Source organism: Ictidomys tridecemlineatus, chromosome 11 (genome assembly GCF_052094955.1).
Source record: "Ictidomys tridecemlineatus isolate mIctTri1 chromosome 11, mIctTri1.hap1, whole genome shotgun sequence".
NCBI lineage: Eukaryota > Metazoa > Chordata > Mammalia > Rodentia > Sciuridae > Ictidomys > Ictidomys tridecemlineatus.
In genome coordinates this window covers 21,408,362-21,510,810 of record NC_135487.1, presented here as the reverse complement: position 1 = coordinate 21,510,810, position 102,449 = coordinate 21,408,362, and the positions used below count along the sequence as shown (strand labels likewise).

General features: G+C 53.9%; 3 protein-coding genes and 3 long non-coding RNA genes across 12 annotated transcripts; 2 read left to right on the top strand and 4 right to left on the bottom strand.

Annotated features, from left to right (window-relative positions):
• Positions 1-6,410: 6,410 nt before the first annotated feature.
• Tinagl1 (tubulointerstitial nephritis antigen like 1) lies at positions 6,411-15,993 on the bottom strand. 4 transcript variants are annotated; one of them, XM_005317728.4, is made up of 12 exons: positions 15,870-15,993; positions 15,025-15,342; positions 13,882-13,945; positions 10,285-10,377; positions 10,043-10,157; positions 8,884-9,007; positions 8,656-8,806; positions 8,362-8,551; positions 8,209-8,254; positions 7,841-7,964; positions 7,031-7,076; positions 6,411-6,939 (listed from the first exon to the last, which is right to left on the bottom strand). In XM_005317728.4, exons 2-12 carry the CDS (start codon positions 15,332-15,334, stop codon positions 6,799-6,801), a joined length of 1,404 nt encoding a protein of 467 aa, XP_005317785.1. In that variant the 5' UTR covers positions 15,335-15,342; positions 15,870-15,993; the 3' UTR covers positions 6,411-6,798. The 4 variants fall into 4 exon arrangements, with proteins under 4 accessions (XP_005317785.1, XP_040144205.2, XP_077881919.1 ...); XM_040288271.2 differs by having other exon boundaries at positions 8,454-8,551; XM_078025793.1 differs by lacking the exon at positions 6,411-6,939 and having other exon boundaries at positions 7,037-7,651; positions 8,454-8,551.
• On the top strand, positions 9,001-42,705 carry LOC144367980 (uncharacterized). The gene is made up of 5 exons (XR_013427673.1): positions 9,001-9,167; positions 9,332-14,660; positions 25,728-25,820; positions 36,443-36,543; positions 41,228-42,705. It is a non-coding gene; the product is annotated as an uncharacterized LOC144367980 (long non-coding RNA).
• Positions 36,929-49,747, bottom strand: LOC101963087 (ornithine decarboxylase). Of its 4 annotated transcripts, none has more exons than XM_005318089.3 (12): positions 49,510-49,735; positions 48,335-48,414; positions 47,602-47,785; positions 46,820-46,993; positions 46,163-46,335; positions 44,967-45,101; positions 44,176-44,341; positions 43,609-43,756; positions 40,455-40,555; positions 38,894-39,111; positions 38,500-38,563; positions 36,929-37,242 (listed from the first exon to the last, which is right to left on the bottom strand). In XM_005318089.3, exons 1-11 carry the CDS (start codon positions 49,564-49,566, stop codon positions 38,539-38,541), a joined length of 1,461 nt encoding a protein of 486 aa, XP_005318146.2. In that variant the 5' UTR covers positions 49,567-49,735; the 3' UTR covers positions 36,929-37,242; positions 38,500-38,538. The 4 variants fall into 4 exon arrangements, with proteins under 4 accessions (XP_005318146.2, XP_077881916.1, XP_077881917.1 ...); XM_078025790.1 differs by having other exon boundaries at positions 43,633-43,756; positions 49,510-49,734; XM_078025791.1 differs by lacking the exons at positions 36,929-37,242; positions 38,500-38,563; positions 38,894-39,111 and adding an exon at positions 39,122-39,296 and having other exon boundaries at positions 49,510-49,747.
• A 309-nt stretch (positions 49,748-50,056) lies between these two features.
• On the top strand, positions 50,057-53,302 carry LOC144367981 (uncharacterized). Its single transcript, XR_013427674.1, has 2 exons — positions 50,057-50,408; positions 50,727-53,302. It is a non-coding gene; the product is annotated as an uncharacterized LOC144367981 (long non-coding RNA).
• A 22,213-nt stretch (positions 53,303-75,515) lies between these two features.
• LOC144367982 (uncharacterized) lies at positions 75,516-79,270 on the bottom strand. The gene is made up of 2 exons (XR_013427675.1): positions 78,605-79,270; positions 75,516-76,030 (listed from the first exon to the last, which is right to left on the bottom strand). It is a non-coding gene; the product is annotated as an uncharacterized LOC144367982 (long non-coding RNA).
• Positions 79,271-81,424: 2,154 nt separating this feature from the next.
• Serinc2 (serine incorporator 2) lies at positions 81,425-97,558 on the bottom strand. Its single transcript, XM_005317727.4, has 10 exons — positions 97,408-97,558; positions 90,701-90,862; positions 90,035-90,225; positions 89,509-89,588; positions 89,001-89,138; positions 88,366-88,535; positions 86,423-86,513; positions 85,971-86,112; positions 82,818-83,036; positions 81,425-82,002 (listed from the first exon to the last, which is right to left on the bottom strand). Exons 1-10 carry the CDS (start codon positions 97,444-97,446, stop codon positions 81,867-81,869), a joined length of 1,368 nt encoding a protein of 455 aa, XP_005317784.2. The 5' UTR covers positions 97,447-97,558; the 3' UTR covers positions 81,425-81,866.
• Between the last annotated feature and the right edge of the window lie 4,891 nt (positions 97,559-102,449).

Here is a 102,449-nt window from a genome sequence, read left to right as displayed (position 1 = left end):
ACTTTCTCCCTGCAATTCCTCCAGATTGGCTTTATATGTTTCACCAAGATAAATATGTGCTGCCAAAATACATATAAATTCACAATTACCGTAGATTCCTGACAGATGTTTCCCTTCCTGAGTGTTTTGCCCAGGTTATGGGTTAAGCTGCTATTATAAAGACCCCAAGAAAAGCATGGTCTTAAAAAGACAGACATTTTATTTCTTGTTCACTTAGAAAGTTCGCAGCTGCAGTCCCCTGCCCTCCAGCCTCCTGTGAACTTGGGATCAATGTGGAGCCCACAGGAGATGAGAGGGAGGGATGAGAAGGAGGGAGGCGAGGTCTTTATCCCCTGCTTCTCCAAGGCAGGTCGCCTCTGCCTTCAAAGACTCTCTCCTTCAGTCAAGTGGCCTCTCCCTTGGCTTGGTCCTGCAGGCCTAATGGAAGTGACAAACATGCTGCTGCCGGCCCCAGGGTCCTGTACTCTCCTGTGACCCCCTACACTCTGCTTTCTCATGAGTCTTTTTGAAAATAAATTCTGCCCAAATTCTCCTAATTAGCACTCGCCATCTGTGTCCTGTGGAGACCCTGAGGGGCGCAGGCTGGCATGGGTTTTTAAAAGTCACTGACTCCAGTGCCCAGAGGCAGCGTGCACTGCCCCCAACACTGGACCCTGGGCCCCTTTCTTTCTCACCCCAGCTCACTCATTAGACTCTGGCCCAGGGATCCCACCACAGCCAGGTCTCTGTCACAGGGGCAGGGACCTCGTCACCAGTACCACCTCAACCCAGGGCTCAGCTTGACCACAGGTCTGCTGCCCAGGGCTGCCTCTCAGCATCTTGGGGTGATGGGTTAATGCGTTCACTGGATGCCTGTCAGCTTCCGCGGGTCCCAGAGTAAGCCTGGCCCTCTGGGGAGACTTGCGCATCTCTGCTATCACCCTTTAGGTACCTATTTCTTAATTCAGCTCTTGTCTTCCGGTTTCCTCATTCTTAAGGAATTCCTCAAGCTAGAGCCATTTCTACAAAGAGATCATAGAAATCACTGTTCCCATTTTACAGACCGGGAAACTGAGGTTCAGAGCGGAAAGTGAGCTTCAGGGAGACCAGAGGAACTGGAACTTGAACCCGGGTCTAACTGGCTCTGAGTGACAGGTCTCCTACAGGGCGTGGGTGTGCTTGGAGGAGACGGGAGTCAAAATGGAGGCAATGTCACAAGAGCCGCGATGACTCAGTCCTGGAAGGTGCGTAAAACCCGCGGTAAACGGTAGGTAGGTGCTCGGGTCTGGGAACCTGCGCAGGTGCCTCCGCTTCTCCTCTGCGCAGCCACGACGCGCGGGCTCAGCCACCAGGGGGCGCTGCTACCCGGGCGCCGCCCTCTGGGGGCACCTTGTGCTTTCAGGCCCCGCGTTCTCCCAGGGAACCCTCCATAATCCCGAGGGCGGAGGGTGTGGCCCAGCCCAATTCTTGAGAAACCTGCGTCAGGAGGGAGGGGGACGGGGGAGGTCTGCAGTGCCGGAAGGTGACAGAGAGACTGGGGGCGGGGTGTCTGAGCGATGACTGTCTAGGGAAGGCAGGGATTTCTCAGAGCAGGTGGCTTTGGAACTTGACTCTGAGCAGGGATTCGCTCCCCCTCTGCAGACCTGACACTTCCCTGCAGCCCCAGGTCAAGGCCATCGGAGCGTTGCACAGCTACCCCCTCTCGCCAGGGTTGAGGATGTGGCTCAACTGCCACCCCTCGATCCGTCAGCAGAAAAGAGTCCCAACTTCAGGTCCCAGCCGTCTGTGAAGTCGGAAGCCAAAGCCCCTGTCTGGGTCCAAGCCACAGAGTTGACCGACACCTGGACGCGGCTTAGGGGAAACAAAGGCTGCCGGGTGACCAGTGAGGTTCCTCAGTGCAGAAAAAACAAACTCCAACCCAGACTCAGGTCTCCTGCCATACACTCAGAGTGCCCCAAGTGACACAGAAGACGGTGGCCTTAAAAGGCGTGGGGCCTTCTCGCCAGCAAACAAGCCATTGTGCAGCAGGGACACCAGGGGGTGTCCTCTGTCCAGTTCCGTCTGGACACCCATACATGCAGGTGGCACCAGATCTCACAGGTTGAGGAATCACACCCCAAGTCACCCCCCCACACACACTCTTATTTTATTATGTTGTTATTTATTTATTTTGGCACTGAGAACTGAACCCATGGCCCTTCATCACTGAGCTACATCCCCCGTCCTTTTCATTATTTTATTTTATTTTTTGAGGCAGGGTCTTGCTAAGTTGCCTAGGGCCTGGCTAAGGAGGGAGGCTCCCGAGAGCTCGGTCCCTTCGGATCCCCAGGGATGCTCACAGGCTACGGCCTCTGCGCCTCTCTGTGCAGCCCTCCCCCCCCACCGTTGGGGCGGCTCCCCTCTATAATGAGGAGGGTCTCTGACCTGCCATAGGATGAGGGAGGTCAGAGTCTCTTTGCGCCTGGAGGTGAGACAGAAAGGGAAGACAGAAGTTTCTGTGACTGGCCTCAGGGAGGGAATTTTGAACCAGGATCCATGGACCACGTCAAAAACCAGGTGTGTCATAATATCACACACATCGATTGGACACTAATGTCCCCGGGGAAGTCACTTCACCTTCTCCCGCGCCCATGCCCAGCCTCAGCTCCCTCCCTGTAAAGGCGGGTAGGAGCCATCCTCTCCTGCAGTGTGTGTCTTTGGCACAACTCGCCTGGCGCCCATCTCTGATGGATAAACCAGCGTGTTCTGTCACCTGCCTCGTCCCATCCCAGGGACGAGGCAGGATGGCCCCTGAAGGCCTTCTAGGACTCGACCTTGTCTCCCCTGGAAAAGAGACTGCCTCTGCATCTTCACAGGCAGGAGGGATTCTAGAAAAGGCCTCTCCAGGGCCCAGGGGAGAGCTCTGGGGGAGCAGCTGGGGGAGGCAGCCCTCACTCATCCGTCCCTCTGAGCGTCAAGGTCAGCGGAAAGCAGTGGGCTCTGTGTCTGCACCGAGCTCTACTACCTAGGGGCTGTGCGAGCCGACAAGTCACCCCATCGCCTCACCTGGCAGGTGGAGGGCAGCCGTCCCTGTGCCATCCGTCCAGCGTCCCTCCTTCCCCCAGACACTGATTCCACAAGGGCCATCATGACGTCCATGATCTTGACCTTGGGCACAGCGACTGGCCAACAAGTGGACACTGCCTAGAGCCACGTTAATCAGCAGACTCCCCAGAAAATGGCTGTGCTGAGGCTCCCATCATCGGCCACGTGGCTCTCCTCGTGGCAGACAAATCTAGAGAGAGAGGAAGAGGGAGAGACAGAGGCAGAGAGACCATGTCCTGGCAGGACTGGGCATCTGGTTCCAACTATGCCTGCCCACCAGCCCTCCTCGTTGTCTGGAAGTCCACCCCTCCCGGCTCTCGGAGCCACCTTGCTGGTGGCATTGGGTATCCCTGAGATGCACTTCCCCACAGAGGAGTGAGGAATGGGAGCGAGCTGACGTGTGGAGTGCTTGGCCAGCGGCCTGGCCCGCGGCAGGCTCAGGGGACACGGATTCCTTTCCCTTCATGGGTGCCAGGCAGGGATGGGGCTTGGCAAGATACCAGGAAGATGTGAGGCATCGCACTGGTGAGGTAACTTAGCAGCCCCTGGGAGGATAGAGTCAGGTGCTTTGAGACCCTGCAGGGCCCAACAGGAGACCAGAATTAATGCCCAAGTGGGATATTTGGTAGCTAGGAAAGGATGAGGCTCAGGGGGAAAATATTCTGCCCATTCTTTTGTGGGAGAGTTTTATTTTATTTTATTTTATCTTATTGTATTGTGGATTGAACCCAGGGATGCTTAACCACTGAGCCACATCCCCACCCCTTTTTAAAATAATGTATTTTAAGACTGGGTCTTGCTAAGGTGCCTTAGGGCCTCACTAAATTACTGAGGCCGGCTTTCAACTCAAATCCTCCTGCCTCAGCCTCCTGAGCTACTAGGATTACTGGTGTGTGCCACCGTAGCAGGCTCCATGAGAAATTTGTAACAGGCACTCCCTCTATGCTCTGCCAGCGTCCCTAGAGGTCAAGAAGATGGGTGCCAAGAAACAGTTTGGAGAGGTGGGACATTTAAGCTGGGTTTTGAAGGAGGAGTAAGAGTTTTTCAGTCAGGGAAAGGTCTTGGGGAGGGACACTGGGCTATCATTATCAATCTTAACTAGTTCCATGAGCACAGAGCTGATGACTATGAGGATTTAGATGACCTGGGTCTGCATCTTGTCTCAACCAGTAAACTTCTGTTCCTAATAAAGAAAACTTTCAAGGCTTAAACAAGATTGTATGCATAAGTATTCAGAACAATAATGTTGGCAGAAACCCGTAGCCAAGCTCTTCCTAAATGTTTAGCTCATTATGAAAACTTACTTGATCAAGTCCAATCCCGTGAAATGATCAGAGCTGTTACTATTTATTGAGCCTTTAAAAGCCCCAAGATGGAGCTAAATGCTTAGGTGCTTTGTCATTTAATCGCCCCCCAATCCCAGGAAGGAGGTGACTAGAGTCACCCCAGGAACGATCTGATATTACACAGAGTCTGTGTGGGTCAAACTGCAGAGATTCAAACCCAGGTTTGTCTCAGGACCGGTGCCCTAGGCCCAGAGAAGGAGGGGATTAGCTCCAGGACACACAGCGGGAGACCAGAGTGCCGGGGTTTCCTTATTGGCTGACTCTAGGGCAGTGAGGAACGCGGCTGGGGACGCCTGAGGTTGGCCTCCCTCTTCACGACCACGCGTCCATCGTGGGCCTCTGAGCACCGGGGCGGCCGGCCGAGGACCCGCGGCACCTGCCAAGGCCTCGGCAGCCTGGGCGCTCGCCGCCGGAGAGGAGCGGGCGGGCGTGGCGCAGCGCAGGGCCGGGCGGGCGTCGCAGCCGGCACCGCCGCCCCTGCTCCCTCCCCGCCCCCGCAGCTTCCGCCTGAGGTCGGGATAGAAAATTCCAGCCTGGCCCCGGCCCCGCGGCCCCCGAGCGGGTTTTTTCCAGCGGGGCGCGTCCTGGAGCCGAAGGCGCGGAGGGGGTGGCCCTCCTCGGGCCCCTGCACCGGAGTCGTCCCAAGGCCGCGGCCGGCCCTGATCCTTGGGGACGAGTGGGCGGGCCAGGGGAGCCGGCTCGGGACGTCCTGGCCGACAGGAAGCGAGACAAAGGCGGCCGCTTATCGCGCGCCCCGCATTCCTTTCAGGTGATGCCCGCCCGGGGGACGCGGCCCGCCGGCGCAGAGGGGCTGCCAGGGCCCCTGGAGGAGGACCTCCGCCACCTGCCCGCAGTGGGGCCGTGACTCGGCTACCTGCCTCTCCACCCTGCACTCAGGGACGCCCCACCCCGTCCCCAGGCCCAGGGTCCTGGGCCCCAGGAAAGGAAGGGCGCAGCTGGCATCTGTGCTGGGGGGGGGACCAGGCTGCAGCAATCTTGGGCGGGAAGTAACTGGAGGAAAAGATGGGTCACAGCCACTCAGTCATGCCACAAACCGAAATGCCCCTTATACCAGGGCAGCCCGTTTGGGGACCAGGACCCACTGTACTGCCCTCAGGAACTTCCGGCACAGTGGGGGAGGCAGATGGACACCCCGATGAGTGGAACATGAAGTCGAGGGCGGAGGGCTACTCTGTGGCAGGAAGGGGTGTCCCATCCATGCCTGTGGTTTGGGAGGATGTACAGCACATGGCCTCTATCAATAGTCCCCCACAGGACAGTTCCTAGTAGGCGACTGCTTGAATGAGGGAACCTGGAATTGACAGAAATAGGAGTGGGCCTGGGAGGTGGCATGGAAGGGCATCTGGACTGGGGAGCAGCAGAGTGCCGCGCCTGGCGGTCCACATGTGTTCTAACCATCTGAGGAGCAGTGGGGACGCTGCAGCTGCCTGGGCACAGGGTGAAGACACTGGTGCCACACAGTGGTTGGCAGATCCTGAGAGTCAGGCAGAGGTCGGGTGTATTTTGCTGGCACTAGGAGCCTGGGGAGGTGAGGGGCTAAGAGGGCACCTGGGCAGGCTGAGCTTGACCCAGGAGGAGGGAAGGTGACAGCCCCCCGGCCTCGGTGGCTTGGAGAAGATGATCTGCAGAGACAGAGGTCCCAGCACTGTGGGGCTGTGCCCCCCTTGCCCACTGGGCCCTGGCGCCAGCTCTGCTGATTGGTGGGCTGGCTGCCCCTACAGGCAGGGCTGAGTCAGCGTCTGAAAGGTGGTTCCCACGGTCTCCATATTCCCAGGGGGCCAAAGGCCATGCCATCCCTCTCTGGCCTCCCAGTGGGTCACTGCCCAGGGCACTGACGATTAGGACTGAATAGAGACTAAGATGTCCACTCCACCCACCCGGACCAACCAGCCAGGGCTCAGGCAGTCCTTTCTGCCCTCGGGCTAAGTCCCATCCCAGCGGTGGCCAGGCATTCCACCCTGGAGGGTCGAGATACTGTAGTCATCCATACTTTGATTTTATTTTAAAACAGTGAAAAGAAAAATAAATACCTCTGAAAAACAAGAATACAGGAGTGGGGTGGGGTAGTGGGGCTGGAGATTGGCGGTGTCCTGGCTTCCGTGATCTGGGCTGGAGTGCCAGGGGCCAGGGTCTCAGGCCCCCTCCTGCCGCGCCAGGCCCTGCCTCATCCCCGCTGGGAGGTCTGGGGGCTCGCCAGCCTCGCCTGCCCGCGCTCCCAGGCCGGGCGCTGCGTCAGCAGATCAGGCTCCGCGCAGGGATTAGCACCAGGCGCCCGCCTGCGCCAGGGGCCGCCCCGGAGGGCGAGCTGGGGGCTCTTCTGCCGCCCCATGGGGACCCCAGGGCCGGGCCTGGCTTAGTGCCTGCAACTTCAGTGATGACCCATGTCCTCCATGCCCACGCGGCCCCAGACGCCCAGCACGAAGCTCTCGATGTCACATTCGTTGGCGCCTCGCACGATACGAAAGTGGCCCCTCTCACCCCAGGAAGGGCCCCATGAGTTGGCCGCGGTCTGGGAATAAGAAGCGCGGTGAGGAGGGGAGGGGAGAGGGCGAAGAGGGAGCAGGAGAGAGGCAGCAGTGGGGGGGGGGGGCGGGACTCACCCAGTATTTGAGCGTCCTTCCGTCGGGCAGCCGCTCCTCTCCCCACCTGGCAGAGCGGGAGGGGCAAGGGCGCTGATTGATCCGCTCTCGGGGGCGGGAACCCTTTTTGCTTTTTGAGCAACAATCTTAGGACTTGGGCACCCTCTGTCCCTCTCTGCATCCCCTCAGCCCCGCCCCCCCATCTGTGAGTCTGTGTGTCCAAGCTCAGTGTGGGGGAGACACCAAGGGTAGAGGGGAAGGGGGGGACAAAAGAAGAGAACGTGGACCTGGTCCTCCAGGGCCCCACATGGTGGGACCTCACCCATCTGCCTCTCCTCCCTTGCTCGGGCAGCCAAAGAGGGGTACCTACCAGGGACTGGAGGAAAAGACCTGGAGGGTGTGGGCACCTTAGAGGCCCCAGACTCCCCTGCAAACACACTCCTTTAGTGGACCTTTCATTGAGTACTGAAACCGGTCATCCCACCGTCTCCTGTGGTATCAGAGTGGAAACTGAGGTCTGGCGGAGTGACCTGCCCTGATTCCTGTGCCTGCCAGAGCTGGGACAGGTGCTGAGGTGAGAGAAGCTGAGCAACTCTTGAAACCTTGTCTGTCGTTTTGTCCCCAGGGCTGTTTTATCACTGTCTAAGGAAGGAATGGTTTCTAGAGCTCTCCGTGTGACTCAGAGCACGTGCCTCCTCTTCCTGAGCCTCCTTTTTCTCCTTTTGAAGCATGGGGAGCAGTCCTGACTTGGTAGACGTCACAAGGACTCAAAGCAGGTCCCCAGTGCAAGCCCTGCTGCCCCCAGTCTCCCTCTGCCCACGAGTCTCTCACCCTGTGATCTTGACCGAGTGGGTCCCGTGTCGGCGATACTGCTCGGGTCTGCTCAGGCTCACGGGCGTGTGGCTGTAGATGCCACCCTGGTACAGGAAGAAGTCCTCGTGAACCTCCATGAGCGCTGTGGGCAGAGATCAAGGGAGGCCCCACTTAGTCCTCCAGCGTAGGACCTGCTGCTTTCCATGTGCCCAGACATCGGGACCTCACCCTGCAAGACTCCGTCCGGGGCCTGCCTGTGAGGAGGGGACACGCCTCACGCCTGGCCTCACTGCACTTGCTGCTCAGTGCCGTAGAGACCTCCTGGGCCACCGTACCCTAGCCTCGAGCAGACACCAGCTTCTGGAGCCGGGGCAGAGAACACTCACCTTGGACGGGGCCATTCTCCATCAGTTCCTTCATGATCTCCTGCTCCTGGAGGGAGGAGATTGGGCAGGAGAGCCACCATCAAGAGTGAGGCTCTGGCCTCTGGTCACCCCCAGCTCTCCTGCCTCTGCCCCCTCACCCGTGTGCAGACTTACATTGGAGCCCAGGCGGTAGGCAGGAGTGACCTGGTAGATGTCATTGGCATGGACATGGCTATTGGGGCAGCGGGTAGTGGCCTGGCGCTTACCCCGACCCATGGCCCGGCTGTGCATCATGCAGGGGGGCGCAGGACCAGCCTCATCCCGCTCACGACCCGAGAACGGATAGCAGTGGTCAGACACAACCCTGGGAGACAGCAGAAGGGAACAGGGTCAGTGATGTGGTGCGCATGGCCCAGGCCCTGCCCACAGGTGCCTTGCCCACTCTCCCGCCAGCCCCTTGCTGCATACCCTCGACGTCGGAGGAACCACCAGGCACCGTCAAGATGCCCACCGTGGCAGCCTTGCTGGTGGTGGGTGTCACAGGACAGCAGGTTCTGGGGCGACAAGACTGGCGTCATGTGTCCCAGAGAATGGATTGAGACCCGATCGGATGCCACAGCTGGGGGAAGCAGAGGGGCCGTCAGGGCCAGGCCCTGGCTCGCCTTCCCCCCAGGCTCGCCCTGCCCTCAGACTCACCCGCCGTGGAGAAGGCCCAGGAGCCTGCGCAGTTGCCCTGGTCCAGCGGCTCATGGATCAGATTGGGCCACTTCTCCGAGGCCTCGAAGGCCGTGGGCAGCACCTCCCCTGGGCTTAGCACCGTCTGCAAGGCAAAGGTGGCCCTGTCTGCCGCCTGCCCCAGCGTGGCCTGTCCCTCAGGAGCACTGTGGTGTTGGAGGACCACCAAGAATCTGGGGCCTTCCTTCCGCAGTTGGAGCCAGGGCCTCCTGTGGCATGAGACTCCAGCCACCTCCACCTCCAAGGTGAGTGGAAGAACCAGGCGCCATTAGCGCCTCCTGCCGCTTTACAGGTGAGGCGCTGAGGCCGGAACGGGGACGTGGCCCCCACCCGGGTCGCCCACTTTCCATTGCCAACCCCTGCCCTTTCCTTCTGCCCCTTCTGATCTACCACACCCTCCTTCCTGCAGGGCCTTGGCCTCCAAGCCCCAGAGGGCAGGGGAGGGAAGAAGCAGCGGCGTCCCGTGACCAGGCAGGCGGCCAAGACAAACAGCACCAGGCAGAAAATAACCAGAGGCCGCAGAAGTAAGGCAGGGGTAGGGGCTGGTCACCCCAGCCTTGGGCCAAGGTCTCTCTGCAGGAAGGGCCAGCCCCTGTGTCTCCCCTGCCTGCCGCTGATGGACAGACCCTCTGTGTGTGCTCCAGCCCAGTCCTGCTGCACCAAGCTCCCCCACCTCACCCCCTGACCGCCCGGGCCTGGTTCCCATCTCTTCCTCCCCCAGAGGGTTCCACTGGTGGGAGGGAGAAACCCCCTCCTCCCTAGGGGTTCTGCTGAGTCCGCATTTGTTCCAAGAAATGCTGCTCTCTGGCCAGAACTGGAAGAGCGTCAGTCCTTCCTTTCCTAAAATACCAAGGTGACCTCCTGGCCGCTGGGGCCCTGGCCCAGCTCTGTTGGATCCAACAACATTTTTCCCAGGCTGAGGAGGCAGGAGGGACCAAGCTGGGACCACACAGTTCAGCACCTCTCGTGCAGCACATCTGGTTATAAGCAAGCAACAAAAGCCCAGAGAGGGCAGTGATCTACTTAGGGAAACACAGCCTGATAATAGGGGACAGGTCTGAGTCCTTGTAGGAGCAGGGCACAGATTGCAGATTGGCACTGCAGGCAAGGGTGGACTTACATAGATCTCGTTCATGTTCATGACAGAGGAAGATGGGCGGATGGTGCCCAGGCGGTAGCGAATGCCCTCATCCAGCGTCATGCCCCAGAAGGCACTGTGGTTCCCAGCCTGCCACCTGAAGGAGAGGGACGGAGGGACTCAGAGGCCTCCCCCCACGTTGAGGGGAGGGGTGCCGTGTGCCCGCCTCGGTGTGCATCTCGGCGGAGCACAGGTACCTGCCGGGGGACGTGAAGGCTCCTCACCCGTAGTTGCCCTGGTTGATGGCGTTGATCATGTCCAGGTCCACCAGGCACGGCTCCTGGTCACACTCCCACTGCCCCTTCTCCTGGCAGGTGCTGACAAGGACAGGAGGGAAGGAGAGTGAGTGGGAAGCTGGGGGGACGTGGCCTCCGGGTCAGTGTGGGCCTGGGGTTCGGTACCGGCCACCGTGGGAGGACCCTTGACACTCCCACCCAGCCTGGTGGCTTCGGTGCCGACTTCAAGTTCGCAGTCCTCAAGTTTGTGGCCACTGCCCAGCTCGCTGCCTGATCTCCAGAGTCACGGGCCTCACTGCCACTGCACACCCGGTGGGCACCTGCCAGCGGCCCAGACCAACATTCCACAGCCCACATCCTGACCTTACTTCTCACAGCGCCCAGCTCACCCTTCCGGGGACGAGTCCTGGACGCTCTCCCGCCTGCTGATCCAGCCATGGGCCAGTCCTCCGTCTACCTTGAACACACACCGGATTCCAAACCACCCTGTCCAGCAGCCCCCCCCTTCCCGGGATTACCACTCGGCCTCACTGTTCCTTAACCTGCCCTGTTACCCCACTCCCCCCACCCCCCGGGGTATTTTTAACACAGCCACAGAGCCGTCCTGCTAAACCTGTCATGCCCTGCCTCTGCCCAAACCCTCCACTGGCTTCACACTACAGAACAGGAGCCAAAGTCCTCAGGTGACGACAAGGCCTGCACCATCTGTCCCCTTGTCCCTTCTCTGACCCTCTCCCTCCAAGGCTCCAGCGAGGCTGAATGCTCACACAGCCCCAGGGCCTTTGAGCTGCCCTTCCTCCCACCTCCCCACGGCCCACTCTCATTTTCCCCAAATCTTCAGTCAAATGTCTCCTTCTCAGGGAAGCCTCCTCTGGCCGCCTTATCTATCTTTTTTTTTTGTCGGGGGGAGGTACTGCAGCTTGAACTCAGGGGCACTCAGCCACTGAGCCACATCCCCAGCCCTATTCCAAATTATATTTAGAATCAGGGTCTCACTGAGTTGCTTAGAACCTCGCTTTTGCTGAGGCTGGCTTTGAACTGGCGATCCTCCTGCCTTAGCCTCCCCAGCCGCTGGGATTATAGGTGTGTGCCATTGGGCCCAACGTGGTCACCCTACCTTACAATTCAGTATCCTCCATCTTCCTGTCCCTCTTCCCTGTCTTACTGTTTACCTTGGCAGGTCACCAACCCTGTCACCCTACTGTTGACATGGTTTGTACCCATTTCCTAAGACCCGTGAGGGCAGGTATTGGTTGGCATCTTCAGAGACTAGGAAAATTAAACCCAGCGCATGGCGGGCACCCAATAAATACTTGTCAAGTGACCGAGAGACGGAGGCGGTACAGTGAGGGGGCTAAGAGTGAGCAGATTCTGGGGTTCCAATCCTGGCCGCCTCCTTGTGTGAATTTAGGAGAGTTATTTAAACTCTCTCCCTCAGGGTGCTGTCTGTAAAGCAGGATAATAATAGTCCACTTTCCAGGGATTAAGTAACAGATCGTAAAGTACTTAGCCCAGGGCTGGCCCGCCTAGGTGCGCGGATTGTTCTGGACCACGATTGTTCTCACAGGAACCCCAGCCCCCCTTCCCCTGGGCTTCAGACTCACATCCAGTTGACCTCCTGACACCTCGGGATGAGCAAAGGCATCTCGGATTTAAAATAGCCAAATGGCCTTCCCCTGGCTGCTCCTCCCAGGATCCTCAGCTCAGAACACAGCACCTGGCTGCTCAGATCCAAATGCTGCAGGGTCAGCCGTGTCCCTCGCAGTCCCCCATGAGCAGGCTCTGGGGATGGCACTTCAGGAACCCAGGGGACCCTCCGCTCTGCCACCCTGCCCCAGGCCCTCCTCACTGCTCACCTGGGCCTGGACAAGGGCTTCCTGGCCAAGTCCCTGCCTCACTGTCCCCCCCCGACCATCTCCCTCCGGCTCTGAAGCAGAGGCCTGTGAGCAAAGTGAGCCAGACCGTGGGCTCTCCGGGAGGCTTCCTGTGACACCCAGGACTGTGACACCCAGGACTCCTCGGCCCAGCTGGCGAGAACCGTGGAACGTGGCTGACCTCCTAGAGCTGCTCCTAGCTCCCAGCCTTCCCACAAGCACGTCCCCTCCCTGGGCCAGGGCTGCTGGTCCTGTCTCCTACCCACTCCTTGGGGTCAGTAGAAATGTCCTTCCGCAGAGCGCCTTCCTCCTTCCCCCTGACCCTACACGAGGATCCCCGTCACCCTCTTTCCCCCTCACACCTGGAGCAGCTTGGGTTTTTATATATATTTGTGGGATTTTTCCATGTCCTTCACCATTAGCCTAGAAGCTCCTGTGGGACAAGGACTGTTGGGTCCCTTTCTGGCTGCGCCTCGTGGGCCCAGCTTGGTGCCTGTGGCGCAGTAGGCCTGTGGGGACGGGCTGCTGGGTACCGGTGATGCTGTACGAGCTCCTAACTCTGCTGATACGAGACGCTGCTCCTTCCAAGCCAGCCCGAGGCACCCGCCTCCAATGTCACCTTATAAGGAGCCTCCAGGGGAGCCAAGCCCCAGTATGGCTGGATCTCCAGGCCAGAGCCGAGTGGGTGGCGCTCAGAGCGCTGGAGGTGTCCGTGGGGGCAGGGCGGCCCTTGTCCTCTGTCCCCTCTGCGCAGCGGGCAGCAGCCCCCAAGGTGCGGGCAGCCTGCAGGGCACCCACTGCCCCATGTGAGGTGCTGGAACATGCCACCTGAGCAGTCCTGAGGGGCTGGCAGGGGTCGGTCAGTGCTCTCCTGTCCTGCCTCCTGCACCCCAGGGCTGCCAGAGCAGGTCTAGACAGGGCTGATGGCAGCAGGTCCCAACATTCCAGAGGGGACCTGGGACCCGGGAGAGTGTTAACCCCTCGGTGTCCACCCCACCAGGACCTGCCTCCCGCTTCTGAGCACACCCCAGAGTCCTGCTCCCCCTGTGGCCCAGGCACCCCTCACCCCGTGAGGCCATGGAAACAGCTCTGTGCAGCGCATTCCAAAAAGTCTCCTTCTCCCTGGGGCCTCCCAGACCCAGGCAGAGGCTGGGCGGGCGGAGCCAGTGCCCGCCTGCCTCCCCTCTGCAGGGTGGCCTTCGCTTCCCAGGACCCTTCCCACTTCCCGCCAGGGACCCCTCCTCCTCCTGCCCCGGGTGGTGGGCAGGGGGAGCGGAGGGCCGCATTCCGGGGAAGGCCCCGTGCAGCTGGCTGGCTGCCCGCCGGCCATCCCTGACCCGTCCGCCCAGGGCAGCGGATGCTGCAGTCAGAGGTTTCCTTCCTGGCGTCCCCGTCCCCTCCTCCGACTCTCCCATGACAGCAAGAACGTTGGGAGGGGCGGTGGCCCAGCCCCAGTCAGGAGGGCAGGAAGGACTGGGGGTGGCACCTGGGCCCGGCCACTATGGCCGACTGCTCCTGGGAGTGTGGTGGAATGCCAGGGTGAGGGCTGGCAGGGGCCGTCAGGGCTGAAACGCCCACGTTACAGATGAGCAGCTGAGGCTCAGACGGGGGAGAGGATCTGTCCCCAGGACCTGGGGACAGGGCTGGGGTTTTAACCAAGTCTGTTGGCCGCGAGGCACAGGAGCCCAGCCCTCCAGCCCCACTCACTCACCAGCGGTTACAGTTGTCCCAGTAGGTCCCAAAGACCGGATAGATGCGCCCCCCGTGCTCGCATCCTGGAGGACGGAGAGAGAGGGGGACTGGGAACAGAGAACGCTGAGGTGGCCACGTCCCCAGAGGGTCAGGTGCCCTCGACGCCCTCCCCCAGGTCACCTCTCCCACACACGCCGACCCCAACTCCCCCCGAAACTAAAGCCAAACTTTAACTCAGACGTCCCCTGCCCGTGGCCGTGGCCCAGCCTGAAATCCCAGCAATTCAGGAGGCTGAGGCAGGAGGGTGGCAAGTTCAAGGCCAGCCTGGGCAACTTTGTGAGACTCTGCCTCAAAATTAAAAATTAAAAAAGGCTGGGGGTGTAGCTCAGTGGCAGAGCACCCCTGGGTTCAAACCCCAGTGCCCCAGGGTGGGGGGAAAGACATCTCCTGGGGCACACACCAACTTCTACATGGGAAGTTATTCAATGACTCCAACGCCAATCCCTCTTGCTTCACTTGGAGGCCAGCCACAACATTCCTGGGATCCTTTGCCATTTAAATAAGTTGGGGCAGAGAATTAGGGTGGGGATGGTGAGGCCCAGAGAAGGCAAGCAATGCCCTACAGATAACACAGCACTTTGGGATAGCAACCCCAGTGTGCAGCCTCCTTGCTCAGAGCCCCCACGGCACCGCACCCTGGGAGGGGATTCCAGAACTTCTCCACAGGGCCAGTGCATGGAAAAGGATGTGATGAAAGCTGAAGGCTGAAGGCAGAAAGAGATCTGACCCACCTCCCAGGTATGACCTATCTCAGAGGTATGGAATCCTGAGCAAAGGCAGAGAGTGGCTGAGGTGACAACTCCTGTGTGCTCTATTGGCCCAAGGGTGAGTCAGCGGGGCGGGCCAGCACCTTCCCCAGTTGGACAGGACTGGGAGAAAGGACTGGAGGCTGTCTGCTCTTCTCCAGGGGCAGCTTCTCTTTCAGTCTTACTAGAGAGAGTCAAGTTAGACCACAAGAGGGACTTCCCTCCTGTGGGAAGGGTCTCTTTCCCAGACACTGCAAAGCCTTCCCTAGAAATGTCCTGGCACCAGCCTTGCTCCTGCGGCTTGCTGAGCCTGGGGCTGACAAGGTGACTGCCCTCTTGGTCGTCTTGGTGCCCACCTTGGATGGGAGGGAAGGGGGGCGGCACGCCGAGGCAGAAGTCCCAGAAGTCAGGGCAGCAGTCGGAGACGGTGCGGTTGCAGAAGAGGTCACAGTAACAAGTGGCGCCCAGGTAGGGCAGGGCACAGTCGTCAGCGCGGCCACGGCAGCACATGTCCTGCTCCTGGCAGTACCGGCCGCCCGCGTCCCGGATGCCCCGCAGGTGCAGACCCGGGGCCAGCTCCCGGCGCCAGCGACCCCGCCGGGCGCCCAGGGCTCCCTGGCCAGCCAGCAGCAGCAACAGCAGCAGCCCCGAGGGACAGCGCCACATGGTGCCTCCTGGGCCAGAGAGGGCAGAGGGCAGGGTCAGAGGCGGTGGCATCAGAGGCCCCTGGCACACCAAGGGTCACCCCCCACCCCCGCTTCCTGGAGTTGAAACCAAGGAGCTGCGGCAGGTGGGGACCCTGGCTGCTAAGTCCCCAGGCAGGACCCGCAGGGCAGGGGAACCAAGCTTTGTGACTTGGCTTATTTTGGGGAGGGACCTGGGCATGGAGGGGAGCTCCTGCCTGACCTGCACAGGGACCTTCGAGGACCAGGAAACGGGGTGGTGGCATTCTTGGGACCCTGCGTGGCTCTCATCCTGCGCCCCAGGTCCTCTGTCCTGCACCAGGTTCCTCGGCCCCTCCCTGTCTCTGACCTGGGTCCTGACTCGGAGCCTTCCCAACCCCTCCCCACTCCCCGCGGTGTCCCCTGTCCCTCTCCACGGTGCCTCTCTCTGGCACCGTCTGGCCCCCTCGCCTGCCCGTCCCTCTCTCTGCTCCTTCTCGGTCTGCACCCTCTGCCCTCTGAGCAGAGGAGCTCCCTACCTGGTGAGGGGTGTGGGCTGGGCCCCGGCTGCCCTCCGCCTCCTGGCTCCGCGCTGCCGGACACAAAGTCAAGTGAGGAGCACGGGGCGGGACCGCCTTTTGTACCGCCCCGTGCCCGCCCGGGCCGCCGGGCTGTGGGAGGAGGAGCCAGCTCGTTTGCACCTGGAGCAGACCACAACTCAGGGCTTGCCACGCAGGGAGGGGACAGGCCCAAGGACAAGGAGCTTGAGGTTATCCTCCTTAGATTTTGACAAGTGGAAGTTATTCCTTTTGGAGGTAGAACTGTAAATCAAGCAGAAAGGATTACGGCCTGACACTAAGAAGGACTTACCGTGGGGTTGAGGAGCTTTCCTAGAGAGCGGGAGATGGGGCCAACTGAGCTCAGACTTAAGAGTGCCAGGGACAAAATCTCCCAGCTCCCCCTCTGGCCTTGCACACTCCTGGTCACGGTGACCTGGGCTGGGGGCGGCCCCAAGCTGCCTGGGCAACAGGAATGATTGGAATCCTCCGGAGCAGGATTGAGGAACCTGCAGACACCCCGGGCGCTCATCCCCAGGAGGCAGGGACAGGACTGGCCCCTCCACACCCTGCAGCCTGCTGGTGCTGTCCTTCCCTCTGCTGGGCCCGCCCTGAGCACTGTGCCCTCCGTCAAACCCACATCCTACTGGGCACCTGTTGCCCTGGGAGGGCCCAAGGCAAGAGCAGCCAGCTGGGGGCCCCCTGCCGAGCACCCCGCTTCCTGCCTGAGGCCCCAAACAATGAGGCCTCTGTCCCACCAGGCCTGCTGTCACCTTTTACCTCCCGTTGCGCAATCCCCCCTCCCCGAGGGTGGGGCCCAGGCGGGGGCTCTGCCAGCAGGGGAGGCGGCCACTACACCTGGGCAGGTCCCTGCCGCAGCCCGGTGCTCTCTGCCACCCGGAGAAGCCCTGGGAATTCCCTGCGCCTCTGCCCACCGCCTGCCCCTCCCCCAGCCAGGGCATCCTCAGCCAGCCGGCTCCTGGCAGAGGCCGAGGGACCAGGACAACGGGGCACTTGTGGCTGGGCCACCCCCTGCTATGGGACAGTGGGGGTGAGTCACCAAGGGGTCCCGCCCTGGCGGTGGGGGCAATGTCCAGCCCCACACGGGCACTGCATACCCTGAGCGGCCCCTGCTCCCTGCAGGGACTTGGGAAGACACTGAGCAACCGAGGCTCAGGGCAGATTGGCTGGAGCAGCCAGAACAGAGGCGCCTACCTTCTAGCCTCCCGCTCTTCCCGGTCACCTTAGTCACCCCTGCACGTCTGCTCCTGGCTGGGAAGTCATTCTTCCTATCTAACCTCCATTCATCTCACTGTAAGGCGGGTGGGTCCCTTGGAATTGGCAGAGGTCATGTCCTCTGGGTGGGCGACAGAGGCTGCCTTTGGAAGTCCCCCGGGCACCTGCTTTCACAGACGGGCTCCATGGCTCTGGGCTTGGGACTGGCTCGGGGGCCCCAGCCTGTCTGTTGCCCCAGATCACTGTGGGTGCTGCCCCCAGGAGTGTGTGGCACGTGTGCCCATGTGGCATATTCCCAAGCATTTGTGTCTGTGGGAGTTTCTGCTTGAGTGGCGGTTGATCTGTGTCTGTCTGTCCATCTGTCTACCCGCCTGTCTGTTGCACGCCTGCGTACCTGCCTGTCTGGACATTTTGCCTGTCTGCCAGTTCTTGTCTGTCTGTCTGCTTGTCTACCTGCTCACTTGTCTGTCTGCATGTGTGTTCGTGTCCTCTGGAAGTTGTCTGTCTGTCTGTCTGTCATTTGCCTGTGTGCGTGGGCTTGCTGCTTGGGTGCCTGAGCGTGTGGCTCTGCGGCTGATCTGTCCAGTCCACCTGTCCTGGAGGTGTTCATGTATCAGTGCCAGTGTCTGCTTGTGTCTGCCTGGGCTTCTAGCTGTCTGTCTGTCCTTGTTGTCTGTCTGTCTGTGCATAGGCGGCAGGAACACCCCGCAGGGGAAGAGGGCAGAGCCAGGAGCAGCCCCCATCATCTCGGGGCTTGGCGCTGAGCCCACCCCAGTGGAATCTAGTGACTCACTGGGTTTTGTGGCCAAGGAGCAGAGGAAGAGGGCAGGGCCGGGGGCTGGACACGCGCTTTCCTTCCCTCCCTCCCAGTGACTCATGGTGTCTTATTCTTGCCCAGAGAGGGGCTCGGTCCCAGGGCCTGGGACAGAGCAGCAAGTGAGAGACACAAGGGAGTCTTCCCCTGGAGGCCTTCCCTGGAGGCAGGTGACCTGGCTCTCCGTGGGGACTCTGTCCTCCCTCACAGGGGACACTGGGCAGCACTGGCCCTGTCTGGTCTTGGCCTCCCCACTGCTGCCTGGAGACCCTCCCACACTCCCCTCATTCTACAGGGAGAGTGAAGCCACCGAGGGGCAGTTACACACCTAAGGACTCACAGCAGAGCAGAGGCCTGGTCAGGGCAGCCATTCTGCACCTCGGTCCCCGACATGTGGGGTCCCAGCACCTCAGCTAAGGCTCGAGCTTCCACAGGCAGCCCCCCGTCCAGAGCTGTGATCTGGCCTGAGTCAGATCCTGGCCAGGCTGGAGGGCAGCAGGCTGGGGCCGGTCCTGATGCACGGGCCCCCTGGGGCCTCTGGACTCTGCGGTGAGAAACACCCATGGAGGCTGAGTGGAGGCTGGGAGGCCGAGTGGAGGCTGGGTGGCAGGTGCGGGGGCTTGTGGGAGATAAGATTCGGGGCCACGGAGGGGGGTGCCACGCCCTCCAGCGCAGCTTCAGGTTTTCATTCATTCAACAAATACTTGCGCTGGGTGCCACATGCCCAGGTTGACCAGACAGGCCTCGTGCTGCTGTGGTGCAGTCTGCCATCTAACGGGAACACAGACCCGAAGGGGCGCAGCCCAACACGAAGTGTGGGACGTCCCGCCAGCATGAGGGCCGGGATGGCTGCGGTGGGCCGCGTGGTCTCAGAAAGTAGAGGGCTGCGCTGGCAACCCAAGGATGAGAAGAACGCAGCCATTCCTAGCGCCCAGGACAGTCACAGGAGCAAAGCCGTGAGACCCACTCCAGCTGTGGAAAGGAGCTGGGATTGTCTTTTACCACTAAGAGTCTTTTTGTTTTTTTGTTTTTTTATACCGGTGATTGAACCCAGGGGTGCTACCCCTAAATCATATCCCCAGCCCTTTTTAATTTTGAGGCAGGACCTTGCTAAGTTGTTCAGGGCCTCGCTAAGTTTCAGAGGCTATCCTTGAGCTTGAGATCCTCCTGCTTCAGCCTCCGGACCTGCTGGGGATTACAGGCGTGTGTCACCGCCCCCGGCTTGCCACTGAAGATATCTACATGTGAAATGAGATCATTCTGATTTGCATGTACAAAAACCCTCTCTGGCTGCTGTGGAGAGAACAGAGTATTATAGGGGACAAGTCGATGAGAGAAGCCATCGGGAGGCTCCGGGTGCTCTGGACTAGCCGTGCTCATTTGATGGAGGCTGGTGGCATGGCAGTCAGAGGCGGCCTCTGAGGCATCTTGGGAGAGCCGGATTGTCAAGACTTGCCGCAGGACGGGATGTGGGGGCAGATATCCTGGAAGCTGCTGATTTCTAGCAAAACCTCTGCTCCTTTTCCTGTCGTGAGGCAAAGATGTTCCTCCCCTTGAATCTGAGTGGGCTCCTGGTGGCTTTGACCACAGAGCGAGTGTGACCTAGGCTGGTTCCCTGCTCAAGCTGGACCAGAGGAAGCAGGTGGGGTTCAGAGCCTCCCACATTAGAAGTCTGGCAGAGAGGCTGGGTGCTGTGGCACATGCCCATGGTCCCAGCTATTCAGACGGTGGCGGCAGGGGGATCTTGTGAGCGCAGGAGTCCTGGGCCAGCCTAGCGAGACCCAGGTCTAAAAATATCTGGCAGGCCAGGCCCAGTGGCACATGTTTGTAATCCCAGCAACTCAGAGGCTGAGGCTGGAGGATTGTACATTCAAGGCTGAGGCTGGAGGGTTGCACGTTCAAGGCCAGCCTCAGCAACTTAGCGAGATCCTGTCTTAAATAAAAACTAAAAAGGGCCGGGATGTAGCTAAGTGGCCAAGTGTCCCTCGGTTCAGTCGCTAGAACCAAATAAATTGAATCAGTGTCTGGCTGAGAAGAGGGAGTGGTGAGGTCACTGAGCAGGAGTGACCAGGGGAGTTGGGGGGCGGGGAGTCAGGGGAGAGCCATGTCCAGAAGCCCAACCAAGAGATTCAAGAAGCAGGGAGAGGGCCGGGGTGTGGCTCAGGGGAACAGGGCGTGCTTCCAGGAGGCCCTGGGTTCAACCCCCGGCACCAAAACACGGATGAGCTGCAGGTCTGCCGCGACAGGTATCGTGAGATGTGGACAGATCCCCAGTAGACCTGGTGACGTGGGGGTGGGGCAAGCTTGGCTGGGAAGTCGGCGGAAAAGAGTGCGGAGTTGGCCTCTGATAGCTACAGCGACCATCGACCATGAGAGACAGAAGCAAGAGGAGGAGGCGAGCCTGAAACGAGTCACAGACGGGGACTTCCCTCCGAGGGTCCCTATGTCTCCAACGGAGCAAGAGCAGGTCACCGCTGAAGTGGGCCTGGAGAGGGAGGGACGCAGGGTGGAGGCTTGGGTGTGACACGGCCGGCCGCGGTGCAGGGAGACCTCTGAGGTTGCCGACCACAAGTGCGTAAGGAGCCCAGCCCGCCAGGCTGCCTAGGGGCATTTAACTGCCACACACGGCAGGTGCCAAGCGCGGGCTTTCTCCCACTCACCGGATCCACTCCATTGTACAGATGAGAAAGTCCAGGCTCAGAAAGGCTCTCTGGCTTGCCCAAGAGTGCACAGCTGTTAGGAGCCCGATCACCACTGTCCTGGGACTAGGTCGGCTGTCACACTTGGTGGTGCTCGGGGCCATCAGCTGTAGTCAGAAGTGGGGAATGTGGAAGAGAAGTCACAGCTTCCCCTTTCCTGTAGTATTTCTGGGCCACCGGTGTTTGGGGCCAGCGGGGCCAGAGGCCCCTGAGTGCTGGTTCCTTGGAAATCTTCCTGCCATGCAGTGACCCCTGCACCTAGGAGTGCCGGGAGGTTTGGGGTCCGTGCTCCTCGTCCCATGATTCCCCGCCATCCTTCAATCAGCCGCATCTTCACTGAAGCCTGCGGCCCGGGCGCCCCAAGCTTGGTGTTATCGCCCTCCAACATCTTCAGAGCTGCTGCTGTCCCCACGGGCCTGTTGGCGGGAACATTTCCGTATCTCACATGACATTTCCTGGAAGCCTTGATTGTTCCAAACAGAGATATTAATAAATAGTTGAGTCCTGAAAAAGTGCAAGGGGTTCTTCCGGGCCTGCAAGCACATCTCACACCTTCCCTTTTGACCCCTGAGCAGACAGTAATGGAATCTCCACGGCTGGGTAAATACCAGGGAAAAAGCACCCTCGCCCGCCGTACAGGGGATGGAACCCAGGGGTGCTCTAGGCTCTACCACTGAGCTACATCCCCAGCCCTTTTACACCGTTTTGAGACATGGTCTCACTTAATTGTCACAGTCTGGCCTTGAATTTGCAAGTCTCCTGCTTTAGCCTCTAGAGTAGCTGGGATTATGGGGGTGCACTACCGGCAAGAGCCCCCCCTTAAGAAACGGCTCCTCACGAAACCCCAGGCTGTGACCTGTTGTGCTGTAATGGAGAACCTCAGAAGATGTTCACGTCCTGAGCCCTGGAATCTGTGAACGTGACCTTATTTGGAAAAAGGAATCCTTGCATAGTTCTCAAGTTAAGGATCTCGAGATGAGATCATCCTAGATTATGAGTGGGCCCTAAGTCTACTGACGGGGGTCCATATGAGATTCACACAGGACGTCGACAGACGTGGCCACGGAGGCACAGGCTGGAGTTCTGTGGCCACAAGTCTAGGGACACCCAGAGCCACCAGCAGCTGGAAGAGAGAGACTAGGAACAGATTTTCTCCCAGAGCTTCAAGGTGGAGAGTAGCCCAGCCCAGCCGACACCTTGACTTTGGACTTCTGGCCCAACACACTTGAGTTGGTTCAACAGCCAAGTCCTGGGCAGTTTGCGACAGCAGCCCTAGGAAACCCACACGGGGGTCTTCCGTTTCAAGGATGCACGGGGCCTGAGATCTAGCATCAATTGGAATGTGCCAAAATCAAGGCCAAGTGTAGATCAAGCCAGCACAAAGCAGCCCACGCCGGCAAAAGCAGAACAAACTGGCTCAGGCTGTATCAAACCATCTTCAGTGGCTGCAACACTCCTCACCCTGCAGTGATGGGCGGACTGGGGGTAGGAAGCAGCTTCCAGCCCTGGCTCGGCACACCTGCAAGCTGGGGCGTGTTTTTAAACTCTGAATGCCTCGGTTTCTCCTCGGTAAAATGAACGCTTCGTGAGGATTATGTGAGTTCACAGATGGAAGGCACCTGGAACGGGCGACTCTCAGCACAAAATAAGAGTCCGCTATTATCAAAGGCACCCAAACGGAGGCAGACACGGCCCCACTCCGACCCGCCCCTGGACTCAAGTGTGTTTCCGTGGCCCCCCAGGGAAGTTTAGCTAAAATAGTAGGAACCGGCACAAACCTCCTGGGTCAACGCCTTAAAACCAGACTTAACCAGTCAAAACAGTGTGGAAGGGGAGCCTGCTGTCATGGGCACTCTGCAGCCTCAGTGCAGATCGGTTTGAGAAGCAGCAAACAGCCTCCCCACTCCCCCCAGGAGCACCCTGGGAGCCACTGGGGGAGCAGACAGATGTACTCCCCTGTCGGAAACAGAACCGGCAGTGTGATTGCTGCTTAAAGAAACACTCAGATTCCTCTGTCAGCTCAAGGCTCAAATAGCAGAGCCCAGCTTCACACCAATTAAACAAGAGACGGGTCGTTCAGTCCAGGGTCCTGAGGGTCTTGGAAAACCGGGGAGAAGAAGCAGAGCCAGAGGCTGAGAGCATCTAGGTGACCAGAGACCTCCCCCTGGCCCAGGAGAGGAAGTCCGGGAGCTCAGTGGCACCTGGGCTGGGAGGCAGGTGGGGACCAGAGGCAGAGGCAGCAGAGGGCCACCTCCTCCAGTGGACACAAGGACACTTGGAATCTTGGCCCTTTCTGCAGGGATGTGCCCTCCGCCGAGCACCAGGGACACCCCAGCCTCACTGCTGCGTCCTGGTGAGGGCAGAGGCGGTGGAGCCGCAGGGCAGTCCTGGCTGTGGGTGGACAGCAGTCCCCTTGCAGTCACCACCAGAAGCAGGGAAGGTAAGGACAGTCCCCGGGAAATCGTCTCCCCTGACATCACCACGGGGGCATTTAAGTCCAGGCCAGGGCCCTCAGGTACCAGTCCTGGCTCTGCCTCTGACACGCTGCAGGGTGACCTCGGGCAGGTCACCATCCCTCCTGGGCCTCACTAACCCATATCTGAAATGGCGAAGTGTCCCCCATGGTCACCAAGGGTGTGAAGCGCGTAGAAATCCAAGAGATCGTTCCGTTTGACCCTCTCGCGTGCAACCGAAGGGACAGTGACAGGGGAAGACAGGGAGCTGTCCTTGTCATCCATTGTCCATCTACTGTGGACGATGAAGTCCCTTTCCTGCACAGCACAGATGTCACGGCCTCCCCCGGGCCTGGGTGTTGGACACGGCTCTCTCATTCCTCCCCGTCGGCCCCACAGGGATCACCACCCCCGGTTCACAGGCGAGAAACAGTCCCAGAGGGAAGACGCAGCTATCTGAATCCTGGTCTCTATGGCAGAAGGGGGGGAGGGCAGATGCCAGAGATCACCCAGAACCAACCCATGGAGGCGCGAAGAGCAAGGCTGCGGCTCAGGAAGAGGCTGTGGGGACAGGATCTCGTGGGTTCCTCTCAAAACAATCATCCTTATTTGATTTTCTCATCCACGAGTATGTTCTTATGGTTCAAAAAGTATAGGTTTTAAAAGCTGACAATAAAAGTCTCTCCTGGGGGTGCAGCTCAGCGGTAGAGCCCTTGCCCAGCGAGTCCAGGCCTCGGGGTTCCATCCCCAGCACGGCAAAGCCAAAAAAACATCGTTCCCATTCTGACTCCGCGTTGCCACCCCCTATTTTCTTCTTCGCATCTCCTATATTCTTTCAGAGTTTCTTTTTTTTTTTTTTGGTACAAGGGATTGAACCCAGGGACACTTTACCACTGAGCTACATTCCCAGTCCTTCTTTTTATGATACAGGGTCTCACTGAGAGGCTTAGGCCTCCACAAATTGCTGGAGACCTCAAACTCGTGATCCTCCTGCCTCAGCCTCCCGGGCCGCTGGACCCTAGGCATGTGCCACTGTGCGGGGCGAGCTCAGTTCTTCTTCTTGACCGAATTTGGCTGCTCGGGGTTGGAGAGCTGAGGCCCCTGCTGTCTTGCTGGCTAGAAGCTGGAGGCCACCCTCAGCCCCCAGAGGGCAACCGCAGTCCTTGTCACGCAGCTCCCTCCGACTTTGAGCCAGAGATGACACAGTGGTCTTTCTCATGCTTCAAATCTCTGACCTCTGCCAGGGAGAACGCCCTACTCACCTGATCAGGTTTTACCCCCCCCCCCCCAGGGTCATCTCCCAATCTCTAGGGACATGGGACCTAACTTAACATTCGCAAAATCCCTTTGGCCATCTCGTGGAATGTCAGGGTTGAGTTCAGCCTCAGCGTATTCATAGATCCCACCTACCCAGGGTAGGGGACCACCCAAGGATGAAGGCAGTAGGGGTCACCTCAGAGTTCTGCCTACACAGTCCCCTTTGTGATTTTTGGTAGACAGTGCCATCTCCTCCATGGGGGTTTGGTCCAGTGGTGACAGCATGCCTGCCTCTCCACATGCTGCCTGAAGAATGTTATCAAGGCTGGATGTCTGCCAATCTGATAGGTGAAAAATGAACTCTCAACATATTTTAAATTTATGATTATCTGCTTTTGAATAAGACTGAGCATTTCTTCAAAAGCATAAGAGCCACTTCTAATTTTTTTTAATGGCTTCTAGTTTTAAGATCTTTCTAACTCCAAAATTAATTAGAAACCCTCCCATGTTTTCTTCTAGGGTTTTCATGTCTTTTTGTTTGGTACTGGGGGTTGGACCCAGGAGGACTTTACCACGGAGCTACATCCCCAGACCTTTTTATTTTATTTTTTTATTTGGAGACAGGGCCCTTGCTAAGTTTCTGAGGCTGGCCTCGAAACTGCAATCCTCCTGCTTCAGCCTCCCAAGTCGCTGTGATTATAGGTGTGTGTCACTGCACCTGACTCATGGTTTCTTTTTTTTTTTTTTTATCCACTGGTTCTTGGAGCTAGAAGTGTCTCTTATTTTTTCTCAGCAATGACCACAAAGTTGGACCCCCCAAGGCCTGGGGTCTGGGGTGGAGAAAGGAGCTGTGACCACGGTGGAACCCCCTGAGTGTTGATTCTGGCGCTTCCTCCAGCACTCATGGCACCCTGGGCTGGCAGAGGGGTCCAGAGTTGAGGGGCGCCCTCCCTGCCTGGGTAGCTTGGGATCAGGGAGTTGGGCAGGCCCATGGCCAGGCTGCCAGGGACAGAACCAGGCTGGGAGCACAGGGAGCGAGACTGAGATGTGGGGATTGAGATGGGGGTGTTCAGGAGGCTCCCCCGAAGAGCTGGTGTGCAAGCTGAGCCTAAGGATGCGGGGGAAAGTGATAACAGTGCTGGGGAGGGAGGCACCTCAGTGCAGGGAGCAAGGACCTGGAGGTGGGAAAACCAGCCCCAAACCCAGCCCCGAGAGGGTCCAGCAGACCACCCGTCCTCAAAGATAGGAAGCAGGTAAGGCTTATCTCTGTGCCCCCTCCTCTGTGCCAGAGGAGGCATCAGCCAGTATGATAAGTGAAATGAAGCAGAGGGGAAACAGGTTTTGAATCCCAAGCTAAAGCATTTTCTCTTTATTCTGACAGTGAGAAGCCAAGACCACCAAGAAGGAAGCGTGGGCGGGTTGTCTTGGCAGAATCTGGGCATTCTCTGCGCACCACTGCCCCCTTGTGGCTAAGGTAGGAATTCTCCATGACCCGCCTCCAGTGGAAATTCCAGAACTAAAGGGGAAAGGGAGGGCGAGTCCGTTGCTGGGAACTGAAAGACCACGAAGTCCTGAGTCCAGTGGACACTCATATATCCAGCTCTGAATTTGTATGTAAATATGAAAAAAATCAAGTCTCAAAGAGTACTGTCAGGGAGTGAAGATCTATTGATAAGACAGCCCTGTCTGCAGCCTGGCTTGTTGCTTCCTGGTTGAAAGATTCTGGGCAGTTGGTTACTGTTCCATCTCTATAGACTGCAGCCTGGAGTCTGGCTGACTCCTCTTTTCTGGGAAGGCCAGTGTTATTCAGATGGGTCCTCCCACTGAAAGCAGTTAAAGGTGCTGAGATACTGGCATAGCCAGGGGTTAGGAGTCACCAGACCAGAACTGAAAACAGCAACCTAGATAAGCCAAGCAGGAAATTCACTTTTACTCTGAGGACATTTCTGAATCTGGCCAATAGGAACTAGTGTTTGGATGAGTCCCTTAGGCAAAGGGCACAGGTACAAATCCAGAGCAAAGAGAGGCAGATCGAATAGAAGACCCTCCCCAATAGGCTGGTATTCCAAAGAGCCACACTCTCAGAAGTAAACCAGCCCCCAGGATGACCTCGCTTGTATCTCCTGGGTGCTCTGTGATTTTAAGCCTTGAACTTGGATCAAGATATTCCCAGACTGTTTGTGCCTCAGGCTCCTGGAAGAAGGAATGGAAATCCTCCTTGGAGGTGAGTTCCTTCAGTGTGGGCTCCACCCTAGTCACACAATTGCAAGCACCTGGTGAAGACAGTGAAGCTCACAGAGAAGGGGAACAGACCCCATGGCAAGAACCAGAAGAAGCAAGAGACAGTAAAACCCATAAAGGACTGAAACATGAATTATTTCACATAGACGATAAAACGGCGATTCTTCTTCTTTTTCTTCTTTTTTTTTTTTAAATACTTTTAGTTGTAGATGGGAACACAATACTTTATTTATTTATTTTTATGTGGTGCTGAGGATCAAACCCAGTGCCTCACACATGCAAGGCAAGCGCTCTATCACTGAGCTACAATCCCAGCCCAAAACGGTGATAAATATAATCTTAAATAAGCAAAAGACTAGCTTGAAAATATTTCATGAAACAGGGAAATGATAAAAAGTGTGAAACATGGGAAACTATAAAAAGTAACAGTAGGGCTGAAGATATACCGCAATTGGTAGAGTGCTTGCTTTGTATGCACAAGGCCCTGGGTTCAGTCCCCAGCAGCACACCCACATACACACACACACACACACACACACACACACACACACAGTAACGGTAGAAAAGAGACTTTAACTTCCAAAAATGAACAATATAATAATTAGAAAATCAAAAGGAAGTTTAAAGCAGATTGGATATAGCTGAAAAGAGAATTGGTGAACTGGAAGAAAAGCCAGAAGAAATTATACAGAATGAGCATGAGAGACAGGAGGAATAAAAAAATAATACAGAAGAAAGCATAAAAGACCTGGAGAATAAGTGAGAATCATCTAACATTTATTTAACTAGAACTTTAGAAAGAGAGAACAAATGGGAAAGACATGATATTTGAAGGATTAGTAACTGAAAATTTCCCAGAACTGATACACCATCAATCTACAGGTTCAAAAACCCAAGCAAATTCCAAGCCCCCCCCACATTTGTATTTATAAGTATATTTAATTTACATTCAGAAAGACCTACATACTGTATAGTTCCAACTATGTGACATTTTGGAAAAGGCAAAACCATGAAAAGGGTAAAAAGATCAGTGGCCATCAGGGGCTGGGGGTGGAAGGACGGATAGGTGAGTGCATGGAGTTCTTAGGATAGTGAAAGCATTTAGTTTGACACAGTAATGGTATATACATGTTATACATTTGTGAAAAGCCATAGAATGTACAAAATGAAGAGTGGTTCTTTGGAAAGATTAATAAAGTGGCCGGGTGTGGTGGCACCACCTGTAATCTCAGCCACCTGGGAGGCTGTGGCAAGAGGATCCCAAGTTCAAAGCCAGTTAGTGAAGACCTTAGCACCTTAGTGAGACCCTGTCTCAAAATAAAAAATAAAATGGGCTGGGGATGTGCTCAGTGGTTAAGCGCCCCTGAGTTCAATCCCTAGTACAAAAAAAAAAGAAAAAGAAAAGAAAAGAAATAAAGAAAAAACAAATTAATAAAATGGATAAACCCCTAGCAAGAGTGAAGGGGGTGGGTGGGCAAATGTTGCCTAATATTAGGACGAAAGAAAGAATATCATTCCCGGGGCTGGGGCTGGGCTCAGTGGTAGAGTGCTTGCCTAGCATGGATGAAGCATTGGCTTTAATTCTCAGCACTGCATATAAATAAATGAATAAAATAAAGGCCCATCAACATCTAAAAATTTTTAAAATTTTTTTTTTAGTTGTCAATGAACCTTTATTTATTTTTATGTGGTGCTGAGAATCAAACCCAGGGCCTCACACATGCTAGGCAATCGCTCTACCACTGAACCACAATCTCAGTTCCTAAAAATTTTTTTAAAAAAGAAAGATTCTACACATAAAATCAATATGAACTACTTTAGGTCAATAGATTTAACAAATTCCTTGAAAGAAACAACTTATCAAAACTAACAGAAAGAAATAGAAAATCTAAATAAGCTCTACACCAATTGAAGAAATTGAACTTGGAATTAAGAAAAAATTCTAACAAAGATTACTCCAGTTCAAGTGGCTTTAAGGAAAAAATAGCACCAACTTCTACAAACTCCTTCACAGTGTGAGGGAAGAAAGACCACTTCCCAATATACTTTATGAGGTCAGCATAAGCCTAACACCAACAGGTAAAGACGTTGTTTTTAAAAACCACAAAGCAATATCCTTTATAAACATAGTTGCAGAAATGCCTAACAAAATATTAGCAAATCAAATTAGTTACATATAAAAAGGACAGAAATATCATGAGAAAATGGAGTTTACTCTAGAAATTTAAGATTCGTTTAATGGTCAAAAATCAATTATTGTAATTTACTATCAAAAAAGTAAAAATAATCTCAAATGAATCCATAAAAAAATGTTAAGTCAGGCAGATTGCAAATCCAAGGCCAGCCTGAGTGACTTAACAAGAACTAAGCAAGTTAGAGAAACCCTGTCTCAAAAAAAAAAAAAAAAATGGTCTGGGATGAGCTCAGTGGTAAATTGCCTCTGGGTTAAAGTCCAAGTTCCTCCAGATAAATAAATAAATAAAATTTAAAAATAAATAAAAGGGGCTAGGGGTGTAGCTTAGTGACTACTAAATACCAAATCCCAGTACAAAAATAAATAAATAAATAACACCCACTTATTATTTAGAAAGCAAAACAAAACATACACACACACACACTCAGCCCTAACAAGCTAGGAATAGAAAATAACTTCTAATAAAAGACATTCATGAAACATTTATAGCTAACATCATATTTAATTAATAGAGAAACACTGAACAGGTTTTCACTAAGATTCCCTAAGGCAAATATTTTCCTTATCCCTTCTATTCAGCATTATTTTGGAAAGTGCGGCCAGTTCCATAGTTGAGAAAAAGAAATAAAAGATATAAATGCAGGGTGGGGGTGGGGGGAGCAGTGTGAAATGGTCATTTTTCCACATCACATGATTGGGTAGATAGTAAATATGTGGATTCTACTCCCTCCATCTGCGCCCTCCCCCCCCTCAAAAAAAAAAACCTTACTAAAATTAAAAATGAATTCATCAGGGTCACAGATACAAAATTAACATACAAACCCCCAACTTTTTGTATTCATACCACAATCAACTGGAAGGTAAAATTAAAATACTGTTTATAATAGTAAATACAGAGTCAGTGGGTTTTAACTGTCTTCTAACAAGGGGCAAGTTAATTCAGTGGGGGAAAGGAAACACTTCATAAACCATGCTGAGACATCCAGTATTCACTTGAAAAAAAAGTAAATCTTGGAGCTGGAGGCGCGGATCGGTGGTAAGATGCTTGCCTAGCATGCACAATATTATTTACTATGTTATTGATTTATATTATTTACTATTATGTTCTATTATTTAATATTTATTGTATAAATAATAATAATTTCAATTCCTTTTTATTCCACAAATAAAAAATTAATTTATCATATAAACCCAAATGAAGGGGGCTGGGCTTGTGGCTCAATGGTAGAGTGCTTGCCTAGCATGTGTGAGGTACTGGGTTCGATCCTCAGCACCACATAAAAATAAACGGATAGAATAGGGGCATTCTGTCCATCTACAACTAAAAAAAAAAAAAATTAAAGATAAAACCCAGGGCTGGGATTGTGGCTCAGTGGTAGAGTGCTCACCTAGAATGGGCAGGACCCAGGTTCGATCCTCAGCACCACATAAAAATAAAGGTATTGTGTTGTGACAATCTATATCCAAAAGAAATATAATAAAAATATTAAAAATAAATAAATAGAATAAAACCCAAATGAAAAAGTTAGAACCCCAAAACACACAAGAAGAAAACACAAAGGATATCTTTACGACTTTGAGGTTGGTGAAAGTTTCTTAGAACCCAAAAAGGACTGTCTGTAAGAGAAAAATATTACACCCTGAACTTCATCACAATAAAAACTGTGTTCTCTCAAGAGATACCTTTAGCCAGGTGTAAATGTCGCACAGCCGTAATCCCAGCAACTCAGGAGGCTGAGGCAGGAGGATTGCAAGTTCAAGGCCAGCCTCAGCAACTTAGCAAGGCCCTCAGCAACTAAGTGACCCTGTCTCAAAATAAAAAGTAAAAAGATGGGGTATGGGATGTATCTCAGCATCCCTGTGTGCAACCCCCAGGAGAGAGAGGGGGTAGGGGGCGGAGAGAGAGAGGAGACAGACTCCTTTTAAGAAAGTGAAAAGGCAAAGTATAGGCTTGGAGAAATGCACACGGTCCATCTGACAAAGAGTTTTTTCAGAGCATACACAGAGCTGTGCGATATAAAAAAGATGATCCAATTAGAAACGGATGAAAGATTGTGGTCGACTTGCACTGGGGCCCCTTGGGTAAGCTCTCACAGCCAAAACACAGAGCTGCTGGCTGTGAACCCAGCAAAATCATAGATAAGGCCGAGGGTTAGGAAGGAAGAGTTCTCACGCACGTTGGCCCGAGAGGAGCCGTCACGAGAGTCTCCCAGAGGCCAGCTTTGCATGAAAGCCACCACAACCTCACGCAAAGAGTACTTCTGGCCCAGCGCCGGGGCGCACGCCTGTAATCCCAGCAGCTGGGGAGGCTGACACAAGAGGATGGCAGGTTCAAAGCCAGCCTCAGCAACTCAGCGAGACCCTGTCTCAAAATACAAAATAAAAAGGGCTGGGATGCGGCTCCGTGGTTAAGCACCTGGGTCCAATCCCCAGTATAATAATAATAATATTTCTTGATGGACATTTGCCCAGCAACTGTCAACCTCAGATGGGTGCCACCTTGGTCACTGAGCCATGGGGCCATCACACATTTTATGGAATCCTCCCTTCTCCATTGTCTTTAGAAACCTCCCCTTTCCTCAGCCTGCTTGAGTATGGCCCTGGTTCCTGCGGCACCTGCATTCCCTTTGCGAAGCTTTGGGCTTCTCGATTAAACTCCAGCGCTCGTTAGAGACTCTCTCTTTGGTTGTCAGTTAGGTTGACAACCTCAGTGAACCATGCACCTGATGTCCCTGCCCTTGGGTGGTCCCTTCCCTTGTGACTCTGGACTTGGTCGTTGGATTTACTAAGTTTGTGGGACTTGGCTAAGAACTCAAGGACTCAACGAGTAAGCTCCCTCACCTAGGTATGTCATCTTCGGAGCCATCGTGTAACCTGATCTGATGACCCTGACGGGGGACTTCAAAGTCGGGGACACCTGGCCAGCCTCCAGCTGTTGGAGCCATCACAACTAAGACACCAGAGGTGCGCATTAGGTTGTCTTCGATTTCAGCTGCTCTTGAGCCTCCAGATGACTATAGCCGACGTCACTCAGAGCAAAGGCCCCACCCAGATGTGCCCAGTTCAGATCCTGGGACAGCATGGCAATGAATGGCTTTGTCTTAAACCACTTGTTTTTGTGTTGGTGTGTTACACAGTAGCAGATCTCTGAAATAGAAGTTGGACAAGCCTTTCACAAAAAAAAAAAAAAAAAGATTTTATGGAAGAGGCCAATAAGCGTAAGAAAAGGTATTCAGCCAGTTAGTTGTTACGAAAATGTATTAACTTCAAACACAATAAGAGTATTTCATGCCATGACAATGGCTGACATTAAGAAAAGGGTTAACAAATACTAAATTTGGAGTAGCTGAGACTTTCACACATAGCTGGTGGGAAAGTCCAAAACTAGACGAACCCCAGAAAGCTATCAGATTCTCAGAATGCTTTGCATTTATTATTTATCTAACTTATGAACTAGCAATTCCATTTGTGGATATTTACCCAAGACAGCTGGACTGATTTCAAGTTTGAGGCCAGAAATGTATAAGAGGAGAAAGAGAACAGAACACTAGGAGTCTGTGAATACACATCACCTAGATTTGTCAAGAGGAGGAGGAGGAGGAAAGAGGAGGAGGAGATACACACTGTGGTGCATGCTTGTAATCCCAATGACTTGGGAGGCTGAGGCAGGAGGATCACAAGTTTGAGGCCAGCCTCAGCAACTTAGGGAGACCCTGTCTCAAACTTAAAAATAAACAAACATAAGTCTGATGAAGCCTCTAGATTCAATTGTACACCAGTAAAGGAAATTTGAGGAGAGGGGAAACGTGGGTATGCAATTGCCAAGGACTGTGGGAAAGAAACTCTTTAAGATGACCATCAAGCTGCACTAACATGAATGAGAAGAAGGAATGAAATGGGAAAGGAAGCAAAGACTAAATAAGATTTGAAGACGCATGTAAACAAACAAGCAAAACTCAGAGAGAATCCAAACAGAAACAAACCCATACGAATAAAACACAGGCGAAGCAGAAGTCAGGGGGACAGTTGCTCTTGGGGTACAGAGGGACGGGGTGATGCCCAGGAGGGGCATGTGGGGAGTTCCTGGATGATCGACAAGCTTTGCCTTCAGACCCGGGTGGTGGGTACTGGGGCCTTTGCCTTGTGGTGGCTGGATCCACTGTGCAGACATCTGCTTGTTGTGATGGCCCACATTTGTGTTAGGTTTAATCATCAAATGGTTTTACAAACAGAATCATCCTGACTACTCACTGAACAGGAAGATTCCTGGTTTTCACTCAGAGATTTTATTCTGTTTATCTGGATAATTTCTGCAAATTGCCGGATTTAAGTCGCTCCCAGGTGGACTGACAGCATTCTGAGCAACACTGAGAAAGGGGTCAGGGCCAGGGAAAGACTTTGTGCAGTCAGGTCCCTCCAGTCAGCCTGGGTGATGGGTCAGAGGAGCTGGAGGCTGACCCCCAAGGTCAGAAGAGATGACAAAGAGGTGGCGGTGGAGGAGTGGCATTGAGATGAAATGCAGATGCCAAAGACGACACAGATACAGCTTCAGAAAGGGTTTCAAATTCCCAACAGACATTAGCCTTTGGGATTTCAGTATTAACATCTGAACTTCAGGATACTCACGTGTATTCCTAAAACCACACATTGTTCTGTATTTGCCCTAACACTTTGCTTATGTTTAAAAAAAAATGACTGACCATTGTAATACATAAACATTTTTCCTTGAAAGGAAAGGTGACACTAAGCATTTCAGGAACTTTCTGTTTGAAACAACTCATAAAATAACAAATGCATGGCTTATTGTTATAGAAGCCAATTTACAATAACAAGATGATTTATTTCCACAATATGTAAAAACGACCTCTACATAACCTAGACATTTAATAAAAGAAGGAAACACAGCCTCAAAGTAAATGCCAAACGAAAATTTTCTTTAAAATTGAATGATGACATCACACGTGTTTACTTCAGGGAGTGGGGATTGGGGATGGAAGCCAGGAATATTTTACCACTGAGCTACATCCCCAGGCTTTTTAATTTTTTATTTTGAGAAAGGCTCTCCCTAAGTTGCTGAGGGTGTTGCTAAATGGCTAAGGCTGGCCTTGAACTTGATTCTCCTGCTTCTGCCTGCGGAGTCACTAGATTACAGGAACACAGTCCCATGCCTGGCTCAGTGTTTACCACTTTAAAAGTCATTCTTAAAGTTTAAAACACACAAGGTGTTAATTGCCATATTCAACAGTTTCTCTACCCCCTCCCCCTTTGTCTTTTTTCTTTCTTTTTTGGGGGGTGTGGGGGTGCTGGGGCTGGGGCCTCACGCACGCCAGGCAAGCCCTCTTCTATTGAGTCCCCCAACCTTCATTCCATATTTCAGACACATTTTTATTTCATTTTCATTGAGGCTGGGTAAATTGTTAGACCGTGTCCAAACACATCTTCAAGTTGGGTTATTACAGTGCATGCAGCTTCATATAATTTCCCCTTTTTTTAAGGAGAAAATGTTTTGCCTGACAAAGAACAATAACCTATAGGGAATATTCCTATGCTGGAAAACACCAGCTAACATGATGGGCTAACATTTGAGCAGCATGTGGAAATTGCCAATTTAGGGGCCTATCTTGCTTCCACAATTTACTTCTCGGAACACCATTCATAGCATTGGAATAAAGCACACTCCTACTGTATACACATCAACTTATAAATATTCATCTTATTTGCAAGAATAGCTCACCATTAGCAGTAGACAGGGTCCCAAACATGTTTACCACACAGCGATAGCTACAAGCAAGACTAATTGCATCTCAGCCAAATCTCTGACACATTGGCTCCTGTGCCCTGCCCGGAAATGTGGAGCTTGACCTTTGCCCCTGAAGGACAATATTTCCTGCTTCAGTTTTTGACATAATGTCTATGGGTTCCTTCAAATCAAGAACATATTTTTGTTGGTTGTTAAGCTTCAATTTTCACAAGAAAATAACAGTTTTCCCGGCCACCAGAGTCACACAAGCCAAGAGAGGAGAGTTTCAAGGACGTAGGGGTCCGCTGAGTAGGGACTGATCCACAGCATCACCATCCCTGGAGAATATCCTTCTTTTATTTTTTTGGTACCAGGGATTAAATTCAGGGGTGCTTAACCGTGGAGCCACATCCTCAGCCCTTTTTATTCTTTTTCTTTTGAGACAGGGTCTTGTTAAGCTGCTTGGGGCCTCACTAAACTGCTGAGGCTATCTTTGAACTTGCAATCCTCCTGCCTCAGCCAATTCACTGGGGTTACAGGCGTGCGCCACCACACCCAGCTCCCTGGAGAGCATTCTACAGAGATCTCTCCTCCGACAGCTGTGGGCTGAGACATAGGCCTTCCATGGGCCCACCTAAACCTTTCAGCCCCTCGGGCCTTGGCACTGAGGCTCCTCCCGGCTGGCCCTCCCTCCTGTCCCGTGTCTCCTCTCGTGCCATCTCCCAGGTGCCTTCTCCAGTCAGAATTCCACTGTGGCACCCACCACGACGTGTCATGCTCTTGGTTATGATCTGTCCCTCCCCTACCCACACGGAATGTCATGTTAACAAGAATGACCTCTCCCCTCTGATTCCAGCCCCATCTCAGTGCCTGCTCACCTATGGCACAGAGCAGATGCTCAATAAATAACAGCAATGAATGGGCTGAACGGAGAGAAGGGCCAAGTGCAGGTGGCTATTTAAGTCCCCTGTCAGGACTCCACAGCGCTCAGTGGCCAGGTGTTGGCAGAGCATGCATGTAGCTCGGGTTTGGTTCCCAACACTGCAAAAATAGGAACCAAATGAAAATCTGTAACGCAAACAATCCCCACCCCCACCCCTGCGCGCACACACACACACACACACACACACACACACACACACACACACACACGCCTCCAGCCCTTTTCAACCTGCCACGGTTGGTTAGCTAATCCCGAGCTCCACTTGTGTGCAACACGGAGTGAGGCCAGTGGGGGGCAGCAAGTCCCTGTGGATGAATGGTGACATGGCTTCCACTGACCAGAGCACAAGTATCAAAAGTTTAATCCCCCAAGAGCCAGGAGAATTGCTTACTTTCACCACGTGGGACTCCGGGCTCGAGTATACACAGGGAGCAAGCCCTGAAGCCCTGAACCCAGAACACTGAAGCACTGGATTTCAAAATGTTCCCTGATTCGGTGATGACCCAGGGCCAGCGGCTCTGCACAGTGGCGTCCCTCTAAGTCTGCAGCGGGTAACAGCTGCAAATGGGTGGCATGCCATGCCAGGCACGGCAAAGCTTGGAGGGCTGCGGGGACCACGAGTTGGCACCTTGTATGGAGCCTGACCTGCATAGACCCCGGGGCTACTTCATGCTTTAAGCCGTCCCCGCCTCCCTGGGATCTGTCCCACCTTCCACCAGCTCTGCGCCTGCTGGAGGCCAATCTTCCCTGGGTGACCGAGCTCAGTCCCCCACTTCTCAGTAACACTGGTCACGGCTGAGGGTTCCCTCCTGGGAGTAGTTCTACTCTTAATTCCGCAACTGTTTCTTCTTTGATGGTCTCATTGGTTCCATCACATTGTTGTACCTGACCCCATCGGGAGGCCTAACTGGCTTCTCAAATGAAACTTGTCCAAAACTGAACTCTGGATTTCAACACTCCTAACCTGTTCTCTTCCAGGTCCCCAGGGCAACTGTGGCCCCAAACCCTGGAGTTGAACTCCTCTTTCCTCAAAGACCTCATCTGATTCCTCAGCAGATGCTCTTGGCTCAGCCTTTCAGGTACACGCTGACTCTGATTGTGTCCCACCCCTCCACAAGTGTGCCTAGAGTAACACCAGGCCAAAGAGGCCCTCGTATTGTTATCGAGAGGCTGGATGATGGACAGGCAGATGAATGGATGGATGGAAAAACGGATGGATGGGTGGATGGGTGGATGGGTGGATGGATGGATGGATAGATAGATGATGGATGGGTGGATGTAGATGATGAATGGGTGGGTGAGTAGATGGGTGGATAGGTGGATGGGTGATAAATGGGTTGGTATATGACGGATGGATGATGGATGGATGGATGGATGATGGATGGGCAGGGGGAATGGATGGATCATTATCCACAATCCCTCAGGACAGCACCCACAGGGCAAACAGAACACACCAACCCTCTCTTGCACCAGAATACAGCTTTATATTTTCCCTAAAGCCCACTTATATCTGTTTTTTTCAAACACCTCTGAGGGTTAGAGGTGGACACTTCCACACTCAATTTGAAGGCCCCAAGGAGAACCAAGGGAGAAGCACAGTGTCCGGCAGGCTCTCGGGTCCCTCCAGCTCCCACGGGAGGCCTTCACCGCCCACCTTGTCCTCAGGTTCAGGGGGTGAATGTTCTTCAGCCCAAGAAGGACTTCTGGCCTTGACCGGGCTGAGGTGGCAATGGCAGGACTGGTGGCACCGACTCCAGCAGGAGAACTGTCTTCAGAGGCTGTGGGTCCAAGAAGGCCCTCCTCAGGCGAGCTGGGGGACACCCAGGCCCACTCCCCTCTCACTGCAGGGTGGGCATCCTGACGTTCCTACCCTCCCCTCGGCCAGTGTCCTTCCCTGTAGCACACATATATTTAAGCTTAAAACCCCAAATATTATTTATTTATTTATTTTGGTACCAGAGAGTGAACCCAGGGGCACTTAACCACTGAGCCACATCCCCAGCCCTTTTAATTTTTTCTTTTGACACAGGGTCTTGTTAAGTTGCTCCGGGGCCTCACTAAATTGCTGAGGCTGGTCTTGAACTTTCAATCCTCCTCCCTCAGCCTCCTGAGCTGCTGGGATTACCGGTGTGAGCCACCACACCTGGCCCCAAATGTTATTTTTAACATTGAAAAGTGTTCTTCTTTAGAGTCGTCTGTGGCCACACCTCATGCATCCAAACTTCCAATCTGAGGGTCCTCTGAGGCCGAGGCCTGGTCTGAGGCAGCTCTGGCCTGGTCCCTCAGCTGTGTGGCCAGGTGCTACCCCTGCCCTCTGAGGTTGCCCAGACTGTGGGGCGGTGGGGAGCCTCTGGAAGGCCCTGCCCAGCCAGAGGCCAGGCCCTGGACATGAATGGTCCTTGGGAGGATTGACATCATCGTCCTTTATTCTCTCAACGTCCCTGTGACAGGGAAACCACTGTCCTCCCTTCACAGAAGGGGAAACGGAGGCTCTGACCGTCTGCCAGCTCATGGTGGAGCCTGGATTGACTCCAGGCCAGTCTGACGACAAAGCCAGAGCTCTCACGCCCTGGGGGAGGCATCTCCAGTCCCTGTAAACCCTTTCAGCAGCGGCTCAGGGGCCATGAACCCCCCACCACCACCACCACCACCGAAGGAGGAAGGAAAGAAACCCAGGTCCTGTCAGCGCCCTGGGCCTCGCTGCAGGGCACGTGTGTTGTGCTGGGCAGGTTCCTCAGCCCACCCAGGACCCACGGTGGGGCAGGGGCAGGGAGGGCCGGGCCCAGGGAGCAGCCTGGGCCTCAGGCCTGCTGCAGGGGAACAGCTTGGACCTTAAAAATGCCCATCTCAGGGCTGGGGGCGGGTGGCACAGTGGTAGAGCACCTGCCTAGCAGGAGGCCCTGGGTCCCACCCAGCACCACCAAAAAAACAACAACAACAACAAAAAAAAATTAAAAAACCAAGGCTCCTGGAAGCAGCCAGGCCTCTGCTTCCTCCAGAAACTCCCCTCCCCAGGTGTCCCCCCCCCCACTCACCAGGCATCTGGAGCCACTCCACTGCAGCCACACAGGGGCCTAAGGTGCCATCTCCAGCAGGCTCCTGTGAAAATGGGATGTCACTCACAGGGTCAGTCCCTCCACCTCCTCAGGGACCAGCCCTAGGCTGGGCAGAGCAAGGGCCTCAGGGCAGGGGCTGTGAGTCAGGTGGGGAGGGTCATCTGGAGAGCGAGAAGGGTCTGGGCTGCTGGAACCTTGGACTTGACTGGGGAGAGTGTAAGACAGGTCAAGCCCATAGGCAGAGGCCAGTGTCCAAGCCATCGGTCACACTGGGCTCTGCCAGGACCGACGAGGGAAAGAAAGCCTCCTGTGCCAGGCTCAGGCCCTGGCAGAGTCCCCCGCTGCCCTCCCCCCAACCTCCTCCTCCAGGCACCTGAGCTGGGGGCCGAGGGCATAGCAGACGTTGGCGGGCAGGAAGCCGTTGAAGGTGGAGCTCATGGAGCACGTGTAGGCGCCCACCGAGGGGAAGATGAGCCAGTCGCCCACGTCCAGCTCGGGCAGCCACACCTCCTCCAAGGACAGCCTGTCAAAGGCATCACACGTGGGGCCGTAGAGGGTGCAGGGGAAGAGGCGGGGCTCCGAGAGGAACTCCTACAGGGAGCAAGGGTGAGAGGGTCAGAGAAGCAAGAGTGCACCCCACCCCAGCCGCTCCCCAGGCCCAGGGTACTCCCCTGGGCGCAAGTGGCAATGCACCAGCAAGGACACTGTCATTCAACACCAGGAACCACGATGGGGCGGCTACTCTGCGCCCGGCGGCCTCTGGGATGCACACTGACCTAAAGGAAGACCCTGTGATGAACCCAGCCTGATTCCCTCTTAAGATCAGGAGCCATCTTGTCAAAAGTTAAACAAGATTCAGTTCTGTTTTCCGTAAAATATTAAGATTTCTATGTGGCCTGGCCGTATTTTGATGTTTTAAACTTGCTTGGAATGCCTGCCCGTGCCTTGAACTCACCCCTGCCTGGTTTTCCCCGATCAAATAACAACCCTCCCTGAAACCCTAATGGTGCCTCATAAATTCTGATGTTGGAATCTAAACTTACTCCCTAAGTGCTGAACCACCATTTAGACCGTTGACCTACTACCTGCCTTTGTATTATGCTTGTCAAAATCCTGTTATCTATAGGTTCCCCTTTTTGCAACTTTTTGTGCTATTAAACTGTGCTCCCAAAGAGCTGGAGGTCTGTCTTCTAACCCTCGGATTTGGGGAGAGGGACAGTGCCAGCTAGTCAGAGTTACAAGCTTGCTTTAATTTGATTTAAAATTGGAGTCGGAGGTCTTTTCTTTGCGTTCTATTTCAACACCTGCCCTCAGGAGCTTATGTTCTATGCAGGGACACATCCCAGCCCTGCCGATGATCCCCTAAAGCAGCCGCGTGTGGGAAGGCAGTTTTCCAACTGCAGCATGCAAAGATTTTACTCATTAGTCCCTCAGACATCGAGCCTCAGTGTTAACACTGGAGCCACTGGGGGATCTTAACAAAGGCTGATGCCAGGCTCCTGATCCCTGAAAAATGCTAACTTAAAGGGTCTGAGGGCGTGGCCTGCACACCAGGGCGTCTAAAGTTTCCCAGGTGGTGCTAACGCGAAGCAGTTTGAGAACCATTACTTTGAGGTCTCCTGTACCTCAACATTCAAGTGTTCTGGAAACACACACTCATACACAGAGTGCACACGGAGATACACCCAGATATGCAACCTCCACAGACCCACGCACCTGGGCGCCCAGGTACCTGCACAGGTGCAGATGGTCCGGCCCCTCTAGGAAGCACACAGAGCTGGACACCAGGTCCCTACACATACTCCTGGTGTGGTAACTTGTAGAACCAGGTTCTATCTGAGATCCTTCACCTCCCCCTCCCTCTCAGGGCAGGAGCCTGGACCTGGTGGTCTCAGGGTCTGGGAAGAGTGGGAGTCACACAAGGGCCCCCTTACCTTCACCACGATGGGCGTCCTGGGGGTGGGCTCCCTGAGGAAGATGCGGAAGGAGCCATACTGGCCCTCGTTCAGGTAGTAGAGCAGCTTCCGGTGGCCCCCTGGGAGCGGGAATGGCAGGACTGAGGGGTGCTTGGCTGGTGTCACTACTGACTCTCCACACAGGAGCCCCAGCACCCTTGGGAGAGGCCCAGCCCCTCTGCCCAGAGCTGGATAACTCCTGTCCCCTGCCCTAAGAGGCTTCCCTGATCCTCTTTCTGTGCATGGCCAGGCCCTGTCCCTGGGCCCCCACGGCCCTCTGCTCCTCCCAGCAGAGCATGTGCCCTACAGCTCAGGAACTGTCCTGGGCCTCCACGTGTGTTTCATAACACGTGTCACCACACCCTGAGCAGGCACAACCGTCCTTTACAGCAGGGAAACTAAGTCTTGCCAGAAGTCCACAGGGGAAGGTGGCGGGGCTGGAATTCATCCGGGTCACAGATCCCAAGTCCTTGGCCTTGGACCAGGTGCCTGAGCACCTGCTGAGTGGGGGGCAGAAGAGGGAGCCGTGGCCTTTGTGTGACGATTCCATTTGTTTTGTTTTGCAACACCAGGGGTTGGCCCCAGGGGCTGAGCTACCCCCCAGCCCTGTGTATTTTCTACTTTGAAGCAAGGTCTCACTCAATTGCCATCCTCCTGCCTCAGCCTCCGGGTCGCACAGCTACATCTGGCCGACTGTCCTGTTCTGGTTGCTGCTCTGTGGTGGGCTGACTTGTCTCTTTCCTTCCTGGCAGGCTGCCTGGATGACCGGGATTTTGATCTGCGTGTTCTTGGTGCTCTGGCCTCTGGGGCCCTGCTCATGCCTGACGGATTAGTCATCCCCCAAAGAGCTCATTCTTGGCAGCAGCAAAGGACTCCTGGCCTTTCCCCTGGTTCTCATCCCAGGGACCAGGCATGGTGCTTAGAGGCCAGAGCCTGGCCAGTCCTAAGCCTGCCTGCACCGTGTGCCAGCCCCACCCATTCCTTCCCTCAAAGCCACAGTGAAGACCTCTGCCCTCACGGTTCACTTTCTCCTTCTGCCTGCTGACCGCTGTGGTGCTGTCCCACACGTATGAAGTTCTCCCTTCAGGACAGCTGTTTCTGAGTCCATGTCTTACAAATCTGCCTACATTTTAAAACAGTGCCCACCTCTACCCAGCACCGACTGCTACATGATTCTCACCTCCCTCCATCTAAGCTCCCTGCCTCTAATGATACCGCTAATGTAAACCTATGGCAGCTTTCTCCCTAGTTGCTGACCCCCAGGTCCTCTGGACATGACCTCCAAACAAACCAATCTCTTCCCAGTCATTAGACTGCACTCAGCACATTGCTTCTTGGATTTAAACTCAGAATTTCACACTTATTTCTGTAAAGCTGGGGCATTTCAGTTACCACTTAGATGCTCGGGTCTTTCTGAATATTGACTTTCTCTCCCCAGTTTCCTGCTCTAACTTTTCGCTGCTGTCCGTCACCCTTTGCTCCTCCCCTTTCTTCAGCTGCTGTTACTGAGCTGCTCTCCCCAGCCCCAGGCCCAGCCCACGGACCCTGAATCAGTTGAGGATAGTTCATTGTGACAGCCCTGAGGCTTGACAGCCCCTGGAGTCAGACGGACCTGGGGCCCCATCGTGCCACACGCTGGCTGTGCCCCCGTGCACAAGGCCTTCCCCTCTCTGTGCCTCAACATCTCCACCTGTTTAATGGGAATGACCCAAAGCCACCTCACAGGATCGTTGAGTGGAAATGAGATAAAATATGTAATTCACACATCATCGATCCATGCTAGTTGGCAGCTCTTGCTATTGTGGACATAAATAACCAGTTCCAAATACCTAGAACAGACTTTGGTGAAACGAAGGCTGAAATCTTATGCTTCATCTTATAACTTTTGTTGTTGTTGGTGGTGGTGGTACTGGAGATTGAACCCAGGGGAGCTTTACCACCGAGCCACATCCCCAGCCCTTTTTATTTTTTATTTAGAGACAGGGTCTCATTAAGTTGCTTAGGGCCTCACTAAGTTGCTAAGGCTGGCTTTGAACTTGTGATCCTCCTGCCTCGGCCTCCCCAACTGCTAGAATTATAGGCGTGCACCACTTTGCCTCTAATATTCTTGACTGAGACATTCTGCAACGAAATGAGATTGTTTGACATGACTGCCTGGGGGTGACGGAGTGGTGGCCAATCATTTGTCAAAAAGATATGGAAGGGGATTAAAGAGATTTGTAAACAGTGACAGGTCAATTTCCACCAAGCTGCAGTGGACTGGATCTAGTCATGTTCTCTATTTCATCATGAAATTGCGGTTCTGCTTAGTTCTGTGAGAACAGCAAACCACCCCATTCCCATCCACAAAACAGATGGACAATGGAAAGACCCTCCAGTGGTAGACGGACCCCACTGTCAACAGGCTTTGTCACCCTCTGGGCGAGAATCCTCAGGATATGATCATAGAATACTGCTGATTTACTCGTGAGAATTTGGGTACACTTGCTATGTTTTTGGTTCTGTGAATTGGTACCTTTTCACTCGCTTAAAGAATTTACTAGTCTGGGGCTGCAGCTCTAAGTAACTCAGTGGTAGAGGGCCTGTCTAGCTTGTGCAAAGGTCTGGGTCCATCCCCAGCCCTGGAAAAGAACAGGAAGGAAGGAAGAAAGGGAGGGAGGAGGGAGGAGGGAGGAGGGAGGGAGGGGGAGGGGAGAGGAGGGGGGAGGGAGGAGGGGGGAGGGAGGGATTAGGGAAGGAGGGAGGGGGAGGGAAGGAGGGAGGGAGGAGAGGGAGGGGGAGGGAGGGAGGGAGGAGGGAGGCAGGAGAACTTACTAGGCTTAGTTACAGGGTATACATTACAAGGGTGCCTGGGATCTGAGCTGTATTCTGTGACTTTAACTTTATAAATGCAGCATAAATTAACAGGCTATTGAGGAAGAAAAGACCTTTTGTCTTCATTCCAGACTTCACAGTCTATTTGAGAACAAGAAATTAGTGACACTATGGGGTTTTTTCCAAGCCCAATTCAAATCTCGTTTCCTGCTGATTATGCACCAGGGGCAAAGCCTAGCCCAGCTGCCCATCCTCTCCCCAGGGTCTAGGGATGCCTGGCCGGTGGCCTCCCCACCCAGCACCCTCTGGGCCCACCCACCGGGCCCCAGCACAGCCTTCTTGCCAATGATGTTGACAGCGGCTGTGCAGACAGATGCCATGTAGAAGCGTCCAGGCTCCGCAATGACCTCGACACCAGTGTCCTCGGGAAAGTCCTGGGCCAGGGCAGCATTGATGACACTCGCCATCTGCAGGGACAGACCCAGCCTCTCCTGTGGCCAGTTCCTATACAATGGGCTTAGCATGCTCCGTTTCCCTCTGCCCCAGTGACAGTGACAGGGATGTGGAGAGGTTTACTGAGGAGGGAGCAGGTAGGACCCAGAAGGGCGAAGGCACCCGGAAAGAGAGGTAAAGGCACCCTGAGAAGTGGGAGGTCAGAGCATTTAAACAGGAGAAGGAGAATGTTCCCTGGTCTGGGGATTGCAAACTTCTACCTGACTGCAGCCCAGCCAGGGACAGGAGAGACACAGCAGGTAGCACATGCGCAGTCAGGACCCCAGGTGTGCACAGAGCCCCCCAAACACCGGGCTTTCACGCTCACATTGTGTTGCTCACCCCAGACTGGGACCCTAGACTCCCTCCCAGTTCCCGGGGCCATCTCTCACACCTCCTCAAACGCAGGCTCAGAGCCCTCGGCTCCAGGGAAGCCCCCTCCGAGATCCAGGAGGCTCATGTGGTGGCCGGCCCCGTGGCCCATCTGGAACACACGGCGGCAGTCAGCAATGGCCTGGGCGAAGCTCTGGGGGGTCTGGCAATCGGAGCCCACGTGGAAGCTGAGCACCACCGTGGCAGGTGGCATGGGAGACACACAGATGGAAATGCTAGGGTCAGCGTGAAGAGCGCCGCATTCAGAAACACTGCCCAGGCGCTGCTGGGACGCAGGTGAAGAGCAGAGACCAGCACAGGTCTGACACCTCACTCAGAGTGCCCCTCTACACGGGCCCAGGTGGGTGCCCAGGGAATGTGCAACCTGAGATATGCACAGGGTGTCCTCAGGGGTGCACACACCCCACATGACGATCCTGGAGTTGGGGACTGTGTCACCCCCAGCTGCCCCTCCCAGGGCCTCCATTGCAGGGTCTTGGAGGGTCTGTCATCAGAAGCTTGACTCCCAGTGCCCCCCAGAAGGCAAGCTGAGTAATCAGGGCCAGAAAGGGTGGGGCCATTTCCTCACGTGCAACATTTAAAAACATAAAGTAACCCAGACAAATCACATTTGATGCAATCTTTCCTTTTTTTCTTATTTGCTTTTTGTAGTGCTGGGAATTGAACCCAGGGGTAGAGGCCACTGGGGGCCAGAGAGGCCACTGCTGGCCCAGCATGTGCATTAAGTAAAAGGGCTGGGGGGGGGCACCAGGACTCCCGCCTCCCCGTCATGGGAAGCTACTGCTCACTCACCTGACTCCAACCACAGCCAGCCCCAGGTCTCTGGCTCTCGTGAGCAGGTGTCCACAGGCCTCCAGGCTGGCACCAAACTTGGTGTTCAGGGGGAATCTGCTCTTGCTGTCCTCGGCCAATATCCGGAGGACCAGCCTGGGGCAGGCAGGAGGGATGGCAGGAGAGTTTAGGCACGTGAACACCGAAGCCTTCTTTACCCCCCCTCCACTGCACCCCCGCCTGCTCCCCTGATTATCCAGCCTCTGAGGCGGAGGGAGTGAACTTGGACTCCTGCCAGGCAAGAACGAGCAGGAAAAGGACAAAATCGTAAACATACCTCCTGCAGAACCAGAGATGGGTTCTTCCAATTCTTAATTGATTTTATTTTTTAAATACATGACAGCGGAATGCATCACTATTCTAATTACACATATAGAGCACAAATGTTCCATATCTCTGTATATAAAGCATGTTCACACCAATTCGTGTCTTCATACATATACTTTGGATAATGATGTCCATCACATTCCACCATCATTGCTAACCCCCTGCCCCCTCCCCTCCCCTCCCACCCCTCTGCCCTATCTAGAGTTCATCTAATCCTCCCATGCTCCCCCTCCCTACCCCACTATGAGTCAGCCTCCTTATATCAGAGAGAACATTCAGCATTTGTTTTTTGGGGATTGGCTAACTTCCCTTAGCATTATCTTCTTCAATGCCAACCATTTACCTGCAAATGCCATGATTTTATTCTCCTTTATTGCTGAGTAATATTTCATTGTGTATATATGCCACATTTTTTTAATCCATTCATCTATTGAAGGGCATCTAGTTTGGTTCCATAGTTTAGCTATTGTGAATTGTGCTGCTATAAACATGGATGTGGCGGTGTCCCTGTAGTATGCTGTTCTTAACTTTCTCAAGACTACATAGAATGAGACCCATGCCTCTGAGAAGAGAGCCCTGTCTCACTCCAGTGTGAGTAATTCCCCCCCCCCCCAGTGCTGGGGATTGAACTCACAGCCTCACACAGGCAAGGCGAGTGCTCTACCACTGAGCCACGCCCCCCGCCCATGTGAGTACTTTTTCTTTGACATCATGGGTCAGCTGTCCTTGTGCTAGGCTCTGTTTGGTGTCTGTGCAGACAAAAGCAATTGATACCAATGTACACCAGGGAAACCATTGACCTACTGACCCCAATTCTTATGCTTGCTCACCTGGCCTCAGGGTGGTGCTTGGCCACCTTGGTCAGCTCCTCCTCGCTGTCAAAGGTCAGGAGCTTCACCCCCCGGTGGGCTGCATACTGAATGTGGGCGCTGGCCTTGCAAGGGTTGGCAAAGATGATGCGTGAGGGGGCTACACCCAGGCTCAGCACCTGCTCCAGCTCCACCTGTCATGGGTGAAAGCCAGAGTTGGAGGTTACCTTGTTGACCCTCTACTCTTTGGAGACAGGAAGATTGGCCTGAGCAAATGGAGCTGCCCTTGATTGAACCCCTGCTACCTACCAAGCACTCCACTGGGAAATTAAGAGTTGGCCTCTTTATTTTATTTTATTTTTGGTACTAGGGATTGAACCCAGGAGCACTTTACCACTGAGCCACATCCCCAGCCCTTTTTATTTTTTATTTTGAGACAGGGTCTTGCTAAGTTGCCTAGGCTGGCCTCAAATTTGTGAAATATTCCTGCCTCAGCCTCCTAGGTTGCTAGAATTACAGGCGCCCACCACCACATTTGACCAGAGGAAGAAACTGAGGGTCAGAAAGGTCAACTGGCTGTACCAGGGCTCTGAGGCTTGAAGCCTATGCTCCCTCGTTCCCTAGTGGGCTGCCCGCCCTAGTCACACGGCCCCGTGGAGGGTGTGGACACAGGCTCACCTGGCTGGCACAGTCAAAGCCTGTGCCCAGGGCAGCCAGGACGCGCAGCACCCAGGGGCTGCTGCTACACTTCACTGCATAGAAGGGCCAGACTCGTGGCAGGGCCTGGCGGAAAGTCGCATGGCGGCTGGCCAGCATGTCCAGGTCGGCCACCATGAAGGGATCTCGGTGGATCTGTTGGGACAAGGACCCAGGGAGAGAAGGCTGGGTAGTGCTGATGTCGCATAATCCCCTGGGCTCTATGAAACAAGCGCTTTCAGATGGAGGAAGGAAGACTGAGAAAGGGAAGACACTGGCTCAAGTCAGAGAGCAAGTGCAAGACACAGAGGAGTTGAACCCGGGTCTTTTAACTCCTCCCCACCCCCTGCCAAAGACCCAACCCAGGCCCTGGGTGTGATAGGACCAGGCTCTGTGCTGAGCCACATCCTCAGCCTTCTCTAACCGTTAAAGGAAAAGAGCAGAAGGCATCGTCTCTATGGACCAAAGCTAGGAAAAGGAGGCTCCCACCTCCACTAGAGGGTCTGACTCAGTAAAATCCCCCCTGACCAGGGGCCCTGGAGGGGGCAGAGCTGCTCATCCAAGACCCCCAGCTGAAGGGGGCCTTGGAAAAAGACTTGTGACATGGCCTTGCAAAGCCACAAAGCAGGAAGCCGCCTTTCTCACCATCAAAGGGACAACCAAGACTCCCACCTCCCATGGCCCCAGGGCTGCTGTCCTGGTCCTCCCCAGCCTCTGACTGCAGACCGGCCAGAGGCCCGTGAGCTCCTGCTGACCCTCCATACCGAATCCGAGAGCTCCTGGATCTTCCTCAGGACTTCCTGCCTGGCCGATCCCCCAGGACCCAGGGCGATGAGCTCCGCTGGCCATGGGCTTCCAGGGGACCTGAGACTCTCCTTCAGGCCCCCAAGGTGGGTGCTGGTCCCTGAGACTTCAGCGGAGGCCTCCTCCAGGCAGACCCCTGGCCTCCTGGAATGGGCCTGCTCTGAGGACCGGCCTCTTCCTCCCCACTCCCTGCTGGCCTCGGAAGCCCGAGTGGCTGGTCTGAGTCCTTGACCCCTGCCAACCTTCAGCCCCAAGACTCCACAGCCCTGGTGAGTTTCTCCAAATGGATGGGCCACGGCCCCAGCCCAGCCTCGGTCCCACACCTGGTACAGGCAGCAAGACCCATGGGCCCCCGCTCCCAGTGAGGGAGGGCTATCATCCCTCCCAGGCTCCTCCATTCAAGTGAGAAACTGAGGCGCAGTGGAAGTGTGGAGTCCAAAATCCTCTGGCTCCCAGGACATCAGAACTGGGACCTGGGAGAAGGCAGGGTCCTACAGCCACATGTCACCAAAAGGGACAAAAGGGACTAGAGGCCAGGGGGAGGAAGGGCCTTGCCCCAGGTCAGCTGGTTAGTAGCAGAGCTGAGACTGGAACCGGACTCCCTGGAGCACCCACTGGACCAACCCTGGCCGCTGACACCTGGGGCTAAGGTGGGGTCGGCCGGCTCTATGTCTGTAGCCCCTCCTAACTCACCTGGTGGCCATGGTGACCTGCTTTCTCAGGAACAGCCCAGGGAGCAAGGTCAGTGGTGTCCCCAAACTCCAGGTAAAACCCTGTGGGAAGGACAGATCCCAGCCCCCATCTCAGGTCGGGTAGGGGATGTGCCTCCCCACCTGTCCCCACCTATCCTCATTCCCCGCCTTCTCTGTCCCAACCTCCAAGCAGGTCTCCCACACGACAGGTGCACGGGCTGTCACTCTTGTCATATGCGAGCATCAGCAATGGCCAGAAACAGAGGGAGCCGAGATATTCCTATTCACCCCTCCTCCTGAAGGTGGAAACCAGGACCCAGAAGTGACCAGATCACGCAGCCGACTGGGAGTGGGCCCGGGAGGAGAACCAACCCCTCCGACTCCCGGGAGCGGGTCCCTCACACTTGGAGCATGAGCCAGGCTCTCCCGGATGGAGCCTCTTGCCCTCAGCCAGATTTAAGTATCTCTGGAAGCTTCTGCAAGTAGAAGCCTGAGCCCGTCTGCATCATGGCTCAGGGGCTAGTCACGTCCCCACCCCTCCCCACCCTACTTTTCTGTGGGAGTCTCCGCTGCCTCTGTGTGAACTGCTGGCCCTCCCAGACTAGAGCCACCACCTTGGGGCTGGGATGTCAGCTACCACTCTCTGCAGGCTACACCCACTGCTGTGCTGAGTCCTCTGCGATCCTCCAACGGATCTATGGTGCCAGCTGTGCCTGGGCAGCGGGTCGGGAGGACAATGGCAGGGCCCAGGTCGTCCTGTGCTTGGGTTAGCAGAAATATGAACCTTTTTACTTTTTAAATACTTTTTAGTTGTAGATGGACCCGATGGCTTTATTTATTTATTTCTATGTGGTGCTGAAGGTCGAACCCAGTGTCTCACACATGCCAGGCAAACGCTCTACCACTGAGCTATAACCCCAGACCGAGATGTGGATCTTAAGCCGGAAACTAACCCTCTTACAACCCTGGACTGCCTCCCGCTTGCAGCCCCTCTGGGGCCTTGCCTCCCCGGGACAGCAGAGGGAAGCCCATGGCCTTGAAATCAGCCGGTTTAGCATCTCAAGCTGTGTGGCTGTGGGCATGTTAATTGACTACTCTGAGACTCAGTTTCTTTGTCTGGAAAATGGAAAGTCAAGGAGCAGGATAAGGATTAAGTGAGATAATATGCAAGAGCACCTCACTCTCACTGTTGGTCTTTGTGTTTGTCATTCTGCCCATCGGAATCTTCCCCATCAGATGGCCATGCCTGGGAGACAGGAACCCAATCTGTATTTCTGCATCCTCCTGTGAAATTCAACATAGAGCCCAGTGCAGTCAGGCATGCCTGTGATTCCAGCTACTCAGAAGTCTAAGGCAGGAGGATCCAAAGTTGGAGGCCAGCCTCAGCAATTTAGAACCTGTATCAAAATAAAAGATAATAATGAAGCGAACTGGGGGTGTAGCTCTGTGGTGAAAGCCCCCCAGGTTCAATCCCCAGGACTGGGGGGAGTGGGGGAGCATTCAGCAAAGAATTTGCCTCCGTCAATATTTGTAGAAGAAATAATGTGTGTGAGATTCAGTCTTTAATAAATAAAGGCCAGTGTGATTTTGTGGTATGTAGGTCTTGGTTCTGGTCCATGGTCCCTGAGGCCAGCCACAGCAGCCAGGCCTTCTTCCCCAGGCGTCACAGAAACTGAATCTTCCCTGCCTTTCTGTCTCGCCTCCAGGCACAAAGAGACCCTGACCTGCCCTCTCCCTATAGCAGGTCATAGACCCTCCTCGTTCCAGAAGCGGGCTGTCCTGACCTGGGGGGAGGAGGGCGCACAGAGAGGCCAATAAGGATGCAGAGGCCACCAGCCTGTGAGCATCCGAGATGCAGGGAAGCCTCCCTGGGGACCCGAAGGGACGGAGCTCCCTCCAGCTGAGCCCCTTCCTACGCACGGGGCCTTCCTCGGCCCTTGCCCCTTGTAATGTCCTTCATAATAAACTGGCGAATGGAAGGGCTGCCCTGAGTCACCTGAGCCAGTGCAGAAATTCACCTACGCTGAGGAGGGATGGTGGGAAGCCAACCCAGAGCCGGCCTGGCGGAAGCACAGGTGAAAGAATCTAGGACTGGCATCTGGCGGGCGGAGCAGCGGGACTGGGGACTGTGGGATCCGGGGAGTCTCCAGATAGACAGGCAACAGGGGTTCACTGGGTGATCTGACTCTGTCCCTCGTAGCTTTGAAACGTCGGTGTGTTTCCCCCCAACCTTCTCCTCCCTGATCTTCTTTCCCCTGATCTTCTCCTTCCTCATCTCTCCTCCCTCACCTCATTTTTCTCTGAATCACCTCTATAAAAGCCCCCTGTTCCTGCTGATGGGCAGAATTACGGCCTTGGGACAGGCTGTGATAAAACTTCTTCCTTTTTCTCAGAACTGTGTCCTCATTGTTGGATGGGCATCGGGGACAAGGACCCAGCTCTCGATAACAGTGTCAGGACGTCCGCTGCAGCGCTGCTGGCTGGCCTGGTGTGTGGGCAGAGGGAACACAAGTCACAGCCGGTGACTCCACATTCTGATAAGGACCCAGAGCAGAAAAGATCAGTGGGACAGAGGGACCCGACCAGAAATGGCGCTCAGAGCAGGGGACTTCAACACATCGCCCAGGAGGACAGGGCCACAGAATAGGAGGGGATGAGCGACGTGGAAAGACCCTCACCCCACAGGAAGACGGTGCAGAGAGCTGATATACTTCTAAACAAACCGTTCAAAACTTCAGAAAATGGGATTGACTGTGTGAACTCTCGGGGGGTGACTTTCTAAGCTGGGATGGGACCAGAGAGGACCCTGAAGGATCAGCAGGCTCGGTGGCACCTGCTTTCTAAACGCTGTATATTCTAAACACAAAACTCAGTTCTTGCTGGGGATTAGGAGACCTGGGAGGGGTGCTGACCTGAGGTTGACTCACAGGGGAGTGTGACCCGAATACGTGACCTTGAGTGAGGCTGCGGCTTTGACATCTCAGGTGGTAAGCCCCAAGAAGTCACGTTGATGCCGGATGACAGCCAGCACACCGAGGTGGCCCCACTGAAGGGTCAAGGTGGCCCTGAAGGCACAGGGAGAGGGAAGGAGGAGAGAGAGGGAGGGAGGAGGAGCGAGCGCACGGGGCAATCCTCCACACTCTCACCCTCCAGAGACCAAACCTCCCAGGCTCTGGGAGCTCCCAGGTCCAGCAGGGACAACAGGAAGAGGCTGAGGTGGAAGGAGGACTCTCCCCTCTAGGGCTCTCCTGAGTCCTTTCTGGAAAGAGGTGGGTGGAGATGAAGCATGAGCTGGAGAAGTCCTTCGGCTCCAGGAGTCCAAACAGGAAGGTGGAGTCGGTGGCTTCCACAGAGACCCCCACCCGCCACGGCCACCCACGGATTCAGAGAAACGGTTTCTATCTCTGGGCGATCCTTTCACCTCCCAGGGCCCCAGCTTCTCCTCTGCCAAGTCCTCTGGATTTCTCTTAAAAGAGGGTCAGTGTTATGCTCAGTACTTTTAACTCGGGTAAGTTTTAAATCCCCCCTACCTTTTTTTTTTTTTAATTTTATTTTACTTTTTGTTTTTCTCGAAGCCCTGGAGGTTGAACCCAGGGTGCAGGATAAGCAAGGGCTCTAACGCTGAGCTACCTCCCCAAAGTTTTATTTTACTTTGAACTGACACCTAATAACTGAATTTGTTCACAGGGTGCGATGTGGTGTTTCTATGCATGTATACAGGTGGAGTCATCATATCAGAGGGACCAGCATATCAATCACCTTAAGTGTTTACATTTTTTTTTTTTTTGGTGAGAACATTTAACCTCTCTCTTAGCTGGGTGCGGTAGCACACGCCTATAATCCCAGCTACCCAGGAGGCAAGGCTCACTGTGATACAGCCCAGGGTCCGCTCCAGCGACTGTATTCGTGGGTCACCGGGGTTAAACGCGATGACTTTGGTTTGGTCAGCGTGGGTGTCCTGAGTGAGCTATGGCATCATAGACCAAACGTCTGCGTCTCACCCCAACATCAGAATCTACTGAATAACGATAAATTCACAAGGTACATCACTTTCAGTGGCCGGTATTCACTGACCACTCATGGGTCACCTGAAAATCGCAAGTTCTTTTATTCTATTCCAATCTTCCTTTGTAATATCCATAACACTCAAGTCACGCATCGTATGTCACACGCAAAGATGCACACGTGGGTGACAGAGGACTAAGGAAGGGATGTTCAGAATGCTGGGCCGAGAGCCCAGGGGAGAGGATGGAAGCAGAGTCCAAGAGTCCCAGTAGCTGGTCAGAGAAGGACTTAACCAGCGAGTGTCACAGAGCCAGCAAGGCAGAGGGCTGGATGCACAGCAGTTCCAGTTCCGGGGTGCCAGCTAGGTGTCAGCTTGGAGTGGGCCCCCGTTGTCATCATGGTAGAGGACGTCCCACTGCTGAGGCCTCAAGGGACAGTTCCCCTGGGCAAAGCTATGACAAGTGACCAGGTGACAAGGGCAGGGTGCTGCCGTGTCCACTCTTAGTGATGATCGCAGCCTAATTCCATCTTAAGATTGGGAGCCATCTCGTCACAAAGTCATGAAAAGTTAATTTCTGTTTTACTATAAATTACCACAATTTCTAAACTTGCTTGGAACGCCTGCCCGTGCCTGGAACTCACCCCTGCCTGGCTTTCCCTGACCGGGTAACAACGCTCTCTAAAACCTCAGTGGTGCCTCATGAATTCTGGAGTTGGGATGTAAATTTACTCCCTAACCTGAAATGTTGAACCATTTAGATCATTAGCCTACTATCTGCCTTTGTAATATGCTTATCAAAATCCTGTTATCTGTAAGTTCTCAGGACACACCCCCCACACTTTTGTAACTTTTTGTGCTATAAAACTATGCTCCTAGAGAGCTGGGGGACTGTTCTCTGGCCCAGGGTTTTCGGGAGAGACAGTCCTGGCCAGAATTACAAGCTTGCTTTAATTTGATTTAAAATTGGAGTTGGTGGTCTTTTCTTTGCGTCGTGGTTTAACATTAGGGGACTTTTCCTTTTATGGACACAGGCTGAAAACTACTGTTCTACTCACCTTGGAGTAACTAAGAGCAGGGCACAGGCTGGTCTCCACAGTGGACCAAGGGACTGCTGCTCACCTGGGTTAAGGTCAAATGAGGCTCATACACACCACAGAACCCTTGGGACCGTTGTTGGATGTCACAGCCACCTCACATTTCAGCTCACGATGACCATGGTGAGGTCAGAGCCGGGAGGGTGGACGATGCTCCACCCCAGGGTTCATCACCTGATGAACGCAAACGGCCCTCTCTTCTGAAGGTGGCCGGGAGACACTGTGGCCTGCACATTCATTAACTCCAGGGTGTTCCAGCACCTTCCATTTTATAGATGAGGAAATGAGGCCTCTGGCTGAGGTTTCCTGGGATCCCAGCTTGGTAAGGTCTACAGTGGATTCTTTAGTAGGTGTCCAGAGCCCACAACTGGGCAGCTTCCCCTCTGGGAAGAGGGGAAACTTCTGGTTACCTTCTAGAAAGAAGAGAGAAAGTTTCTGTCCCCTCCTTGACCTGCTTAAATATGCACGGCAAGATCAAATTGCCTCTGGAAGCTGCGGGGGAAGAGAATGAACTGGAGATTGTTCTGTACTCAGGGCCTGCAAATGCTTGTCGGCACCTATCCTGGTCCACATTCCGGCAGGTCTGCCACCACGCCATGGAAGCCCAGAGGTCAGGAAGGATGAGGGCCAGCTGCTTTCAACACTTCCATGGTGAAACCAGGAAAGCAAGACCCCAGAGAGAAGCTTGTGTCCTGTTAACCCATATAACAAACATTATAAGAGCACCTACTAGGCGCTAGGCCTCCAGGTCAAAAACAGGCAGGGGAGCCAACAGGACCTCCTTAGGTAGTGGTGGGTGATGTACTTGCAGGTCTCTTGAAAAAGCTGCGAGAGGAGAGCCTCTGCCTAGGGGACCTGGGGAGAAGGGCCCTTGGGGTTGAACCTGGAAGACCTGCAACCGATAGTAAGAGAAGGGCCCACTGTGTGCCAGGCACGGAGCATTCATTCTATCGACCTGTCCCAAGGTGAACTCTTGACCGTCATCCCAACTTGGTTACTGGCAACTTCCAATTCCCAGTGAAAGGGGGCACCATCCAGTCGTTACACAAGCTGAGACATTAGGACGCCTCCTCCACACTGCCCAGCCTCACTCTCCATGGACACATCCGATCCTTGTTGGCTTTCCTCTTCTGTGTCCCAGGTCACCCACTCCTCTCCATCTTGGCCATTGACCCCAGTGGTTTTTCCTCTGCCTTGCCCTGCAGTCTGCCCTCCACCCTGCAGTCAGAGCGCCCTCTGCTAAGAACACACATGATCCTGGTTCATCCCTTTTGAAAATCTTTTTTTTGGGGGGCGGGCGGTGAGGACGTACCTGGGATCAAACCCAGGGGCACTTAACCATTGAGCCCTTTTTGTGTTTAAGTTAGAGACAGGGTCTTACTGAATTGCTTAAGGTCTCACCAAGTTGCTGAGGCTGGCTTTGAACTTGTAATCCTCCTGCCTCAGCCTCCCCAATAGCTGGGATTACAGGCGTGTGCCACAGCACCTGTCTAGAAAGACATTTAGAGATGACGGAAAACCAGTAGTCCTTGCATCTGTTGTGACGTTCAGAGACCCTGTGTTAATTCAACGAAATGTGTGCTTCGTTCTAGAAAAGTGCGTACATATAATGATAACTCATAGGTAAAGAAGCACTGATTGGATCTGTCCCCCCCAATTTTATAAATGAAATTTGAATGAGACGTCGACATGAGTCCTGGGGAAACACTGCTGGCTGGTTAACTCGTTCATCAGACACCAGGGAGTCGCCTGGCATCTTCCATGCACAGGACTCTGAACCATTCTCTGCTGCTCCTCTGTCTTCGGAGCCCAGGGCCTCTGGGACGTGAGCGGAAGAGCCGGCAGGGCCACTCCCACAGGGAGTGAGGCCTGCACTCCCTGTGGTGAGGCCTCTCACCCTGCAGGAGAAGAGCGGCTGTCTGTGAAGCGGTAGGAGAGGACTGGGCGAGGAGGGGAATCTAAGTCAGACCTGGAGGGACAGCCTGGCACCATCATCCAGATACGAGCCACCAGGATTAGTGTGGACCATGAAGGACAAGAGAAGAGACTCGGTGCCAAGAATGACAAATGGTTCAAGGGGAGGACCTGGAATCTTCCACGACATCCTTGAACCAACTCTGGTTGGACATGTGATAATGAGGTGTCTTTGTTGTCTAAGTCACTGGTGAGGGGTCACATTACCTGCTTCAGTGACTCTGATAATACAGTCAGTTATCGTAACAAGAAATAACAAATAATAATTTATAAAGTGATAAATCAAGAAAGACTAGAACAACAACAACAAAAAAAACTTCCTGCATAGGAAGGGAAATCAAGAAACAAGTTTTCTGGGGCAAAAAGAAAAAAATAGATTCTCAGGCTGGGATGTAGCTCAGTGACAAAATGCTTGCCTCACATACAAAAAGCCCTGGGTTGGATCTCCAGTTCAGAAAAAAAAAAAAAAAATGGTTCTCAATCTTGGCTCCCCTTCAAAATCACTGGGGAGCTAAGGAAAACCCAGTTGCCCAGGGTCCTCTCCAGCCCAATCCCATCAGCTCCTGTGGGGTGGGATGGTACAGCTGCTCCCAAACGTGCTGACTAATGTGAGACCAGTAATCTAGAGGATAAGGAATGTGGGACAGATCTGTTGATTTTTTGGGGGGGGGGGCACGGAGGTATCAGGGATTGAACTCAGGGACACTCAACCACTGAGCCACATCCCCAGCCCTATTTTGTATTTTATTTAGAGACAGGGTCTCCCTTAGTTGCTTCGCACCTTGACAAATTGCTGAGGCTGGCTTTGAACTCATGATCCTCCTGCCTCAGCCTCCGGAGCCACTGGGATTATAGGCGTGTGCCACCACTTTCGGCCAGATTTGTTGATTTTCATCATCTTTTTATATTATTTAATACTGTCTTATTAGCTGTATGATTTTTATTTAAAGTTGAAAAGGCCAAAAAAGAAAATTAAATAAAAAATAAACGCAAACACCTTCCATGGCAATCTGCAGACAGGGTCCCCACCCACCCCAAGTTAGCTGACTTTGGGACAAATGCCCCCTGTTCCCACGGGATTATCCTCCTCTTCCTTCTCACATGGGGGTGATGTAACTCACCCAAGGTCACGGAGACAGGTTTGTCATAGACCAGGGCTTCTTTGACAGTCAGCAGAATAGGGACCCCCTGAGGCAGGGCCGGTAAATTCCCTGTGCTGTGGCTCCGTTTCCTGGGTGACCCCACAGGAGGCTGGAGGTCAGACCTGTCCACACCTGCCTGAGGACAGACACCCGCTGGGGCAGATCTGGCTTTCCTTGCCCCACCCAATGCACAACTTGTACCCTGTCTCGCTGGGGTATGTTCCTGTACTTCAAAACCGGCAAACCCAAGATGCTCTGACTCAGGCGGGCGCAGAGTCAGGTGGGGAGAGAGGAATGAGCTGGGAAACAAGGGATTATTGTCCCTGTTTTATGGATGAGGAAATTGAAGTTCAAATTTTCAGATGGCTCTGTGGAGCGTGGTGGTGAAGTCAGGAACTCTCAGCCAGACGGCAAGGTTCACGCCCGCCGTGCACTTGACCTGGGTGTGTCATGGAGACTGACGCGTGCTCACTTCTCGGGGTTGATGAGAGGACCGATGTCAGCACCCATGCAGGGCTGCGGGCAAAGCCTGGTTTCACCGCCTGTCCCTGTAACTCCCACCCGGCACCGGGGCTCAATGGGTGTTCTGAAATGGGTGTGCAGACACGGCTGAGCTGTCCCAGGAATCAGGAAGTGAAGGGCCACTGGTTAATGTTCTGTAAAGAACTGAGAAGATGCCAGACTCTTGTATGATCTGTGCACACAGCAAAATAGAGTCGGCCCACAAATCTCAGCCCAGGCAGAAAATCACCCCCGGATCTCTCCAGCTGGAGCCTGAAATGGTTTGCGGGTAATTTCTCTGGTTCAGAATCTGAGGCAGGGCAGGATTCCAGAGAGGACTGCTTGGCTGGACAAGGCCAGGCCAGACTGTGAAGGTCAGGTTTGTCTGACCCCAGAACTTACCCTGGTGGGAGGCAGAAGGCAGAAGAGCAGGCCCGATCTGGGCTTTGGTGTAGGACCCTGAGTCCCCTGCCCTTCGGCTGTGTGATCTTGGACTCCCACACTCTTGTTTGGGTGGAATCACCTGCCTCTTCAGGATTTCCATCTCCGATTGGACAGAAGAACCCTCAGGTGGGCTGCTAACACCCAAAAAAGCTCTACTTTGCCACCTTCTGATTTCTATCCCAAATTGAGCAGAAGAACCCCAGGGTGATTGGTAACAAAACCAGAGAAAATCAGCTCAAACTGGTTCAAACCACATCAAAAAGAAGTCAGTTCAAGCCAGGCATAGTGGTGCACACCTATAATCCAGCTACTCAGGAGGCTGAGGCAGGAGGATCACAAGAGGCCAGCCTCAGCAACTTGGCGAGACCTTGTCCCAAAATAAAAAATACGAAGTGCTGGGTACAGCACCAGGGTTCAATTCCCAATGCCTCCCACCCAAAAAGTCAGTCCACAGTTCCAGCCTCTTCCAACATATTCTTCCATTTTTCAAAGCTCCCCCCTGGTTTCCTTAGAGCCCCCGCTTGGCTGTACACAAATCTGCTCAGGCACCGGCAGCCTGACTCCTGTGGATTCCATCTGCAGCGTCAAAAACCAGCTAAAGGGAAGGGCCAGGTGTGTTTTTTTTTTTTTTGCCAAAGTTCTTTTGGTTGCAAGAAAACCCCCTCCACACTGACCGGCTGGAAAGTGAGGCATCTTAGAGGAAGGGGACCAAGCAGCAGCCTCAGGACAGGGAAAGCCTCTGGGGCTCAGGCGGCCCCTCCCGCATTCCATCTTCATTCTGGTTCTCTGAAGTGGAACCAAGGCCAGGCGGGAAGGTGGCCTGTTGAAGCCAGCAGCTCACACAGCAGAGCCAGGTCAGGGATGTCACAGGCTGCTGTGGCCTGGCCGGCTCTGGCTGTGATCAGTGCCCTGACCCACCAGGAAGCCCTCCGCCCCACTGGCTCAGCCACAGGCCCACAGTGACCTGGCCTTCCTCCTGAGGCCCCTGGACCCCGAAGGCACAGACTGGGGGCCTCTGTGAGATTTAAGGGACAAAATGCAAAATTACTCCTACAAAACTGCTGAGCCTCTCCCTGGGCCTCAAGAGAAGCTTGAGCGAGTGAAATGTCATGAAGTGGAAGCTTCATTAGCTTCACGATAAATCTGCCTCTGGTTCCGAAGCAGCTGGAAGCAGAGTCCTGGGGGGGAAGAAGCCGGTGGCTGGACATTCTCTGCACACTGCTGCCACCTGGGGGACAGAGGGCCCTGCTGAGGTCCCAGGGAGGCTGGGCCTCCAGGGAGATGAGGACACCACTGAGTGCAGCTCTGTCCCCAAGTGCGTGACCATGAGCATGGAAGTGACACTAAGATAATCCCCCTGCGCCCTCAGAAGTGCTGAGGGAAAGTCCCACCTTGTGCTGCTGGGACAAAAAGGACGAGGGACGCTGTTGGACCCCAGAGGTCAGAGTCAACCAGGACACCTGCAGCCAGGAAGGAGACATGGCCACGGCAGGAGAAGCCACCCACGGCAGACAGGGAGGAGGGTGCTTCTCTTTCGTTCCCACCCTCCGAGCTCCACCTGAGCCTCCACGGTTGAAGCTGGGGAAGCCAGCTGAGCCAGGACAGGGGACCCCAGTCTGCAGGGGCCAGGTGAACAAGCGCAAGGCAAGGCGTGCACCCCAGGGCCGGAGGCCAGGCTGCTCAGGGGGCAATGAGGTGAGGCGAGGGCTTTGGTGCCACGTGCAGAAGGTCCTTGGGGAACCCGAGCTGGCTGACAAGCAGACAAGTGGGGTTCAGGGTTCGGGCAGAGCAGATGGGGAGAGCGCTCCAGCAGAGGGAACATCCTTGCCCAGGCAGTGGCCCGGGCGCAGGTGGTGAGCTACCAGAAATGCCCGGATGGGCAAAGTGGGTGCCCATGGGGCTGGAATGTGAGTGGGGTGCCTCGTGGAAGGACAGCAGCAGGCTGAGGCGACTGGACTTCATCCCACGAGTGGTGGGCTGCCGCAGGAGGAGGCATGGGCTGCCGCAGGAGGGCTTCCAAGGGGAGCAACAGGCTCAGGAGAGCACATTAGAGGGAGCTCCGTGGGGCAGCAGAGTGGCTGCACTAGCCACAGCAAGACTGTAGCCGGGAGGCCATCAGGGCTGTCACTCTGGCTCTAGAGAGTGCCCCTGAGGGGCTGGGCCTGGCAGTGCTGGCCGTGCCTGGAGAGGGAGGGAGGGGCTGGGTGCAGGGGTGCTCTGCAGCCCGAGCAGGTGGGGTTCCAAGAACACACCGGGGCTTCCACCAGGCTCTCCACACGGATGGTGTGGCCTGCTGGTGAGGGAGAAGGTCACAGTGAGGACAAGGCCCAGGTTTGTGCTGAGAGGCCAGAGACACTCCGGCTGAGTGGAGCAGCCCTTCACCGAGATGGGAGCAAGCAGAGCCTGGCTGAGATGTGCTGAGGTCCTGCGGAACATCCTTGGGGAGGTGACCAGACTCTGGAGACGGAGAAAGAAAGCTGGAGTCATGAGCACAGAGGCAATTCCAGAGCCCCAGAGAGTGGACATGGCGACCTTGGTCTGGGCAGCGAGCTCCCGCCACAGTCACTGATGCCATGAAGCCAGGCTGGGCCTGAGCGGCACAGAGGGGCCAGGCCTGGAGGCTGCAGAGGCCAAGGGGCCACCTGGAGCCGGGCATGGAGGTTGGGGTGGAAGAGTGTCCCCGCCACTGGAACCTCAGAATGGGACTTTATTGAGAAATAGCATTTTTGCAAACGTCATCAGTAACAATCTCAAGATTAAATCCCCCTGGATTTAGAGTGGGCCCCATCTCCAAGGCCAGTTGTCCCTATATAAAGAGGAGAGGGCACAGAGACACAGAGAAAATTGTGCAGCAGATTGGAGTGTTGCTGGAACAAGCTGAGGGAGGTCTGCGTCACCAGCCCCAGAGGATTCTTCCCTGACACCCGAGGTCACACTTCAGCCTCTAGGACTGAGGGAATACATTTCTGTTGTTTTAAGTCCCCCGTCAGCGGTGCATGGTACGGCAGCCCAGGAGACTCGTACCTGGGACTGGAAGCTTCAGAGCTCTGCCCACAACATGTACAAAATGTCTTCCTCTGCTCTGCCTCGCATCTAATTCTGACACATAGATTGTCCTCCTGCCACCAATCTGCCCAGGTGACATTCACCTCTCACCTTCACTGACTGATGGCCTTCCCTGCACATTGACCAATCCACTCTGTTTCTCTTTGCACTCCTCCTTCAGCACAATCTGCCCACTCTATCACCCAAGGATTCGTGGGGGATTGGTCCTTCTGCTCTCTGTATCTGCTGTCCCTTGTCTGTGAGGTGCTGCGACTCCTTGCGTTGTGTAATTTGGGATTGTGAGCTCATCTTTGTGGTTTGAGGCTGGGACTCCTCAGAGTAGACTCTATGGCTTCTGCCAGGCATCCCTGGGACATTACCAGCCACAGACCACTGAGTAGATTGATTTTGCAGCTTTAGGGTTTCTCAAACCATGAAGAAAATGTGAGTTCGAAACCTAAATCCTTGGAAGGCTTGACGTGCTTGTAAGTTCTCCCAGGATAAACAATCTTTCTCGTTATCCCTCGGTGCCAGTGGGCAGGGTGGACTTTTTCCTAGTGCACTGTTTTATTGAAGGTGTCTGCGTGTTGGGAGGAGGGTGGATGGATCAAACGCCTGTTCCTGTTGCCAGGCTCTTCGTAGCTTGGCCCCAGATGGCTCTGGAAAGTCAACCTACTTGGTTACCGTAGCACAGCCCTGAAGTTTTCAGGTTGCCTTCCCTGTCGATGTACAGAAGTCACAAGTCCTAATGAGTTCTTCTCTCGTCTTTCTCCCTGTGCCAGAGACTGTGTATTGACAGCCCCATGCTCAACCTTCCTGGCCTTTCCACGTTCTCTGTGCCACCAGGCTGCAAGCCTGCAAACTACAGTTCCCAGATCCCCTTGCAGTTGGGTTTCAGAGATTCTGCCCATGGGAAGCACTCATGCCAGAGGGGAAGGTGGGAAGAAGGTGGAAGCTCCAGGCAAGACTTCCAGCCCTGGCAGGAAAGGGCCCCTGCTAAGGGGCTGGATGGCTGTGGGCTCCTGTGCTGGAGCCAGCAGTTCAGAGACAGCAGAGGGGCCAGCTGGCCAGCCATTCTGACGTGACAGTGGCAGTGGCAAGGGAGTGTATCTTGCTGAAGGGTGGTGACCTTGGGAACACTTGCAACGGTGCAGGACAAAGGACAGCGGGCTCAGACTGTAGGTGCTTCCCCTGGCTCCTAATCTCTCAGGGAGAGGACGCTCTCAGGGCTCAGCCTCAGCCCTTGGGCACCACTATGCATCTCTGTCCCTGGAGCAGACGTATTCCTTGCACTCTCACAGGCCACAAATGCCTGGAGAATCAAGCCACACTCCCAGGAGCCCTCCGCTAGGGGTGCCTGAGGGTTGGTGTGGAGTCCTCCAGCTCCCGGGTCCTCATGTGGGTCACTCTGAGGCTGGTGTTTTTTTTTGTTTGTTTGTTTGGTATCGGGGATTGAACTCAGGGGACTCAACCACTGAGCCACATCCCCAGCCCTATTTTGTGTTTTATTTAGAGACAGGGTTTCACTGAGTTGCTTAGTGCCTTGCTAAGGTGCTGAGGCTGGCTTTGAACTTGCACTCCTCCTGCCTCAGCCTCCCAAGCCGCTGGGATGACAGGTGTGCTCCACTTCTCCAGTGAGGCTGGTGTTTCATACCCCAGCATTTCCCAAGCTCTCATTGCCCACTGTCCCACGAGCCGTGTGTTTGCCCTTAGTGGCTGCCCCTCCCCTGCAGCTCCAAAATCCAATGCCTTCAAATCCTTGTGTCAGGGTCACCCCTCCCAGAGGGGATGATTTAAGACCCTGAGAAACGTGTCTTCACACTGGTGGCCCTTACAGCTTCTCTCTGCAAATCGCCACTCTTGAATCCCTCTCTGTCTGGGATTCTGGAGTCCTTTTGGTTTTCCTGATAAGAACCTGACTAATGCACATCTCAAATGGTCCGTAAATTCAAAAAGGGCAGCCTTGGTCAACTCTCTGCACCCAGCTCAGGGCCCAGCACACAGTAGGTACATAAATACTTGCTGACTGACATGCAAAGGAATGAAGTGCCCTGACTCCCATCGAGTGTCTCCATGCTCTGCACATATCCTGTCATAGCTCCTCACATGCACCCACAAGGAAGGCATAGCTACATTCCTGTTATAGATGAGGTAACAGGTTCAGAAAATTAAGCCTCTTGCCTATAAATCTTTTCTTTTCTTTCTTAGTCCTAGAGATTGAACTCAGAGGCCCTGAAACATCTTCCTGAAGGTCTGGCATAGATTGGTTAGGGCTGGTGGCCTGTGAATTCCATATCCAGACCCACCCATCCCCTATAACAAAAACGATTCCCTGGAATATCTTCCCAAAGTCTACGCATTCCCCTGCAGTTCCTGCCCATGATCTGGACTCCTTGGGACTGGATCCACACCTGCCTTTCCTGTTCCCCCAGCAGGGGCACTCATCCCAGCCAGGCTCTGGACCTAGGGCTCTGCAGACTCCAGAAGACTCCTGGGGGAAAGGTTGTGAGGTGGACAGGGCACTTGAAAGCCCCTGGTCCCCAGCCCTGAGGCTGCACACAGCTGAGCAGAGCAGCTGGGCCCAGGGGGTTGTGATATCTGAAAGCCTGGGACCAGCCACACGCCAGAGGCCCCAGGAATCCTGCTTCTGGATTCTGCTCCAGGGGATGCTCCACCTTGTAAGTCTCCACCTCCCTCGGACAGGCTCAGAGGCGGATCCAAGTCGAAGGGCAGATGGACACTGGGCTCTGGTGAGTCCACAGGGGAGGACAGGTTCCCTGGAACTGGTTCCCCACAACTGTGTGATCCCCACTTCCTCTTCCACCCCCATCCTCAGACCTGAGCTTGGGGTCCCCGGCAGAGCAGAGAGCCACGTGCAGGCGGGAGGGCATTGAAGGTGGAGCTCCTGGGGCACAGGTAGGGGCCCAGGTCCAGCTGGGGCAGCCGGACCTCCTCCAAAAAGAGCTTATTGAAGGCATTGCACGAGGGGCCATAGAGCGTCCAGAGGAAGAGGGGCACTCGAGAGGATCAAAGACAAAGGCTGGCGTATCACTCCCACCCGGGAGGCTCAGGGCTATCCTGGGCTAGGATTTATCAATGGCCCAGGGTCCAGGGTCTGCCCACACAAGGCCTCAGGCTCCTCACCTGTAAATGGGCTGGTAGTGTCAATGACTGCTCTAAGGCAGGGATTGGAACAATCCACCTCAGGGGTCCAGCAGGTACTAAATGAGAAAAATGGACCGGACAGGTCTCATGGCAAACCCACAAGGCAATGGCTGTCTAAAGTGGAATGCCACTACTCAGTTCCAACAGAGGCATCGCATGCAGGTGTGCCCTGCAATGCAAATTTGTGACCTTTCTGATTGCCAGGCTGCACTGCAGGTCCCCTATCATCAGGTCTTTCTCAATATCTTAAAAAGAGCTGAGAAATCCAGACATTCGTCAGATATGTCAAAATTTCTCAATATTTTTAACTACAATTTAAAGTTGGTGGGAGTCAAACGCACTTAGGGCCTCCTATTTGCAACCTCTGTTCTGAGGGTGCCTCCACATCCAGCTTTCTATACTAATGGGAGGAGAGAGGCAAAGACACACCCAGGGACACTAACACACATGCATGTGCAGAGAGATACACACACATGTACAAGCAGACTTGTACACAGACCAAGACCTCATTGTTCAGGAGAGATAGTAAAAATATTTACTATGTGACTTGTAGTTGTAAATGCCTTCAAACTGAAGGAGGACACTGTGACAGTTTGGTGTCAGATCCTGGGAGGCTTGGGTGGCAGGACTGCCTGTGAAGTGGGAAGAATTTCAATACTTTGGAAAACAGGCTACACACCAGAGAATCCTAGGGACCATCTCCTGGCCCACGAAGCTGCCGTATCCAGCTACTGCAAACGCTCTGACCCCTGTCCCCATGTGAGCATGCGTCCGAGTGTGCACTAACCATCAGGGAAAGCGGCCCTCTGGGGTCAGACACATCCACCCTTCCCAATGGGGGAGACACAGGGCACCTCAGGAAGGGTCAACACCAGGGCCACACAGGTGCCCCTGACTTTCACCACCATGTGAACCTGGGCGCAGGCTCTTGAGGAAGATGCAGAAGGCACCATGGTGGCCATCACTGAGGCGGCTTCCTGGTGCCTCCTGGGAACAGGAGAGGCCAGTGTGGTAGGGGTGCTCAGTCATACCCTGACCCAGACCCTGGGAATAGAGCCAACCTGCTGCCCATCCTCCCCAGGGGGCCTGGGGATGCCTAGACAGTGACATCCCCACGCAGGGCCCCCTGTTGCCCCCACCAGGCTCCAGCATGGCCTTCTTGCCAATGACATTGATGGCAGCTGTGCAGATGCAGGCCATGGCTCTGCCATGACCTTGACACTAGTGTCCTCAGGGAAGCCCTGGGCCAGGGCAGCATTGATCACTCACCAACTAGAATGCAGGCTCAGGACAGCTGGAAGAGACTATGCCTCATCCCACACGTCTGGGCGCACCAGGTCTTGGTCTGCATGAGTCACCTCAATCCCAGCAGCCTGCGGGAGAGGGTTAGAATGTTTCCCGCTTGCCAAAGAGGAAACTGAAGCTGGGAGTCGGCGGTCACCTGGGTGAGGTCACATGGCAGGTGTAGAGACTGAACCATCTGGCTACCAGGCTCCCTGAATTCACGACTGAATTCACACATTCAGTAAGAGGCCAGGATGTCTCCTACGCCCAGGGAAGGTGGACTCCCAGTGGTCACTTATTTGGTGATATTGACACCAATTCTACAGAAAACACACACAGAAATAAACATGTGCAAATATGCACAAGGACACAGAGAGGCACAGGGACACACAGAGAGGCGCACTGGCACAGACATCTGCAGCGCTGCGGATGTCCCCCAGACCGTGTCCCCCTAAGCCACCTGTGCTCACCTGCCCTGTACTAGACAGTTTCCAGCTCCAGCCTCCCTCTGTGGCTCTCCCTGAGCTTTCTCCAGGGCCACCGGGAACTAGCAGGGGTAGCAGACCACAAAGACTCCCCGTCCTCAGCTCAACCAAAGAGGGGCAGAAATCAGTGAACAGGGGCCATATCTCCTTGTCCTGCTAAGGGACAATTCTAAGATGTGTGTACATGGTCCCCAGAGGGCCTGACCTTGGTGCCTACAGTGGGACCTGCTCATCCATACCCCATGTAAAGGATCACCTTCAAAAATACTACCCACACCCAAGTTTTCATGTTGCAGTTGGCTTTTAAGGCACACCAAACTGACATAGGCATGTACATGCCTACCCACTGTGCACACAGGACACAGCCAGAGGCACACTAAGAGAGGTGAACATGCAGAGACACACACATGCACGCTCACAGACATGCCTCTGACCTCCCTGAGCACAGAGACCACCCCCAGGCCCTCGCCAGTTCACCTCCTCAAACTCGGGATGGGAGCCTGCTGATCCACAGAAGCCCCCTCCAAGATCCGGGAAGCTCATGTCATGGCTGACCCCACGGCCCATCTCAAACACACGCCAGCAGTCAGCGATGGCCTGCAGGTAGCTCTGGGGTGTCTGGTACAGAGCCCACATGGGAGCTAGGAACACATGCATGGGACATAGGGAGAGACGAGTACTATGTTCAGAGGCACAGAGCCACGTATGGATGAGCACACACCAAGACAGACAGACAGACTCAGTCATACAGAAGGTCCAGAGCCTCTGGGCCAAATGCAGAAGCAAATGACTGTAAATGTAACTGGTTACAATGACACAGGTGTGTGCTCACAGACTCCTGCACACTCAGGCGACCAGTGGATAAACGCACCATGGAGGGACTCTCTCCTGAGACCTGAGTGTTCACAGGGACACTCTCCGTGAATGTGCCTCAGTGGCAGCCCTGCCGAGGAGGCTCCCCTCCCGCTCATGACAGAAATTCTCAACCCCAGGACTCTGAGCAGCGAGGAGCGGAGTAACCTTCACACCCTATCCTGTCCCCTTTGACAAGATGGGCTCCCCTAGAGAGCGACCACAGCTTGCCATGGGCCCCAGCAAGGGCTAGATTAGAACCCAGGCCTCCTGCCCCTAATACAGAATCTCGAGCATCACTCACCTGGCTCTGTCTAGAGCCAACCCAGGTCTGCGGTGACCATGAGCAGTGCCCACATGCCTCTCGACTTCAGGCCCCCAACATCCGCTCAGGGGAAGGTGCTCCTAGTCCTGAGGCTGTCCTAGTCCTGCAACCACAGGACAACCTGGAGGAAGGACACCGTGGTTAGGGAGGCTGGGGAGTCAGTGCTCAGCCACAGGCACTCAGGGGCTCAGACCGTCTACCACCCTCTCCAGGCCCAGCCGACACTGGGTCTGGTAGGGCTTCAGTGCCACCCAATTCATCATACCTGCCCAACCAACCACACACTCGTGTACACAGCCACCCTTTCCTCAGGTGCATCCAGACACAGAGTGTAGGAAACAGGTACAAAGTCACGAACACCCACTATCAACTAGGCCACAGGCCCCTATTTTGTCCATGAAAAATAATTCAGTGAAAATATGAAAGAGACTTGCCCAGTGTACACACCAGGTGGGTGACAAGCCAGGAGGTGACCCTGGGCTGTCTCACTGCCAATGCAGGGTGGCTTCCCTACACCACCTGCCACCAGGCCCCTCACAGGGTGCTGGCCCGGGGGTCCTCTCCACTTTTCTTAGGCTAGCCTTCTCAGCCAAGTGCTGCGCTGGGTAAGTCACTCATTCCTGCTGACCCTCGCCCCACCTGCCTGCAGCCTGCTGCTCTCACCTGGCCTGGGGTGGAGCTGGGCCATCTTGGTTGGCTCCTCCTTGATGCAGGAGGACAGGAGTGTCTCTCCTGGGGGGACCCAGACTTGCAGGGGTGGACACAAGTGATGTACCAGGGGAACATGCCCAGGCCCAGCACCTGCTCCAGCTCCTCCTGGCAGGGCCACGAGCCAGACTGTAACCCACCCCCTCCCCGTCCTTGTAGACAGGAGCCCCGGGCGGGGCCTTGGGTGCCCATCACCCTGTCTCTGCAAAGTCCCAGGAGCTGTCCATGCTGGTGGCAATAGCTTAGCTTAGAACCCATTCCTGATCAACTCTAGCCATCAAGTTGAACCCTGGAGGTGAATTGAATTGAACCCTGTTGGCTCAGAACTCTGCAGAAAGGAAAGAGGGAGGCCCAGCTAAATAGTCTTGTCTTCAGGGAGACCCATTCCCACCCCTAGGCTTCTTCTCCAATCTCCATCAACACCCCTAAACCCCATTCTGCAAAGAACTGGAAGAACGCTAACTCCTGGAATAAGAAAAGACTCACAGAATTCACATTCGGATGGTTGGGAAAGATACACGGGTAAGTCACTGCGGGGAGGAGGGTCTCTCCCAAGGGCCAGCTTGGGTCCTAGAGACACAGGGCTTTTGCTCTGTCCAGTGAGATGTGCAAGTGCAGGGAGGAGCTGAATTATTCAGCCCCGGAGAGAAAACATCATGGTGAACCCTGAGAAAAACGTAGAACCAGCTGGCATGGTGGTGCCCACCTGTAATCCCAGGACTCAGGAGGCGGGGGCAGGAGGACCACAAGTACAAAGTCAGTCTGGGAAACTTAGCTAGACCCTGTCTCCAAATAAAAAATAAATAAAATAAAATTTTAAAAAGGACTGGGGGTGTAGCTCAGTGGTACTGTGCCCCTGGGTTCAATCCCCAGCACAAATGAGAGAAAACCAGGGCACTTAGTGTCACAGTCTCCATGCATTAATAGAAGGTAGAGAATAATACAAAAGGGAAAATATGGACAGAGTTGCTTCTGGGGTTTTCTCTAAAGGTTTCCTTTAATTCTTTTTTAAAAAATGTATTTATTTTACTTAGTTCTTTTTATGTGGTGCTGAGGATCAAACCCAGGGCCTTGCACATGCTAAGCGAGCGCTCTACCACCGAGCCACAACCCCAGCCCTCCTTTAATTCTTTGTTGTTGTTGTTGTTCTTTTTAGTTATACTTGACAGTAGACTGTATCTTGACATATCATACACACCTGGAGTGTAACTCCCATGCTTGTGGCTGTACGGGATGGAGAGTCACACTGGTCATGTATTCCTATATGAACATAGGAAAGTTAGGTCCCATGCATTCTAGTGTCTGTTCCAATCCCATTCCCCTCCCTTCCCTTCATTCCCCTTTATCTAATGCAAAGTACTTCTGTTCTTCCTCCCAGACCCTCATATGGTGTTAGCATCTGCAAACCAGAGAGAACATTCGGCCTTTGGTTTTCTGGGGATCATCTTATTTCACTTAGCAAGATATTCTCCACCTTTCACTGGCAAAGGCCATAATTTCATTTTTCTTTATGACCGAGTAATATTCCATTGTGTGTAGATATACCACATTTTCTTCATCCATTCATCTGCTGAAGGGCACCTAGGTTGGTTAATTCTTTGTCTTATGAACTAAAGTCACCCAAACTAGCTTTCTTCAACTCAGTCTCACTATTTGAACCTTCTTTTCAAAAGTCTCCTTTTAATGATGCCATTAGTCATTGCTTTGTCATAGGTTCATCTTAGTGGTGAACTTGAGTTTCCAAGAGAGTTGAGAAGCAAGCAATATTCATCATCTCTGTATTATAAAATGTCTACTCCCTTCAAATCACTCAGAATGGCAGAAAAGATAACCAATATTGAGATCTAGAGGGGAACTATACTGTGTCATGACATGTGATTAAATTATATAATGCGGTATACCATAGATCACATGAACAACATGTAATTCATACAATATTCCATCATGAAACTGGCACAGTGCTGAGCACCTATTGTTCCAGCTACTCAGCAGCTGAGGCAGGAGGATGCTGTGAGCCCAGGAGTTCAAGGTCAGCCAGGACAACATAGGGAGACTCTCTCTCAAAAACAACAACAACAAAATCTTGATAGTTTATGTGAAACTCTTCCTATAGTTTGTCATTACTTAGATTTGATTTTCAGTACAATTTTAAAGGCCTCTCAGGCCCTCCTCCCTTTTCTTTTTTGAGACTTGAGTCTTCTCTATTAACAGCCGCCCTTCGCATCTTTGTAAAGTCTTCCTCTTGGATCCTGGTGTTGACCTGCCAGTTCTAGTCCTTCAAGGCAAAAACTTATCTGAAGAGCTGCGTAACACAATAATAAGTGTATTTTTACACAACCGAATGGTAAATAACCCTTGAATCCTTCGGAGCTGTTTTGTGGTTGATCTACACAGGTCTCCAAAGGCAGGCAGAGAACTCACCTTCACCCTGGCTGCAGATGGCGCGTGTTTCAGGATGAAGGCCACGTGAACTCCTGGGCATTTACTCTCGCCAAGGCTGGTCTCCTGGATTCCTGTCAGGCTGCTGACTGTGGAGAGTGGGCTGGGCCCTGCCCAGAGTCACTCCATGACGTACAGAGCAGTAGCCCTCAGACTATTCCCAACCTGTGTTGCTCTTCTTTATAAAGCAACAGCTGGCCGTGAGCTACCCGCCGTAAGTGCTGGGGTGGAATCGCTCTGAACCTTGTTTGTCCAAGTAAATGAAAACCATCTCTCTGGCACAACCAACCAGGCACACACTAATAAAGAAATTAACTGTGCTAATAAAAATGACCACCGTGGACTTACTGATGCGTCAGAAGCACGGAGTGGACATGACGTGGACATAACAAGCTCATAGTGGAAACCAGACCCATGAGTTGATCGATCACACCAGGCCACCAGAGAAGCAACCTCCTCACTTGGGGCCCAAAAAAGAAGAAGCACCCCGAGACTGGACACGGCAGCACCCTGGCCCCCTCACCTGGTCACTCGTCCTGAGCCTTGCCCAGGAAACTTGCCATCGCAAAGAACTTCTGAACCTGTGTCCTCGAGCTTCAGAGCAGGGCACTACCTCCTGCCCCCGAGGACTATGCAAGACCCACTCCACGCTGACAACTCAAGGGGACGCTCTGCAAGTGCCATCAGTCTTCAACTTTGGCCTCGAGTAAGTTCCTGCACGTTGACAGCTCTGCGCCCTGAACCTATTCTTAGGATGGTTCCTAATCTCATCCGACCACCTACAGCGACTCCACTCCACTCCACTCCCTGTGCGCTCTCTGCCTTTGCTTTGCTCAGAACCCCTGAGGCTGCCCGAATCCTTTCTGAGCCTTTCTGGAACCTGTGGGTACAATTGAGTAAAGTGTGACGTAATGTTACAGATATCAGAAATTAGGATTGAAATAAAAGGCAGTGGCACACGCCTGTCATCCCAGCAGCTTGGGAGGCTGAGACAGGAGGATTGCAAGTTCAAAGCCAGCCCCAGCAACAGGGAGGCGCTAAGCAACTCAGTGAGACCCTGTCTCTAAATAAAATACAAAATAGGGCTGGGGATGTGGCTCAGTGGCTGAGTGTCCCTGAGTTCAATCCCCTGTACTCCCCACCCCAAGCCCCCCACACACAAAAAATAGATTGGAATAAAAGAACTTGGTTTGCCTGGCTTATGACTACCAGGCAAGCCACAAGCGTTCAGGAAACTGAAAGTGGTGGTGGGAGGGGGCTGTGAACTAAGTGCCGTTCAACCAATTCTGACATGGCGGAAAGCACAAACGTGTTGGGACTAAGTTCATGATGTCTGTACTGACAGACATCCCAGTTGAGAGGAGATGGGAGATGGAGGAACACATTAACCAACATCAAGTGGAAATAATCAAACTGATTCAGATGTGGGCTATTGCCCAATTCAACTCTTCCAGCCTCACAGGAGGGAGCGGGAGGGAGACCATTTAAGAGAATTCAGACACATAATAATTAGCTGCACTGTGTTGTTAGCGATTAGAGCCTGGTTTGAAAACATCAGCTAGAGAGGACACTGAGGGGGAAATTAAGAAAATTTACATATGGACTGACTCAGTGGATGTCAGGGAATCACTCCTACTTTTTTAGGTGGGATAATATTGTGGTTATGTAGAAGAGGGACTTCCTCTTTTTTAAAAAAGATTATTTTAAGAGACTCCTGACAAAATAATTAGCATGTCTTCTCTCTGCCATTGGGAAGCACCATTGTCCTCTGGCCACAGCCAGGCTTACTGTGCTTCCAGGACAAGTACCTGATTATAGTTTAAAAATCTGAGCTGGGCTGGGGATGTGGCTCAAGCGGTAATGCGCTCGCCTGGCATGCACGGGGTGCCAGGTTCGATCCTCCACATAAAAATAAAAAAATAAAGATGTTGTGTCCACCGAAAACTGAAAATTAAATATTAAAAAATTCTCTCTCTCTTCTCTCTCTCTCTCTCTCTCTCTCTCTCTCTCTCTCTCTCTCTCTCTCTCTCTCTTTAAAAAAAAATCTGAGCTGGGCACAGTGGCACAAGCCTTTAATCTCAGCAGCTGGGGAGGCTGAGGCAGGAGGATCATACGTTCAAAGCCAGCCTCAACAACTTAGTGAGACCTTGTCTCAAAATCAAATAAAAAGGGCTGTGTCTATGGCTCCATGGTTAGGTGCCCCTGAGTTCAATCCCTGGTACAAAAACAAATTAAAGGTGTTGGTGACAACGTGGAGAACTGGAACCCACACTCTGTGCTGGTGGGAATGTAAAGTGGCGCAGCTGCTGTGGGAACTGTTTTGGCAATTGCTCAAAAAATTAAACGTAAAATCACCGTATGACCCACCAAGTCCACTCCAAGGCATCCGGCACAGGGAAGGAAAGCAGGGACCCCAGCAGACATGGGTACCCCTGTGTTCACAGCAGCGTGATTCGCAAGAGCCAAAGAGGAAACAACCCCGTTCCCATGATCCCATGAGCTGATAGTCCCGAGGTGGCATGGGTACAAGGGCACACCGTTCAGCTTCCGGGGAGGGAAGCAGGCACCCTGGCATCTCCCGTTCAGCTTTCGGGGAGGGAAGCAGGCAGCCTGGCATCTCCCGGGTGATGCAGCATCTTGGGAGACTCTGGCGCTTTTCAGGGCAGATGAGCAGCCCCCGGGAAGAGTCCGGATGGAGGACCATCGTCCTAAGCAGAAGGCATCGGGCAGGATGCTTCTGTGGGGCCAGGCAAGGTGAAGGTTCCTAGAGAGGAAAACAAACCTCCAATAAAGCGAAGACAATGGAAGGTCAACAGAAGTAGAGATGACCAGGCGCCGGCCACTCAGGGAGCCAGTGGAAGCCGACCGGGAAGGGCTGGGTGGGGCTGAGGCAGATCAGGGACCACTGGGGGCAGCCAGTCCCTGAAGCAGATACACCTGGTCACGGAAGATGAAAATGCCAAGGACCGTGGGTTCCAGCAGAGGCGGGGGCGTCTCCAGCCCCAGGAGCCCCCTGCGCCCCTCCAGAACTCGGTTCCCACAGACCCAGCTACATCCTCAGGTAGAAAACCACAGCTTGCTTGCACCACGGCTTGACCCCTGCAGTATCGCGTTCCCCACGACTGCATCCTCCCGTGCCTTAATGTACAAAAAGGAACAGGAGCGTGTGCACAAGCACACCGCACTGTTGCTATTAATTTTCTAAATGGCCAATTATTATTATTATTATTCTGAGAACTGGAGATTGGACCCAAGGCCTCGCTCGTGTTGGGCAAGTGCTCTACCACTGAGCTGCTTCCCCAGCCCTGTTAATTTTATTTTGAGACTAGATCTCCCTTAAGTTGCCCAGGCTGGCCTCAAACTTGTGATCCTCCTGCCTCAGCCTCCCGAGTAGCTGGGATTAGAGCTGTGATCACTGTGCCCAGAGGTGGTAGGTTTTGATGGTCAACAAATGGAAATGGGACAGGGAAAAATACTGGTTCTGTGAAAATATCCCCTTCATCCATTAGTCAGCTGTTTATTTGACTCTCATCTTTTTATTTCATAAGTTACTTTGCTCTCACTGTTTTTTAAAAATATTTATTTAGATGTCACAAACCTTTATTTTATTCATGTATTTGTATGAGGTGCTGAGAATCAAATCCCATGCCTCAAACACGCTAGGCAAGCGCTCTATCACTGAGCCACAGTCCTAGCCACCCCCCACCTCACTGGTTTAACAAAACAACATAAAAATGCTTACATCCTTTTATTTTGCCTCGCCTTTGCTGAGGTTGGCTTTGAACTTGCAACCTCCTGCCTCAGCCTCCCAAGCCACTGGGATTACAGGCAGGGACAAATTGCTTTTGCAAATAAACTTAGATTTCTCTTCAAGTCAAACATCTTCTTCTTGTTGTTCATTTTTCTTTCTTTTTTTTTTGTGGAATTACAGTAATTTGTATAAAACAAGAACACTTAGATATATTTGCTGAATCATATTTTTCTTTGGTTAGTGGAAAATGATAATAGAACATCTAGGGTGTATTTTCTCCCTATGTGTAATGTCAAAACTATACTACATTGCCTTTAATGCACAGAAAAATAAAATTATTTCCAGTCTTTGGAGCACTTAAGCTACATTCCGATGTGCAATGAAAATGTTATTTTCTTAAAATTTGTCTATAATAGATTCTGCTTGTCTCCTGAGCCCCACCCACAGGGTGGCAGAGAAAAAAAAAAGCTACATTTCAGTCTAGTACAGAGATCTACTTCAAAAACATCCTTTGAACTGTTAGTTTAGGTGACACAGTCTTCTTTGGGTAAAGGCTTTATTGTCTCTTCCTCCCAAGTGGGCAGTGGCTATGTGACAGGGACTGATGTGGAGCAACGGGTGAGGGAGGTGGGAATAGACCTTTGCACTCCTTGCGCATTTCACCAAATTGTCAAGCATCTTCTTGTTTAAACTTTTTTTTTTTTTTTTTTTTTTAAGTAAGGAAGGAGTTGGGCATGGTAGCACATGCCTGGAATCTCAGCCACTAGGGGGGCTGAGGCAGGAGAATAGTAAGTTCTAAACCAGCCTCAGCAACTCAGCAAGACCCTGTCTCAAAATTAAAAAAAAAAAAAAAAAAAAAAAAAATTCAAAAGAACTGGGGATATAACTCAGTGGTAAAGCACCTGGGTTAAATCCCCAGTACCAAAACTTTTAAAAATAAGTAAAACAGGCTTGTGGGGGGCTGGGGATGTAACTCAGTGGTAGAGCACCCGCCTCGCACGTGTGAGGCACTGGATTCGATCCTCAGCACCACATAAAAATAAATAAAGATATTGTGGCCAACTACAACTGAAAATATGTTTAAAAAAAAAAAACAGGCTTGGGGGCATAGCTCAGTGGCAGAGAGCCCACCTACCATATGCAAGATCCTGGGTTCAATCCCCAGCACTGAAAAAAAAAAAATTCAGGTTAAGATATCTGATCTCCAGGAAACTAAGGGCTTTGGCTCAGATTCACTCCCAGCTTGGAAAGGTCCTCTGCTAATGCTCAAGAGTGCCCAGAAGTATCTGCACATCCTAACATTCTACAAGGAGGACTCTCTACCCGCTCCAGACCTGCTTGCAAGTTCCATGTGATTTAAAAAAAAAAAAAAATCTACTCTATCTAGAAAAAGCAGAGAATAAGACCCAGATGTCTTGAACCTGAGCAGGCGGTTTTCCGAGGCCAACGCACTGCCGTCCTATACAGCCTGCTGGGTTAAGAGGAAGGTCAGGTGCACGAGGCTGAATCCATAAACTCACGGAAGCCCAGAGAAGGATGCATGACTAGGAGGAGGAACTCCCTGCTTTCCCCCAGGCAGGCGTTTCTAGGATGCAGGCCTCTCAGTACCCAAACAAGGAAAGGACATGTGACAAGTTGGGACACTTTGATGAAAGACCCACAGCAGTGGAATGTGACAGATACTCCTTTGTCACCACCCTAGCGTCTGTCCCCAACCTTCCTCATTTATCATACTAGAATGTTCCAGGCATTAGAAATTGTGTGACACTGATCTTGCCTCTGGGTGGGGTGGCCATGAATGACTTATGTCCTCAACCTGGGGGCCACAGAGAGAAGCCAGGGGTCCCTGGGTGCATAGGAGTGTAAAGGTACCTTGGTTTTCACCAGAGGCTCACTGAAATGTGTGCTTCTTCTATTGTGAGTATAGATACGGAGCACCCTTTAGAAGGATTTGAGTCTTCTCACAATGGCAGTCACAGATTGTTTATAGTGAATGACAGTCATTGCAGGCTTCCCCAAGTGAAGGCAATTATTAGATTTGCTGATAAACATTTGTGATCAGAACCTTTTTAAAAATTATTTTTTGGGGCTGGGGATGTGGCTCAAGCGGTAGTGCGCTCGCCTGGCATGCGTGCAGCCCGGGTTCGATCCTCAGCACCACATACAAACAAAGATGTTGTGTCCGCCGAAAATTAAACAATAAAAATAAATAAAAATTATTTTTAGTTGTAGATGGACACACTATCTTTCTTTTATTTATTAATTTTTATATGGTGCTGAGGATGAAACCCAGTGCCTTACACGTGCTAAGCAAGTGCTCTGTCACTGAGCCCCAGCCCCAGCCCCTGTGATCAGAATCTTTTCATCCAATGATCCTGTAGCATCGCCACCCAGTGTCAGGCAGCTCTGTGTCCAGTTCAGCCACTGCAGGGATGTCCCATGTCCTAATACTGGACATGTTGTGCCGTCCTGGATCCCCCTCCTGTTGTTTGTAGAACAATCAGTAGAAGGAAGTGAGTGGAAGAATACATCATAGTTTAACATTCTTTATTATTATTATTTTGTGCTAGGGATTAAACCCAGGGTGCTTTACCACTGAGCTACACCCCCAGCCCCTTTTTATTTTGAGACAGGGCCTCACTAAGTGGCTGAGGCTAGCCTCAAACTTTCTATCCTCCTACCTCAGCCTCACGAATCCCTGTAATTAACAGGGAGGCACCACCATACCAAGTCACAGCTTGATATTCTTATTACAGCAAAGAAAACGATGACGTGTCACTATGAAATAAGATTAAAACTTTGACTTACCCATTTTTAAATATACTGTCTTATTAGGTAATATGTTAATAAGAACATGCATATTACTTTACCATATATTTGTTCATTCATTGTTTTCAGATAATTTGTTTCCTTTGGGATCTTATGTACTTTGGCTGGTTTTGTTTGTTTGCTGTTTGTTTGGTTGGTTTTTTTTGGCACCAGGGATTGAACCTAGAGGGGTTTTAACCACTGAGCCATATCCTCAGCCCTTTTTATTTTTATTTTGAAACAGGGTCTCACTGAGTTGCTGAGGCTGCCTTTGAACTTGCAGTCCCCCAGCTTCAACCTCCCAAGTTGCTGGGATTATAGCTGTGCACCACTGCACCCAGCTGGGCCTTATATATTTTGCACATTCTTTTTTTTTTTTTTTTCCCAGTACTAGGGATGGGACTCGGGTGCACTCATCCACTGAGCCACATCCCCAGCCCTATTTTGTACTTTGGGTAGAGACGGGGTCTCACTGAGTTGCTTAGCACCTCGCTTTTACTGAGGCTGGCTTTGAAATTGCAATCCTCCTGTCTCAGCTTCCCAAGTTGCTGGGATTACAGGCCTGCGCCACTGTGCCCAGCTTAAATACATGCTAAGAAAAGGTCTTCAAGCTTCGCCAACTGTCTTAGGCCTAGGGCACCTGGGCTCCTAGCCGGTTCCATGTTTGCCTGAAGGTCTTGGGCTAGCCAGGGTGAGGTGGACGAACCATGTGATGGAGGGTGGGAACTGGAGACTGAAATCACAGAAGGGGTTAAGAACTGCTGGCTTCCTCCATCCTCCAGTCTTTAATTTATTTTGTTATTTATTTCTGCTGGGTTTTGGGGGGGAGGGCCTGGGGGGAGGGGTTGCTTGTTTGGTACTAGGGCCTGAACCCAGTGATGCTCTACTACTGAGCCACATCCCCAGCCCTTTTTATTTTTTATTTTGAGACAGGGTCTCGGCAAGTTTCTTAGGGCATTGCTAAATTCCTGAGCTTGGCCTTGAACTTTCCATCCTCCTGCCTCAGCCTCTGGAGTCTCTGTGATCACAGGATCACTGGAAGTTCCACAGACTTTTACCTCGATTTTAAACATTTAAATATCTAGAACTCAGTCATTGAATTACTGTGACTATTTAACATGTTCAACACATTTAGAAATGTATTTATTATTATTAGAAGCTTAATCCTAAATCCATGTGGAGATGGAGAAACTGAGGTTAAAAAAAAGTGGTGAGGAGACAGCTCTGCCAGAGAGGGGGCTGGGTGAGCACGCAGGTGACCGTTCCTCCCCGAGCAATCTCTAGTCCTGTGGGGGACCCCGTGAGCAATCTCCACCCTGTCTGGAGGCCAACAAGGAGGGAGGGGCCCCGCAGAGGGTGTCTGGACTATCACCCATGAGGACACTGAGACTCAGAGGATCCCTGACCCAGCCAAGGTCACACTGCCTGGCAGCAAGTGAGCCCAGAATTTGAACCCAATATATCTGAATCCCAACCCATGCTCTCTGAGTCTAGAGGCAGCACAGCAGACAGTGTAGATCCAGGTGTCACCAGACCCATGTCCAATTCCTCGGCTCGGCCCCTTATGAGCTGCATGCTTTGGGTGAGACCTCCTCTTGCCTTGATTTTCTTATACATAAAATGGGGCCATGAATAATTAATTCTCCCTCGTGGAGTAGGTGGGAGCTGGGTGAGATAGTGCATGGAAAAGGTTGGGTTGAGCCTGGCATGTAAGAAGTCCCCGTTAAGTGGGATGTCTCTTTACCTTAGGTCCCCGGCAGCCAAGCTCTGACTCCTGAGACTGTGAGGGCAGAGGCAGGGGATCCCCCACAATCTTCCAAGGGGCAGAAGCTGACCTTGTATGTAGGATAGAATTTAAGCTTGCCTCAAAGAGGCTTGGCCTGCGCCCTGGGATCCTAGCAGGTTCCGTGTTTGCCTGAAGGTCTTGGCCCAGCCAGGGTGAAGTGGCGTGGGCAGACCAACCATGTGATAGAGGGTGGGGACCTGGAGATTGAAATCAACCCTGTGGGTGATCAGCAACCCTGTCTGCATGATGAAGGCCCAGTTAAAACTGAACGCCAAGACTTCTGGAAATCTCCACGGTTGAAAATACCCCATGCATAAGCTGGCACCTGGACACTGGGAAGGTAACACGTCCTGACCTTGGGGACAGGAGAGGGAAGCCCTGTGTTTGGTACCTGCCCAGACTCTATGCATGGCTTCCCTCGGCTGATTTTAATCTTCATCCTCGCCCTGTCATAAACCTTACCTGTGAGTACGATCAATTTTGATGAGTTCCATGAATTCCTCCAGTGAACTAGGAGCCTGAGGATGGTCCTAAAAACCCCTGAACTTGCCACTGGTGAGGACAGCAGAGAGGGCGGCTTGTGGACTGTGTTCCCTCTAAACTGGAGACCTGGTTAAATCCTTGCACCCCGGCAGGCAGGCAGGCAGGTGAGCAAATCGTGGCTCCTGGTCAAAGTGGAAGAAGGTTTATTCCAAGCCCTACTCATGGGCCCCAACCCTGCAGCTCCCTGCAAGGTGAGACTCTTGCCAACCCTGACACAGACAAGAAGGCTGAGGCTCAGAGAAGCAAGGTCCACGGAGAAGCCAGGAAGGGAGCCCAGGCCCGCCTATCTCCAAATTCAGGATCTGACCACTGCTGGGCACTGCCCCTCCCGAGAACCTTCCGCCTTCACAAGTCAGGAGAAGAGCAAATGCCATCAGTTGGGACTCAGTTAAATTATAGAATAGTCCACCACGGAGCCCACGCTGCTGCTTGAGGACTCGAGACAAATGCCCACCACGCCCCTCTGTTATTTGTACTTTTTAAAATCATAAACGTGCCTTATCTCTAAAATTACTATTTGATCCGACTCGATGGTGTAAGAGAAATGGGGTAGGGTTCACGTGCCTTGGTTGACTTTCTACCCAATGCCCCAGCCCCCCCCACCCTGCTAGATAGAAAACTCAGCCTCCACCAGGCGCCGGCCCCCTCCCAGGGGCACACGTGTCCCCTCAGGATAGTGCAAAAGCCCTGGGATCACAGGGAGCAGCAAGGCCACATGCGGGGGGTCGGAATTCCGTGTCATTGAACACCAATCACATGGGTCACAGCCACTGTCACAGCTCACCAGAACCACAGACCCCTAAGCCATCCGCAGGGCTCGGGCACCAGGGCAGAGCTGGACTTGGTTCCAGCCCCCTGAGGCCCTGCTGGCTCCCCCACTCCCCAGGGAGGGTGTGCCCCCTCCTGCTCAGAGAGCCCACAGCCGCACCCTCCTCCTTGATCACGAGAACTCCACGGGGCCTGGAGAAGACAGGCCGCCCTCCTAAGTTCCTCAGGCTCCTTCGGGCCTGGCTCTCCTCGCCCTCATCAGGGACCCCCTGCCCTGCAGGCCCCCTTACCCCACCCCCAACCGCACCTCCACAAACATCCTTTTGTGAAAAACCAAAGTAGAGGAAATATACTTTGCAAGTTCCCCACCTCTGCTTCCCATTCCACACACCAAGCCAGAAACTTCTTCAAAACTCTTTCTTCTCACCTTCCCCCTTAGTAATCCTGTATGTACATTATATGAACCAATATGTTGAGAGCCACAGCCGAATGGGCCCCAGCAAACTTTCAGACTGCCAGCTAATGATTGGCTCACAGCGGCCCCAGAAACTTCTAGCTGATTGGCTCTTCTGCGGTGATGCTCATTGGGGGACTTTTTAGGCTCTGCCCACACGACCCAGCCAATCAGCCTCAAGAGCAGGAGGAGTGGGGGAGGTGGAGAGGCTTGTGGGAAGCCGGTGGTGGCAGTTGGGCTCTGAGGGTTTTTTCCTGAGGAGCTGTTATGTTTGGCCTGTGTGGTTCTAAAAATAAAGTTCGTTTCTTTTGACAAGTGGCTCCTGAATTGTGCCCAGCCAGACTGTGGCACCAATAGAAAATACATATAAATCTATATATTCACATGGGTATGTGGGCAAACTATGCTATTGCTACCTGATAATTTTTTAGTTACAGATGAACACAATATCTTTATTTTGGTGTGGTGCTGGGGACCAAACCCAGTGCCTCACACATGCCAGGCAAGTGCTCCCACTGAGCCTCAACCCCAGCCCCGCTACCTGATCATTTTGAGTGATGGAAACTTTTCTCTTCTGTGCTGTTTTTCTTATCAGCAAAATTAATGGTCATCTCACTAATCAGATCAGTTAGAAATACATTCAGGTGCAAAAGACTTCATACTCAATTAACAGGGGCTGAAGTACACTCGGGCTTGTTCTGCTTGGGTGACAAGTGCAGGGCCAGGCACAGCAGAGCTAGTGCAGCTCCAAGGTGGATCAAGGCTGCAGCCCGTTTGTCTAAATTGCCATCCTCACTATGTTGATTTCTCACCCTCAGGTTTGTAGCCTCGTTGTTCAAAAAGGGCTGCTGCAGCTCCAGACATCATTTTGTGTTATGTAAAGTGGGAGCCAGTTGTGCCTTGAAACAGGAAAGCAGATGCTCCCTGGAAATGCTCCTTAGCATTTCTACTTAGATCTGATTAACCCAACTGTGGTCAGGTGCCCACCTTCAATTCTCAGGGAAGCTACAAAGTGAGGAGTTGGTTTCTCCAGCCTTTATGAGGGAGGCAAGAGAGAGAGAAGAGGATCAGGACTGTCGCTTGTTAAGCACAGACTGTACATGAGTGCACAGTGCTTTACAGTTTACAAACCAGCTGCTGGTGCCCTTTGATGGAAACCAGAGAGAGCAACTAAGCTGCCCACAGCACACAGGGAAACAGCAATGAAGAAAAAGCAAGCTGGGCCCGGGGCTCTCCTCAGCACCCCGCTCCCTCGGCTTCCCCACATGGCTCTCCACATGGCCTCCCTGTCCTCGTGAAGGGTCCCCGCTGGTCCTACTGCCTCCTGGCTCCCCTTGTCTGGCCCCCACACTCCCTTTGTCCAAGGCCCTGGCCTGGCCCTCCTCCCTTGCCACCCTGCACCCTGGGTTCTCCATGACTGGACCCAGACCCCTCGTCCCTTAGCCCTGACTTTCCAGTCCCAGCCCCACACGACTGCAGAGGTGACAGACCCAGCAGCAAGGGCGAGGAGCACAGGCTGTAGGAAGGCACACACTCGGGCGTGTTTATTGGGCAAAGTCTTAGAGACTCATAAGGCACATGGTCCAGGAAGGGGATAACGCACGGGCAGGAACACCGGCCTCGGTGCCAGGCACCCAAGATGGCGCGTGCTCACTGCCCTCTGAACAGCTCTGAGCTGCTCTCCCCTTAAGTCCCCTCTGGGCAGCCTGGGAACAAGGGGATGTTTTGTCCCCAGGGTGACCCTGGGTCACTGGGGTCAGGGAAGGAAGAGGCGGCTCTGAGACCCAGGGTGGTGGCCAGGTGGGGCACAGGTGTGAGCTCCGTGCTTCCTGGACCCTGAGGGCACTAGGACGGGAGGACAGCCACTCAGGCCAGGCCTGGAGGAGGGTGGGTGGGGAGGCGGCAGGGTGGCTGCCGGTGAGCCCTGAGGCACGAAGTGGGGAGGCTCCGGGGGCTTCCTCAGCTGAAGTCACGGTTGGGCAGGAGCAGGGGGGCCACCAGGGTCCACAGGTAGAGGAACAGCCCTGCCCAGCTGGCGCAGATCTTCACCCACACGGCAGTCCACGTGCTGACCATCGTCTGCGTCTCTCCGGGTCTGGAACACACCATATTCCTCGTGAGCCTGGCCCCATCGGTGCCCTTGGTCTCGTTCCCTGACTTGACGACCCAGCTGTGACACCTGGCTTCACGCTGGCTCTTACGCTGCCTCTGACGCTTGACACACTTGGCCTCCTGACCCTGCACTAGGCTCTTGGCCTTGCACCAACCTCGACTCCGGTGTTCACCCCAGTCCTAGACCTTGACCAGACTGCTGGTGTCTGACCTCATTCCCAGCCCCTGACCTTGGGACTGACCTTAGTCCTGACGGCTCAACTTGACTCAGCCCACCTGACCCCTGACCTTATCACCCTGATCTCAGCTCCTTGATTCTGCAGCTTCAATCCCAGCTGTGGGCTCCAGACCCCTATACCCAGTATGGTGTGTGACGCCATTGCAACAGTCCCGAGTGACGCAGACCAGGTGCAACTCCAGAGGCCCTTCCCCAGCTCTAGATGCCACCACTCTTACTCCTAACCTGCACCTGTGCTTCTGGTCCTACCCTAACCCCGACCTCCAGCCACGAATCCCAAATCTGACTCCACGGTCGCCCTGATTTGAAACCCCATGGCCCTGCACAGGCCCAGCCCCCGCTCCTGTGATGCCCCCCCCTCCTGTGACAACCACCCCATCACTTGGGGAAGCCGCAGGAGCTGGGCACACTGAGGCACCAGCAGGGAAACTGGGACAGGGCAGGGCAGTCACCAGATGCCCCCGGCCTTGAGCAGGCATCAGGGACACCCAGGGAGGGAACAGAGGAGATGGGGCACATGGCACCACTCCCTGGGCACCTGCCCGCCAGGCTGTGCACACCTGTACCAGTTGGTGAGTGTCATCATGATGTGCAAGGAGGCCAGCACCAGGCAGAAGTGGAAGAAGGAGTAGCTGTAGGTGACACCGTCCTGCTCATTGTCGAAGGCCCGGCCCTCACAGACCTCCATCTGCTGCTGCTGCTGCATGACCTCCGGCCCGGCAGGGCACTCCTCTGTCTGCATCAGACTGTTTACCTGCCGGTGGTCTGAGGAGCGCACACTGTCAGGGAGAGAGGAAGGTGGAGTCAGGGCCGCTGCAAGGTGGGCATACAGGTAGCAGGGTGGCCCTGTGAGCCATGGCACTGCTCACAACCCCAGACAGAGGGTCTCAGAGCTCCAGAGGCCAGTGACCCGATGGGCTGGGCCTGGAAGTTAATAAGCTGTTTTGACTCTCAACTCTAAACCAACTCCCTCTGTGACACTGAGCAAGATACTTAACCTCTCTGAGCCTCTGATGCCTCATCTGTACTTCCCTCATAGGGTTGCTAGGAGGATTAAATGAAATAAAGATGAACAGCCCCTGGCACTGTCCTGGTGCAGAGTATGAGCTAAATAAACAGTCAATACGATTATGCCTGCCCATTTGCTACTTCCACAAACATGTATTGAGTTCCTAGTGCTGCAAGCCACGGCACCAGGGTTTTGATGTTAATAATTAACAATGCTTTTATTGGTCTCAGGTAATCAATCATTTGCTCCCTTTCCTTCACGTTTACACTAAAAGAAGAAAATGACAATCACAGAATGATTATATGTCATTGCATTTGTTCTCTCTCTTTTTTCTTTTGGGTACTGAGGATTGAACCCATCAGGGGTCCACCTCTGAAATACACTCCCAGCCCTTTTTACTTCATTTTAAGACAGGGTCTTGCTAAATTACTGAAGTTGGCCTCCAATTTACAATCCTCCTGCTCAATCTCCTGGGTCACTGGAATTACAGGTGCCTACCAGCACACCTGGCTGTCACTGCTTTTCTACAATGAGGACTTAATGTTAAGACAAAATTTAGTGGTTCAAGACATACAATTTTGAAAACCCAACTCATATTCTGGAAAAAAAGGTAAAAAGGCCAGGTATACTGGTTCATGCTTGTAATCCCAGCCACTCTGAGGGCTGAGACAGGAAGATGCAAGCTCAAGGCCCACTGAACAATTTAGTGAGAGCCTGTCTCAAGAAGAAAAAATAAAAAGGACAGGGAATTTAGCTCATTGACAGAAGGCCTTCGGGTTTAATCCCTAAAAAGAAGGAGGAGCTGGATTCAGCCCTGCCCCATGGAACTGGGAATCTCCCGTGGTGAGCCTCCAGAGCCCAGACCCCAGCTCTCGCGTGGGCATCCAAAGCAGGAGAGCCAGGCCCGGGCCACCGGAGCTGGGCAGAGACTCTGGGTAGTCCTGGTCCTCTGGGCCACCACTGCCCCTTGGCAGCGGATGTCCTGGGCCGCTGTGTGTTCATGGCCTCTGACAAGCAGCTCCTCCTCCCTGGGTCGTGGTCTCCCCATCTACAAAAGAGACTTCGTTAACTTTCCAGGTTACACGGGATGGATTGTGATGGAGAAGAGAGGAGCGTGGACTGCCCTGGCAGGACTCGGAGAAAATGTCGTGAAAAGGTTAAAACAAAACAGACTGCAACAACCTCAAAGCACGGAGGCCTGCCGGGAGAAGGTGAGGCAGAGGGACAGAGCCCAGGGATCCTCCCGAGAGCGGAGCGCAGGCACACACAAGGGGGCCTGGGGAAGTGCTGGGCTGGGCGAGAGTTTGCAGAATTCGAAGGTGCTGACATTATGACCCAGAGCCTTACAAAGCAGCCGCTCACTTCACCCAGCTGTGCAAATGTCAGACAGAACAACAGAGAACACTTCTTTTGCACCTGCTATTTGCCAAGTTCCTTCATATTGGTCTTTTATACTGCTGTATACACAATAACTCATGGCACCAACCTTCAACAATCCAATGAGGTAGGTACTATTTTTATCCCTATTTTGTAGATAAGGAAACTGAGGCACAGAGAGGGTAAATGACTTGCCTAAGATTATAGAGCTAGCATGTGGCAGGGCCAAATTCAAAGGCAGGCAGGCAAGCTCCAGAGCCCACACTAATAAGCGCTTCTAATATGTTCCTTTTAATAAGTTGCTGTGTAGCTGGGCACAATGGTACAAGCTTGTAATCCCCCTGATTCAGTAGGCTGAGGCAAGAAAATTGCCAGTGCCAGGCCAGCCTCAGCAACTTAGTAACTAAGTAACTCAGCCAGACTCTGTTTCAAAATAAAAAATAGGGTCGAGGTTGTGGCTCAGTGGTAAGCACTTTCCTATCATGTGTGAGGCACTGGATTTGATTCTCAGCACCACATATAAATAAATAAAAATGAAGGTCCATCAACAACTAAAAAAATATTTTTTAAAAATAGTTATTTTTTAGTTGTAGTTGGACACAATACCTTTATTTAATTATTTTTATGTGGTGCTGAGGATTGAACTCAGAGCCTTGCACATGCTAAGCGAACCCGCTACCACTGAGCCGCAACTTACGCCAACTAAAAAAAAATGTAAAATAAAAATAAAAAATAAAAAGGGCTGGGATGTAGCTTAGCAGTAAAGCACCCCTGGGTTTAATCCTTAGTGCCAAAAAAATAAAATAAAATAAATTAAAAGAATAAAAAGTTGCTGTGTGAACTTCAGCATGAGTTGCCCTCTCGGGGCAGATGAGGAGACTACAGTAAGCTCCTCCACCATGGACAGCACCGTCCTCCTCTTACTGAGGAGGAAAATGAGGTTCAGAAAGATTAAGCCACTTGCCCAAGTCACATGGCAGGGAAGAAATGGAGCCTGGGCCTGCTGTTCAACCCCAGTACTAAATAAATAAATAAATAAGGTATTTGCTGAATGAATGCTGGTTGCTGTGAGCAGAACAAGGCGGGGCCCGGGAGGCGGGGCCCGGGAGGCGGGGCCCGGGAGGCGGGGCCCGGGAGGCGGGGCCCGGGAGGCGGGGCCCGCCCACTTCTGCCGCCCTCTCCTGCTGCGCATGCTCAGACTCCACCAAGGCAGGAGCTGGGAGTGCGGCTGGCTTGCGGCACCTTCCAGTTTGGTGTGGGGTTCCCAGGTCCTCCTCACTTCTGGCCCCCCACATGACCACTCCCCGGAGACTGGACCCCGTCATACCTGATGAAGAGGGTGCACAGGATGAAGATGATGAGGCCCACGATGCTGGGGGCGTCCCACCACTGGCTCTCGTAGCCCTCGGGGCCTGCCAGGACCGTAGCGTTGTCCAAGCGGGTCAGCAAGTGAGGGTTGCACTTCTGGTCTAGGAAGTGGGGCACAGTCACCCTCCACCCCCTGAGCCGCCGGGAAGCCCGGTGGCCCTGAGGATGGGTAGACAGTTGGAAAGACAGAAACCCAACCCGCCAGCCAGGGCCCAGCAGCAGACGGCACTCGGCACACACAGTGACAGAGCCAACTCCGGGAGCCGGTGGGCGCCCACTTCCCTGAGGACCCAGTCTCAGGATGGGCTGCAGCCACGTGTCCCTGTCACCTGTGAGGATCCCCAGCTCCCTGGCATGCCACTGTGGTCCAGCAACAAGGCCAGGCCTCCTCGAACCTGGCTCCATACTCACCAGGGACATTGGAGAGGGCGGACCAGGTGACAAACATGGTGTAGAGCGAGACGACAGAGGCCTGCAGCAGCCCAGAGTTGGGCTGGGCGTCCTGCGGAAGGACGTCATCAGTAAGTCCCCTGCCAGACTAGGGACACCCACGCCTACCTAGACCACTCTCACCAACTAGGGGACCTCAGGAATCCCCCGCCCTGGGAGGCCCATCCACCCCACACTGGGAAAACACACCAGCCAGGTCCCTCAGCACCCTCACTTCCAGAAGTAGGGTTCTAATTCTCCCCCCTCTTCACACTCCTCACTCCTCAGATCACCCAGCCCCCTCCCTTCTGAAAACCCTTCAGGGTGGCACTGCCAACCAGCCTCCCTGGTGTGCCAGCCTTCTCCTCCAGGCCCAGCACGCTAGCCGCGATGGCCTCTCCATCCCCAGACCGGCCAACCCTCTCCTGCCCCAGGGCCTTCACCCCTGCTGTGCCCACTCCTTGTTTTGTTTTAGATGCCAGGGATTGAACCCAGGGGCGCTTAACCACTGAGCCACATCCCTAGCCCCTTTTTTGTATTTTATTTTGAGACAGGGCTTCACTGAGTTGCTTGGGAACTCATTAAGTTGCTGAGGCTGGCCTTGAACTTGTGAACCTCTTGCCTCAGACTCCAGAGCAGCTGGGATTATAGGCATGTGCCATGGTACCTGGCCCTTGTATTTTTTTTAACATTTTTTTTTAGTTGTTGATAGACTATTTTTTTTTAATATTTATTTTTTAGTTTTCAGCGGACACAACATCTTAGTTTTATGTGGTGCTGAGGATCGAACCCGGGCCACATGCATGCCAGACAAATGTGCTGCCGCTGAGCCACAACCCCAGCCCCCCAGCCCTTGTATTTTGAGAAAGAATCTTGCTAAATTGTTGAGGCTGGCCTCAAACTTGCCAACCTCCTGCCTCAGCCTCCCGTGTGACTGGGATTACAGGGTTGTACCATCATGCCTGGCCTCTTTACTTCTTTAAGCCTGTGTTTCCTTGTCTATAAAGTAGGGATAATGATGATGTGAGGACCAAATGACATACATGACAGATGTCATTAACTTATAGCCATTGTATCATTCTTCCTATTCCTGGCAGCTGTATCCAAAATACTTAGCAGTGAGCCTGAAAAGCCAGGCACAGTGGTGCACACCTGTAATCCCAGAGACTTGGGAACCGGAGGCAGGAGGATTATGAGTTCAAGATCAGCCTCAGCAACTTCGTGAGACCCTGGGTTCAACCCCAGTAGTAAATAAATAAATAAATAAGGTATTTGCTGAATGAATGCTGGTTGCTGTGTGCTCTGGATACAGTGTCTCCCTCTCTGGGCTTCAACTTTCTCACACAAATGGAGGCTCTGAGCAGAAAAGAGGTTCTCAGCCTTTCTGCTGAAGACACACAGAGACCACCCAAGCTAGCTCGGAAACCCCTGGTGTGCTGAGACCCCAACTGTGAGGTACTGAGACCCCGACTGTGAGGTACGCCCAAGGGGGTCCAGAGACAGTCTGTGAAGGACACATGCTGGGAGCCCCCACGCACTGTCTCAGAGGGTCTGAGGTGGCACAGGAATTTCCCCCAGCACCATCTCTTGGACCATCCAGGGATCACCACTCACTAGCCCTTCCTGACGGTCTTCCAATTTGCATGAAAACAAAACAAAAAAAATGACATCAATCACTCCAACAGCTAATGTCTGATGGTCCCCTACGATGCCAGACACGGCTCCCTTTCAGTCCTGAGGTGTTATTATTCCCATTTTACATTTGAGGAAAGACAGGCACAGAGAGGTTACAGCACTTTCCCAAGGACACCCAGCATGAGATGGGAGATGCTGCCTCTGGAGCCCACGCTCTCCATGTCGGGGCCTGCCCGGATCCTGGGTTTATACAGGAGTCCCTCCTGCCACGGGGCCGACGGCAGGCTCACCTGGACCTTGGGCAGGACAGCGACAATGGACAGGCAGAAGCAGAAGGTGAGGTTGAGGCCGATGAAGACCTTGCCCTCGTGGCAGTCTCCGGGATGCGTGTAGTAGATGAACATCAGCGTCACGGCCGCGATGGAGAGCGAGTAGAAGAGGAAGGTGAAGAAGAAGAGGCCTGGGAGGAGGGCAGGAGCCACTCAGGCGGCAGCAGGCAGCCTCCCCGCTGGGCCATGTCCTCCTTCAGTGTCTTCCAGGGGCCTCCGGGTGACTGCCTGAGCTGGCTCGAGGCGGCCTTGCCTGATCACGGGTCAGCGCAGTGGTTAAAGCGCACTGAGCAGCAGGCTTGGCGGGGCCCAGACCAGCAGCACCTGGGAGCACTCGACGGCTCAGGACCCACAGGGACCTGACAGGGGCTCCTTCTGCTCCCAGGGCCGCAGGGACCAGCTGTCCCTTGAAGCTCCGTCTGGGCACCACCAAAAGGGCATCATCTGTGGCCTGCTGTGGCCGCAGCCCTGAGCTCTCAGGTCAGCTCTCCTCCACTGCCCCCCCCCAGCCCCGGGCCCTGGCGGCCCTCCCCCTCCCCCCAGGCACCACCGACTCCAGGCCCGAGCAGCGGGCCCGAGCAGCGGGCGGCACTGACCTGCGTACCAGGCGCGGGAGTCGCACTCCTCAGCCTTGCACAGCCACCGCTGGTTCCAGGAGTGCGCGAAGTCGATGAGCAGGACCAGCTGGATGAGGATGAAGAGGAAGGAGCCCACGGCGCCGAAGTAGAACCAGACTGCGTGGGGGGGCGGGGTGAGGCCACGGGACAGGCCACGGGGACAGCCGCGCCTCCCTCTCACTCACTCTTTGTTCAGTTGTCCCTCGTGCCATATCCTGCACTGGGGACTTTAAGAAGCAGAGTCCCTGCCTCCGGGGAGCCTGGCCTTGCAGAGATGCATGGCAGAGTAGGGGTCAGGGGCCGGGCTCCCCACCCCCCAAGCTGCCCAGAGGCCAGGAAGCCGGGTGTTAGTACTGTCCCATGGGGCGACCCAGCAGCCTGGGCTCAGGGGGCCAGGGCAAAGAGCAGCCCCACCAAGCTCCCCCACCTGAAGCCCCGCAGTCCTGCCACTCCCTGCCAACCCTCCAAGGTCCCCCCAGCCACCTACTCTTGGAGAAGGAGCCACTAGGGATGTAGAAGGCACCCACGGTGATGCCCACGAGGACCAGGAACTTAAAGAACCAAAACCTGCAGTGGGGAACGGACAGGAAGCTGAGCTGGGCACAGACTTCAGAAGCCAGACCAGGCCTGGCCCTAGAACCCTGCTCCCGAAGAACAGACCTTGGGAGAGGTGAAGGGGGACTATCTGATGGGCACAGAAAGCCTGTCCTGCCCCTAGAAAAAGCCCTGAGGGGCAGCGAGGGAAAACCCAAGCAGTGAGCATCGTTGACCAGGCTCTAGCCAACTGCGTCACTACAGTGCTGTGTGACCTCAAGCATACTATTGCCCTTTCTGAGCTTTCTTCCCCTATCTGAAAAACAGGTATAACTAAATGAGCTGTTCTCTGTGCTATGAGCCCTGGCTTCAGTGACTCCCGAGTCTGAGGGCAGGGTCTCGAGATCCCCGGGAACAGGCAGAGAAGGAGAAGGGTGCTGGGGGCGAGTGGCAGGGTGCGCGGGTGCGGGCCCTCTCACCCGTTCTGGATGGCGGCCCTGGGGTCCCGGCTGCTGCGCACACACATCATGAGCAGGGTGAACAGGAAGAAGAAGGCCGTGGTGGAGAAGCACATGCGGTAGACAGCGCGGAAGCCCAGCAGGGAGCCACAGTTGATGTGGCCCTGAGGGACCATGGGGTTCCCGGCCTCCTCCTCACACACCCAGGGCAGCTGCGGGGACAGAGAGCAGCCTGAGCCCACCCAGGGCGCAGGAGGGATGCGGGAGCCCAGCCGGAGCCAGGGCTGGTCCCTCACAGCTTGTTCCTGGCTGCGTGCTTTCCCGAGATCACCCGGCAGGGCCAGGGCCCAGGACGCACTGTGGGGTTTCCCAGTGTGGCCTCCCACCACCTGGCTCGGAGTCACAGTGTCTTGGGGAAAACAGCTGTGGCCCAGCCGCTACAGACTCAGTCCAGGGAGCAGCCTGGACACCGGGGTGTGCCCGCCACTGGCCTCAGCCCCCGGCTTCAGCACTGACGGGGAGCAGAGTGTCCCCGGGGCCAGCTGTCTAAGGGACAACAGTGATCCCAGCATTTCCCAAGGCGACCACAGCTTATGACGAACAGGACTCCCCAGAGAGGTCCCTGCCAGCTCACAGGGGCGGGCGCCCGGCGTCCTGCCCCCCCTCGGTGACTGCCCCGGGGCTCACCTTGTGCAGCTGACTCTCCACGCCGGGGCTCAGCATGACGACAGACACCAGCACGCCCAGGAACAGGAAGCCCGTGAAGACCAGGCGGCTCACCGTGGAGTTGCGGCTGGCGGGGCAGCAGCCGCACAGGAGGCAGGGAGCCGTGCCACAGAGGCAGGAGGCCTGCGGGGCGGGAGGGCGCTGTCACTCACCACCCGACTGTCGGGGGCTCCGCATCTGCACCAAGCTGGGCAGCACCGCGCTCTTCCCTGACGATACCCATCTAAGCTGCACGGGGGAGCCACGCCGGGCCACCAGGGCCACAGGAGCCAGAGGCAACCTGGACCCATCTCACGCACCACTGTGGCTTTGGTAAGAGAGCTAGAGCCAGGTGGGGTGGCATGGGCTTGTCATCCCAGGGACTCAAGAGGCTGAGGCAGGAGGATTGCAAGTTGGAGGCCAGGCTTGACAATTTAGTGAGACACTGTCTCAAAATAAAAGATTACAAAGAGCCGGGGATGTAGCTGGGTGGTAGAGCAACCCTGGGTCCAATCCAGTGCCACACCAAAAGAGAGACAGAGGGCGGGGGGAGAAAACTGGGGTCAGAGTTTCTAACTTAAGTCAGGGAAGTGGCACAAAAAAAGGAAAAAGCCAGCTCTGTGTGACTTTATACAACTCACTCAACCTCTCTGAACTTGTTTCCTCTTCTATAAAACAGGAATCATTAACAATGCCTACTTCTCACAGGAAAAATGTGAGAACAAACCAGGATTTAAAATTGTACCCCTGCCCTTGGGCTTCCTTTTCCTGTCCCTTATTTTGTCCCCACAGGACCTTCTGTATCCTGACAGGCCTAGATCTACTCCTCTGCTTCCCCTGCTCGCAGAGCGTGTTTATGTGTTTATATATTTCCGTTGTCAATGGACCTTTATTTTATTTACTTACATGTGGTGCTGAGACTCGAACCCAGGGCCTCACCCAAGCAAGCGCTCTGCCCCTGAGCCGCAGCCCCAGCCCCGAGCATGGAGTTCGCCCGCTGTGCGCATGGGGTGCTATTACCGCGGCCAAACAGTGCCTGGCGCACAGTAGGCCTGGGGGCTCTCTGCTGAGTGTCCTAAGTGTTTGGCCAGAAGCAAACGCGGCTCAAAAACCCAAAAACACCAGCGCAGCGTAAGCGTCGGAGGAATGAACCAATGGAAACTGCGGCCCTAGCGCTGCGCCAGTTTGGGACAACAGGTGGCGGCCTAGTCCTTCCCTTCTGGAGTCCCCTGCCTGTGCCCAGGGGACCCCAGCTCTGGCGGCTGAGATTTCCCAGGGACAGCGGAGGCCACACCCCTCCCAGCTGGCCCCTGAGGGGGACCCGCCCTGGGGAGGCCGCCTGAGCTGCAGGTGAGAGCACAGGTGGCCGTGTGGCCGGGCTGGCAGGACCACGCAGGGTGGCAGCCTCGCACAGGACTGGCTGCATTCCAGTGCCACCAGGCTCAGTGTCAAAGGCAGAGAGCAGGCTGAAGGGCCCGGCCCCTGAGGCTCCCTCCACCCCTTCCGGTCTGGATGGGCACAGCCCGGGGCACCTCAGCTGGGTGGAGCTGCCTCCCTCTGCCCCTTTGATGACACCCCTGGAAGCCCTCCTTCCCCTTCTCTGTCACCCACAGGCCAGGTACAGCATAGGTGCCACTTTGCATGGCTGGGGAACGCCCCCTCCCAGCGACTCCTGGCTACACCCTGAGCTGCGGCCACAAGCCCTGCCGTCCACGGCTGTATTTGGGGAGCCAGGGGGTGAGCGTGGCCCGGGGCAGTGTTCTGTGGGCCACAGGAGTCTCGGGCTGGCCTCTGCTGCCTGCGCCCTGCCTCCCACAGAGGGCTCCCCGCACACAGCAGCTGGGCACTAGAGCCGAGAGGGTGAGCACGGTGGGAACAGTGCCATCCAGTCACCCACATGCTCCTGGTGGCCCCACGGGCCAGCAGCCAGCAGTCCTTAGAACCCTAGCCCTGGAGCACTGGGCAGGAGAAGCAGCTCAGGGCAGAGCCAGTTTTGAATTATTTTGTGTGAAACAAGCTGGCCCTTCACTTCCGCCTGCACACCCCAAAGAACTGAAAGTGGGAATCAAACAGACACGTCCACAGCAGCCAAAGGCAAAAGCCACCCAGATGTGTATTGATGATAAGTGGAGAGACAGAACCCGGTCTAGTTACACAATGGAATAGCACTCACTCATGAACAGGAGGGACATTCTGCACACCACATGGAAGACCCCCCCACACACACATGACACATCGAGAAGCCACCACAGGAGGGCAAACACTGCATCCTGCACTCACTGAGGAACCTCAGCAGTCAAGTTCATTGACAGAAAAAGTAGAAAAGTCATTAGCAGGGGCTGCGGCTGTCACCAGTGGTTACCAGGGTGGCCACTGTTTAATGGGAGCTTCAGTCTGTGAAGATGAAATGGTGTGCGGAAGGCTAGGGGCTGGTGATGGCCGGACACCCACGTGACAGCACGGAAGGCCACTTGAAATGCACACTTTAAAATGACTAAAATGAGACCTTTTATATTACAGGGATTTCACCACAATAAAAAAGGGAGGGGCAGGAGCTTCCAGGGAGAGCAGGCAGCCAGGTGAGTGAGAGGAGGGCGTCCTAGCCTGGGGAGTCACACACAGATTCGGTCAGTGTTTTATTTCCAGGGTATCTGGCGTGGTTCCCGGAAGTGGTGGCCAGAGTCCCTTAGGTGAGTCTGAACTTCACCCCCTAGGCAATAGGGAACCACTGCCAAGAGGAATGACATCAGATTTGCGTTTCAGATATGTCACTTTGGCTGGGCATGGTGGCACATGCCTGTAATCCCAGGGGCTCTGGAGGCTCAGGCAGGAGGACCGCAAGTTCAAGGCCAGTCTCTACACTAATTAAGGCCCTAAGTAACCCTGTCTCAAAATAAAAACTAAAAAGGGCTGGGGATGTGGCTCAGTAGTTAAGCACCCCTGAGTTCAATCCCCAGTACAAAAAAAAAAAAAAAGATATATCACTTTGGCCGCAGAACAGAGGCCGGGGGTGGGGGGTGGGGGGTGGGATGCAGTGCTGTGGGGGGAGGGAGGGGGAGCCGGAGCCATTGTCTTAAGCCAGACTTCAGAAGCAGCTTCTCCCACATGGCTGTTTTCCTATTATCAGAGGAAACTCTGATAATGCCACTCGCTGGGGATCCGTATCATTATGGCTGCATTAGTTAAAGACCCATTTTCTGGGGGGGTCTGGGGTGTAGCTCAGTGGCAGAGTTCTCCCCTCGCACATGTGAGGCTCTGGATTCTATCCTCAGCACCACATAAAAATAAGTAAATGAAATAAAGGGATTGTGCCCATCTACAACTAAAAAAAAAAAAAAAAAACTTTACTCTGTACCTCTGTTGAAACAAAGGACAAGCTCCTTGAAGCCAAAAAAAATAAAGGCTAAAATGTAAATCTCCTGTGTAGCTTGTTGCAATTTAAGAACAAAAACACTGGCCCAGGCAAAATGCACCCTGAGGCCTTCACACACCATTCACAGCTGCTCAGCCACCGCAGGCAGACAGGGAAGAGGTGGCCTGAAACCACTCAAGGCCTGCGTCCTTCCCCTGCCCAGTGCCAAGGATGCAGGTCCAGTGCTGGCCTGGCTGCCCGCTCACAGTCGGACCCCAGGCAAGTCCCTCCTCCCTTCTGTGGGACTCGGTTTCCTCATCTATAAAATGGGCTCCTGGGGCAGGAGCAAAGGCTCCAAACCCAGGCTCCATTTGGAGAGCCGGGCCTCTCACCACTTCCTCGCTCGTGGTCTGGAGCAGTCTGCCACCCTGGGGTGCGTATGGGGCAGCCACAGCAGGCAGACTTCGTGTTGAATATGCTGAGGTTTTCACCTCGGTTCCATCTAATCCTGCAACGCTGCTGAACGGCAGGTACCACTGTTCTTTCCACTTCATAGACAAGGAGGGGCAGAGGGACTGCCCATGGCCTTCCAGACAAGAAGAGGCCAACAGGACTTGAGTCCAGCTGTTCTGCCCTAGCGGCCTTCCACAGTCCCTCCATGTGGACGGCCCTCCCTGGACATTTGCTGACTATCCTGTCACCCATGCTGACTTGCCTGGCCACTCCCAGCTCTGGAGGACCCACCTTATGCCCATACAAGGCTGGACTCGCCTCCTATTCAGCAATTGCTCAGAGAGGCAGATGGTCACAGCTAGGAGGGTACAGAAGTCTTCTCCAACGCGTGTACCCAAGACAGTCCCCTTAAGATGCCCAGAAAACTCCCCTCAGGACCTCAGTCCTAGGGGAACTCTATTGAAACAGGATGTTGGTGTCCAGTAGGAGCCCACTGTACAATTAATACTGTGTGGCCATGGGGAACCACCTGCCCTCTCTGATCCAGCTTTCTCATCTTTGAAATAGGACTATGAAGTGCCTTGCTCATCACCGTGCTGGCCTGCAGGACAGCTCTTTCCCATGAGCACTGGGCCTATATAAGGACACAGTAAATGGTGGCCATCGTTGGCATGGTGCATGTAGAATGAGACATCAGTGCCACAGGGCTGGGAGTAGGACCAGGGGGATGGCATGGGTGACGGTCTCAGCACAGCACCAAGAACAGTGTCAGAGGTCAGAACTCCAAGGGGAGGGCATTGAAAGGAGGGGCAGGTCCTGTGCAGATATTAAACACTCACTAACTTTCCTCCCAATTCTACCTAGGCCAGCCCTGTCCTTAGGCAGTCAGGATGCGGGAGAGGGAGTGGGGGTGTGCACAGAAACCTGGACCAGGAAACAAATTTTAATCCCAACTGTGCAACCTCAGGCAAAGCAGCTAACCTCTCTGGGCTGCAGTTTCCATGTCTATAAAAGGAGGATTTGAGCAGGCCTGTCTGCTCTCAGCATTGAATCCTGTGACTCAGAGACTCTCCAGATGGAGTTCTCCACACACCTTCATCCCTCCGTGATAAGGGCACCCATGGTGAGCACTCACCAGATGAGCGGAGCTGTGCTGGGAACTTTCCATGCCTACCGTCTTTCTTGTTGGGTTTTTTTGTTTGTTTGTTTGTTTGTTGGTGCTGGGGACTGAACCCAGGGGAGCTTTCCCACTGAGCCACATCCCTAGTCCCTATCTCATATTTTGTTTAGAGACAGGGTCTCTCTCTGAGTTGTTGAGGGAATTGGTGAGTTGCTGAAGCTGGCTTGGAACTGGGATCCTCCTGCCTCAGCATCCTGAGTCACTGGGATTGCAGGAGTGTGCCACCGCACCCTTGCCCAGCCCCACGTCTACCATTGAACATTCCCAACAGCATGGGGGGGGGGGGGAACGACACTGCCATCATCCTGGGCTCACAGATGGAGACCTAGGATGGGGATTAGCAGGGCTCCCCTCAACATCCCCTGCCCCACCCAGCACAGCAAAGCCCATGCCAACCAGCGGAACCAGAAGAAGAGCAGTCACCCTCAGGGAAGCTGCTCCTTCCTGACCAGGAGGCCAACGGCCAGCCCCAACCTTGAATTCTTTGGGCTGGGAGGGACTGCAGGTACAGGCAGAGCCGACTTCCTGGGTGCGAACACACACACTCACACACTCACTCACACACTCATTCACACACTCACTTCACAGATGGGAAATGGAGGCCCAGAGAAGAACAGAGAATTGCGTTCAGGGACCCACTCTAAGGCCTCCCTAGGCCGAGCTCATTCTCAGAAAATGGCTTCCAAGTGAATCTGTCGCTCCCCAGCGCTCACCCCACGCGCCCCTCCTCGCACACACAAATCAGGGACAAAGGAAGGCAAGTTCTGAGCTTTCCTCCAGCGGCGCCGGCGCCCCCTCTCTCTCCGCCCCTCTTTGTGTGGGGCCCGAGCGGGAGGGAGCTGCTGAATGAACCTCAGATTGAATGAGGGGAAAGGGAAGAAAGAGGGGGCTGGAAGGGGGAAATCGGAAAGGGCCCCCTCTCCTCGGCTGGCCGCCCCCAGGTCTCCAACTCTGGTGACCGGGCACGCACACCCACACCTCCCTCAGTTCCTGGGTTGCCCAGTCCAAAGTTTGGCTCGATGGTCAGTGACAACTGGCACCTCCCCGCTCCCGGGCGGCTCAGAGAGGCCGGATGGGGGCTCGTCCCAGCCCACTCCCATCTCAGCTCCGGAAGGGTCCAGGGCTGGCTGGGGAAGAGCCCGGAGTCAGCAGGAGCCGAAAAGCGCCGAGCAGCCGAGGGCGCAGGGAGACGGGGAGGGATGGACAGACAGACGCACGGAGCTTAGAGACGCGTTCCGGGCAAATACCATGGACAAAGTGAGCCACACCGACAGGGGCACCTAGTCGCCAAAGGGACAGAGAAGGGCACCCGGCAGAGAGGGGCAGGGGCGAGGCAGGACACACAAAGAGCCAGAGCGTCCGGGAAACAGACGAGAGGCGCACCCAGGACCGCCCCAAGTTGGCGGGAAGGGCCGGGCGGGGGCCGCGACGCTCCCTCCGCCGGGCTCGGCCTCAGTCTCCCCGGTGCCCCGAGGCGCCGCGAGGGCGCTCCCCGCCCGGCCCGCCCCTCCCCCCCGGAACCCGAGCCGGGACACCAGCTGTCGCGGCGCCGCTGCCCGGGACGGTGGTTGGGGGCGCGGGCTGAGAAAGGCGCCCGAGGGACGCGAAGGCGGGGGCCGGCCGAGGAAGACAAGTTTGGAGGAAGGGAAAGAAGAAAGTACTTGGAGGAAGAACACAGGACAGAAGTGCGGGGCGGGCACTCACGCAGCCGATCAGGGAGCAGGCGCCCAGGCAGGCGCCCATGGCGGCGGCGGAGGCGGTGGCGGCGGCGGCGGGCCTCGGGGTCCGGTCCGGCTCCCAGTGCCCGCCTGGCCCCGCCCCGCCCCGCCCCGCCCCACCTGCCGAAGACGCTCGGCCCTTTCCGGCGGCGCTCGGGGCCTCCCCGGACTCACCTGGAGCAGGTGCGCGGGGCGGGACTGCAGCGGACGGAAGGGAAGGCGCAGATTCCAGGGCCGCGGGGGCCGCGCAACCCGACCCAACTCTGGCCCCGGCTGGAATCCTGGTCCAAAGCGATGATTGGGACAAAGACCCGGACAAAGACCGGAGTTTGAGCTCCCCCAAGACCACTGTGTGACCTCGGGACGCTGTCATCCCTAGAGGCAGAATCCAAGAGGGGGTCCCGCTGACTCCGCGACCCTTGGCGCAGAGCCTTTGCGCCACGCGTGGTGCTGAATGATGAATGATAACTGGACGAAAAAACGTGGGCAAGTCACCTCGCCTCTCTGAGCCTCAGTTTCCCCTGCCGTGAAGCGAAGGTACTTGCCTCGCAGAGCTGTTACAACATGTAGTAGATGCTTAATGAATATAAGTTCCTTGTCGAAGCCCCGTCTCATCCCTGTCCCTTCTGAGAGGTTAGCTTCACACTTTCAAGCCAGGTCCTTTTCTGTTCTTCAAATTCTACTGACTTGGAGCAGCTTGTCTAGGGCCACACACGCCCCACAGCCCACTCCTGAGTGGTTTCTCACGTTGGAGGGTTACCCAAACCCTGGACTCTCCGTTAGGAGGTCGGGGAGAGGGGCGTCCCTAGCAGGTGTTTCCCCAGGGGTAGGTGTGAGAGCCTGGGCAGAGGGCTCTGTAACTACCCTAGTCACCCTCCAGCCCTCTCCTCCACCAGCTCTAGACCTGGTAATGGTAGGGAAGGAAGTCTGTGCCCCACAGCTGGCCCAGGGGCCAGAGAGCTGGCCTGACTGCTTCCTCGGGTGATTCACAGGGCGTCAGGCTTAGCCATTAATTGTGCCAGTGCTGTTCTGCAAACAGCCTACACTTTCCCTCCTCCACGCTTTGGCCCACAGGATGCCCTTCTCTTTAAAGTCCTTCTCCTTAGCCCACTTTGTCCCTTTCAAAGCCTCATTCACATCCATACCTTCCTGGTAGAGTACCACAGCCACCACCTCCAACCCACTACCTGGCCAACTAGGAGTGAGTATGTCCCTGCTACGCTGTTGCTTCTAGAACAACGGGCCTCCCCTCTAGCCTCACAAATAACTTTCTGTGGACTCATCACAAAGCTTGAGCCCATGCCAAACTCTTTTACCCACATGGCACCATTCGATCCTCACAGCAGCCCACACAAGTAGATTAATTCCCCACCTCAACTTCCAGATAAGGATACAGAAACTCAAAGAAGTAGAGTAGCACACGAGAGGCCCACTGGGCACTGACCAACGCTGCCTGTGACTCCAGGGATTGTGGATATTGTTGCTCAAGGACACACAGCTTCAGACCCCAAGACTTGTCCCCGCTAGCTTATGACTCTCTTGGAAAACAAAGGTGATAAGATCTAGCCCACCCCTTTTCCTGCCCAGTATTATTTCATTTCTCTCCTGGTCTGAGTGTCTTCACAACTTGGGACTGCCCATGGACCCTCTGACCCATCTCTGCCACCCGCTGTCCTGCCCTGAGCCCAGCCCAGCCCAGCGGTGAATGCCTGTGGGATGAAGGGTGGCACTTTCCCCACCAGCCTAGTTTCCTCCCTCTGCAATGACAGTCTGACCCCAAAACAGCCCCACACGGCCACCTTCCACCCAACAGTCCCCTATGCCTGAAATGCCACCAAGCAGCCCCGAGTGAGACCTCCTCACTGCTCCCATCCCGAGCTCCGGTTCACCTTCTCCCCCTAGGCCCTCTGGTTTTAGGATGAAGTTTTTCAGAACAGGGGACTATGCCGCCATTGTCCTGCCCAAGATGGAGGCCATCCAGGCTCTTACACCCGCCTCGTCACCCTCCACGCAGGGCCAGCCGCTCTGCGGAGACTCACTGTGTAGCTTTGTCCCGGCGATCCAGCCTCTCTCAGCCGCATGCTTCTCATCTGTAAAACAGAGAGAAATTGATTTTGTTCTCACTCTCTCGGGAGCTATGGAGGAGATGACACGAGGAAGGAGATAAAAGAGGTTTCTTTGCTTGGCACTCTGACCAGCCTGTCAGCCTTCCTCCCAGTCTCGAACCTTCTAGATGGGACCAGAATATTACTATCTCACACACCTCCAATCACAATATCACAGTCAGTAACTGTGTGACCACAGCAAGTCTCCACACCTCTCTGAGCCTCAATAAAAACCCGGGATTCAGAATTCAGTTCTTGTACTCAATACCAGGTAAACTGTGTCCTCTGAGAGAATCATGCAGGAGTCATTCAGTCCATGCCCCTGTGCCCATCACCCTGCCCAGACAGATACTCAACCGCCCAGTTCCCAAAGGAAACAGGCTCCGGCTCCGTAGGATAGTCACCCTCGGGTTCTCTACTCTTACCTCCTCCTGCCCTCAGTGTCCCCTAATTTCCCCCCAATCCATTCTTGCCCTTTCCCCTCTCACCATCCTCCCATCCATGAGGACTCAGATGTACTTCTGCTTTGAATCTCCTGTCCCCTGGGCCTTTCTTTCTGCACTGGCCTCTACTTCCTGCTTCTGACCCATTTACAGAGCGGGGCTGAGCCCATCCCTTATGAATATGCATGTGGGATAATGAGGGTGTAGGATTGGGGGAGCATCTGGGGAGAAGCATTCCCTATTCACCATCACTGCCACTCTCCCCACGCAAACCCCCAGCCAAGGCTGCCCTTCCTCCCAAAGGCCAAAGCAATGACTATCGTAATGCCCACAGCAAGCATCTTTAAGTGCCTACAACCTACGGTACTCTGCTAAAAGCATCTCCTGTAGGATGTCTTTCAGATAGGACCTATAGTCTGACTTAGCAGAAAAGGAAATTGATGCTCCAAGAAGTTAAGAAACTCCTACAGAAATACATGGAAAGTGCCCAGTGATACGGGCAGAGCCAGGGTGGAGCCCAGAATATCTCCAGAGGTTGGAAAGGCTGGTGCTTTTAACCCTTGCAGCCCAGCTCTTCAGGGCCAAGCCATGGCCATGGCACCACATCTGGACCTCATATGCCAGCAGATGAACCTACAGAGGTCATAGGTGACCAAGGTCTTGGAATGGACCCAGTCCTGAAAGTGAGTCCATCCAGAAAGCAGGGAGACAGGCGGAAAGGGGCATGCCCACATGTGTGCACAGATGCCACACGGCTGTCCTGTGGCTGCCCACAGGATGTGCCCCTGTGCCCATTTTTTGCCTTTTTTCAACCAACAGTTTCAAGTGCCAGCTGTGGGCTGAGTGCTGTGGACAGAGCAGGAGCAACAGTGACAGTCCCTGCCCGCCCACATGACAGCATGGTGAGGATGGTCTAGTGTGCTTTGCTCCCCACATGCTCTGATGCTCCAGAAGAATCCACGTCCTCCATGGGCAGTGATCCCTAGGTGAGAGAGGACACTGTGGGGAGGTGGGAAGGGTGGACATGTGGGATGGAGCTGCAGGGTCTGTGGATTCCCAAAGGACTCCGGATACTTTCCACACAGGTACCCGGGGTCTCTTGTGAATGTGCACGTGGACAATGGCGGGGGACTGCGTGTGTGTGCACGGGTGACTGTGTGTGGTGTTTGCCACGTGGATACACATGGCTGTGTACAGGGAGTGTCCATACATGAATTTGGGACATAAATAAATCTTTTGTGGTGTGTGCTCATGTAGGTTTTACATGGAGGTGTGTGGGCGTGGGTGTGGGTGTGCATGGGTCTTTAGCAAGGCCTGTTACTGTTATTTTCACAGTCATAAGATTCAAAAATGCATTAAACAAATGAGATAGATGGATGGAAGGAGGGAGAAAGGACAGGATGGATGGATGGATGGATGGGTGGATGGATGGATGGATGGGTGGGTGGATGGATGGATGGATGGATGGGTGGGTGGATGGATGGATGGATGGATGGATGAATGGGTGGATGGATGAATGGGTGGATGGATGGGTTCATGGAGAGATGGCTGGAGGGCTGGATAGAAGGATGGATATGAGAAAAGGTACATTCTGCACAATGGCATTGTAGGTGCCAGTTAGTGGGTGCTTGGCTGTTAACTGAATTTTTTTTTTTTTGAAACCAGGGATTAAACCCAGGGGACTTAACCACTGAGCCATATCCCTAGACCTTTTTTTGTATTTTAGTTAGAGACTGGGTCTTGCTAGTTGCTGAGGGCCTAAATTGCTGAGGCTGACTTTGAACCCGTGATCCTCCTGCCTCAGCCTCCCGACCTACTGGGATCACAGGCGTGTGCCACCACATCCAGCTGAACAATTCTTTTAACTTTTCTGGATGCTTGAAATTTTTTAGAGTAAAATGTATCCTCAAAGTAGGCTGGATGTCTAGTTCCAAGGAATTTTGTACAAGGCGGAAAGAACAGATTGTGCAACGATTTTTTTTTTTTTTTTTTTTTTTTTTGGAGACAGGGTCTCACTAAATTGCTGAACTTGCAATTCTCTTGCCTCAGCCCCCAATTCTCTGGTATTATAGGCATGTCACTGCACCCTGCAAACTTTTTTTTTTATAATTCCTGTAATTATCTTGTGAGTCTCTCAATTGCATTACATTGTATGTTCACGCCCACTTAAAAACGTTAACTTGTTAAATAAGAATATGTAAAACATACCATAATGTGACCATGCTGTTTAGGACTTTCTTTATTTTAAAACTTATTTGGAGGGCTGGAATTGTAGCTCAGTGGTAGAGCACTTGCCTTGCAAGTGTGAGGCACTGGGTTCAATCCTAGCACCACATAAAAACAAATAAAGGCATTGAGTCCATTTACAACTAAAAAATAAATAAATAAATAAAAACTTATTTGGAGCCTCAAAAAATAGAAGTGGTGCTGGGCACAGTGGCATGTGCCTGCAATCCCACCAATTTGGGAGGCTGAGGCTG

What these genes read in the sequence shown, in the direction of transcription:
- Tinagl1 (XM_005317728.4), bottom strand. Translation starts at nt 15,334, where the DNA reads ATGTGGCGCTGTCCCTCGGGGCTGCTGCTGTTGCTGCTGCTGGCTGGC. An exon ending in GGAGAATGGCCCCGTCCAAG is followed by an intron (nt 7,965 to 8,208) that starts GTGAGTGTTCTC and finishes CTCTGCCCACAG; the next exon opens with CGCTCATGGAGGTTCACGAG. An exon ending in GAAGGACGCTCAAATACTGG is followed by an intron (nt 6,940 to 7,030) that starts GTGAGTCCCGCC and finishes TCTTATTCCCAG; the next exon opens with ACCGCGGCCAACTCATGGGG.
- LOC101963087 (XM_005318089.3), bottom strand. Translation starts at nt 49,566, where the DNA reads ATGGGGAAGATTCCGATGGGCAGAATGACAAACACAAAGACCAACAGT. An exon ending in CTGGCTGTGGTTGGAGTCAG is followed by an intron (nt 44,342 to 44,966) that starts GTGAGTGAGCAG and finishes GGTGGTGCTCAG; the next exon opens with CTTCCACGTGGGCTCCGATT. An exon ending in CTGAGCCTGCGTTTGAGGAG is followed by an intron (nt 43,757 to 44,175) that starts GTGTGAGAGATG and finishes CTGTCCCTGCAG; the next exon opens with ATGGCGAGTGTCATCAATGC.
- Serinc2 (XM_005317727.4), bottom strand. Translation starts at nt 97,446, where the DNA reads ATGGGCGCCTGCCTGGGCGCCTGCTCCCTGATCGGCTGC. An exon ending in TAGTGGCTCCTTCTCCAAGA is followed by an intron (nt 89,139 to 89,508) that starts GTAGGTGGCTGG and finishes CCCCCCACGCAG; the next exon opens with TCTGGTTCTACTTCGGCGCC. An exon ending in CTCCCGCGCCTGGTACGCAG is followed by an intron (nt 88,536 to 89,000) that starts GTCAGTGCCGCC and finishes CCCTCCTCCCAG; the next exon opens with GCCTCTTCTTCTTCACCTTC.